At 47.1% G+C, this 140,490-nt stretch overlaps 4 protein-coding genes and 3 long non-coding RNA genes across 27 annotated transcripts; 4 read left to right on the top strand and 3 right to left on the bottom strand.

Annotated features, from left to right (window-relative positions):
* The first annotated feature begins 34,069 nt into the window (after positions 1 to 34,069).
* MEIOC (meiosis specific with coiled-coil domain) lies at positions 34,070 to 48,813 on the top strand. The gene is made up of 8 exons (XM_070561803.1): positions 34,070 to 34,312; positions 34,797 to 34,928; positions 37,702 to 37,859; positions 39,882 to 39,986; positions 40,926 to 42,798; positions 43,291 to 43,425; positions 46,437 to 46,617; positions 47,053 to 48,813. Exons 1-8 carry the CDS (start codon positions 34,307 to 34,309, stop codon positions 47,280 to 47,282), a joined length of 2,820 nt encoding a protein of 939 aa, XP_070417904.1. The 5' UTR covers positions 34,070 to 34,306; the 3' UTR covers positions 47,283 to 48,813.
* On the bottom strand, positions 44,489 to 46,545 carry LOC139074025 (uncharacterized). The gene is made up of 2 exons (XR_011523315.1): positions 46,408 to 46,545; positions 44,489 to 44,941 (listed from the first exon to the last, which is right to left on the bottom strand). It is a non-coding gene; the product is annotated as an uncharacterized lncRNA (long non-coding RNA).
* Positions 48,814 to 50,149: 1,336 nt separating the features above from the next.
* CCDC43 (coiled-coil domain containing 43) lies at positions 50,150 to 60,825 on the bottom strand. 3 transcript variants are annotated; one of them, XM_070561804.1, is made up of 6 exons: positions 60,544 to 60,777; positions 60,063 to 60,194; positions 56,964 to 57,051; positions 55,138 to 55,273; positions 53,288 to 53,346; positions 50,150 to 51,779 (listed from the first exon to the last, which is right to left on the bottom strand). In XM_070561804.1, the coding sequence occupies exons 1-6, from the start codon at positions 60,745 to 60,747 to the stop codon at positions 51,592 to 51,594; spliced, it is 807 nt and encodes a 268-aa protein (XP_070417905.1). In that variant the 5' UTR covers positions 60,748 to 60,777; the 3' UTR covers positions 50,150 to 51,591. The 3 variants fall into 3 exon arrangements, 2 of the variants coding, with proteins under 2 accessions (XP_070417905.1, XP_008518838.1); XM_008520616.2 differs by lacking the exon at positions 60,063 to 60,194 and having other exon boundaries at positions 60,544 to 60,825; XR_011523314.1 differs by lacking the exons at positions 50,150 to 51,779; positions 53,288 to 53,346; positions 60,063 to 60,194 and adding an exon at positions 53,951 to 54,021 and having other exon boundaries at positions 54,122 to 55,273; positions 60,544 to 60,825.
* LOC139074026 (uncharacterized) lies at positions 60,823 to 63,306 on the top strand. Its single transcript, XR_011523316.1, has 3 exons — positions 60,823 to 60,924; positions 61,001 to 62,471; positions 63,253 to 63,306. It is a non-coding gene; the product is annotated as an uncharacterized lncRNA (long non-coding RNA).
* A 9,020-nt stretch (positions 63,307 to 72,326) lies between these two features.
* DBF4B (DBF4B-CDC7 kinase regulatory subunit) lies at positions 72,327 to 103,789 on the top strand. 13 transcript variants are annotated; one of them, XM_070561794.1, is made up of 14 exons: positions 72,339 to 72,562; positions 72,856 to 72,918; positions 81,137 to 81,217; positions 83,025 to 83,179; positions 88,063 to 88,248; positions 88,841 to 88,891; positions 89,753 to 89,816; positions 90,989 to 91,062; positions 92,730 to 92,763; positions 94,251 to 94,296; positions 96,545 to 96,661; positions 100,315 to 100,423; positions 100,567 to 100,691; positions 101,604 to 103,789. In XM_070561794.1, exons 2-14 carry the CDS (start codon positions 72,885 to 72,887, stop codon positions 102,658 to 102,660), a joined length of 2,133 nt encoding a protein of 710 aa, XP_070417895.1. In that variant the 5' UTR covers positions 72,339 to 72,562; positions 72,856 to 72,884; the 3' UTR covers positions 102,661 to 103,789. The 13 variants fall into 13 exon arrangements, with proteins under 13 accessions (XP_070417901.1, XP_070417895.1, XP_070417898.1 ...); XM_070561791.1 differs by having other exon boundaries at positions 72,355 to 72,562; positions 90,989 to 91,113; XM_070561796.1 differs by having other exon boundaries at positions 72,380 to 72,637.
* Positions 103,790 to 109,859: 6,070 nt separating this feature from the next.
* On the top strand, positions 109,860 to 129,642 carry ADAM11 (ADAM metallopeptidase domain 11). Of its 7 annotated transcripts, none has more exons than XM_070561782.1 (27): positions 109,860 to 110,023; positions 110,471 to 110,646; positions 118,803 to 118,879; positions 119,069 to 119,135; positions 120,102 to 120,187; positions 120,276 to 120,351; positions 120,759 to 120,825; positions 120,894 to 120,961; positions 121,309 to 121,383; positions 121,463 to 121,534; positions 121,718 to 121,884; positions 122,422 to 122,506; positions 122,611 to 122,701; positions 122,840 to 122,891; positions 123,389 to 123,488; positions 123,572 to 123,643; positions 123,764 to 123,856; positions 124,199 to 124,279; positions 124,796 to 124,846; positions 124,957 to 125,020; positions 125,220 to 125,319; positions 125,533 to 125,652; positions 125,745 to 125,913; positions 126,003 to 126,117; positions 126,212 to 126,302; positions 126,951 to 126,968; positions 127,485 to 129,642. In XM_070561782.1, exons 1-27 carry the CDS (start codon positions 109,957 to 109,959, stop codon positions 127,498 to 127,500), a joined length of 2,316 nt encoding a protein of 771 aa, XP_070417883.1. In that variant the 5' UTR covers positions 109,860 to 109,956; the 3' UTR covers positions 127,501 to 129,642. The 7 variants fall into 7 exon arrangements, with proteins under 7 accessions (XP_070417883.1, XP_070417881.1, XP_070417880.1 ...); XM_070561780.1 differs by having other exon boundaries at positions 109,867 to 110,023; positions 126,820 to 126,968; XM_070561786.1 differs by having other exon boundaries at positions 109,935 to 110,023; positions 120,894 to 120,957.
* A 1,110-nt stretch (positions 129,643 to 130,752) lies between these two features.
* Positions 130,753 to 131,423, bottom strand: LOC139074024 (uncharacterized). The gene is made up of 3 exons (XR_011523313.1): positions 131,296 to 131,423; positions 131,095 to 131,138; positions 130,753 to 130,888 (listed from the first exon to the last, which is right to left on the bottom strand). It is a non-coding gene; the product is annotated as an uncharacterized lncRNA (long non-coding RNA).
* Between the last annotated feature and the right edge of the window lie 9,067 nt (positions 131,424 to 140,490).

The raw sequence follows: 140,490 nt of genomic DNA, 5'->3' as shown, positions 1-140,490 counted from the left end.
AGATGAGACATGGAGGTGGAGAGGGAGCTGGGGTCCAGGCCCAGGCGCAGAGGAGTGAAAATGCTGAGCTGGAGAGTGGAGAGCTGTTTGCTTGAAGTGAGCCCATGGGTTCAAGGGCTGGTATTGGGGAGGGGCCTGGGGCATAGTCTTGACCCCTGGAAGCCCAGGCTAAAATGTCTAGCATAAATTTGAAGGGAATGGAGGCTCCTCTGTGGGGTCCTGGGTCGGGGAGAAGGCAGCCTCCCTTTTTGTGCCCCTATGCACCAGGCAGAGGCAGGCATGGAGGAGATAGTATCTTGGGGCAGTTGCCATGGAAACTACCCAGTCACCTTCCCCTCAGGCCACCCTGATGTCTCTGAAACCCAAGGACCCTAGCAGCCCCTCCTGCCCCACCCTGCACAGCCAGTGACAGCAGAACCATCTCTGAAATAAACACCATATAAGAACAACAACCCCCAGAAACTCCAAAGGGGCTTTGATGTTGGGGCCAAGCGTTTTGACTAAACAAACTGGAAGCGATTTAGGCCGGAGAATGCTGGCAGCGGCGCTGAGGCGGCTTCACTGGGGAATTGAGTCAGGCCGCCAGGAGCTAGTAGGGGACTCTGCCCTCCCCGCCCCATAGCCAGCCACCCTGGACCTCAGAGAGCAGTCCAGAAAGGCAGGAATGTGTGCATCTCCCCTGCTTCCCTCCTCCCTCCCGCCAAAGGGGCAGGAGCATCTAAGGACACCATGTCCTCCCAGCCAATGCGGGGCTATGCAGCGGATGGGGGCGCAGTCAGGCTGTGTCCTCCCCGCCTCTCCTGCCTCAAGCCCCCAGAGCACACATCCAGTGCCCTCCACTTCCACTACGTCTTCTTCCTCCCCAGCCAATCCTTCTTTCAAATGTCTTTATAAGGAACAACTAATTCTAGGAATAAATCTTCCCACATCTGAAAACTCGTTGGCCCCATAACAGCCACCTTGCTCTGGCACTGACAGTGGTCAGCCCCAAATACAGCCTGAGAAGTTCAGTCCTTGGCGCATCCTCTATTCCCTTCCTAGAGAGTAGCCTCTGTGAGGGCAGCAACAGTGTCTTGTTCAGCTCTGTGACCCCCATGATATCTGGCATAGTGTCTGATGAAGATAAGGGTTCAGTACATGTTTGCTGACTAAACAAATGAATTACCACTTGGGGGAATCACAGGGGGTTCAAGTCTTCGCTCCATCATAAGCCTCAGTTTCCTCTGCAAAAAGGCAATACCCAGCTCATGAGTGATTTTATATACATACATACACACATACACGCACACATATGCTGGTACAAGATATATGAAAAGTGCCCAGCCTGGGTCCAACAGGCAGCAGATACACAATGGCTGGCTCTACGTGTTGTTATGATTTAGGCTACTTCCCAACTGATCTGTATCTCATTTGTAACAAAAAGAACCTACATTTGTGAATGTGTGCAGAGGGGCTTAGAAGAAAGGGGCTTGATTCTCGTTGCAGAGCGGTGATTCAGGCCTGAAGGCAACAGGGGCTCCCTCCCCTGCCCAGCCTTGCAAGTGTGAAGAAAGCTGAAGCACTCTGGAAGCGTCTGATGCCTTTCTCCATTAGCGAGGTGGAGGAACTGGGGCTTTATCTGTATCCCCTAAAAGAGCCTCTCTACCCTGCAAGAAGGTCCCCCTTTGCTCTTCCCTCTGACTGTACTCTGGCGCTTTCTATCCCTCATATCCTCTCCTTGAAGGCCATCTGCCTTCCTGCCTTTTTAAAAAAAATCTTAATTATTGTTTTATATTTAATCACTAAGTCTTGAGTAATAAGATCCTAAAAGAACGAGAGAGGTCTCCTCAGGCTGGGCTGACTCTCACAAAGGAAAAAACAAAACAAAACAAGGGAGCCACTCACAGAGCGCCAGACACGTGCTGACACACTTCCTTACACATACATGTACAGAGTGCTATACACTAACAAAGGAGTACAAGGAACACACACACTCAGATATACACACACACTGTCTCAAACACAATCATCTACACACACATTCAGCACTAACAAAGAAACCCCAACAGAGCAGCGCGTGTGTGCGCGCGTGCACATACACACACACACACACTCACAGGAGGCCCAATGACTGTACTTTAAGCTTCACCTCCCAACCCAAGCCCAAAAATCTGTCTCCAATTATCTGGCCCGTGTTGGGAGCAACAGGAAATCCAGAGCTGCCTCTGTCTTCTGGGGGAGATGCCGGGATTTCAGCCATTTCGCCATCGTTGGAAAACAAAAGCCTTCTGGCCTTGCCTCCTTCTCCCTGCTTCCAAGTCAGCTGGGGCTAGGAGGGTGTGGGTGTGGGTGGGAGGGGTGAAAAACCGAGCTTAAGAGCAGCTTCATGCGCCTGGGAAAGGGGCCAGGGGTCTCTGAGCCTTGAGCATGAGCCTTTCCAACTTCCCCCAAAGCACTGATCGGGGCAGTTGCCTGGGTCAAGGATAGGGGCCTACAGTGGGGAGCTGGGAATCAGTAATGACCCTAGACACCAGCCTCATGGGGTGACAACGCAGCATAGTAGAACAACCACCAGACTTACAGGCAGAAGACCTGGGCTCAGGGCCCAAATCTGCAGTGAGCCAGCTGCCAGTGATTTCACTTCTCAGAACCTCGCTTAGAAAATGGAGGCGATAACAGCAACGCGCCTTATGGAGTGTTGTGAGTGGTGAGTTGGTCCAAGTGCTTGTGTAGCTGGGAAAAATGACCACACAGGTGTCATTATTGGCTATGGGATGGTGTCCCAACCTGTATAAGTGGCCAATCTCCCCCCAGAATAGGAAGTTCTCTTTGTCTCCTCCAGTTGCACGTGGCTACTCCCACAGAAAAGAAAACACTATTTCGAGAAACTGGGTTTGCTCCTTCATCTTACTTCCCTTGTTAGACAGAGCAGGTCTCACATCTTGCAGCTTTCTCACTAGACGGCACAGCCCATTCCCCACCACACCTACTCCCAGTGTTGCTCATGTTATCAGAAGACAGTGGAGGTGGCTTGGGGTAGTGGGTAGACCACTGGATTTGAGGGTTTTTCAAGACACCTAAGCCAGGGGCGGCTCTCCCTAATTCAGCCCAGTATTAACTTCCCTGGACAGCTGACCCACTCTCTGCCTGGCTTTGTTTAAGGGAGTGTGAACAATTGCGACATAGACATGTGCCGTCTCCCACACGGGCTTTTGAAGGAAGCTCGCGCAGGCCCCTTCATTCTGAACTTCAGCACTTTGGAGGCTTTGCAGTTGGGAACATACTGCACTGAAAAATAGTCTCTCACTGTTTTGGTCCAAGTTCCTCCACCAGACTGGGAGTTCCCAGAGACCAAACTCTGCCTCCCTCATCAGACAGGGAGCTCCGGGTCACCTCAAAACACTCCAGTCAGGCCCTGGAGAGCACAGCAGGAGAGCAGGACTGAGTGGTGTGCTAGAACTGCAGAGGGAAATCATTCGGCAGCCCCTTCGAGGCCTTTAGAGTTGGTTAATCTTGTTTGAGAACCAGACTTCAGTGAGCACTCCAAATAGAGGGAATCCTAAGCCCATAGCACAAGATCGAAAAGGAAGATTTCTCTCTTTCTCTCTCCTTTATGTGGTGAAAGATGTGATGGGTTGATGTGGTGGAGGGGAAACTGGTAGAATGATGGAGGGAAACCTGAGGGGGTAGGAGGAGAGGGGAATGAGAAGAAAGAGGTATGTGAGTGTCACGAGGTCAAGGAACAGCCTTGAAGGGGGAAGGAAAATAATGACAGGGTTCCTTAGGGGGTCCTGCTTGATTCCCACTAACTTCAGAGCTAGAGTATGGGTTCCCAGAGCCAGCCAGCAGAGCCCAAATCTCTGGGCAGGGTCGGGAGCTCAGATAGCTCCCTCTTCTCTCTTGGAAAGCACAAGGAGGACACCTTGTCTTCCTGGCCTCACGTTCCCAATTCATGACCTTTTAACATGTGGGATACTCAGTGTGGGGTCAAGGGGCGTGAAACAGTTCAGCTCAGGAATTAAGAGGTCCCAACTCTGCTTGTCCAACCCGGCCCTCCGAGGATTCCCAGAAGGTCCACCCACAGGCCCAGCGGCCCTCCTTTGAAGGCCAAGCTGAGAGGTTCAGCTTTCCAGACGGCGCGGGAGTGAGTCACGGTCTAACAATGTGATCTGTCAAGTGCTGCAGCTCCCCCGGCTGGTGTGCCCACAGCCTCTTGCTGCCTGGATTCTCCCTGGGCTTTCCTCAACTTTCCAGAATGTGGAGATCACGCTGGCGGCTTCTCGGTACGCTCCTCATCGACCCCAGCTCCAGTTATCACTTTCAGTACAGCCGATGTAGTGGGGGCACCCAGCCAAAGAGATGGATGGGAGCAGGAAAATGCTGGAAATATGGGACAATTTTCCAGATTTTGAGTCCAGACTCTTGAGGAGTTAAGAATCAGGGTAGGGGGAGAGCAAAGGAAAAGGAACTGAGGGGGTCTGTGTGGTAAAGAAGGTGGGATCGGTGTGGTGTTCAGTACAAGAGATTAAGAGTGTTGATATACAAAAAAACCATTGAGCAGAACACCTTAAAGGGGTGAACTTTGTGATGTGTATATCATATATATCAATAAAGCTGGTTTGTTGTTTTTTAAATGAGTGTCTGAGTGGGAGGTAGGTGAGTCTGTCCCTAAAAGGAGGTAATGCTGGCTGTGCAGTATGGGGGCGGGGGGGGGGGTTGGGGGGCAGATAAGATGGTTAGAAGGACCTGGCTGCCTCCAGGTTCAGGTGGGTCTGGGTTGGACTAAGGCAGTGGCATCTGTGCAGAGGGCGAAGTTGGGACCAGTCGGTGCCCACAAGATCCAAGGCCCATCCAGAATCTGTCAGGCCTGCTATTAGCCTCAGTCACCATGCTGGACACTCTGAAACATCACCGCCCAGGTGACCCCTTCCACCGATTCAGATCACACTTTACCACAACCTCGAGATCCACCCACAGCAGACAAGGGATGCATTTAACCTCGTTTCCAGCTCATTATGACCTCACTCTTTTTTCCTTCTGCTTTTACTCTCACTTTTAATTTATGCTGTCTTACATTTTATGTATCTTTTAAGCCCCTGTAAATCCACTGCACAACAAAACAGGATATATGTAACATTTTATTTTATATTTTATTTTATTTTATTTTTTCTTCTTCTCCCAAAAGCCCCCTGGTACACAGTTATATATTCCAGTTTTGAGTGCCTCTAGTTGTGACATGAGGGATGCCGCCTCAGCATGGCCTGATGAGTGGTGCCACGTCCGTGCCCAGGATCCGAACTGGTGAAACCCTGGGCCGCTGAAGCGGAGCACGTGAACTTAACCACTCGGCCATGGAGCCGGCCCCCAACATTTTAAAAACAAAATTTGCAAAACACTCTCATGTGCATTTTATCTTTTGGTGCTCTAAACAGCCCATGTGGAAAATAGAGAAGATGAAGCTATTTCTATTTTGAGGCTGAGAGAGATTAAGGGTCTTGGTCAAGGTCATCTGGCTGTTGAGTGGTGAAGTAAGAACTAAAACTCCTGTGTTCTAACTCCAAGGTACCACTCTTTCCTCTGCAGAAGGCACCAGAAGAAAGCCCTGGAGAGGGACCAGGTTGTCTTCCTCCAACCCTGCCAGTGCACACATCACCGCCCAATAATGCAGACAGGCTTTTCAACAGGGAAGCGTCTGTGCCCATCTGCTCGAGCTGGGGGGACCAGGGCCGCAGGGGAAGGAGAGAGACGGCTTTCCACTCCTCCTTCCAAGAATGTCAAGCGAACCAACGCTCCTCCTTCCACTCAGTTAGACATATAACCATGGCACCTGCCCTCAGAAAAAGGGCAAACGGCACCCCTTCCTCCCAAGCCTCGGGCACAGGTTCCACTGTTCTCTGTAGGGTTTGTGTATGGGGATGTAGGGTGGGGTTCTGGGCTGACATAACTCCTGACTTTAGTGGGGCAGCTCTGACTCGAGAGAAGCCTCCTCTTAGGGGCGGGTCTGCAGGGATGGCTGCAGCGGGTGTGTTGACGGGTCCCAAACTCTTCCCATTTCTCATATTCAAGGTGGGAAAGAAAACAGGCAGCAGCGAGGAGAGGCTCTTCCGACTTCAGAGCGTCATTAACAAACATTGATCAACTGCAGGTGACACCAAGATGGGTCACGCCGGGCTCTGCTTTCCAGCTCTCCATCTGAGGTGGGGTAGGAATGGGGATGAAAGATACAACAGCTGAGAGTTCTGAGAGAGGTGTAAACAAAGTTGAACCAGGGAGCTGGGCGGGGAAGGGGTTGTATCCTGCTGGGGGATCTGAACAGAGTTTCAGGGGGCAATTACATTTGGGAAGGACCCAGAAGAATATGTAAACATTTTTTTCTTCTATTTAGAAACTGATTACTCTTACTTTTTAAACAAAGCCTGGGGTAAGAAGAGAGAGAGAAGAGGGCATCAGTGATGGAAGAGGAGCAAAATGGAAGGTGTTCTAGGCACGGTAAAGGCGCAGGGGTGGAATGTGGGCACTTGAGAGGCACCGAGTAATTCAGTTTGATTGGAGCATGAGGTAGTGGAAAAAGGGACTGGAAAGGTAGACTGGAGCCATATCACCATGGAGGCCCTTAAATTCCAAGCTAAGGAATTTGCACTTCATTTAGGAGGCCACAGGGAACGTCCACAAGTGACTGGATTAGAAGTGTGCTTTAGGGGGAAACTTCCAGCAGCCATGCATGGGATGAACTGGAGGTCCCACTATAAGCTACTAGAGAACGATGCGGCCGTGATGAGGATGCTGTTCTTGGGAACTGGAAGGCAGGAAGACAGTCATGAAAAATTCCCATGTGTTTATTTCACCTTTATTCTGAGAACAGATACAAAGATGAACGAATATGGGAGCCTCTGGTTGATTCCTATCCTTGTGGAGAAGGCAGGAGCAGGAGCAGTTACCCTGCAATGGGATCAAGTGGTCTGGGACCACAACAAAAGGGGGTTTTGAGAAACGGTTCAGAGGTTTCCCACGTAGAAGAGAACATTGATCCGATTGTCTTGTCTTCCCCACTTTAATCTGAAGAGTATATTACGTTTAGCCAGCACCGAATCCAAGAAAGTTTCAACCAGCCAGTCATGAGGCAAACAACATCTGCTGAACACAGACAAGCGTCCAGGTATCTGCTCTTTGTCCACCTTCCTCATACGCTGGAGGGGTTAGGATGAGAAAGCTGAAGGATTGACTGACCCATTGGACAGTAGGTCTCAGAAGCCCAAGGACTCAGGTCTGACACTGACCTCAAGATACATGTCCCCCACCTCTCAGCTTTGCTTAATTGGGCTACGGGAATTAGTCTGGAGACACAGAGAAAAGGCAAGAAACCACATTCTCCTCACTCCTAAGCCTCTAAAGAAGAGGTCAAGAGGGGTCGCCCCTGCTTGACCTGGTGAGGATGGCCAAGCAAGGATAACGGCTTCTTGGGGCATGTGATAAGGCATGCAGGAAAAGACAGTAAAATTCAGACCAGGGACAACTGGAGGAAGATGCCCCAATGTGGTGCCTGGCACACAGGAGGCAACTGCTAATTATTTACAGGTTGCATAAATGACTCTCAGAGGTCAGTGGGCACTCCTTTTAAGAGAAATACAATTAAAATTGCAGTGAGAAACCATCTTTCACCTGTGGGATAGGCAAAGCTCGGAAAGCTTGATAAGATTCTGTGTTACTGAGGGCGTAGGAAGCGGATCCTTACATGCCCTGCTGATGCAGCTATAAATGGATCGTTTCTGTGCAAGGTGATTTAGCAATATTGATCAACATTACGAGTGCTTGTAATCTGTAAACAAGCAGTTTCCCTCCTGGGAATTTATCCCGCAGATCCACACATGTGCTAAGTGGCCTACGCACAGGGTGTTTCTTTGCAGATAGAAAATAATAGGGGGCTGGCAAAATTGATTATGGTTTATCCATTCAATTAAATATTATGAATTATGTTAGGGACTGATCTGCAAGATAAATTACCTCAAAAAACTAGGGGAAGAGTAGTCTGTATAGTAAGGTACCATTTGTATGGGAAGAAAAATACATATTTGCTTATATAAGCATAGACTATGTCTAGAAGGAAACACTGGAAAACTTCCTGGGTTTGCCCTCAGGATGGCAAACTGGGTAGGTGGGGAGCAGGTACATTGGGTACTCACTTGTACCTTTAAAATTTTATACTGTGTGCAAGGAGTACTTACTAAAACATTTTTTAATGTAAACACACTGAAAAGAAAGTCAAGGAGGCCGGTGGCTGTTTCCTCCCACAGGAGCTCCGGAGCCGCACCGTCCCTGTGTGCTGGTCTACAGCACCCCCTGCTGCTGTTGGTGAGCACGCACTGCGCAAAGTGGGTGCGGGGGTGACAGGGTAGGGAATTCTTTGAGGGAGAACTGGGCCCTCTTTAAAGAAAGACAAAGAGGGGGGCCGGCTGGTGGTGTAGCTGTTCTGCCTCGGCGGCCTGGGGTTTGCCAGTTCGGATCCCGGGCGCGGACATGGCACCGCTTGGCAAGCCATGCTGTGGTAGGCGTCCCGCATATAAAGCAGAGGAAGATGGGCACGGATGTTAGCTCAGGGCCAGTCTTCCTCAGCAAAAAGAGAAGGATTGATGGCAGATGTTAGCTCAGGGCTAATCTTCCTCAAAAAAGGAAAGAAAGAAAGAAAGAAAGACAAAGAGGAAAGAATAGTTGGAGCCGGAGGAGACTTAGAAAGGACAGGATGCTGCGCTCTGTGGCATCTGAGGTGTAGAAGAACCAGCAGTCCTGGGCTTGAGTCCTGATTCTGTCCTCGATAGCCATGTGCCCTTGGACTCATGACCCTCTTAAATCTCAGTTCTTGCCCCGTAAATGAGCTAATAATGTCTACCACTAAGATTATTGTGAAGATCAAATAGGATATGGAATGTGAATAGTGCTTTAGAATTGGAAAAGTGCTATAAAATTGCTAGGAATTATTTTTAACTAGCCTCTCTCATTTTATGAAGAAATAAGAGGTAGTATAGGGCAGTGGTTAAGACAGGGACTCTGCAACCAGAACTGCCGGAGTTTGAAGCCCAGCTCCACCACCCACTGGCTGGGGCAATCCAGGGTAAATTACTTAATTTGGAGACCTCCGCTTTTTCACCTGTGAAATAGGGTTAATGATAATATTTTCATAGGGTTGTTGTGAGGATTGAGTGAATAAATATATGTAAAACATTTGGTATAGTGTCTGGCATTAAGTGCTACGTAAGCATCTACTACTACTGATTCCTTATATATGCGATGCTTATGTACCTTATGTAGGAGCTTGATAAATGTTAGCAAGTCTTACCACTTTATATGTGAAGAAATTCAGGCTTGGAGAAGGGATGTGACTTGCCCAAGCCACCTAGCTAAGGAGTAGTAATAATTCTACCTCCAAAGAACCCTAGGCACCTCCTAGGCATGAGCACTCTAGTTTACAGGGCATTCCCAGGTCGGGGTATATTTCTTAATCCCTGCGACCTGAATTAAAGATGGGCAAGATGGAGGATGGAGGAAGTGGGGACCATGAGGAAGAGAAGCCTTAGTGAGAAGAAGATATGGAGAAGAACAGGGCTTGTGGAGAGACCAAGGGGCGTACCGTGTGAGGGTCTATGAGAATTTAGCAGAGACATGTGGCACTATTAGGAAACTGAGGACCCCGGAAGAGCTTTAGGGGAGAGGATCAAGGACAGGGGATTTTCAGCTAAGTTCTTGGGGGGAGTAAGAACTGAGAACATGATAAGTATCCTCCTGACTAGGAATAAATGTTTCCTGAGAAAGGCAATATGGTACGCTGGAGAGAGTGCTAACACGTACTTATTGAGCATTTACTATTTGCCAGGTTATCAACCAGACAGAGTTAAAAGACTCTATTTGCTAACTGGGTACCCTTAGGCAGATTACTAAACCTTCTGAGCCCCTAGTTTCACCACAGGCATAGTAATACTTATCTGGCAGGATTCTCATGAAAAACAAGTGAAGCAATAATGAGTGTGAACTACAGTGCCTGCTGTCCTGAGGGCACTCACGATGGCTAGCTGAATTTGAGTTGAGCATCTCTGTGGAGGGCACTGAGCCAGGTGCTGAAGGGACACAAGAAGCCTGAGATGGGATCCTGTGGCCAAAGAGCTTGGAGTCTAGCTGGAGAAACAGGACAAATACGTAAAGGATTTAAAAACAAAACAAAGAAACAATCACTACCATACATTCCAAGAACTGGAAAGGAGCAAGCCGAACAGTTTGAGGGGTAAGCACCCACCAAGGGCTGGGCTGCTGGAGGGGGCTCCCTGACATGTGAGCAAGACCTTGAGGGACCTGGTCAAGTTGCGCGGGAGGAGGAGCAGCCCCAGTGGAGAAGAGCAGAGGAGACGAGCAGGATGAGAAAGCAGTGAGCAGGAACAGACGTTTGCTGCGTGCCTGCTCCGTGCTGGTCACCATGCCGGGGCTTCCCTGGGCCTAATCCTCCTGGATCCTCACAGCAACTTGTGAGATGCTTTATCTCTATCCCCATTTGATAAGTGAGAAAGGTTGAGAGTCAAAGAGGTTAAATAACTCGTTAAGGGTCACACTTAGTTAAATGGAAGAATCAGAATTCAAACCCAGAACTCTGACCACAACATCCACATAAAGAGAATAAAGTTAGAAGTATCAGGCTAAGGAAATCTGCGTTTTACTCTCATTCCTCACTCATTCAGCTATTTACTGAGTGTTTGCTATGTACTAGGCGTTGTGCTGAGTGCCGGCTGGGCTGCCGTGAACAAAACAGACCCCTGCCCCACTGGGGCATTATGGCATGGAAGGATGGGCAGATTTTAAATAAACCCACAGCCAAATAAACACTGTGGAAGAAACGAAAAGAGGGTGCTGTGAGAGAGAATAATGCAGGACTTAAGTAGACTGGGGAGTCAGCACAGGCTTCTCTGAGGGTGTTACATTTAAGCTGAAATCTGAAGAACAACGAGTAGGTTTGGTGTGTGTATGAGGGAGGCAGAGTCCTGAGCAAGGGACTATTCCAGGTAAAAGAAACAGAAGGCATGGAGGCCCTAAGGAAGAAACTAAAGATCACGTGAAGGAGCCTTGTGAAGGCAAGAGGGTGCCGAGGTGAGGCTGGAGAAGTGGCACAGGCCACGCCACCCAGACCCACGTACACCAGGTTAAGAACTTGGGATTTGATGCTAAGCGCAATGAGAAACCAATGAAGGGTTTTAAGCAGGAGAGTGACACGATCCAACTGATGTCTGAGAAAGATCCTTCTGGGATGCTGCATGGAACAGGACTGAAGTGGCCAAGAGTGGAAGCAGCAGCAAATTGCAATAATCTCAGAAGGCTGATGATGGCTTGGACTGGGGTGGAAGTATGTCTTAGGAGTAGTGGCGTGAGGTCGTGATGGTGAGCCGGCTGTGAGGAGGGGAAGGAGAGTTTGCTGTCAAGGTTGACTCCCAGGTCAGGAAATCCCCTTGCCTTGATGGGAGAGGCTGAAGGAGGAGCAGATTTGGCGTAGAGAACAGGGGGTAGGTCAGGAGTTTACAGCAATGTGGGCAAAGAGAAGGCTGTGATGAAACTTTACTTTGAGAATAGTCAATCCTCTTATAAAAGATAAATGTTTGTAGTTTGTAAAACATGAGTGAAACATTTTAAGATGTTTTAAGTATAGATAGCTAGTAAGCAAAATGTTTGTTAGGCAGAGGCGGAAGTCATAGTTAGCAAGTAGTTAAAGAGCGAGTAGAGCATGTGTGTGTAAACATGGATAGGAAGGACCCAGAGATGCCCCATATTCACAAGCACCGGGCTGCTAAATAGTCATGACACCAAATGCACAAAAGGTACAAAATATTTATGACATGCTGAACATGCGTAAGATGCATGAGGCATAAATATCCCAAAGGCACTAATATTCAGCATATATTAAATATCCATGAGCACTCAATATTCATGAGGTTTAATTAGACACTTCGGTGACCCCTATTCTGGCCCGCTGTGTGCTCTGCCCAAGATACACAAACATACCCATGGCTACCCAGCAGGCTAGTTAGGAACTTACAGCTATGGCCCCGCAAACTTGTTCCTACGTCTGTCTGAAAAAGTGTGTGTTATTGGCCCAGTGCACCTGCCATCTGTGAGTCCCCTTGCTTGAATGTCAACTCTGGTCCCTGTATTGTCATCAGCAGGGAAGCTGCTGCAGCGGAGAGACACAGAACATGTGAATGTTGCCCACGCCAAATTCAGGGACTGTACTCCTTCCCTCTGCTTGCACCCTGCCTTAAGTTGGTCAAGTGGCCCTGTCCCTTTCTCCTTGCTTCTTACTGTGTGTTTTAAATTCATTAAGTAAACCATGTGATTTGAGCATTTTAACTTGAACTCTGATCCTTTCTATTCTGTGACCTCAGGTATAGCTCACCTGGTCATGAACTTGGAGGCTACTAATGCAGCAAGATCATTTCCCACACAATGGAAGTCATGGGTATATTTTTTGCGTCTTGGTAGCATGTTTAAAGGGGCGTTTTGGAAAGATTATGTGGCAGCTGGGTGTGGCACGGATAGAAGCAGGGGGACTGGAGGTAGAGCTGAGGCAAGAGTCCTGGCCTGAAGCTCTGAGGCCCTAAACCAGTGTGGGAGCACTGGGAAGAACAAGATGGAGTGAATTTTAAGAAATATTATAGGGGCTGGCCTGGTGGCATCGTGGTTAAGTTTGCGTGCTCCACTTTGGTGGCCTGGGGTTCGGTGGGTTCGGATCCTGGGTGTGGACCCACCCACCACTCATCCAGCCACGCTGTGGCAACATCGCACATACAAAATAGAGGAAGATTGGCACAGATGTTAGCTCAGTGACAATCTTCCTCAAGCAAAAAGAGGAAGATTGGCAACGGATGTTAGCTCAGGGCCAATTTTTCTCATAAATATATATATATATATGTCTAGGGGGCTGGCCCGTGGCCGAGTGTTTAAGTCTGCGTGCTCTGCTTTGGCGGCCCGGGGTTTCGCTGGTTCAAATCCTGGGCAAGGACATGGCACCACTTGCCAGGCCACACTAAGGCAGCATCCCACATGCCACAACTAGAAGGATCCACAACTACAATATGCAACTATGTACTGGGGGGATTTGGGGAGAAAAAGTAGGAAAAAAAAGAGTGCAACAGATGTTAGCTCAGGTGCCAATCTTTAAAAAAAATTATATATATATATATATAAAGGAAACATCAGCAGTATTTGATGACTTACCAGATTTAAGGAAGACGTGTGGGTGGAGTCAAAGACCATTCAAGGGGCCGGCCTGGTGGCACAACCGTTAAGTACGTACGTTCTGCTTCGGCAGCCCGGGGTTTGCCAGTTCAGATCCTGGGTGCGGACATGGCACTGCCTGGCAAGCCATGCTGTGGTAGGTGTCCCACATATAAAGTAGAGGAAGATGGGCACGGATGTTAGCTCAGGGCCAGTCTTCCTCAGAAAAAGAGGAGGATTGGCAGATGTTAGCTCAGGGCTCATCTTCCTTGGAAAAAAAAAAAAAGACCATTCAAAGTTTCAAGTGTGGGTAGCTAAGGATGTGATCGAACCACTTGAAACAGGGAGAAACAGAGGAAGAACTGGCTTGGAGGTAAAAACTGTTAAGTTATCGGGTTTTTTTTTTTCCTTTATTCTCTCCAAGGCCCCTCAGTACATAGTTGCATGTTTTTAGTCGTGGGTCCTTCTAGTTGTGGCTTGTGGGAGACCATCTCAGCATAGCCTGACGAGCGGTGATATGTCCGCGCCCAGAATCCGAACCGGTGAAACCCTGGGCCACAGAAGTGGAGTGCGGGAACGTAACCACTTAGCCACGGAGCCAACCCTGAAGCTGTTAAGTTTTAAACTAGTTGGTTGCAGGTGCCCAGGGAGCCATGCAGCTGGAGCTATCTTAACTAGATTACTTCTAACAATGGCCTTGGCATTGATTGATCCTTCTCTCCATTCCCCATATCCATTTAGTCTCCAAGTCCTGTTGCTCTTTTCATTAAAATATCTTGCATGTGTCTCTTGTTCTCTCTGACACGTTTACTGTCATCTCTCCAGTTCAGGTTCTCGTCCTTATATCTCAGTTCCTACAATAACCCTTTAATTGGTGCCTGCTCACAGACATCTTGACATTGAAACATTCTGGCTCTGCAAGGCAGGGAGGGTCATGGTGGGGGCAGTTTAATTAATTGTTCCAAATGTACAAAATGGCTTGTTATAACTTTGCTCCTCTTGGTGCCACTGGGAATGGCCAGGGAGAGGAATCCTCCTGGTTCCATTTTCCCCCGTGACAAGTGCTGGATCCAGGAGAGTTGGGAGGATTGAGGATCTTTGTGGCACCCAAGACAACTCGTTTGAAACTCTTCTTGTTGATGATTTGCTATTGTGGAGGGACACAGGCCATGTGAGATGAGCAATGTCTCACAGCCACAGCCCAGTAAAGACACCACATGACTCTTGGGGGTGATAATGAAGGCAGGGAACCTGGCAAATTGTTGTCTCGCCCTCTTCACTTGTCAGTTTGGAGCTTAGGCATCAGGAATGTAAGATGAGGGTGTGGCAGGGAAGAGTGACTCCAGAAATGGAGTGACAACAAGGCTGCACGGCAGGAGGAGTCAGGGTTAAGGGCAGGCAGGCAAGGCAGCTGAATAAATGGGCAGGACAAGAAGTCAGATCCTGAGAAGAAAGTAAAGGGTGGAAGGAGTAGGCATGAATGAACTATGGGTTGAGCAAGCAAGAGGGCAAATCTCGGGATCCACTAGGGCAGAAAGGAAAAAGCAGGTAGCATCGTGTGGGTAGACAGACCAGGTATAGTCTAGGAAATCAAGTGTCCGGGAGCAGGAATCCAGGCTGGGAAACTGGAAAGCAACAGGCGAGGCACCAGGCAGAGAGCTGAAAATAAAGGGTCAAGAAGTCCCCAAAACAGATAGGAGCAGTAAGAATGCAGCCAAAAGCATAAGTCAAGGGGTCTCGATTTCCCAATTAGGACCAGACCCATGTCACGGTGTGGGTTCCTTATAACTTGACAATGGTCTTGCTAATATCATCATATCTTTTTGCCTGGCCAGGGGTGTTTTCAAGGCTTACAGAACTAACCACGAAGAACCTGTTTCTAGTATTTATCCCTGTGCTGGTCTGAATCCGAGTCATATGAACATTCCTTTAGGAATGGAATCAGCCTGCGAATCTCCAGGGTGAGGAGGCAGGGAGGAGGGTGGGGAAGAGACGACGACATTTGAAGTTATCCAGGTCCACGAGCTCACTGCAAGATGTTCCAAACGACCAGTTCAAACTCCTTGTCGTCAAAGCTTGAGATCTGAGAAATGCCTCACGCAGTCTTCCCTAACTTACCCACCAGGCCTCCAGCTATCTCTGCTTCCCTGAGAACAGAAGAAAAATGGGTGCAAACTGACGGCTTTTATGTTTTCAGAGAGTTCTTCTACCAGTTCATGTTCACTCACTCTTCTGTTGAATCACTAGAGTATAAGAACCCGAGGGCGGAGTCAGTGTCCCTTGAGAGCAGCAGCTTTTAGACTTTGAAAAACCATAACCCATGGCAAGAAATACATTTTAAGTATGACCCAGGTCACACATACTTACACAAATATATAAGTGAAACAAAAGTTTCTCAAGACAATACTTACCTTTCCTACCAGCCATGCAGTCAGATCTTTTCTATTTCATTGTGTTCTTTTTTTTTTTTTTTTTTTTTTTAACGCTGGTTACGTCTCACTAATTGATTTCACAACTCACTAATGGGTTACAAGTTGCTGTTTGAAAAACCGTTATGGAGTATGTGAAAAGGCATAAAGATGAGAAGCTAGGATTGAGCCCCAGCTCAGCCATTAGCTGTGTGACCTCAGGCAAATTACCTTGTCTCTCTAGGGCTCACTTTTCTTATCTGGAAAATGAGGAAATTGGACTTAATGATTCCTAAGCTTCCTTCCAGCATTAAGGTCTTTTAGCTCATCACTACCCCCAGCGCTCCACACACCCACACCCCCCAAAGTATACTCATACATAGCACCCTGGATTGGGTTCCTATTATTATTGACTGAATGACTGTCACCTAGGAGGCTGGGCTAATAAACAGTCACTTAATAAAAATAGTTATTGACATTAGTTCTTATTCAACGTTCCTTTGAGGGAAAAGTCTTACAGCCATTTTACAAATTGTCAGTCCGTTTGACCTAGTTTGATTATTAGCATCAATTATTACCTCTCCAAAGTCTTTATTATGCAGCTAAATGATAATAATGGCTTAATAGTTTACAGCCAACTGTAACCATGATGTCACAAAAACCTTATAAGCAGGTAGAAAAGACGCTATTATTATAACCTCCCTTTTTTTAACAGATGAGGAAATTTACTGGGACCAAGTGTCTTGTCCAGTCATAAAGGTCACAAGAGCTGCTAAAGGCTGTTGCCACATCATGAACCCATGCCTTCTGCTTCCATGTCCAGGGCTTCTGTCCTCTGAGAACACAGATCCAGGACATCAACCCAGAGCTGGCCTGTCTATCTGCCGCAGCAAGGGAGAGGTGGTGCTGGGTGTGCCCAGCTGATTAGGATTTGCTGAAATACCCCTCCCCGCCATGCCATACTTAAATGCCGATCTGGTCTTTGTCCCACATATTTTCCTTTCCACTTAAAAATGGAAGTCTTGGGGCTGCCCCATTGCCTAGTGGTTAAGCTCGCCGGCTCCAGCTTCAGTGGCCCAGGGTTTCACCAGTTCAGATCCAGGGCGCCGACATGGCACTGCTCATCAAGCCATGCTGAGGTGGTGTCCCACATAGCAGAACTATAAAGACCCACAACTAGAATATACAACTGTGTACTGGGGGGCTTTGGGGAGAAGAAAAATGAGGAAGATTGGCAACGGGTGTTAGCTCAGGGCCAATCTTAAAAAAAAAAAAAAAAAAAGAGTCTTTTCTGAGGGAAAGCCAATCCACGCACTTCTGATTTGTTTGCACTTAACTTCTCCAAATAGTGCTCCTGACATCCCTGAGCTTCACATATTTTCTAGAAAATAGGAAGTAGGGAAGTGCCAAGTGTGGGCAGATTGGGAAGAGATGGAGCTCCCAGGCACCCACTGGAATTTCCCCTTTAGGAAAATGTCTCCCGTCCTTACGGTAGGGGCTGCTCTTGGCTTCAACTCCATATGCCAGCTCCAGCTCTGGCCAAGGTGACAGTGGGACTCCATCCAGAATATAAAACCTAATAAAGCAAGGGGTGAGCTTGATCCTTGACAGGTTGGCCAGGGGATGAAGTAAGGTCATGTGTGAGAGAAGCAATGAGTCTTTGGTGCTTCCTGGCTATTCTAATCATATACCTCAGCAGGAAGGCTTAGATGTTCCCACTAAACAAACCTGACTATAACAGTGAAAGTAGAAACATGAACTGAGATAACATGATGAGTAGCCCTTGATGGAGAGACTGCATGGAGACAATACAGCATGGCAGAAAGCGCTGGGTAGTCAGGCAAACCTGGGTTCAGAGCTTGGATCTGACATTAAGCCCAGGGACTTCAGGCAAGTTACTTAACTTCTGTGAATAGCATCAGTAAACCCCCACCCTAGAAGACTGTAGTCAGGATTAAATGAGACAAAGTGTATGGCAGGGCAATTAATAGACACGACAGCTAGTAGCATCATATTATCTGGAAGCACAACACTCTATGTTGAATTCCCTCTTAATTCCCACGTAAATCATGCTCCACGCAGTCTCCTGACCCCATGCTGAGTCCAATATGGACATTTTGATAACAATCAGTCAACAATAATTTAATGAGAATGTGATGATATAAAGCCCGTGCCAGATGCTATGAGAGTGGACTGCAGAAAAGAAAAAAAGTAGCAAGTTTACGAGGTTGTGGAGGAGACATAACGCGAGTCACAGATGCTTGAGAAAAATCACAAAGCGATTTAGCAGCAGAGTAACAGAATCCAAGCTGAGTTTTGGCCTACAGAAATCAGCAGGGGGGATGCAGAGGGATGCTGGAGGATGGCCTTAATCAGGAAAGGCTTCTCTATGCTTCTGAACTTGACTTGGATTTTAAGCTTCCTTAATGCATGGTGGACCTGAAGGTGGGAATTTACAATAAAAGTTCAATTTTGTGTGTGTGTTAAAAATTTGTGGAGCGGGGGAACAGGGAAAAACTGCTTAGTGGGTATGGGGTTTCCTTCAGGGCGCTGAAAATGTTTTGGAACCAGATGGAGGTGATGGGTGCACAACAATGTGAATGCACTAAATGCCACTGAATTGTTCACTTTGAAATGGTTAACTTCATGATAAATGAATTTTACCTCAATTTCAAACTTGTGGAAATAAAAATTAATATTTTTAAAAGAGTAGCCCTACCAGATATTAGGGAGTATTTTTAAGCCATAGAAATTAAAACAATGTGTTATGGCACAGGAATAGATGATAGATCAAGGGAACAGAATGGAGACCAACTGTAGCCTCAGTGTATTTGGGAAATTAGTATACACTAAATGAGACAGTTGAAATCAGTGGGGGAAATGATGGATTGTTCAATAAATGCTGTTGGAACAAAAGGCTATTTAGGAAAAAATTAAGCTAGACTTATACCTGACAGTTTATACTAAAATGAATTCCAGATGGATTAAAGAATTAAATGTAGAGAATGGAACCACCAGAATTCTAGAAGGACAATATGGTAGCACTTTGTATAATCCTGGGGTGATGGGGAATTTTTTTATAGGCTTGACATGAAGCCCTGGGAACAAAAAGGAAAAGACTGGTAATTTGACCACACACACACAAAACACACAAATGAAAGCAACTTGGGTACGTTCTGTATGGTAAAAATTACTGTAAATAAGTTTGAACGACAAATGACAAATTGGGAAAATATTTGCAACTCTGTGATAGATAACTAATTTCTGCAATATACAAAGAACTTTTACAATAAGAGAAAGCCAATCACTTCTATTCAAAACGAGCATAAGAATGGATAATTTATAAAAGAAAAACTGAATGGTCAATAGACATATGAGGCTGTGTTTAACTTTATTAGTAATCAAAGAAATAGAAATAAAACCAAGAAAGAGATTGTATTTATTGCTTACCAAATTGATTTTAAAAATTATGATACTCAGATGATAAGTCCTCTCTGCACTTCTGGTAAAGCTACAAAATAGTATAACTTTCCTGGAGGGCATTTTGTCTCATGTATCAACAGATTAAATGAACTTAGTCTTCAACTGAGAAGTCCCACTATTATGACTTTATCGTTAAGAGTTAACAAGACAAGTCAACAAAAATAATAGGTGAGAATTGGGGAAAAAACCCTAAATATTAATGAATAGAGGATTGGTCTATACTACTGGAATACTATGCAGTCATTAAAAAAACCTAAACATTTTGATGTATCTACCATGATAGATTGTTGGTTGAAAAAAAGTAAGTTGCAGAATCATATTACACTGTACTATGACCTCATTTTTGTGAAAAAAATGTAAAAACTATATATTGCTTACTTTTGTTTATATCAAAAGTAAAAACGTCTAGAAGGATACATATCAAATTATTAACAATAGATACTCCTAGAGGGACTAGGGAAGATGGGGGGGGAGGGGAAGAAACTTACATTTTACTTTGTACATTTCTATAGTGTTTTAAAATAAGCATGTATTACTTTTATAATCAAATAAAACAAATCTGAGAATAATTACATTAATTGTGGAACATTTTCATGAGAGAATGCTACTTCAAAGGAATATATATCTTAAATATAAGATATAGGTAGGTAGATAGATATCTCCTTCTAAGTGTACAGGTAGAAAGATCTCCAGAAAATATTGTCTGGTGACAATGGGGTACACATCACAGTGCGTCTCCCATCTCTTTTATAACATTTTCCAAAGAAACATTATAATGACCAGAAGCCCCAAATGGGGGGAAATTTTTATAACCACCCTAACTGTCATAAACACACACACACAAAGATGTACATGAACATGACAGCACATGAACTCACCTACATAAATTGTGAATTGTAATTTCACAATTGTCAGGATAGAAACTAAAAATAAAAATAATCTTTGAGCACCATCTCATGGAGATATTTACCATTACCATGTTAAATTATGCCCCAGTGTTTCTATTTGTGATGTGGGGAGGAAAATTAGCATCACATGTGCTCTCCATTATGCTCTTGTGTGTGTGTGTGTGTGTGTGTGCGCGCGCTTGCGTGCGTGCACGCGCGTGTGTGGGTGTGCATACACATATACATGGAGGAGAGAGATTGAAGGCTTTGACAGTATGGTGGGATTTCTAGAGATTTTTTTCTTTTTTCTTTAACCTATTCTATTTTGTTTACCTCTAATTGTTTAGTTCTATATTGTTTAACAAGCAGCGTTTTCTTTGTAAAGTGAAAAAAATACATATTTAAGAAAGAAGTGAAAATTAAGGTAAAATGTATATATATATATTTTTTTTCAAAAGATTGGCACCTCAGCTAACGACTGTTGTCCATCTTTTTTTTTTCCTCCCCAAATCTACCCAGCACGTAATTGTGCAATTTTAGTTGTGGGTCCTCCTAGTTGTGGCACGTGGGACGCCGCCTCAACGTGGCCTGAGGAGCAGTGCCATGTCTGCGCCCAGGATTCAAACTGGCAAAATCCTGGGCCACCAAACCGGAGTGCGCAAACTTAACCACTCGGCTGTGGGGCGGCCCCTATATATTTTTTTAAGTTGAGTTTTTTAGTGACTGCTCCCAGCATGGGAAATTCCCGAAAATGTTTTCTAATAGTGTACTGGTCAAAGTATACGTCAAAGTCATGACCCATTCAACAACCCCCGACTCACCCCTGCCCCGTGTTTGACAGTTTCCTAAGGCCAAAAAGAAAACTCAAACTACAAAAATAAATAATCAAGATGGGGGGTGGATGAGGCTGACAGTGCTGGGTAAACAGAAACAGTTGAACTCTCTAGGCATGGTTTGATCTTAATATCCAATGGGGTGACCTGCAAACCACATTACCACAAGCCACTTAACTCCCTTTGAAGAACGTTTAGCAGCTCTAACTAGTACAGAACAGAGCTTCCCAGAGGGGCTAATGAGATGGAGTTCTCCTTTCTCCTAAATTAGAAGAGCACAATAACCACACGGATGACCAGACAGTACCACATCACTGCTGGGCAAGGCCCATCCAACTATGGTTTATTTGGGGATTTTATCTGTACAACACCAAAACAGCTCCATAATTGGAGGAACTTACTCAACCGACAAAAATAAAATTAGTTAGGTATGTCAATAAAATATCAACATAACCTATTAAAAAGTGGAAAATTTTCAGGGACAATGAAGGAGAGTAAACCATGGACAGGGGAAGAGAGAATGATCTCCTTAAAAAAAAGTGCGAATCGGCCCTGTGGCGTAGTGGTTAAGTTCAGCACACTCCGCTTCAGCGGCCTCGGTTTGCGGGTTCAGATCCTGGGCTCGGACCTACACCACTTATCAGTCACACTGTGGCAGTGACCCACATATAAAGTGGAGGAAGATTGGCAGAGTTGTTTGCTCAGGGCTAATCTCCCTCAGCAAAAAATTAATTAATTAATTAAAATTTAAATTAAAAAAAGTGGAAAATTTTGATGTCAGTGTCTTGGTCTACTCTACATAATATCAAATAACTGATTTTGACTTTCAGTTCAAGAGATCATTAGGTTTCCTAAATCAAACAGTTGTTTTTATATTGCATGCACATGAAGTTAATGGGGAAAAAAACCCAAAAGCAATAGTTTGTAGGAAAAATTGTTGTTTCAGAGTCATACTCATGGCTTAGTACTTTCAACTGGCTCTTGTGAACATTAGTGTAAGGTTCTCACCATTGGTCCGTACTGCATTAAAAAGTATGATCTTCAGCAAATCTTAAAAAAAAAGATGGGAGGCTCCACTCTTAACTACACTGCCTCCACACATGAAGTCTTTAGGTCGACTTTCATCCCTATTCCACCTACATCCACCCAGCCTCAAAGCTATGCCATCTCTTTTCAGGAGAGGAGAATTGCAGAGAAGCCTGCTTAAAAATGTATTTCACAACACAGTTGTTATGAATAAGTTAGATTTCCGATTACATAGTTACCATGATGGTTGTGAGGAGAAAATAGCCCATGATCTATCCATCTTAATTGAAAGGCTGTAGGAAGCCAGGTTTGTCTTTCTAAGATGGAGAAGGTAAAAGAAATTCTTGATAGATAGGAGGCTAAGAAGCCTGGTGTTTTATTTCCAGCCAGAAATCTTGCTGCATAATTGAAGTTGAAATCTAAGGAATCAAAATCTTTTTTTTTAATTTTATTTTTCCTTCTTCTCCCAAAGCCCCCTGGTACATAGTTGTATATTTTAGTTGTGAGTTCTTCTAGTTGTGGTGTGTGGGATGCTGCCTCAGCATGGCTTGATGAGCAGTGCCATGTCTGTGCCCAGGATTTGAACCGGCGAATCTCTGGGCCACCGAAGCAGAGCATGTGAACTTAACCACTCGGCCACGGCGCCAGCCCTCAGGGATCAAAATCTTTCTTGCCTCTACTACTAGATGAGCAAGTTCCATCAGGCTATTCCCTACCTTTTCATACTTAGACAAGAAGAGGTAAAATTGCATAATAGTTTCCTTCTGAATATGATGATAATATTTAGTGAAGTGTACACTTGTTGTTTTCTAAAAGTATAGACAGATTGCTGTGTCCATAATCTCTCATCTACTCACACTTTGAACACATTTGAAAAATAGCTGGCTGGCAATATGAGGGCACATTGTGACTGAAGAGTAGAATGGAAAGTTCTAATTATCTCAGCCACATGACCACTGAAGAATATCCATCATTTGAAATCAGGTAGACATTCGCTGGGAGAGTTGTTCTGAAAGCAAGAGGGAAGCAGTCACTATCAAACAATGTTAATTTCATTACAATGGAAAGCACTGGGAGGCCAGAGGTCAACGTTCTGGTCCTGGCACTGCTGTTAACAGCTATGTGATTATGGACAAGACAAATCACCCCTCTGAGCCTTGGGGTAAGAGGGGAGTTATACCTTTTCTGCACAAAGACAGAGGCTGGACCAGATAACCTCGAACTTCCCTATCAAAAGCTTTGGGAACCCCTGATCTCAGTTCAGTTAGTGTTCACCGGGATAACAGGATGGTGAAAGTACTCTCGGTCTGCCTTATAGGGAGCAAAAATAACAGCAATCAAGCTCATCACCATCACCTGCATCATTGACTGAATTCACATCCAGTGTTCACCAGTGGCCTCCTGGCCAAAATGCATAGACAGAGCAGTAGTTCTCAAAGTGTAGTCCCCCAGGCCAGAGGTATCAGCATCAACCCTGAACTTGTTAAAAACGCAAATTCTGGGGCCACACCCCAGACCCATTCAATCAGAGACTCTGGGAATTGAGCCAATCTGTTTTTTAACAAGCCTCCTAGGAAATCCTGATGTAGGCTGAAGTGTGAGAAGCACTGGCATAGATAAAACTATTCCACTGATAGCTAAAGCCGGTCATGTGGCTTATGACACAAAAAGTATTATTGTGGCAGATCAGAACAAGATGATTGACACAGAGCATAGTTTAAAAATTTGTTCAATTCCTAAAATTTTCATGACTATAGCCACACATGTAAAATTGGTGTCATATTCCAAAGTCCCCAGCATTCCTACGTTGAAGAGCTACTTTTCATTGTCCTAGAGTCCTTGAGTGTGCTAGTTATAAAACTCTAGGTATATATATAAAGAACGGATGAAGGACAGCAAGAAAAAGCGTTATTGCATATTGTGTTCTCCTTCCTACCAAAGAAATCGGCACAAACCCAGGACAGTTGTTTCCAAATTTATGGGTAAATATCTAACTACTAGTCGGGGAGTCTGCTCTACACAATGCCAAAACATCTAGTTATGGGCCGGCCCCATGACTGAGTGGTTAAGTTCACACACTCTGCTTCGGTGGCCTAGGGTTTCGCTGGTTCGGATCCTGGGTGCGGACATGGCACCACTCATCAAGCCATGCTGAGGCAGCATCCCACATGTCACAACTAGAAGGATCCACAACTAAAAATACACAACTATGTACCAGGGGGCTTTGGGGAGAAAAAGGAAAAATAAAAAATCTTTAAAAAAAATACATTTCATGTTTAAAAAAAACCCATCTAGTCAAAAAATGAAAATTTTTGCAAATAAAATATTTGGTGCCATATAAGCCTTACAATGTTGGTTTCAAAAAACATATTTTATCTCTTTAAAAAAAACAGTATTAGTGTAGTCCCTTCTGCCCCATATTTTACTGATTATTTCCCAAAGATGGCAGTACTATCCTCGGAAATTATCTCAATGATCAACACTTATGGTAGTGATTACATGAGCAGAAAATTATGAGAAGATTATGATAACCTACTACAGACTGAGAACTAAAAACAAAGTGACCGTGATCCTACAAACATCTCTTTCTCCAGAAGGCAATGCTTGTGGGAAACATGAGTTCTAGAGTCAGCTCTGGCATCAGCACCTCTGTGGTTAGGACTTCTCTGAGCCTCAGATTTCTCATCTTCGCAATTGAGGATGGGGTCAAATGATCCTCAAGAGCCCTTCCAGATCTAAAATTCTGTAATTCTATGGTTCAAGGAACTTGAGTTTTTTCTATGTTCTAATTTTATGAGAAAGAAAAATTATAAACAAAGCTTTCAAGAAGGAATTTGAACTATATATTGTCAACTCAGTCCAATCTTACCTCATCTGTAGGTCCAGTGCTGTACAATGATTATAAGAGTTCAGAATCTATTCTGAGGGCACTATAAAAGGCTGAATTGAAAAAGTTTATTTTGGGGCCAAACCGGTGACGTACTGGTTACATCGTGTGCTCTGCTTCGGTGGCCTGGAGTTGGCCAGTTGGGATCCTGGGCGCAGAACTACAGATTGATCATCAAGCCATGCTGTGGTGGCATCCCACACAGAAGAACTAGAAGGACTTGCAACTAGGATAGACAACTATGTGCTGGGGCTTTGGGGAGAAAAAAAATAGTTTATGTTATGGTTATCATAATTCTACTGCTGGGTACCTTATTCTGTCCTAATTACATAAATATTCCTAATGCCTATATGGTATATAACAACGTTCATTTACCCAACATATGGAATACATTGGAATACTCCATTTCTTGCTCATTCTGATTGAAAGCTCTAGGAATCTACCTCTCTTCCGAGGAATTCAACAAGTTTTTATTTCTAGCAGTTCATTAACATTACTCAGTCTTCAAATGGTGAGGATAGAGATTATTGTCTCTAGGTTACAGATGGGGATGTGGAATCAGAACAATTTAGAGTTGGAAGGAACTTTGAAGATTGACTAATCAGATCCTTTGTCGTCCAGGTGAGAAAAAATGAAACCCAGAGAAGGTAAAGGCCAGAAATCTGGAGATTGTCCGGACTAGAGCTGGAATAAAACACTAGGCTGCTTGATCTCCAGCTTATTTTCCAACATAAACACCCCAGTATATTTCCCTCTTGGTGCCCAATATTTAAGATGAGCTGACCTACTTATTAATAGGAAAAACCAGGTTTGTTTAGGGTTTACCTCTGTGATAGGCGGTTTCTGCCTCTTCCCAACCCCAGCCTAGAGCCTAAATTCAACTCAACTATAGAATATAAAGACAATTGTCTAGAGGAGAGAGTTCTTAAATGAAGAGAGATGCAAGACTCCTCCTTAACTTTGACAATGAAATGTGGTTGAAATGGGGAGCAACACTTCTCACTGAGGCCCCTTTTAACCACTAATATTCACGTCATTACAATGTTCCGAAAGCATGCTTACAAACTAGCTTGTATTAGAAAGTTAAACAGTCCTAAGTGTAATCAGTAGAACCAGGAAGAAAGGAATGAAGGACGTGTGTGTGTGTGTGTTTGTGTGTGTGTGAGAGAGAGAGAGGGAGAGAACTGAAAATTCCAGACTGGTGCCACTCTATTAAGGAATGGCGTTATTATTATGGGTGGAAGGAGCAGGTTAAGGAGGGAAAGCCAGGAAGAGCACTGTTGCCAAGAACTGTTATCAATTAACATTCTGGAAACCACAGCCATACTTCTCTTCTTTGAGGATCCTATAAAATGAGACTATAACAATTCATTGAGCCAACAAGGCTTTGGTTGCATACTGGTGTGGGTAGCAGACAGTAAGGATCAAGAGGCTCACAAAGGTACCCAGACATCTGTTTCACTGGAGTGGAAAAACTCATCATAGTGATTTCCACGCTATATCTGGCAGGACAAAGAGCTGCAGAAGCCAACTGAACTGGTTGGGAGTAGGCATACGCTGATCAGAGGGAGAGAGAGTTTTAATTGAAGAGGTGTTGCTGAGATGTGAAAAAAACAGGCCAGCCCTAAATCATAGGCTCACTTCTGTATCTGATGGAAATGTCAATCCTGGGTTCTCTTGTTCTCTGAGAAGGAAGGCCCTACTTTTGGAGAAAGAAGCTATTTAACATCTCTCTGTTCCTTTTTGCTGGGTCCATAAGTTCCTTGTGCAGTTCTAGGAAGGCAAGGACATTTGGGGCCTGCCTCTAAATAATGCATAGATCAAATCTTGCAACGTCAAAATCCCACTGAGATTCGGGCAGTAGTGGGTCAAGGAGTTGGGCCTAAAGCTAAGCAAAGGTTGAAAACAGAGAACAGGAGCAAGTTAAAAGCAGGGTCCTCTCCCAGGGAGGGTGCAGAAACTGACAATGTAGCACAGGGGGCAGCGAACTTTATCTGTAAAGGGCCAGAGAGTGAATATTTCAGACTTGCAGGCCATGGGGTCTTTGTCACAGCTACCTTTCTGCTATGGTAGAGTAAAAGCAACCACAGACAACACATAAATAAATGAGTGTGCCTGTGTTCCAAGAAAACGTTATTTATGGACAATGAAACTTGAATTTCATATCATTTTCACATATCACGGAACATCAGGTTTTGTAAAATTTATTTTCAACCATTTAAAAATTTAAAACCATTCTTAGTTCATGGGCCATATAAAAACAGGCAGCAGGCCAGATTTGGCCTGCAGGCTGTAGTTTGCAGACTCATGGTCTAGAATAACGCTGTCCAACAGACATATATTGAGAGCCACATATGTAACTTAAAATTTTCTTGTAACCCCACGTAAAATCTAAAAAGAAACAGGTGAAATTAATGTTAATAATATATTTTATTTAACCTAATATATCTAAAATATTATAATTTCAGTATGTTATCAATATAAAAATTATCAAATAAGGTATTTGACTTTCTCTTTTCTCATACTAGGTCTTCAAACTCCAGAGTGCATTTTACACTTACAGCACATCTCAATTCGTTCTAACCGTATTCCAAGAGCTCAGTAGCTGTGCATGGCTAGAGGCTGCCATGTTGGACAGTGCAGGTCTGGAACTTGTTTTCAAACTTTAGCTTGCACCATAATCACCTTGGGAGCTGTTAAAATACAGAGGGCTGGGCCCCATCCCCAGAGCTGCTCATTTAGTAGGTTTGGGCGAGGCCCCCCAACTTGCATTTCTAACAAGTTCCCAGGTGCTATTGATGCTGTTGTTCTGGGGACTGAACTCTGAGAACCACTTGTCTAGAAGCTGGAACAGTAAGAAAAAGTAAAGAGGCAATTAGGAGCCCGGAATACGTAAAAGCAAGAGATAAAAATGAACAGTAAGGGGCCAGCCCAGTGGTGCAGCGGTTAAGTTCACATGTCTGGCTTCTCGGCAGCCTGGGGTCCGCCGGTTCGGATCCCAGGTGTGGACATGGCACTGCTTGGCAAAAGCCACGCTGTGGCAGGCATCCCAAATATAAAGTAGAAGAAGATGGGCATGGATGTTAGCTCAGGGCCAGTCTTCCTCAGCAAAAAGAGGAGGATTGGCAGTAGTTAGCTAGGGCTAATCTTCCTCAAAAAAATAAAAAGTGAAAAAAAAAAAAGAACAGTAAACAATGAGATATCTTTATACATCTAATAGAATGGCCAGAATTTAAACACTGATGACAACCAATGCTTGTGAGGATGCAGAGCAACAGGAACTCTCATTCATTGCTGGTGGGAATGCAAAATGATACAGACACTTTGGAAGACAGGTTGGCAGTTTCTTACAAAACTAAACATACTTTACCATACAACCCAGCAATCGTGCTCCTCGGTATTCACCCAAATGAGCTGAAGACATGTCTACACAAAAAACTGCAGATGGGTGTTAATAGCAGCTTTATTCATAATTGCCAAAACTTAGAAGCAACCAAGATGTCCTTCCGCAGGTGAATGGATAAATAAACTGTGGCTCAGCCAGACAATGGAATATTATTCAGCACTAGAAAGAGACGAGGCTTCAAGCCATGGAAAGACATGGAGGAACCTTAAACACATATTACTAAGTGAAGAAAGCAATACGAAAAGGCTATATACTATATGATTTCAACTATATGACCTCTTGGAAAAGGCAAAATATGGAGACAGTAAAAAGACCAGCGGTTACCAGGAGTTAGGAGGGAGGGAAGGATGAAAAGGTAAAGTACAGAAGGCGGTGAAACTATTCTGTATGATACCATAATGGTAGATACATGTCATTATACATTTGTCGAGATCTATAGAATGTACAAGACCAAGAGTGAGCCCTCACGTAAATTATGGACTTTGGTTGATAATGATGTGTCAATGTAGGTTCATCGACTGTAACAAATGTACCACTCTGGTGCAGGATGCTGATGTTGGGGGAGGCTGTGCAAGCGTAGGGGCAGGGAGTATATGGTAACTCTGTACTTTCCACTCAAATTTGCTGTGAACCCAAAACCACTCTAAAAAATAAAGTCTATTAAATAGAGAGAGAACTAGATCGTCAAGTCAGACAAGCAGTGGGACTCCAGATCAGAGGGAAAGACCTTGAAACAGAGGTAGAGCCTTACGACTGGGGAAACCTCCCTTACTCCTCCCTCCAAAGCAGGAGTCAACGAGGTAGCTTCTCCAGGTTTCAATTTTGTAGGTGCCCTCGGGGAGGACAGGTCTGGAGAACCCTTCCTAATTAGGGGCCAGCTCGGAACCTGAGAGGGTTTTAAAAACTTTTGCAATGAAATAATTATCTCCAGGCTCTGACAAACCAATAAGGATGCCCGAGCCTCATTATTTAACACAATGATTTACAAAACAACCCAACTTTCAGACTGGACCTATAAATATGTCCTCTCACAGTATCTTAGACTGCTCAAACAGAAAATGAGACAGATAAAATAATATAGAAATTTGGGCTGCTTACTGATTTTCAGGAAGTTTCTATAAATCCAGAATCTATTTCCCACCTTAAGGGTATATAGAATGTCCTTTTAATTTGATTATCCTTTGGAAGGAAGCTTGTTTCCAGCGGTACATCACAACACACAAAGGTTTAATACACCTTTAAAAATGTGTCCCCTAAGGGCCGGCCTGGTGGTGGAGTGGTTAAGTGAGCACATTCCACTTAGGTGGCCCGGGGTTCGCCGGTTCAGATCCTGGGTGCAGACGTGGCACCGACTGACAAGCCATGCTGTGGTAGGCGTCCCACATATAAAGTGGAGGAAGATGAGCACGGATGTTCGCTCAGGGCCAGTCTTCCTCAGCAAAAAGAGGAGGATTGGCAGCAGATGTTAGCTAAGGGTTAATCTTCCTCAAAAAAAAAAACAAAAACAAAAACAAATACAAAAGAAAACGGGTCCCCTCATAAGTTCTTGAACTCTGTGGCCTGAAGTAAAACTCTGGATCTTAATTTGTTTTTAAAGTTGTTTTCTGACCCATTGGTGTCAGAAGACCCTTCATTGTACAGTCTGGGGATCCCTCAAATTCAGGAGAAACTTAAAGTTCTAAAAGAAATTTACAAAGACATCTTTTTAAGGTGTCTTTTTCTATGAACCTTTTCTAACATATGGTTCCAATCAAACCTTGAGAAATAGAAACTCAGTTTTGGAGGGCAATGAAACAGAGATATTCAGAACTTTTCATTTTACAATGAAAACCCTAGTTCCATGTCTAATTCATCAGTTTAAATATCAAATATGCTCCCATTAAAATCCATTCAAGCAATAAATGTTATACTTAGAAAAAGACCAAAATATAAAAAGATCAGAAAGAACATTAATTCTGACCTTTGAAGGGAGAAGAGTTTGCCATAGGAAAGGAATATTAATATTGTCTTCGATAAATATTAATCAACTCAAGTATCTGCCCACTGCAAGCAGAAACATTTATTCCACAAAGGTAAACGCATGAATCTTTCAGGGTCTCATCTCGAGCTAAGTAGAGACCCACAAGTTTCCTCGAGCACAGACTAAGAGAGAGTGACCTGGAACCCCTTCCAACCAGAAGGGGAACAGGAGAAACTAACTTACTTCCTACAAAGGGAAAAGCTATGAAATTAATGCTGGAGAGCCAGAAAAACACTAATTCGAGTATCCAAAAAAGGAGAAGTAGTTTCAAATAGCTCTAATAAGGAACATTTTTAAAGACTTCCAACAAGCAATTAGAGATTGAGAAACCATATCTGGCAGCGCTTTTGATTTCAGAAGGTATAATTAAAGGAATCTAGTCCTTCAAGTCAGAGAAGCCTGTGAAGAAACGCATGGTCTGAATTGCAGCAGGTCTGCAGCCCATTTAAGTGGTTGGACCACGAGTCCTTTAGGACGCTGGAAAAACAATTCTTTTAATACAGATGTGAGCATATATAACAACCCTGCAATGATTTAATTATATATTGACTTGGAATGATACGATTGCTTTCTATGGAGGATTAAATCAGAGTTCTCTCTTTGGTATTGAGGTTGTGCCCCTAATACACTTGGAACCTTCAAAAATAAGTGCTTTAGGGGCCAGCTCCATGACCGAGTGGTTAAGTTCATGCGCTCCACTTTGGTGGCCCAGGGTTTTACAGGTTCGGATCCTGGGTGCAGACATGGCACTGCTGGTCAGGCCACGCTGACGCGGCGTCCCACATGCCACAACTAGAAGGACCCACAACTAAAAGTATACAACTATGTACCGGGGGAGATTGGGGAGAAAAAGGTAAAATAAAATCTTTAAAAAAAAAAAGTGCTTTATTTGAACTCAAAGTCTCACTTGGGAGAATAATGAAATCCTATTTATTTTATCACTCAAAATATTTCTAGGAGGCAGATCAACTCTGTTTTCTCAATGGAACTGATATTTTATTTCTGTTACAAAACAAAATGTTTAAGTATCTGTAAAAGTGTAAAAAGGGCTTCATTGACGTAACTGAGGAGTACCACATTGTACGTGGTCTTCCAGAGTTGAAGAAAAAAAGAAGTTAACCTTTAGATGTAATTTGGAGGAGAAAGTCTGTATTCTACACTAAGTTTTCAGGATGGAATAGGTCTAAATTGTTCCTAGTCCTACCAAAGAATGTTCTTAAATATCTTTTTTTTCTTTAAGATTTTATTTTTTTCCTTTTTCTCTCCAAAGCCCCCCGGTACATAGTTGTATATTCTTCATTGTGGGTCCTTCTAGTTGTGGCATGTGGGACGCTGCCTCAGCGTGGTTCAATGAGCAGTGCCATGTCCATGCCCAGGATTCGAACCAGTGAAACACTGGGCCGCCTGCAGGGAAGCGCCCGAACTTAACCACTTGGCCACTGGGCCAGCCCCTTCTTAAATATCTTTTTTAAAAAAATAATAAATTCAGATTCACTTAATATTCCCAAAATAGCAAAGAAAAAATGAGTTTGTTTACGTAAGGGCACTATATTCTGAGTTGGATCAAGGTTACCAGAATATGATTAACCTTATCATATAAAAATCTTTCATGGTTGCTCCTATACAGGAATATTCAATAAATGGAGAAACAAGGTCACCCTTTCCCAAAAAACTTTAAATTCAGATGAAGGCAGAGAAGACATAAAAAAATATTTGAGTATTTCTCTTTCTCACTTTAACCTGTGGTTTGTATATATCTTTGGGTAAGATCATGAAACTAATCCCACCCACCTCTTAACGTACACGTTCAGAATGAGATTTTCCAAAAAAGGAATATAAGAGCTGAAAGAAAGAACTAACTACATACTAAATACTTGCTCTGCTCCATAACTAAAATGTTCCCTTTACTAATGTATTCACTGGTATGTTAAATTTTCCTGTAATCATCATTTCCAAAACAAACCATACTAATACTAAGCAAGACAGAAGGATCTCAAAAAATGAGCAAAGGACTTGAATAGATATTTCTCCAAAGAAGATATACAAATGGCCAGTAAGCACATGAAAAGATGCTGAACATCATTAATCATAGGAAAATGCAAATCAAAATCACAATGAGATATTACATCACACCCTCTAGAATAGTAAATGTTAAAAAAAAAAAAGGAAAATAAGTGCTACTGAGGACGTGGAGAAATTGGAACCCTGGTGCATTGCTGCTGGGAACATAAAATGGTGCAGGTACTTTTCAGTTTGGTGCTCTTCAAAATGTTAAACAGAATTACCATATGACCCAACAATTCCACTCTTAGGTATATGTCCAAAAGAACTGAAAAAAAGGAATCAAACATATACTTGTACACTAATGTTCATAGCAGCATTTTTCACAATAGCAAAAAGGTGAAAACAATCCAAGTGTCTGTCAACTGATGAATGGATAAACAAAATGTGGTACACACATACAGTGGAATACTATTCAGCAAGAAAAAGGAATGGAGTCCTGACACATGCAACAACACAGATGAATCTTGATACTATGCTAATGAGATAAGACAGTCACAAAAGGACAAATATGGTATGATTCCACTTATATGAAGTACCGGAACAGGCAAATTTGTAGTGACAGAAAGTAGAATAGAGGTTATCAAGGGTTGGGGGGAGAGGAAATGGGCAGTTATTATTTATTGGGTACAGAGTTTCTATTTGGGATAATGAAAAATTTCCAGAAATGCATAGTGGTGATGGTTACACAACATTGTGAATGTATATAATGCCATTGAATTGTACATGTGAAAATGACAAAATGGCAAATCTTACATATATCTTTTTACAATGAAAAAGATACATAAGAGGATTCATAGTTTTTCAAAATTCTTCTGGGTACTACGGGAGAGAGAGAGAGAGAGAAAAGACAGTATGCTCTCAACACAAGGCGGGAATGAGCGCCATGTCAGCAACTTTAACGGTGTGATAAGGAAAGAAATGTATAAATCAAAGCTGAGTAATGATCTGAAATAACTATCAGGACAATACGGGCCAATAAAACTTGTCCCCTATCCTATTCCCATTTGTGCCTGAGTCGAAAGAACATCTTCCACTTAATTGAGCGCTTCTCAAGTTTTGATTTTAAAGATAAACACCCTAAAGGTGCTTACTGTGTTCACTTTAATCATCTTCAAAATGTTTTAGCTTTGTATGGGAACAAAAACTGGCATTTCTCTGAGACTATCACATCCTCAAATGGGACTGCAGATGTCAATGGTTTGTCTTGTGCAGGTCAGAGAACTTTGTTCAAGAGTTACCTTAACACCAAAACGCCTCCCCCCTACACTGTAGCCTGAGGCCTAGGGCAGAGGAGAGGGCAGCTCTCCTTTGGGGGCAGGGGGGTCTCCCAACAACACCCAACTCCTTCACGGGGTCTTCACCCTCTGTAAACTGGTACAAGTCTATTGTTCTCTAGGAGACTCCAAAGGATTCTGGGAGTTAGGGGAGGGACCAAGGGGCAAAAGTGAAATGTTGGCACAAGGTACGCAGCCAAGAGGTTTAGGATTATCAGCCAGTTGCTAAGCGACTTCTCAAATCTTCCGACCGCTTCCATCGCTTCTCGCACCCGGTAGGCCCGAGCTCCGTCTCCTCCTTCCACGCCCCGCTCTACTAGCCAATCATCGGGCTGGTGCTTGCCAGTCCGGGCCAATCCAGAACACGCTTACTTTGAGCGGGAAAGGCTCAAAAGCTGAGGGAGAGCGAGGTCGGCTAACCGCCCCTTCTTGGCCTTGTCTCCGGAGGGGTAGAGTCGGGGTAACAGGCCCTGGAGGCAGTTGCCCATTGGCTGGGCGGCGGGCCAATGAGGGGGTGCGAAGCCGGGGGCGGGCCTCACAGAAGGGGGCGGGGCGGGCCGGTGCCCGGTCGCGTGCGGGGTCGCGAGCCGGGGGAAGGCAATGTAACGGCCTCTCCCCCCGCCCCTCCCTCCCCGCTCCCGCCCCCCACCCACAGACCGGCTCCAGGCAGCGCCCGGGGCGGCGGCGGAGGCGGTGGCAGCGGCGGGGTGCGGGCTGAGGGAGCCGGGCCTCGACGCCCCCCCTCACCCCTGTGCCCCAGGAGCGGTACCTGGTCCCTGAGGGGCTGGGGGGCCCCCATGGAGGTGAGCGGCCGAGACACCTGCCGGTCCCCTCGCCCTCAGGCCTGAGGGAGGGATTGAGGTAACCGGTGGGGACGGGCCGGGGCCGGGGCGCGCCGGGTTCGGAGGACGGCGACGGTGAGGAGAGGCTGAGGGGCGGGCGCGCCCGCAGACGCGGTTCTCTGAGGAGGCCGGGCCGGGAGGGAGCGGGCCCGGGCCGGTTGGGAGCCCCGACGGGGCGTCCGGGCGGGGGGCGCGGCGACAGCTCGGGCCCGGGCTGGGGGGCGCGACGCCGGGGCCGCGGCCGCCGCCTCCACGTCGGGCGGGGGGGCGGCCTGTCAGGGCGAGCGCGGGGCGCGGCGCGGGCTGGGGGCCGACGGCCCGGAGGCCGAGGGGGAGCCCCGGGGGCGGGGCGCGGCCGCGGCGGGGTCCTCGGGGAGCGGCGGGCGCGGGGCCGCGGCTCTGCGCTGCCTGACGCCTGTGCCGTCCCCGCTCCCGCTGTGTGCAGCCGAAGGTGGCGTTCCGCGGAGGTGCGAACCGCTGCTGTGGCCTCGGCGCCGACGCCAGCCGGCTCCCGGACGTCTTCAGCAGCGTGATGTTGACCGGCTCCACTTCCTTCTACGACTGCTACAAGTCGCAGGTCCAGCGGCCCCTGCCCTTGCTCGCGAGTGTATCCCAAATCGGATCCATTTACCCCGGCCGATCCACATCGGTCTTAAATTGCTCCAAGTTTAGGACCAGAAAGCCAGGAACAGCAGGTTAAATACAGGGTTTGCAGAATACGTACTTTGCTTTGAAAACAAGGATTACGATTTTTCTTGATTCTTGTTTTCATCTGGCCCTCAGCATAGCATGATGCCAGAAATGTAAGAAAATCCCTGTTTGCGTAGGAAGACCACAAAATATTTTTTCCTTCAAGCATTTATTGCAAGTTAGTAGAAACATAAACTTTGATAGTTTAAAGGTGAAGTTTTTTCACTCGTTTATTCTCTGGCTTTAACACTGTCTTAGGTTACATGCTACCTTTTACTTCACCGAAAACGTTTAATTTTGTTAGCCATATTAAATTAGTCTTAGGGTAACGTAAGTCATTTTCATTTAAAAGTATTTACCCAGGACGTCAATGTTGATATTGTTCGCTTTGAATTATAACAATACCTTGAAATAAATTATTTAATCCACACTGCAGCCTTGTATAGTATTATGCCCGCTGTACAGACTGAGAAACTGAGGCTGGGAGAGCTTGTTTTGTGCCCTGAGTGACAAAACCCAAGTGGAACCCAGGTCTTTTCACTGCCAAGACCAGGATTCCCCTGCTGTCTGTAATGTTTATATCGCTGCTAAAATTTACTTGAATTTAATTTCAGTTGATTGTTTTACGTATATCAAGGATATAAATGGTACATTTTGCAGTCATCAAGACTAATTAAAATGCCAACCCTAAGCATTTGCCTATTTAATTTTCATAAATGTTTTAACTGAAAAGGATCCAGATGTTTAAAGTATAACGATGTTTGAATCAACCACATTAGTTTCTTGTTTTGTTCTAGAATACAAAATTTAGATCAGTCTTCTAAAAGGACTTAATTTTTCTAATTCTCAAAACTTATTTTAAAATGTAAAATGTGCTTGAAAGAATAGTCCCAAAATATATTTAGTTTCAAATACTGTTTCCCTAATTTGACATTACATAATCTGAAAATGCTCTTTTGTTTAAGCAACTATTTCAAAAAGATGAACATTTATGTATGTCACTTTGGATACTTAACACCTAAAAGAGACTTATGGCAGACCTATGATAAAAACTTCAGAACTAAAGGAATAAAATTATGAAAGGTTCTAAAGATAAAAGCCTTGGTAAAAGTTACTAATTAACATCTGGAAAGGTAGTTTTTAGTGGCACTCTTAGCAAAATCCCTTCTGTGCCTCAGTTCCCCCAACTTCAGAATAGTGATCATAATATAAGCTATAAACAAGAAAATTGTAGTGTAGGTTAAAATAGTAATCATAACCAGAATTTAAACAAATAGTTGTAAAATATTTGAGAGTCTTGAAGATAGGTTATTGGAGGGAATTAATTTTCATATTTTATTGATATAATATAAACTCAGTGTTGTATGTTTAAAATGTTGTTTTTCAACTATCATGTCTATGAAGAACAAAAATTTAGGAATATTTGTCTTTTCTCTTTATATAAATTTTGATTAAGAAAATAAAAGCAATTAGAAAATATTTTTAGCCAGGATTATATCTCTTCTGTATTTATAAAAAATGCCATTTCTCTTGTGTTTATATCTGAATATTCATAGTAATTACATCTCAAGTTTTTGTAGTTCCTTATTTGAAGAGTTAGAAATTGTGTATCTATACTTCTTTAAACAAACATTTTCTAGAATAGAATACCTCTAAATTAATCTTTTTTATTTGTTGTTTGTTAAATTCATTCTACTATTTTAAGTGTTTTAAATTATTTTACTGTACCTCAGCATCTTTTGGAAGAAGACAGGATTTTAAATAATTCATAAAATCTTAAAATTCGAACTTTTTACCTTATACTCAAAGTTCATGATAGAAGTGTTCACAAGAAAAAGAAAAATGAGCTTGTATTTTTCTTCTAATTGTAGTAATATCTTTAAAGTTTCCTAAGAGATAACATTTCATATATCATCTCATTTTTATATATCTTTTGGAAATAGAAACTAGGCTGAATAATTAATGATATTGTTTTAAAAGGCCCTAGAGTAGGAGTAAGGCCTTGAATTTGGGTTTTAGTTTTGTCACCTGTTGGCTCAGTAACTTGTAATCTCAGTTTCCTTGTTTTTAAAATACAGAGAATACCCAGGTCACAAGATTGACTGAATACAATAATGTTATGTGGAATTTCTTTGAAAATTCTATATAAATGTACATTAACTTTTGTTTCACAGATTGGGGGCATCAAGACTGAGTTTTGTAAAAGATTTATTTATTAAAAATAACACTGCTAGTGTCCGCATAATGCTCATCTGTTCAAAAAATTCAAATTGCAATAATTGTAAGTGTTTATACCAGGGACAAACAACAAGTACCAGGGGCCAGATCTGCTGAGTGCATGTTTTTGTAAACAAAATTTTATTGGAACACGGCCACTTCCATTTGTTTACATATGGTTGCTTTGGTGCTAGAACAGCAAAATTGAGGAGTTTCAACAGAGACCTGAACAGCCAGCAAACCCTAAAATATTTATTATCTGGCCTTTTACAGAAAAAATTTGCCAACCCCTAGTGTAAAGTAAGCTTAAGGGGCTAAGTCTAGATTTGATTTTGTTTCCCAACTCTTATGCATGTGTTATTTCCTCTAATTTCTTATTTCACTATTATTCTGTAATAGATGTAGTTTAGATGTGTCATACAAACATTTCTTTAAAATTTCAGAGTGAAGACAGTGTTGACCTAAGGCAGACCTATACTCCACTTTCTTCATCAACAGAATATTCAAGTTCTGTAGATTCTTCGCTTTTCTATGCACCATGGTCCACTTATGGAGATGATATTAAACAGCCTTCTAATTCTCAGATCAATGTAAAGAACAGGTAAATTAATACATTAGATTCTCAGGCTAAATGAAGTGTTTTTAAGTTTGATTACATAGGAACCCAGTTGTATTAGCTCTTTGTTCCCTATATCAGCATTTTAATGTTATGGCATTATAATTTTATGTTTACCAAATGTTTAGGAAGCCCTAAACTGGGCAATTATGTATGTGTAATTTTTAGCTTATTACTTTTGTTATATTCATTAGAGGCATCCCTTAGTAAATCTTAAGTTCCTCTTTCTAAAGATAACTTATATAAATGAGTTACAATTTTTAGATCTATCTTTTCATCCAGTTCTAAATTTTCAGTAATTTTTTTCCTTCACAAGTACACTACAAACAGGATTTTATCAAGCATAAGATACTTTTAATTATTTTTCTATTCAATTCCACAAATAATAAGGGCCTACTCTATGCCAGATTCTGTCCTACTGGGAATATTATAATTAACATGGCAAGTATTATCCGTGCCTTTATAGATCTTACGATAATGACAACGACCACGACAATGATGACCATGATGATGATTTGCCAGGCATGCAAGTATAGTGAGGTTTAAAAGAGGAAGTATAGGGTATTATGGGAGCCTATTGCAAAGAGAAGCCTAAGGGAGAGACATCTATCATAAGGGAGCCGTTGTTTAAATTATATATAAGGGAGCAGTTGATAGAAGCTGGTGCATCTTTAGTTTAACCAGGAAATAATTATTTTAAAAATCTTATTAATTAAAAAGATTGTTAAAAATTTAAAATTTTTGGTAAACTATGAGTGATTTTATTAGAAAGACTATAATATATAATTCTACAAAAAACAAAAATGTTTTTTAAGTTGATACATATTCATTGAAAAAATTCAGATTTTACAGAAATATATAAAGAAAAGCGGAAGTCCACCATAACCCTGCCTCCTCACCTTTCAGTAACAGTATGAACAGTTTAGTGTATATTACATTGAATATTTTTCTAGATATATACTAATACATTATTATACAAAAACTTTATATTGAATCTTGATGAAATAACAAAATGAAGTGGAAAAAGCATTAGATGTGTAGGTAGACTATTTGTTCAGCAAGTGTGTAGTAAAGTTTGGCAAAACATATACCCTTGCAAAATACAAGTTTCTTAATATCTCAAATGATCATTCATTCAACAGCTGAATGATTACTAATACCTGCCCTTCCTATGTTATGAAGATCAATGAAATGTTTGCTTATTATGCAAAATAAAAGGTACTTTTATTTCTAAAATGTCCTCATACTATGAAATACTAGAAATAAAATATGAAAAAACAAGAAGTTACGATTTAAAACAGCATATTATTTCTAGGAACAAATTACCCAAATTCCATAGGAAGTAAAAAGGCAGCACCAATTTTCCATCTCCTTGTGGTTTTTACATTTTGTATTATTTAGACAGCATTAGTCACCAGGTAGGATTTCAGAAACTCCAGTTACCTCTTTGGCAAGGACTTAGGGATAGTCCCCATATCTGTTACATTTAAGGGACAACTGCAATATTGCCGTGGTATCCAGGATGACCATATCACATTTTACTTTGTAATCCAACATTTAGTATAAAGAGTCACCAAAATAGAGCAGCAGGTTCATATGGTTTTCAAATCACAAATGAAAAACTGAGCAAGTACTGATGGACTGATGAACGATAGGACCAGACATGCTTTCAGGAGCAGCCATGGTACCAGGCATCTTTGGTCAGAGATTTATATCTTGGTTGTCTAAAATGAATAGGATGTGTTTTGGAGAAATAAGACATAAGCATATATTGTGAACTAGACATAGAACTTGAAATGAAGGAGAAATATTTATGTAGCATAGATGCTATGTTAAAATGGAAAATATTCTTGAGTTCCTGTTCCCTCTTTATTTGAAATGATAGTATAGATTCAATCCAAATATTTTATAGAAAAATAATGGTAGAATCAATCTGGAAATAGAAATCAATATACTGGATTTCGGTATGAGTAAAATACTTTACATGAGATATTCATTTATTTTTAGGATTCAAACAGAAAGAAATGACTATGGCAGTGAAACAGACTTATATGGACTTGTGTCTAACATTTTGGAAGAACAAGATAAGTCACAGCCATATTTTGCTGAGGGGTTAGTATATTATATTATAAATACAGTATTTAGTATGTAGTAAGCTTTTAAATTCACATATACTAGATTAGCCTATTTATTAACTTTTATTTTTACTTAATAGAGAATCATCTGACAATAGACATCTTAATTCAAGTATTTGTTTTTAGGAGCCTTGATTTTGCTGAGGTACTTGCCATACAATTGAAAGTTTCAGTCTAAGGTTTAATTTGCTATTAAGAATTTTCATTTGGAAAATTATTCTTGCATAATTCAGAGCTATTTCCCTTGAGTTCATGAGCTAAAGTTTGGCTTAAAGAGTATACATTCCAAGGAGCTTTTATAATGTATATCTCAAAGAATAAAACTATCATTTGACTGCTGTGCAGAAATACATATGGATTTTATTCATGTGGTAAAATTTTTTAAAATATGCTTTAATTGTTTTATTTGGGTATGGAAGCCATATTAGCCAAATGCCCTATTTCATAAATAGCAAAGTATGCAGCACACATGTAACTAATTAAAATATTTTGGTTTCAATAATAGTTTCAGTAAAACACATCTTTTTTAATTAAAAAAATTGTGGTCAACAACACTTTTGTATTATATAATAACCTAATTAAAGGAGAAACTTATTTTGTTTTCTGCTTACTGTAGATAAACAATTCATGTAAGACTGTGCAGTCACCAGCCTCAGGCCTAAGTTAATGCCTCTTGGGAAAGTATAGTGAAGACATATTAAGGTTAAAATACATTATTTGTATGGCATATAGCACATTTCAAGTGATAGAGAATTATTTGGATGTAATGGTAGCTTATAAGGCAAAGTTGGAAAGGATTAGAGAATGGTGAGGTGGGGCAAGATAAATATTTTTTAAAACCTTTCCTACCTTCTCCATTGAGGACATAAAGTCTTTTAAAACCTAAGTTGTAATTAAATATATTTACTTGTTCTAGGACCTGCTCCTCCAATTTAAAGTCAGTTTGGCCATTGAACACAAGCAGATTTGCAGATCACCATGACCTCTTAACAGAAACCAAAAGGCCAATAGATACAGCCATCTCTCAGCAAGCTTTTCATAGTGGTGAATCTGTCTCAGCAGCGGAAAAGCCATACCTGTACAATAGTAATCTCACACCACAACAAAAAATAGATGAACTTTATCATGGATTTACTGGTTTAGACCTTGAAGAACAATGGATGTACCCCTCACGAAGTGATCATTCTAACTGTTACAATGTTCAGACAAATGATACAGCTAAGACAACATTCCAAGAATATCCATTTATCAAAAACTGTTTTACACCACAAACTGGTCTGTCTGACATCATGAAAGAATCAGGAGTTGATACTTACCTTTATGGAAGAGAGAAAATATGTGCTAAAAGTCTTGAAGCACCATTACAGCAAAAAAGGGCAGAGATGTTTCTTTCTCAATTTAACAGATACAATGAAAATGCAGATTATTGTAGATACCCAGAATATGCTCATCCTAATAAGGCTAAGCTTAATAAGTGTTTGAATTTTAGTGTCCAAGATAGTAAAAAATTAACCAATGGCACAGCTGAAACACCAACTGTAGAAGCAGACACTTACACAAAGTTATTTCAGGTTAAACCAGCAAATCAGAAAAAAATGGAGGAGGCAATACCTGACCAGCAGAATTTCACATTTCCAAAAGCTACGCCACATCTGACAGAAAAACAGTTTGCAAAGGAAGCAGCATTCACTGCTGATTTTGGCTTAAAATCAGAATATGGACTAAAACCTCACACAGCCTGTTCAGTTAATAGTGATTTTGCTAATGTCACAGAAAAGCAACTGTTTGCTAAACCTGATCCCCCAATCTCTGAGTATTTTAAATCAGTGAATTTATTATCAAACTCGGCAACATCTTCAGGAGCTATCAACTTAAGTAGACCAACTTGGATGAATGTCCAAACAAAAAATAACACTCCTATTCCTTTTCGAAATCAAGGTAACTTGATGAAATTAAATAGTCATTTAAGTGCAGCTTCAAAAGGTTCTAACCATTCTGCAGATTTCCAACAACTATCATCCACAAATTTAACCCAAAATAGCAATTTATTTCAGAAGTATTGCCAAGAAAACCCTTTAGCATTTTCTAGTTTTGATGTCAGTTTCGGTGGTGCAGAAAGAATTCAATCTGTCAATCACATGGAAGGACTGACAAAGACTGGAGAAGAAAATCTCTTTGAATCGGTTACCGATAAAAAGATAAAGCAGCCAAATGGATTTTGTGATAACTATTCAGCTCAACAGTATGGGATCATTGAAAATGTAAACAAACATAATTTTCAAGCTAAGCCCCAGAGTGGACATTATGATCCTGAGGATGGTCCAAAGCATTTAGATGGCTTATCTCAAAATACATATCAAGATCTGCTGGAGTCACAGGGTCATTTTAATAGCCACAGACAGGGAAGTGGAGACAACAATATTAATAGCCGTGTGAATCGCACACAGGCATCATGCTTTTCTAATAATTATATGATGGGAGATTTAAGGCATAATCAGAGTTTTCAACAACTTGGTTCAAATGGGTTTCCCCTAAGATCTACCCACCCATTTGGCCATTCAGTTGTTCCACTGTTGGATTCCTATGATTTGTTTTCTTATGATGACTTAAGCCATTTATACCCTTATTTTAATGATATGATGTATGGTGATAATTCCTTTTCTGGTTTCGTGCCAACTTTTGGATTTCAAAGACCAATTAAAACCCGTAGTGGACCAGCCAGTGAACTTCATATTCGTCTAGAAGAGTGCTATGAACAATGGAGAGCATTAGAAAAGGAGAGGAAAAAGGTAATAAAAAGCTGTGTATTTAGGAGTAACTTAGTATGTCCCCTCTGCCTATCTTAATTTTGTTTACCTTCATGTAGTTTAAGAGTACTTGCCTTATTTCTAAGGTGAATTCTTCTACACTGTGCAGTAGTTATAGTAACTATAAGGAATTAATTAGATGACTTAAAGACTAAAAAGGGTTGGGGTTTAAAAAAAATTATTTATGTAAAGTTTATTTTGCCTATGAAGTAGACTTTTTTCCATAATGGGTTAAAAGTTTATTTCTTTGAATTTTTTAAGTATTATGCTGTTGGAATGTTCAGGTATTTTCTATGAATTAAGTATGACAGAAAAATACTGTGGTACTGTGGTTTGTATTTGTTGTCTTTTGATACCAAAACAAGTTTTATTTAAAGGAATAATTTTCGATTTATTTTTAGGCCTATGAGAAATATTCACGATTGAATCATACTTAGAAAATTCATCATCTAAAAATTATATAATTTTTTACAGACTGAATTGGCCCTTGCCAAGAATTACCCAGGAAAAAAAGTATCCAGTACTAACAATACTCCAATTCCAAGGCTGACTTCCAACCCATCTAGAGTTGATCGCTTAATTGTGGATGAACTTCGAGAACAAGCCAGAGTAAGCTGTAAAAGCATCCAATAATGGATTTTTAAATTGCCTGATAAAATTATAAAACATGTCAGCAAATTAGAGTTCTAAAGGATTTTTAAATCACATTTATGTGTAACTCTCTGAAATATATTCTTTTCCATGTTTGGTCTTAGAATATGATTAATATTTAGGAAGGGGAAAATAGCCTCATTCAATCATTTAAAAAGTAGGTTTAGTAATTTAAATGGTTCCTCTTCAAACCCAAATCACAGTGGAGCTAATCCTCAACAGAAAGCTTTTTTTTTTTTTTGGAGGAAGACTAGCCCTGAACTAACGTCTGCTGTCAATCCTCCTCTTTTTGCTGAGGAAGGCTGGCCCTGAGCTAACATCCATGCCCATCTTCCTCTACTTTATATGTGGGACACCTGCCATAGCATGGCTTGATGAGTGGTGCCACATCCACACCAGGGATCCAAACCAGTGAACCCCAGGTTGCCAAAGCGGAATGTGCAAACTTAACCGCTGCACCACTGAGCCGGCCCCCAGAAAGCATTTTTTTTAAAGCAAAAAAGGTTTTGAATATTATTTATAGGGGGAGTCCCATTTCTTAGTCACAAACATTTGTTTTCTAGCTTGATGAGCAAGCTGAAGCTGTTGCTTGCATTATACAAGATGGTAAGTTAACAGGGAATTACCATATTTCATTTTCTTAACTCTGCACTCTTGAGTTATTCAACAAATATTAAGTATATACAGCATGTATTAAATATTGATAAACTGAAGTATGTAGATATGCGTAATTTTATAAAATAGCTTTGTTTTGGAAAAGTAGTAAATCATTTCAAATCAAATGTTGTAAAGAATCCTGATTTTAAGTCATTTTGTAATTTAACAAATGACTGTTCCTATTATCTCCTTTGTAATTTCAGAATTTTCTAATCAACTTTAATAGAGTTGGGTAAATTTTTTTTCTTTTTTGACCTTCTCTTAAAAAGTTACAGTTTTCCAAATAAAAATTTGATGAAAATTCCAGAGAAAAAGCATACAGTGAAACAGGTTGTTTCTGTGCTTGAATAAAAGCCGTTAGGAATTAGAAAAATCAACACAACAGTCTATTTTATTGATTATTAGTTTCTTTCTTGTACCATGCTTCTTTAAAATATAGATATGAACTACTTCAGCAGGAAAAGATTGATTTTCCCTAGCTTTCAGCCTTGGTCAATTGAAATTCTTTTATCAAATTTGTAAATTTGTACAATGGAATTTATCAGTGGTATAGTCAGATACTGACGTGGTTTACAGCCAGATGTTATGTTAATAAAAACTCCAGTCTTTTGTTATTTTTTCTTAAAACTGTTCCAAGTTAAAATTCCTTTTTCGGGGCCACCCTGTGGCCGAGTGGTTAAGTTTGCAAATTCTGCTTCAGCGATCCATGGTTTCGCCGGTTCGGATCCTGGGCGAGGACTTGACACCATTCATCAGGCCATGCTGAGGCGGCGTCCCACATAGCAGAGCCAGAAAGACCTACAACTAGAATATATAACTATGTATTGGGGGGGTTTGGGGAGAAGGAAAAAAAGGAAGATTAGCAACAGATGTTAGGCTCAGGTGCCAATATTAAAAAAAAATTCCTTTTTCTCAGTAATACATTTCTAGGCAATAAATCAATGGATTGCAACTGTGGATATTAAGAAATATAATTTTCCCAGCTCTGCTTATGCTTCACATTAATTAGAAGGTTATGTTCATAGCTTTTATAATTTTGTTTTCTCTATATTTATCAACATTAGATCAATAATACACACAGGACAAAAATATTTTTACATATACTACTAGTGTGCTGGTTTTGTATAATTCTGAAAAAAAAAGCTTTTGAAAGTTTATTAAAAATCACCTGTGCAAATTTCTTTCTTTACATTTGTCATTTATTTAAAATGATTGTCTTATTTTAAAAAATATATAATTGGTAGTTCACTGGAGTTTTTTTTTTTTTTCTTTTGTTTTCCTCTCAAGAATCAGGTTGGTTGTACAGTTGGGAGGAAAATATTTTATACCTATACACTTTTGTTTTCTCCATGGGCCTGAACTGACATAGATTTATTCCAAGGAAACTTGAGTGTGAAGTTAGAGACATTCATTCAGGTGCCTTTCGCTTCTTAATTGAGAGGTATTTTTCTTCTTGCTGTAATCACTGACCACCACCTTCTTATGTGAATTTTAAATCATTTAGCTGCCAAAGGCAATTATTGTATTTACTTGATGTCCAAATCCTAATTATTCAAAACGTTCTCTTTCCTTACACCTTCAGGATTAGAATTTGAAACACGTTAGGCGTATACAACTATGAAACATACTCCCCTTATTGATGTAATATATCCAGTGCGCTTTTTTAAGTTGAATTAAGCAGAGGATTGAGAGACTTCCTAATTTTCCTTAGCAGTTTGGACAGTTACAGGATTTATTTTGTTTTATTTATTATTTATTATTTATTATTTCCACAGTATTTTCTGGATTATAGATTCCTTAAAACTACCACTAGTCAGTATTATGATCTGAATATTTCTGATTTCCAAAAGGAGAACACAGGAGGCCCAGAATGGGCTTGCTGAGGTCAGGGTTAATCAATCTAGGACTTCTTTTAGCTCAAATTTTTTTCCTTTGTACTACAATACCTCCTAAGAATGCTCCATTTTCAGGCTGTTCTCTTATTTGCCGAAAACAATGTCGGATCTTATATTTGCATTAACTGTTTACGACATGGAAATGTTTGAATGTTTGACTTTTTTACTGTTGCTTATTCCCAGTAACTGATGACCTGAAAGCTTTTAGAATTAACATATACAAGTTACAAAAAGACTGACTTTCCATCTTTGTTTCCCCCAGCATGGTGTCAGGACACAGTAAGCGTTCAGTTATTTATTGGATGAATATCATTGCTCTCATCTCTGTTCTGCTTCATTGAAGATTTGTTTTGACTTAAGTTAATGACAGGGCAATGTGGTTACCTGCCTTATCAAAATTTAAAATGTTTCCCTCAGGTTGTGACTTTATTAGGCAAAATGGAACGTCTTCGAAGCTCTCCCCTTCATGCCAATATCTCTACTGCTCTTGATAGACACTTGGAGTCCATTCACATTGTACAGTCACGTAGAAAAGATGAAATTGTTAATGCTTCAAATCGGCAAAGGCAAGGAGTTCCTAGATGCCAAGATGACAGAGGTACAAATATTAATGCATATTCTTTTGATAAGGAAATGAGATCATTTGAATGTTAATAAAATCAAATTTGAGGTTAAAAGGTTGTATTTCTAAAATTTACACTTATCTAAAGAATAAATTTGGTAAATGATACCCACATAATTTACTCCAAAAGTACTTCGATCTATTTTAATTTCATCCATTTAATTATAACAACTCTGTCAAAGTCTGTGTTCTACCCAAAGCACAGTCACTGTCATACAAGTCAGAAATAAAATATCAACACTTTCAAATATTAAGTCAAGTACTTTCGTTAGCTCAGTCAATAGCCATTCTTCTTTTATAAAAATAATACTGTTTGACCACTTAGTAGTAGCCCAGCACTGGACTGTGTAAGAATTAAGAGATATTTAAGTGATATCTAATGTGAACTGACCCTGAACGTTTCTTTTACAGATGTTTTTGCCCTTGCCTCAGCCATTAAAGAGATGTGTGTGGCTACTCGGAAAGCACGTACTACACTGTGGTGTGCACTGCAGATGACCTTGCCAAAAACAGCCAGTACCGCTGGCCAAACAGATGTGGAAAAGGCTTTACAAGATATAGTAAACTGTGAAGATAAAGTCCATGAAAGCATAAATAGTAGTAATCCAATGAACCAGAGAGGTGAAGCAAACAAACATTAAGGAATTGCCAGCAGCAAGAAGAATAAAAGCTCATAAGTAAATGTATCAAGACATGCTAGAAAATTTAATGAACTTGTTAAACTTGAAAATTTCAGCACATTAATTTTCTTTCAGATTTAAAGTTAATACCTTAATGAAGTCTAACTTCTATTTAAAAATCTTCTATTTGGAATGAATCAGATATAGTTTAAAGTGAACTTAAAGGTAAAGTTGACTACTCTAGGAGTTCTGAGTAGTCAAAGATAACAAGTTTTAAGTAAATTAAATACTTCCTAACAGCTAAAATATTGCTTAAACCCATTCTGCAGTGCAGGTAAATGCAAATGTGAAATTCTTCTAGAAGATAAGTTTCATTTAGGTCTGCCTTAGTAAGTATAATTCCAAATAATGAATCTATGTGACTGTAACCCATTTATGGCTACAGTCTAGTAACCAAGACAAGTTTTGATTGTGATATAAAAGTGTTTTCCTTACAAAACTGGATAATACCTAGGAAACAGGAAAACAAGGATGAACCCAATATTCATGTAAAAATTTAATATTTAAAATACTACCATATTTATAAATTTGAAATCTTAGTGCCTATATAGCACTAAGGAGGGAGGTATACGGAGGGAAATGCATCTGATTCTCCTAAATTAGTGATAAAAGTGCCAGGGTAAAAACCATGCAAGTTACTGAATATAAAACCTGTTCAAATCATTTGTGTATATTCTTAAAATTTAATTATACTATCAATTATTAAATATTTCCAATTTTAAAGTATTTAAATTGAATCAAAACAAAACATTTCCTTTATCTGGATCTTTTAGATTTGATGCACAGTAACTAAAATAATGACTATTGTTTTAATACCCTTAGTTTGCTGCCTTTTATGAGGGTATCACGAAGTTCTAAAATATTTTTTTAAGGTTAATCTTTAACTAGTTTAGTTTGCAATTGGTTAGTGTATATTTTGTGTAGTTGTGTTCATTAGTTTGCTTCTGTATTTTTTTAAAAGCTCTTGAAAGCTTGGCTTTTTCTGTTTCTCATCACTTAATATCTTTGTATGGAACCTGAGTAATTTATTCTTTAATATGAAATGTTGGTATTATGTGACTCAGAAGATCTTGGGTTTTAACATTTCTACCATGAGTTAAACTGTAATATAATGTACTGATGAAATTTAATTGAACTATCCTTGACTAGAAACACTGATGTTTTAAATGTTGGTGTTTTTTCCTAGTTTTAGAAATCCTGGTATTAAAAAAAGAGTGTAATCACACCACATAAATTTTCTTTAGATGATGTGTGGAAGAAACTGATTGAGAATGCAGGAGTAACTGTAGGGAGAAACATTTTGATCACTGATATGCCTTAAAACTACCCAAATGAATTACATTGAGGGTAGTTAAATAAAATAGATCACCCCACCACAGTCACTGCATACAAAGTGGTTAAGTTTGACATAAGACATGTTGGATGTTATGAAAACAAATATTGTACTGAATTTAGTCTCTCAGGAAAAAAATAAATTACTTTGTTGAAAATATTTGGTTTCATTTTTGTACATGTTTGTATTTGTTTCTAACCTTAAGAGTCACTCATGTCAGAAAACCAATCAAATTTCATTTAACAGATAAGAACTGGTGCTAAATTTTAAATTTCATTAACACATAAGTAAGTTGGCAGATAAACCAATGCCATTCAGATATCCTTGGATCTAACCTTACCTCCTTCAAAGATGAAACGGTCACTTTGCCTTTATGCTAATTCAGGCAAACCAGAATAAAAATTCTGAGGAGGCTTTTACATGACAGTGGTCAGAAATGAAACACTAGACCGTTAACAAAAAACAAGCACAAAAATTCCTTGAAATTGTAATTATGTCACCCTGTAGATAATTTTCAAATTAGTTGCTTGTCCCTTTTTTCGGTATATCTTCTAATGGATAGTTCTTATGTATTGTACTTCTGAATTAAAACCTATGAAAACATTAGAAAATTAACATCACAGAGGATTTGTGGTGGAACATAAAACTGATGCTCCCATCATTTCTAATTCAAAAGAATTTGGCATACTCAATTTTTTTTAGATAGAAGAAGCAATTTATATAAAGGTAGTTGAAAATTACTTTGAATTATATCAGTGTCCTTCCCACTTGAATAATCTGCTACTATACTTTTAGAGGGTTGGGAATTAATGTTATGACTGAAATCTCAAATTTGGCCTAAAATGTTGATCATACCATAGAAGATATGGTTGCTTAAAACTTGCCTTTCGCAACATTGGACATTTTAGACATAAAGGATTTATTAGCACCTGAGTTAAGTGGATAACCTTACTCAAAGCTGAATGAGCTGATCCTTTTTTTCTGTTTAAACGTTAGTTCAAGGGTACACTGAACTGTAACATATATAATAGAGTCTCAGAAGAAAGAATTGACTGTTAGATGGAAACAAGTACCCTTCAGGGGTCCACGGATCTAACCTGACTCTTAAAGACTCAAATTAAAGTGAGAACAAACCAAAAACCCAAAATAAGGGTTAAATTAAAATAGGCTTTCTCAATATGCTGTCTGTAGCCACAGCCTATGGCTGCTGCCACATGAAGGACTAAGACTCCAAGAGTACTTCAAAGGACTGCAAAGCCAACATACTGACTCCAAAAAACAAGGTAATCTTTCTGATACCCTAATACCCCAACTCACAGAAAGGGAAACTGAGGCAGAGATTTTATGGATTCCAGGAAGAGGTTCTACTAGTAGAAGGGATTATAGGGCTAATCAAAACAAAGCATAAAGTTAAATTAAATACATTCCTAACTGACTATCCACACACAATTCATTTCCATGGTAGCTGAAAGGAATCAGAGTAAATTGGAAGACAGTAATTTAAATAAAGTTTATTTTTTAGAAAGATGGTTATTTTTTTTTTTAATTTTTGCAATGCCACGGTTATAGGAGTGTATAGAGGTAACACATCTTTTCCTTAACCATGCTGCTTTTTACCTTCTGCATAAAGGTAAAAATTTGTGTTAATCTCATAGTTAATGGTATAAAACAGGTCGGCAAACTTTTTCTCCAGAGGTCCAGATAGTAAATACTTTAGGCTTTGCAGGCCACATAAGGTCTCTGTCACGTATCTTTTCTCTTACAACCTTTTAAAAATGTAAAATCCATTGTTAGCTTGCACCATACAAAAACAGACTGGGCCAAATTTGGCTTGCGGGCAGCAGTTTGCCGACCCCTGGTATAAAATATCTACTTTCTGTCTTGTCAGAGAAATTGCTCGCTTCAGGCAGTCTTCTTGTAGAGAAAGGCCTTATTTACAATTGAATGTGGCTTGTGACAAAAGTAGAAATGGAGAGTTCTTGCTCACTTTTGACTCTCCCAAGCAGTTTTTCCATTCACTCACTCATTCACAATCAATTTGTTGAACACCTACTATGTACACTCTTAAATATCTTTGTGTTAGCAGAGAATTCCAGTGTTTCTTTCTTAAAAGGGCAGTTCCTCCAGTTTCTCTAAACCTGTAATTATCAGGTCTTTATACTCATGTTTTAGGGCAAATCAGGATTAAAATCTCTACTCGCAATCAAAAATTCACGATTATAAAAAATGAATCTAGCTAACAATGATATCCTTGCACTCAATACTGACACATCCTTCTTAAAATCACAGCCTAGATGAGGAAAAATGTAACTCTCTCTCCTTAAAAAGATACCTCTTTTCCTCCCATAGGCTGAAACTTTTTTAAAAAAACATTCTCAAATCTAGAACATACACCAAATAATTTCTTCTCATTTTCCTAGCTTGTTGCCATGTAACAAAAAATCTAGATCCAGGTAGGACTCTTCATTAGCTTTCTATTTCAGCCATAAACCAATACACTTAAGGGTAAATACTACTTCTGAAGCAATTTACACTCCCACATTTCATCTCAGGGAAGGAGTGGTCATGACTCTCCTCCTTCAGGATAAAAACTTAACTGTCAGCTTTCTGAATATTCCGGCTGTTTATCCAAGGTGAGGGAAGACTTTTTAAAGTGGCCAAAAGGAGCTCAGGACTTCAGTATTTAAATATAAAGGTTGCGCCCCTTCCAGATCTTTGGTACAGACATAACTACAATTATCTGATTACCCACACCACAGAGACATGGCACATTTTATAATTAGAAGTGTTTGTGGTTTTTCCTTTTGACCATGTAAACAAAAGGGGAAATGCCTTGGCAAACCACTTTGCAGTGTTCTCTCATTTCTCTTAAATGTGTGCACAGCCAGTTCTCCCTTTGATCAAGTTCATGAAGAGAAAGAATGGAGTGGACCAAGGTTATCGCTTTCGCTCCCCTCTTTGTGTCCTTTTCTTTTCCTTTTCCTTGCGCTCCTGCTTAGCTAGTTTGTCCCTCTCCCTCTGCAGCTTGTCCTGTTCCTTCTTCCTTTGGGACTCATCCCGAAGTGTGTCGCGCTCTAGTTTTCGGGCATTGAGGACATCTTCCACGTTGGTGTTTCGGAACAGAGCTACGGGTGAGTTAAGGCATTAGGGTACAGGTCACACAGGTCCCAACTACTGCTCTCTTCCCTCATTCTTGTCCTCTCTCTACATGCTGAGTCTTAAATACTCTCTACCTATTCCTAGTTTTTAAAAAAGTCCTTATGTTTATCTTTTGTCTAATAGTAAATCTTAAAACTACCACTACAAAAGTTTAAAGCTCACCCTCAGAATAAAAATCTCATTCAGACTTATCTAAATCTGAATGTTAAAATATTTTATGAAAATGAAATTCATTCTAGAATAAGTACTTATATGATTCAACGGCAGAATATTGTTGGAGTATCTATGCTAGTTCAGTGAATAAAGTATTAATATAACAAGCAAAATTTTTATGTACTTGGCACTACTGTTTGAAAAGAGTTAAACAAGTTATTTACCTTTATTAAACTTTATCAATTTGCTTTTTTTCCTAGATCACTAAAGCTTAAGTGAAAATCATGTTCTACTATAAACTCTGAATTTATAAAAGATATGAAATACTATGTTTAATTGCAGTTAGAAAATACCTAGTCAAAGATTTTCCCTCTCATTTTTTATGACATTAAAAACATAATGTCTGGAGCCAGCCCCGCGGCCGAGTGATTGAGTTCGCGGGCTCTGCTTTGGCGGCCCAGGGTTTCGCCGGTTCAGATCCTGGGCACAGACATGGCACCACTCATCAGGCCATGCTCAGGTGGCGTCCCACATAGCACACCCAGAGGGACCTACAACTAAAAAAATATACAACTATGTACCGGGGGCGGGGCGGGATTTGGGGAGAGAAAGAAAAAAAAAAAAGAAGATTGGCAACAGTTGTTAGCTCAGGTGCCAATCTTAAAAAAAAAAAAGAATTTCAAAAAAAAAAACATAACCTCTTACTACCAGATAAGCTCCTCTCTACTCTTAAAACATAGCTTTTTTCTGCTTTAGTGCTTTAAAATAAGTCAGTCTCCCTGAAATAACCTTCTGTTCTGATAACCCACCACACTTCTCACCTTGAAGAAGGTGGATTTCTAAATCCTCCTCCTCTAGGAAGCTAAGTGATTCTGTCAGTAGGGACTTTCCTCAGCACATATGTTTCAATCTGTCCATATTTTTAGCATGAAAGTATCAGTGTTTGTGTTATCTTTCCAACAAACTATAAGGTTTCTGAGGACAAAGACCAAAACTTCAATATTATTTTAACTGCTTCCACAGTGCTGGGAAACCCAGTGCTATACACAGGGAACACAGATTTTTATTTTCCCTTAGAAATTCTTTCTCTAAGCTAACCCCTTCACAGTAGATGCTAATGTTTTCTTTGGGAAAAGTTCTCGCTAAATTGACTATTTAGGGCAGTCCTAGGAATCAGGCTCATAATGCTGGCCTGACCTGAGTTCCTGGAGGTAAAGTGAGCCCCCAGTAACATAAAATATTGCAAAAACAGCAAAATAAAAACTGTTGCTCAGGAGGATTTTATGGAGAAACACACGAGGATAGACACAGAGAAGGATACACTTGTCAGAACCAATGTTCATTGTGGTGGCACCTGACTCGTCCTTCTCATCCGCTTCAGTGAGCAACGTTAAGGAAAGGCAGATAGAGAACGAAGGTTAGCACAGCCCAACCCAACATCAGAAGACACTCAATAACCTGATGGGTAGGAAAAGTCTGCTGAACGGAGGGACACTGTCAGGGATGCGGTGGTAAACCCAGGAGAGTCATCTTTAGAAGTCACAACTTGGGGAAGATTGTTCAGAGCATCTGCAAGGTCCTTATCTCTTGGAGGCTGAAAAAGTAACTTAAGCTGGTCTGGCTGGACAGCCACGTTACCAGGAAGCCACGAGATGGTGAGATGACCTCTAAAACAGCGGTTTTCAAAGTGTGGTACCTAGAATTCCCTGGCAACCTGTTAGAAATGCACATTCTTGGGTCTCACCCTGGACCTACTAAATCAGAAACTCTTTAGGGGTAGGGCCCAGCAATCTGTGTTTTAACAAGCCCTCAGGACAAACACTGCTTAAAACATTCTTTTCTAGCCCAAGAAATGGAATTTTGTAATTGGAACTGTGAAAATTAATAAAGGAAACCTCAACTAAAATGGGAGTCAGGAAAGCCTGCAGAGGGAGCTCTCACACCTTACCGCTCACTGTTAACTACTCCAAACGGGAAGAGACTACCTTGCATCTCCAACAGGAAGTTGCCTCTACTTCACTACTCCAGCAGGAGGAAGGAAGGTTTTCTTCTTGCCTAGAAACAAGCCCAGCCAATGGAAAATGCCATAGCTCAGTCAGTGAGGAACGGCTGCCACCCATGAACTCTTACTCTCCTCCAATGAAGTTTCACTTACAACAGCCTCTCCCAACTCCCCTTTTTCCTCTGTAAAAGCGAGCTCCTCTCCTTTGTTCTCGGGACTTTTCCGTCGTTCAGCATAGTTTGCATGTCCTAGATTGCAATTCTTTTGCTATTCCTGAATAAACTCACTTTGCTGGTATAATAATTAGCTATTTTACTTTAAAGTTGACAGAACCATAGCTCTGCCAAGCCTGGCAAGAAAAATCATGAGGAAAAACCAGAAGAGAAGTTGGCCCCAAAGAGTTTTAAGAATTCTTTCCTAAACTAGGGATTAGACAGCTGCCATTTCTGGTATGGTGTCTACTCCATTCAAGGAGGCTCGGTAAGCTAAGTATTTCCCAAACAAATTTCAAATTCACAGGGAACCAAACCTGCCCCTACCAGCAACACTGTGTTTTTACAGAGTCCCAACTCAAATCCCAGATTTATCCTGGTGTTGCTGGGGGCTCAGTCTCCTTTTTCATTACGTGGTAACTGGAATATTTTTTTTAAAGAGATTCAAATGAAACTGGTCGAAATTTGGGAATCCCTCATCCAAAAATATCCAGGTTCTAGTTCTGGTTTTGCCACTAATTGTATGAATATCTCTGATCACCCATTCATCTCTTAGTGCCTCAATTTCCTTATCAACTGGGAAGGAATATAGAGATGGATTATACATGTGACGGTGTACTGCACAGAAAGGTATTATATTATGCAAATATAAAGAATGACAGCTATATCTTATTTTCTGAAAACACAATACAAACGATCCATTGTTAAGGCATTATTTGTTTTACACTGAAGTTTTGAGGAGTATACTGATTATGTGTAGTAAAATTTACACCCAGTATCAACTATTCCTACGTCATTCCCTACACCCACGAAGGGCCATAAATCACTGACACCTGAGAGGAGAAAATTAAGCTACAGTACAGGGGGGGATTGGCAGCTTTGCAAAGCTCACTGCAACCAGCAAACGCTTTTGGCTTGAGGCTTAAGGAACAGGTGACAGGACTCCAAAAAGGATATTCCTCTTCATCTGTCACATCAGCGTACTGGGCCAGGAGCGCAGCTTTTCTCTGCTTCTCCTCTTCTGACACCATCCTGGGCTTCACCACGATCTGTGCCTGCTTCTCAATTAGGGTGGCAATGGCCTGTACCTCATCTGGGAGGTGGTGGAAGGGAAGGGAGAGACAACAAGGTTGTATGCGAGAGAAAACAAGCTCACCGAACGGCTAGTCCACCCAGGCAGTGCTTGGAGTCAAGGCAACGGCATCTGCTGACTCCTTAGAGTCCTGGGGTTCAAAGGAGGTGCCTCAGGGCTCACGACAAAGGCAAGAAAAGGCCACGCAGGGCAGGCATTAGGTCTTGTGTCCATCTTCAGTCAGAGCAGCCCTACTTTTACTTGTTTTATATACTGAAGTTCTGCTGCTTTAAAAAAAAAGGTTAAAAGGCACTGCGCTGAAACTAGAGAAATTAAGCCTCCAAACAGGCAACTTGCTCCCCTCTCAAGCCAGAAACATAAGAAGGAATCTAGAATCAACTTAAGCCGGTCCCTTTCCTACTGATAATTAGGCTAGGTGAAATTCTTAGATTATTTTAAAATAAAATCAACTATTAAGTTCTCTATTCTCATAAAAAGGAGGCAATGGTGTCAAGTAGTGGCTCTCATGCCTGAATGCACATTAGAATCATCTAGCGAAGCTTTTAAAAAAACCAATGCCTGGGCCCCAACCCCAAAGATGTTTATATAATTGGCCCATGGTACGGCCCAAGCACTAGCATTTTTTTTTTTGGAGGAAGATTAGCCCTGAGCTGACATCTGCCACCAATCCTCCTGTTTTTGCTGAGGAAGACTGGCCCTGAGCTAACATCCGTGCCCTTCTTCCTCTACTTTATATGTGGGACGCCTGCCACAGCATGGCCTGACAAGCAGTGCCATGTCTGCACCCGGGATCCAAACACAGCGAACCCCAGGCCACTGAAGCAGAACAGAACATGCAAACTTACCCGCTGTGCCACCAGGCGGGCCCCAGCACTAGCATTTTTTACAGTACATGAACTGATTCTAATGCACAGCCGAGACTGAGAACCAATGTGTAGATAGTTTAGAATAGATTCTATTCAAGTTTGGCTTTTAAGATTTGATTTTTCTGCAGCTAATTTATCATCCTAATGGTGAGTATATTAACCCATTTCTCTTCATTTTAAAGAGTGAAATGTTTAGTTGAATAAAGCAAAAGATCAATCATAATTTGTGCTGTGAAATGAGAATATGAAAAAAGCTGGGAGGTGGGAAAGTATAGCCGATCCTACATCTGCAATGCAAATAAATCTATAAGGGACAGTGGAAAGAGGATGAAAAAGAAAAAGTAGGGGCCAGCCTGGTGGCACAGCAGTTAAGTTCCTGTCCTCCACTTTGGTGGCCCGGGGTTGCAGGTTCGGATCCCGGGCGTGGACCTAGCACCATTTGTCAAGCCACACCGTGGTAGCACCCCACATAAAGCAGAAGATTGGCACAGATGTTAGCTCAGCAACAATCTTCCTCAAGCAAAAAGAGGGAGATTGGTAACACATGTTAGCTCAGGGCCAATCTTCCTCACAAAAAAAAAAAAGAAAAAGAAAAAAGTAAATACCACAATGAACTGTGGTCAGCTGAAGTGGAAAGATGTTACAGGGAAAAGAAAACCAATGTTCAGTCAGAAAGTTAAAGTAAGCTGCTGGGTGTTAGCCTGTTTAAACTATCTTAGAGAAAATAAGCATCCAACAGAGGAAACTAAAAACTCCCTCCTTCACAGCCGTATAGTAGTCGTTGGAAAAGGCCCTGGAGGTTAGACGTAAAACTCCAACTCTACCTTCTTTTTTCACCTTGGTGACAACATTCTGAGTTTCCGACCATCGTTCCACAATCTCCTTGCAGATGTTAAGAAGGGAATCTTCTTCCTAATTGGAAAAGTAGACCGATTAATGTCCTGATGGAGCCCTCCACCTGAACAAGGCCTACGGTGAGTACAGCTCTCCCTGCCGGTGATGAAAAAAATCAGGGGAGGGTTTGGGAGCCACAGAATACACAGCATGTTTCTCTCCTGAGGCTTTGGACCCAGAAGCAACTCTGTGTGTGAGCCCCAGAATCCACACCTGCTGGGTCAAGAGCACCCACTCCACCCTGCCAAGCTCCAGGGGAAAGGACTCCCACCAACTCAGAGCGCTCCTCCTCATTCTTTTGGAGCCAGAAACTGTTGCCTGAGTCAAAACTCTCCTCTGTGAAATCTTCCTTGGCCGATATACTTGACTGGGTATGTTCTCCAAGGTTATCAACTCCCCTGCTGGAACATATCCATGAGCTGGCTGACTCGTAATAAAGAGGAGGTAAGTGAGAAGGTGGTCTCCTATCCACCCATCCCTCTGTCAATTTTACATAAGCACACATATTCTGCTGCTAACTAATCCTCCTTGGCGTGCTATAACAAAAAGGATGTCGGCTTTGGTGTCAGACATACTCAAATTCAAATTCCAGATCTATGAGCAAGCTTCTTAACTTTCTGAGCTCTACATCTTCCCAGGATTTTAGTGAGGAGGAATGAGAATGTGTATAAAGTGCCTACTCTGCTTGGCAAAGAATACGCATTTCAATAAATACAGGTATTTCCCTCCATCTTCATTATGGCTGCCTTCGTCATCTTCACGTTCTACCCTCAGGACGAGCTGTCAGAGTTCACATTTACTAAGTGCTTACCATGTGCCATGCACTGTTCTAAATACTTTACATAAGAACTCCCAATTCTTAAAGCAATCCCAGGAAGTAAGTACTATTAGTACTCTTGACTTAGAGATGAGGAAACCAAGGCACAGAGGTTAAGGAACTTGCCTGAGGTCAGACAAGTAATAAGTGAATTAAACAGGATTTGAACCCAAGCAGTCTGGCTCTGAGCCCATGTTCTCAACCATTATATTATGCTATCTCCCAAAGAAAAGTGAGGAGGAGCAGAAGGCAGACTTATTGTGGATATCCTTATTTTGCACCCGACAAAGGATTCCATCCTCTACCCTGCATCCTTTTAGCGCAAATCCTAGACATATAGTCCTTCTTTGGTCCAAAGTTCCTGTAGTTCATGGATCCCCAGCATAAAAAGCCGAGGAAGAGGAAAAGAAAAAAGGACAGGAAAAGGAGCGGAGAGGCAAAAGAGAAAAGGTGTTCTTGGAGGACACGGTGGCTTATTCTCCCAGTTTCCTCACCCAAACCAAAGTAGTCTGTCCTTCCATTTGTTCATTTGTTCATCCAGATGGTGCCACCTATGTGCAAGGCACTAAGACGAGTGCAAAGAGATGAGTGAGAAAAAGTCCCTGGCCTCATGACACTTATAATTCAGAAGGCTGGTATATAAACAGCTGCCATAAAATGTAATACCCTACTTAATGTAATGTAATGGCCCTACTTAAAATCGCAACTCACCCCTCCATTCCACTCCTGATCCTCTTGCAATGTTCCTTTCTTCCTAGCACCTATCATTTTCTAACATACTATATAATTTACTGATTATCTCTTTCCCTGCCAGAATGTAACCCCTGAGGGCAGGGATTTCTGTTTTGTTCCCTGATGTACCCTAAGCACTCAGGGCAGTGCCTGGCAGAGAGTAATCCATCAATAAAAATTTGACCGATCAATCAATGCAAATGCTATTGGGGGGAATAAAGAGAAGAATGATAGAAAGCTTTTGTTTACCGTTATTTGCTCCTGACTATAAATACTATTCTTGAATCTTACCTCAAATTGTTGCTGACAAACTTCTTAATACCTAATATTGAATCCTAATACAATCTGGTGATTGAATTGGCTATGCCTTTGTTTTTCCTAGAAAGGGATTTGGCATAACAGTTAGAGGCTTTCACATGCAGCCCAGCTGACTGACAGACAGTAAGCAGCACTGTGAATGACGTGTTTGATATACGCCATATTCATCAGCCTGCCTGCTCTGTAAAGTTGCTCCTCATTTGTTTCATAGGCAGGACCCCTGCTTGGCCAATTCCTGGCTAATTCTTCCCAAAGTCATTTTCTACAAAGAAGGGGTTGGGAAAACTATGAGAAAATTAAGCATGGTGTGTGAATCGGGCAGAGGGAAGGGGGAAGCCACCCTTAAAAATGAGTTTGTCTTCTGCAGTTTATGCAAACAAGAGGCAGATATAAAGAACCAAATCTGGTCCTAGATGACTTTGTCTTTTCTACCAAGAGACAGTAATAGTCTAAGGCAAATTCATGCCTGCCTTTATCAGCAGACCTACAGCTCCAAATAATGACACCATGAATAGAACAGGTAAAGGAGCTGGTACCAGTGGGCACTCAAGTTATTTCGATTTCTTTTTCATGGAGTCTTTAGAAACTTCCCAGCTAAAAATAAAAAACTAACTTAAATTGCTTGCCTTCTACTCTTTCCCCCTACAAGCTGCAATGTCAGGGCCCAAGAAAACAATTTATTCCACTGTGTTGTATTCCACTGACCTTATGAACTGCATCACAAGCTATGTTAAAGCTTTTCCCACTTATAGGTCAATCTCACCAGAGCAGGCTCTGGGACTAAAAGGGGCCCTTGCAAGGAGCACCTGGGACAGCTGCACTAGTGTTATATTTCAACCGTGTGCACAACAAACTGCATGTCCACCAAGTAAGTGTAAGTGGAAATGATGGCAGCAGAAATGATCAGGTTGGAAAAGTGGACATCTTGGTGACATACTACTTAAATACACCTTAAAGTACACATTTCTGAATTCTTGAATATGCTTCTAAGAGGCTAAGTACCAAGTTTATCTCTTTTTAAAAACTCTGATCTGTCTTATTCTCCCATTTACTGCCCACACACACACCAATGACTACTGCATTTCAAAGTACTATAAAAAGATCAGGCCCGCTATTTACTTCAGTTCTGCCTGGCATGAAAAGACCTCTACTGCTACCTTACCTTTTTTGGACTCCTACCTCCAAAATAGGAACCGAGAGGGTACTTCCTGCAGGCTTTTGTCATGGACAGCCCTGGACACTGCCTCTTAAGGAGCACAGACATCCCAAAGCACTTTATCCCCTCCTCTGAACACTGTCAACGGAAGGGAATGAAATTGGTCGTCAGACGTTTACGACAAAACTCTCATTTAGACATTTCAACGCCTTCGGAAGAATGCTCACCCAGCTCACCCACAGGCATCTGAGAGAGCCTTGTCTCCAGGAAAAAGGGAAAGCCATTCCTCTCTATGTACCTGCAATCTTCCGGCTTCCCAAAACCCTGGTTGGGGAGCAACCTCCTTCCCCCACACTCCAGAGCTCAGAAGAGTATTCCTCTCCCAGGTGAGACCACTAATCCTCTGGGACACCCGGTAAGAGGAAGAGGATACCAAGTACTGACAGGGGCCGGCAAGAGGCTAAAGGAATGTGTCCGGGCTTCTCACCAGGAAAGCAGAGAGGATACCCTGCAGGGCGTCCAGCTTCTCTTCTTCCTCCTCCTCCTGCAGGACACCCAGGATGTAGGCACCGTAAATGGCTCGGTCCACTCCCAGTGCCTCCAACCGTCCATCCAGCCACGATCCAAAGCCGCTGCCCCCGCCATCGCCTTCGCCGGAGGCAGCAGCGGCCCCTTCACTGGGCGCCGCCATCTTGGGGTCACGATCCTGCCAGCCCCCAGGGCGCCTACCGCAGTGCCTGACGGGCCGCGCCGCGGGCCCACTGCGCATGCTCGGAGAGGGAACCCACGCCCCTGCGCGCCCGGCGGAGATCCCTGTGCGCCGGTAGTGATCGTCCTGGGCGTTTTGTACCTTCCAAAGAGAGTGCAGGTTGGCGTACGCGTGGTCACGTTGTCCGTCGGGAACCCTGGCAGGTGAGGGTTCCTAACAGACTCTTTTTTTACAGTTGGGGAAGTTCAGAGAGGTTCAGTAACTTGGCCAAAGTCACGCGGCTAATAACTAAGCGGGACTGGAACTCACCTCGATGTCAGCGCTCCAGCCCTCATCTCCAAGCTGCCCTTCCGCGCGCACTCGTGGGATAGCAAGCCACCCACCCCCACACAGCTTTCAAGCAGGAACCTGCTGCCTCTGGCCAGAGTACCCACCGTCGCTATCAACTACTTCCACCCTCGCCTTTCCAAGCTCCTGCTCTATCAAAACTCAAGCTCCAGAAAACCTTCCCTGACCCCCTGCAATCTGTTAAGACCACTCCAATGTGCGGTGCTTAACGCGGTACGGGACGCATAGTAGGTGCTCAGTAATTGAAAAGGCAACCTCAAGTCATTTCTTTCACTCACTCACTCATTCAACGCTTACACAGAAATATCTTTGAGGAGCCTTCCTTAACCTTGGCCAGCCACTGTGCTGAGAGCTTTTGATGCATTATCTCCTGTAATCCTCCCAGCCGCTCTGTGAGGAGATGCTTTTATTGTTCACTTTTTCAAGTTAAGGAAGCAGACACAGTCACACAGGTACAGGGGGTCTAACCAGAGGCAAGAGCTCGCGCACAGCTGCCAGAACTTCAGCTGACTCTGCAGAACACCTGGCTCTGGGCTGAAGTGAATTACCCAAGAACCTGGGTTGGCTTTCCGTGAACTGCGGGGGAGGCTGGCGGGTCACTGGCCTAACTCCATGCACTAAATAAATTTGAGTACCTACAGCATGGCATTGCTGCTAAGCAGTGAAAATGCAAAGGTGAACGTCACAAATTCTCTGCCCTCAAAGGGTCTTCAGTCCGGTGGCAACAGACGTGTTTAAACTAATAATGACAATATAGTGGGATAAATGTTTTAATGGAGCTTTGGCTAATGGAGGTTGCAGTAGGATGCCTAGAAGAAGATTAGGTTAATGTTGCCTGTTGGAGTGGGGTTGGAAGCTGTGGAGATGGAGGATCCAGGAAGGCTTCCTAATGGAGCTGATGCTTGCACTTTTTTGAAGAATAAATAAGAGTTCTTAAGGCAAAAAGACTGGAAGAAAAAGGGGATAGAGCCAGATGCAGGGAACTGTGTGCAAAGGTTCGTTAGGGGGCCTCCAGAGAATCACCTGTGGCTCCAGCAACAGAGTTCAGATAGAAGATATTCAGGAGAGGACAAGAAGAAAAGGAGGGGCTTGTCTACTTTGCAAAGGGCCTCTTGAGAGTTCTCTTAATTATCGTTGGGATAATGTAAGTGAATAGACGTGGAACACTAAAGCTCAGTAGAAATACGGGATAGTGTGACTATTAGCCCACTGGCTTCTGTGTGCTCACTGTCAGAATGTAACAGTAATGGAGTCAGAGGCCAGAATCAGCCCCCAAAGACTTGCCCCTGTTTCTTTTCTTTCTTTTTTTCTTTTTAAGGAAGATTATCCCGGAGTTAATATCTGCTTCCAATCCTCCTGTTTTTGCTGAGGAAGACTGGCCCTGAGCTAACATCCATGCCCACCTTCCTCTGCTTTATATGTGGGACACCCCCACAGCATGGCTTGACAAGCAGTGCATAGATCCACTCCCAGGATCCAAACATGGCAAACCCTGGGCCGGCAAAGCAGAATTTGCGAACTTAACTGCTGCACCACTGGGCTGGCCCCAAGGCTTGCCCCTGTTTCATGTCCTCAGATGTACCTTCCAACCCAACAGCTGTGTTGCAGGTGGGGCTTTTCCATTGACAGACTTGGGAGCCATCATGGCTCAAGGATCGTAGTTTGAGGTCAGTGCAGAGCCCCCACAATCAGAAAAGTAGCACAGAATTTTGGTGTTTTTAACTTTTTATTTTGTAATAATTACTCACAGGAAGTTGCAAAAATAGTACCTAGAGACCTGTGCACCTTCACCCAGTTTCCCCCGCCTTGGTAACATCTTACATAATTCTAGTACAATATCAAAATCAGGAAATTGATATTGGTATAATGCACAGAGGTTTTTTGAAGGCATCAGGAGCTTCTCACAAAACTGAGCAAAGGGTCTCCAGACCCTGCATTAAAAAGTGTCCTCATTGGAGGGGCCGGACTAGTGGCATAGTGGTTAGGGTTGTTCACTCTGGTTTGGTGGCCCAGAGTTCACAGGTTTGGATCCTGGGCATGGACCTGTACACTGCTCATCAAGCCATGCTGTGGGGGCATCCCACATACAAAATAGAGGAAGATGGGCACAGATGTTAGCTCAGGGCCAGTCTTCCTCAGTAAAAAAGAGGATTGGTAGCAGATGTTAGCTCAGGGCTAATCATCTTCCCCCCCCCGCAAAAAATTCATTCAACTGGACAAATGACAGAAAGCTTACAGAAAAATTCAAAATGGCTTTTTACACTATAAAAATGTGCTGTCACGTTTCTAATTTTAAAAATATGCAAATTAGGGAGCCAGCCTGGTGATGTAATGGTTAAGTTTGTGTGCGTCACTTTGGCGGCCCATGGTTCATGGGTTCGGATCCCAGCTGGGAACCTACACACTGCTCATCAAGCCATGCTGTGGCAGCATCCCACATACAAAACAGAGGAAGATTGGCACAGATGTTAGCTCCACAAAAAATCTTCCTCAGCAAAAAAAAAAAAAAGAATTAAAAAATATATATGCAATTTAAACTTGCAATGAGATACTATGTTTGCTTTTCAGATCATAAAGTCTGATAATACACTGTTGATCTGTGATTGGGTAACAGGCATTGGAAAATGCTGGAGCAGGAAGTGAATCGATAAAATCTTGTTGGAGGGCAATTTGAAAAGACCTAGCATTTCTGCTTCTGGGAGTTTCTTATGATACATTTGTGCAGAATGACATATTTATAAGGATATTCATTGCAGTGAAGCTTATTGTAGTAAAAGAACAGAAATAGTCTACGTTTTCTCTGTAGGAGACTAACTCAAAAAAGCCAAATGAAGTATTGTGCAGCTATAAAAATGAAGGAAGTTCTTTATGTACTGACATGTAACAAAAGTCAAGATACATTGTTAAGAAAAAAGTAAATCTCAGAACAGTATGTAATGTTTGCTATCATTTGTGTTTAAAAAGAAAGTGAGGTAAGGAGACTACTGTACATATGTGTTCTAGCATATGCATAAAATATCTCTGGAAAGATACACAAGGATGTGAGGATGGTTGTTACCAGGGAGGAGAACTCATGGAGACCAGTTTTAAAACACCTTGTTTTAAAAATTACAAACTATATGTTATGTTTATTTACCTTGCATTTTTTTTTTTTTTTAAGAAATAAAGGCTACTTGAAGCCCTCCCTCCAATCTCATTTTCTTCCTTCCCTCCCCAGAGGTAACCAGTATTCCTGAATTTGGTGTTTATCTTCTGCTTGAATGTTTTGAAACATAGTACATATTGCTACATATGTAATACATATTACAACATATCTATGTACTTATGTATCCATCCATGTGTATGTATCCATAAACAATATATCACATTGTTTTGCATGTTGGACTTTTCATTCTGCAGTGTACTTTTTTTCACTTGATTGTTTAAAGTATTTACCCATGTTGATACATGTAGCTCTTATCCATCCTTTTAAACCACTGTATAGTATTCCACTGCTTGAATATGCCCCAGTTGACCCATTCCTCTCTTGATGGACATTTCAGTTATTTCCCAGTTTTCCAAATAGTGCTTCAATTCACTTTTTTTTTTTTTGAGGAAGATTAGCCCTGAGGTAACATTTGCTGCCAATCCTCCTCTTTTTGCTGAGGAAGACTGGCCCTGAGCTAACATTCATGCCCATCTGCCTCTACTTTTTTTATATGTGGGACGCTTACCACAGCATGGCTTTTGCCAAGCGATGCCATGTCCGCACCAGGATCCGAACCAGTGAATCCGGGGCCACCGAGAAGCGGAATGTGTGAACTTAACTGCTGCACCACCAAGCCGGCCCCTCAATTCACATTCTTCTATGTCTCCTTGCCCACCCGTAGGAAGGTTTCTCTAGGCCAGTGAGCATCAAACATATTTTTGCCACATAACTCTTAGCAGTAAAGATATTTTCACCATGCACCTCCAATGTATGAATATGTATTTATTTATGAATTACATATGTGAACCACTATACCAAATTAGTATGTCCATCATAAGACATACAAGAAGATACCTATAGGGGCCAGCCCGATGGCTCAGCGGTTAAGTTCACACGTTCTACTTCTGTGGCCCAGGGTTCGCTGGTTCAGATCCCAGGTGTGGACCTATACACTGTTTGTCAAGCCATGCTGTGGTAGGCGCCCCACATATAAAGTAGAGGAAGGTGGGCATGGATGTTAGCTCAGGGCCAGTCTTCCTCAGCAAAAAGAGAAGGTTTGGCAGCAGATGTTAGCTCAGGGCTAATCTTCTTCAAATAAATAAGTAAAAACAAAAACAACCAAGAAGATAATTATAAAAAGGGCAACTTAAAAATGCAGTAAATAATATTGCAAGTATTTACTTATTTGTGATACAAAAATCAAGTGAGGGGCTGGCCCCATGGCCGAGTGGTTAAGTTCGTGCGCTCCGCTTGGGCAGCCCAGGGTTTCACCAGTTCGAATCCTGGGTGCGGACATGGCACCGCTCGTCAAGCTACGCTGAGGCAGCATCCCACATGCCATAACTAGAAGGACCCACAACTAAAAATACACAACTATGTACCAGGGGGCTTTGGGGAGAAAAAGGAAAAAATAAAATCTTAAAAAAAAAAATCCTTAGTGAATGTGGGTGAATATACTCATTACTTTCCCCACTTTTTTTTTTTAATTTTATTTTTAATTGTGGTGAGATGCACCTAACATAAAATTTGCCATCCTAGCCATTTTTGAGTTTGTAGTTCCATAATGGTAAGGATTCATTACTGGCCAGAGTTTCTCTTGAACTAGAGTGATTTTCTCACTCCTTGGCCAGCCGACTCCCCGTCCTCGCTTGGATTTTCATTGAACCTGAGTGTTTGTACCTGGAGTGTGCACTTTTGTGTGAGTCATTAGGATTGTTTGTAATCTTAATCTTGCTTCTTCAAAGGAATCTTGTTAAACCCCTTGTTCACTTTGGGGGATTAGGAAAATTAAATCCAGATAGCATTAGGCTGTAAATCCATTTATTTGGGCGTGTGTAAACTGCATAGAACCCAGGAAAGCAAACACACCAGGGAACGCTGAAAGAGAACACACGCAGCACCTCAGATGTGAAGCTCCCTTTACTCCTTACCCAGATAATGCCCCTGCCTTGCTGCACAACCCAGGGTGTCTGACAGGAGAGGCCCAGGGAGGGTACTAGTATCAATCTGCTTCCTAAAGATTAGTAAAGCTTACTTGTTTTTCTTGTAGATAAAAAATAAATTTAAATTCTAATATGTCCTTTCAGCACCTCTGTGATTATCTTGTGCCCGAGGGATGCGCACCTCTCTTTGGGGAGCAGGATATACCTAGAAACAGAATTGCTGGGTTAAGGGCATATGCCTTACTGAATGTCACCAAATCCCTCTCCCAAGGGCTTTGGCCCAGTGTACACTGCCGTCCTTTTCTTCACATTTTTCCTAAAACTTGGTTTTAATATACTTTAATTTTTGAATGGGTGTGAAATGGCATCTAATTGTTTAATTTGCATTTTCCTAATTACTAGTGAATTTGAGCATTTTTTAATGTTTATTAGCCATTAAAATTTCCTCATCTCTGAATTGCCTGTGTATGTCTCTTGTGGATTTCTCTATTGGTTTATTTATTTGTCTTTTCCATACTGATTGGTAGGAGTACACTTTTTATTTTTTTGCTTTTTCATTAATTTCTATTCTTTATTATTTCTGACCATCTGTAATCTTTGGGAGCACTCTGTTGTTCATATTCTGATTTCTCAAGTTGAACACTTAGCTGATTCATTTTCAGTCTGTCTTATTTTCCAATATAGCATATACGTTTAAGGTCATACATTTAGCTGAATGTTACAACTTTTTAAAAGGAATCTTGGGGCCAGCCTGGTGGCACAGTGGTTAAGTTTGTACGTTCTGCTTCAGCAGCCCGGGGTTCACCGGTTCGGATCCTGGGGGCTGACCTATGCACCACTCATCAGACCATGCTGTGGCAGGAGTCCCACATATAAAGTAGAGAAAGGTGGGCATAGATGTTAGCTCAGGGCCAGTCTTCCTCAGCAAAAAGAGGAGGATTGGCAGCCGTTAGCTCAGGGCTAATCTTCCTCAAAAAAAAATTTTTTTAAATAAAAGGAATCTCACAGCTGGTGATGTGTACTTTTTCATTGTTGGAGTTCTAAATATAGTACAATTTCTATTGTTTTATTCTCCTACCATGAATTACTACAAAGTGTAGTTTTAAATTTCTAGAGGTATGCGTTTTGTTTTACTACTTTTAAAAAATATATATCTGTTGGGGCTGGCGCCGTGGCCAAGTTTGCGCAGTCCACTTCGGGCACCCAGGGTTTCGCCAGTTCGGATCCTAGCCGTGGACATGGCACCACTCATCAGGTCACGTTGACGCGGCATCCCACATGCCCCAACTAGAAGGACCCACAACTAAAATATACAACTATGTACTGGGGTGATTTGGGAAGAAAAAGCAGGAAAAAAAATCTGTTGTTGAATTCTAACTTCATTATATTGTGGTCATAGGTTATGCTCTGTATGATGTTGATTCTTTGGTATTGGTTGATACTTTAGTGGCCTTCTATAAAGCAATTTTTATAATGTTCTATGTGTACTGGAAAATAGTATTCATTTTCTAATATTTGTATATTGAAGTTATATCATTTAATCTTTTATGTGTTACTAATTTCATTTTATTTTTGTTCCATCTATCATGCTTTTTTGGGGAAAAGTATGCTAAAATGTCTCACTATATTTATAGATTTTTCAGTCTTCCCTTGTATATCTGCCTTAAATATTTTGAAGGTATGTTGTTAGATTCATACAAGTACTAGATTATTATAGTTCCTGGTGAATTATTTATCATCAAACAATGACACCTGTATCCCAAATAATTTTTTATCTCTGAAAGTGTATTTTGTCAAATTTTAATATCACTGTACTGATTTTCTTTTTCCGTTTTGCCTTAAATTGAGAGGCAGCAGAGAGCAGTGTTAAGAGTGTGGCCGCTGAAGTCAGGCTGCCATCCAGCACTAATACTTTCGGGTTGTGTGACCTCAAGCAAGCTGTAACCTCAGTGTTCCCATGTATAAAATGGGCATAGTTACTCCCTGCCTCATAGCATTATGAGGATTAAACTAATGACTATTATTAAAGCACTTTGAACATCATAGAAAGCACTCCATGTGTATTTGCAAAATACAATAATTAAATCAATATATCTGCATCCTTTTCCATGTCGTTATTTCACAGGCGTTTCTCTGGTAAGCACCATCGGACTGGCAGCTGCTGCAGAGCTGGGTAGAAGCTTTATGACATGAATCATATCACATGTGTGTGAATATATCTGTAAAATAACTCCTAGAAATGGGTTCCTGGGTGGAAAGATATGTACATTTGTAATTTTGCTACATAAGGCCAAATTGCCTTGCAGAAGAGACTGATACAACCAGTATGTGAGGCAGTTTGGCCCTATCAAGCAAAATTGATCTCTGCCAGTCTAAGTGAAAAATGGCAGGTTGGTGTAGATTTAATTTGCATTTCTTTTATTTTAGGTGAGGTTGAGCATATTTGAATGCTCTTTGTATTTCCTTTCTGTGAATGTTCCCTTACCCATTTTCAGTTGGGTTACTGGTCTTTGCGGTATCTATTGGGTTTTTTAGATATTGGGAAATCAGCCTTTGTTCTGTGATGAGCTGATTTTTTTTTTTTTTTTTTTGAGGAAGATTAGCCCTGAGCTAACTACTGCCAGTCCTCCTCTTTTTGCTGAGGAAGACTGGCCCTGAGCTAACATCGTGCCCATCTTTCTCTACTTTATACGTGGGACGCCTACCACAGCATGGCGTTTGCCAAGCGGTGCCATGTCCACACCTGGGATCCAAACCAGTGAACCCCAGGCCACCGAGAAGCGGAACATGTGCACTTAACTGCTGCACCACCAGGCCGGCCCCTTTTTTTAAAATTCTAAGCACTTCCCATCAGGAATCAAGAAAAACGATGAGAAAGAAAATTTTGAATTATTAACCCAAAATATTTTCTGCCACATAGTAAAAGCTACCTTTTTCTGGTCACTGACTTTGTGCTAAACACATCTTTAATCTTTAAACCTCACTGCCTGGTGGCTATTACTATCTTGACTTTACAAATGAAAAAAATGAAGATCAGAGAGATTCATTCAACAAATGTTCACTAAGCACCTACTATGTTCTTTGGGGATGCAGCAGTGAGTACAACAGAAAAGGTCCTCACTCTTATGGGCTTACATTCTAGGGGGGAAATAGAGACAATAAACAAGTAAACAAATAAGATACTTTCTGATCATATAAGTGCTGTGAAGAAAATCAACCCAAGTGGCCTAGCTGTCAAGAAAATGGAGGAGCTACTGTGAGATTGGGTGGTCTCAGAAGTCCTATCCTAAAACGTGAGATTTGATCTGATCCCGAAAAGGAAAGAGAAGATCTAGGAATAAAATTGTTGGTGCAAATGCCCTAAGGCAGGGATGAGCTTGGCTTGTTCAAGACAGAAGTTTGGTCGGAGGGGCAAACAGGGAAAGCCACTGGGAGTTTTTGAAAGGAGGGTAATTTGATCTGATTTTTATTTGTATCTGTCAGGGTAGGCTAGGTTAGCAATTCTGAAAGTTTTGGTTTCAGGCCCCTTTACATTTTTAGAAATTGAAATCCCAAACAGCTTTTTTGCTTATGTGTAGTATATTAGTTATCTATTGCTGTGTACAAATCATCCCAAAATTTAATAACTTAAAACAACACTAATCATTTACTTTCTCTGGTTTCTACGGGCCTGGAATTTGGGAGCAGCTTGGCTGGGATCTCCTGGCTTGGGGTCTCGTGAGGTTGCAGTCATCTGAAAGCTAGACTATGGCTGAAGGATCTGCTTGCCAGATGGTCCAGGCATATGAGGGGGAGCTTGGTGCTGGCTGTTAGCAGGAAGCCTCAGTTTGTCTCCACATGAGCCTCTCCACAGGCGTACTTGAGCGTCCTCGTGTCATGACTGCTGGCTTCCCTCATGGCAGGTGACCCAAGAAACAGCAATACAGATGTTGAAATGTCTTTTATCACCTAGCCTTAGAAGTCACACATTGTCATTTCCTCATAATTCTATTGGTATATATAGCCCTATTTTATGTGGGCATGACTACCAGGAATCAAGAATCATTGCAGGTTATCTTGGAGACTGGCTACCACAATGTGGGTATTTTTAAATTTATATAAGCATATGTATTTTACGTATTTGTATATTTATTTATACGTATTTATAAAATTTCATATTTGATAATTATATTAGAAATTAAAAGAGAAAATTTTAAAATATTCGTTTGTTCATTTAAGAATAAGCCTGCTATGTGTTAACATAAATAGTGCATTTTTAATGAAAATATATTTTCCAAAACAAAAATAATTAGAAGAATGTCATTGTTTTACATTCTGCAAATTTCTTTAATATCTGGCTTAACAGAAAAGTGTTGGATTCTCATTTTTGCTTCCATGTACTCCACTGAACATTCATGAGAGTTGGAAAATAAGGTTTTAGAATAATTGTAAAAATAGTTTTGACCTCATGGAATCTTCTGAAAGGTCTGAGCCACGCTTTGAGAAACTTGAGCTAGATTATGATATGATAACAAATGATGCCAAAATCTCGCTAGTTTATAACAACAAAAGGCCGCTTCTTGCTCATGCTGCAAATCCACTATGGGTTGCCCATGGTTCTGTTCCACGTCATTTTCACTAAGAAACCCAAGTTGACAGGGCGGCCTCTAGCTAGGACATTGCCAGTCATTGTGATGGGGAAAAAGAACTTGGTAAAACATACTGGCTTTTAAAGCTTGTGCTTGGAAGTGATGCGCCACTATTTTTCTTTTTCATTAGCCAAAGTAAGTCACATGACCAAGCTTTAGTTCAGTGGGGCCGGGATCTATAATCTTCTGCAGGGAGGGACCCCACTAGGAGGAATACCAAGTCCATGTGGTACAGTTGCCTCTACCATAGTGTTTAAAGAATATCATTCTGGCTGTGTATGGAGAATGGATTATATTGGGGAGAGGTAGGAAGCTACTGAAGAACAGAAGTAGTGTTAGGAATTGGCGCAGTACTTTGAGCAAGAAATTATAGTGGCTTGGACTTAGGATGGTAGCAGTGGTCTGATTCAAGAAGCACTTTGGAGTTTGTAGAACTTGTTTTTGGAGTAGGGATAGGGGATAAGGGAAAGTACTGAAAGATAAATTTCTAGGCTTTTGGTTTAAACAACTGAGGAGATGATGTGATATTTACTGAGATGGGGAAGACTGGGAGAAGTATAGGTGGGCGTTCAGGGGAGTAGGTGAGTGGAACAAATGTTCTGTTTTGAACATGTTAAGCCTGAGATAACTATTGGACATCCAAATGGAAATGTCCAGTAGGCATTTGAGCATATAAGTCTGGAGATCAGGGGAGGGGTCAGAACCAGAGAGAGGAATTCTGCAGGCATTAGCATAGAGCTGAATTGTAAAGCCAAGGAGCTGGGTGAGATATACTAGGGAGAGAGTGTTAATAGGGAAGAGAAGAGGGCTGGGTGCTAAGGGCTAAGGTCTAAAGCCTTGGCTACTCCAACATTTATAGGCGGAACATTGGCTTTGGATCCAGCAAAGGAAATTGAGGAGGAGCCATTGAGGTAAGGTGAAAATGGATATAAATGGAAGCAAAAAGAAGAAAGTTGTTTCAAGAAGGAGGGAGTACTCTGTTTCAATGTTCTAGAAGTCGGGTAGGATGAGGATAGCAAAGTGACCATAGGATTTAGGAACGTGGAAGTCCCAGTTGACCTGGATAAGTACGCCCAGTTTTAGTGGAGAGATGAAGATCAAAGTCTAATTAAGTGAGTTGAAGAGAAGATGGGAAGTGAGGAATTGAGAATTTTTTTTGTTGGATAGGTAAGCAGAGAAAGAGGGAGAGAAAGATGTGAAGATGAAATGATGTGTATGTGAAATTTTCATGTAAAACATAAATGCTCTCTAGGTGTTCGGCTTATTTTGTTATTTATTATCGAACTCCTAGGAATTGCAAACCAGCTCAGTGTGAGGCATCACTAGTCCCCAGCTTGCTGGCTAACAAGGCTCAAAGTATCTCCAGCCAATGAAAAGCTAGAAGCGAAGGGACAGGCAGAGAAGGCGGAGCGGAAAACCGAGGGGAAGAGGAGGATTTGCTGAGCTAATATTGTCCTCCCAGGGCCACCGTAGGGCAAGTCTCGAAGGGATCACATTGCCACAGGGGCGGAGCTCACAGGAAATTTAAACTGAACCCGCGGCTGAGGGTGCCTAGAGAATGAGTTTATAGTTGCCGGGGGACGGCGGCACTCGAGAGTCTTGGAAGAGCTCCCGCAGTCCGCGAGTGTAACACGGCGGCTTTGAAGGAGGCCGAGAAAGAGCCGATAATTTGAGGAGGGAGCCGGGCAAGGGTACGGGTGCCGGGAAGGAGAAGACGGGCTGAGGAGGCAGGCGGAAGGGTCGGAAGAGCTGCGGCGACGATGCGGGTCGGAAGGGGCCACAGGCATGGAGGGGACAGAGGTCTAAAGGAGGTGGAGGGACTGAGGGGACAGGAGCCTGGAGGGAGGCGCGCGAGTTGGGATGGACTGGGGTCTCGCGGAGCCGCCCTGCGGGTCGTGCGGGGTGTGGGAGGCGGGGGATGGCGTGGTGGAAGGTCGCAGACTAGTGAAGGTGCTTCGGCTGCTGTTTTGTGCTCTTTTCGCAGGCGACGAGTGCTTGGAGCCGGAGAGTTCAATGGCTGAGAGGAGGCTCCGGGCTCCGGACCTAGGTAGGTACCAGGTCCAACCTGGGATGCAAACTCAAAGTGGCAGCTCTTGCCCCAGAGTCTCTTGGGAGGAGAAGGCCGGGAAGTGTTAGCCTTATTGGGGTTTTCGGATTACTTAGTGGTTGTGTGTGTGTGTTGAGGAATGTCATGGATTGTTTAGGAATTCACGATAAAGGTCAAACGAGCTTTCAGTTTGATAATTGTGAACAAGGTAGCAGACAGATAGGAGTCAGAGTAGAGTAACTAAACCCATATTCATGGTTATTTTCACCATAAAATTCTGAAGTTTGTTGATAAGTTTACCCCCCCCCCCCCGCCCCCAATTGAGTCAGGTAAGTGTTTTAGCACACGTTCGCTTCCCTCAATACTCCCCTCCCCTCTCTAAGTGTCGTCTGGTTTTAGTTCTGGACTGTTAGCATAGGCGTTTGGTCGTTGCCTTTTGAACAGTGATGCGCTTTACTCAGTTATTTACGCTTCCTTCTCATGTCTTGTTGCTTTCTTCTGGATCTATTTCTCTTTTTGCTGGAGAACTTTCTCCAAGAGTGTTTTCAAAAGGAGTCTTTATGTGATAAACTTTCTGAGGCTTGTATGCCTGGGAATAACTTTATTTCACCCTTGTATTAAAATTCTTGAGTCAAAGTTTTTTTCCTTCAACACACCGAAAAATTACAGTAGTTTCTTCTTGCAATAAGTAGTTGCTGCTGGGAACTGATGTTAATCTGATTCTTGTTCCTTTGTAAGTGTTGTGCTTTTCTCTTTAGAAGATTTTATTTTCTTTATATTTGTTTTAAAAGTTCACTATAACATGGCTATGTGTCAGTTTTAGAGGGTTTTTATTTTCCTTTTTATTAGTTTTATGGTGACATACTTTAAAAGGCGAGGGTCTGTCACTCACACACACACACACACACACACACACACACACACAGAAGCTTGAGTAGGAGTTGCTCCTCCTTTCATACCTCCTGACCCCACTCCCTAGGGTACAAGCATTTATGCTCTTTAGCTATTTCTTCTAGTATTTACCTTCTGATTTCTAAATAGCATCTCCTACTGCTTTTGTTGTTTCCAATTTTATCTGTTGACTTTCTAATATGGAAAATGAGGATTTTTTTTCTGTCTCCCCGCTCCTCTCCACCACACGCAAACATAGACACGTTTCCCTCCTCTCCTCTCATCCTCCCAGTGTATATGTAATAATCTTTATTTAGTTATTTTTGTATTTACATTATTATGATTATGTAAAAGTTATTCACAACGGAGCCATATAGTAAACTATGAAGTATGCTTTGTTTTTTGTGTATGGATCACTAATTCATGTCCAAAGTCTTTACTAGAAGTGTAAACCTTCTCTCAATACTTTCAAGCTCATCAGAGAAACTATCAGTTTCTTCTTTGTCTGAGAGACGCCCCTCTGAGAGCATTGTCGTAGTACTCCACTCTGGTCCAGTTATGCACGAGGCCTGTTGCACCAGTTTCGTCCTAGGATCTCCCTTCATCATTCTGTGGAATTCCCTTTGCCTCTTTCCTGTGTAGGATTCCCTACCTTCTAAATTCCATATTTTCTTCTCTCTTTGTTTACTTCCTCATTTTGGTAAAGTGCATTTTTTGATTCTTTGAAATATGCCAAAGGTGTTCGTAGCTGGGATTACTTTTTACATTGATTTCTCTGTTTGGTAGTGGTAGTGGGTTCTTAGACCACATAAGTAGTATGAATTTGAATTCCAAACTCTTAGGAGGCCTGTGGTTATGAATTCTCAGTGAAGACTGTCCTTTCATGCAGAGCCTAAGTTAAGGTAGACAGTATTCCTTTTTGTCTCTTCTGGTCGATGGATTATTTTCTGGTGTACCTTTTCTCCTCAATCATGCGGGAGTTCTCAATTCTAACTCCCCACTTTAGGCTGGCACAGACCTTATCTCCTGTACCCATCTGGCTCTTCAGTCCCAAGCCCTTTGCCTTTAAGCCCGCACGCATCCTCAGGGCGGTCAGCATTCGCGTTCAGCACTATGGTTTTCAGTTTTCCCATCATTTTGAGCACTTGTGTTGTTCTCTTATTTGTTTTGTGGACTTAGCAATTAGATGAGATTTCTGTTTATATTTTAGCCGGTATTTTTAGATATTTTGTTTTAGGGGGGCTTTTAGATTATCTGGTCTCCAATATTGCCTGAAATGAAGCCACAATCCTCTTTCTCCTCAGTGTCCTGAAATTTCATGACAGTGCCCTGATGTGGGACTTTTTTCATTTGTGGAGCTGGCACTTGGTGGAAACTTTCAATCTAGAAATTCATTTTCTTTAGTTCTGGAGGTTGTTAGCATTACTTCTGTAATATTCAACCCCTCCATCTTCTCTCTTTTCTGTTTCTAAAACTTTTTTTTTTAAGATTTTATTTTTCCTTTTTCTCCCCAAAGCCCCCCGGTACATAGTTGTATATTTTTAGTTGTGAGTCCTTCCAGTTGTGCTATGTGGGACGCTGCGTCAGCATGGCCTGATGAGCGGTGCCATGTCCGTGCCCAGGATTCCAACCAGCAAAACCCTGCGCCGCCGCAGTGGAGCGCACGAACTTAACCACTCAGCCACGGGGCTAGCCCCAGAAACTTTTTATTTTTCTGATACTGGATCTCATGGACCCGTCTTTTGGGCATCTTGTCTTTCCCACCTTCCATCGATTTGTCTTTTGTTCTGTTCTATTGAAAGTTTCTTCAGCTTAATCTCTAATCCTATATTGAATTTATTTCTGTAACGTGTTTAAAATTTCCAAGAGCCTTTTCTTCTCCATATATTTCTTTTTTTTTAAATAGTCTCCTGTGTGTTTAATGGATGGAATGTATTCCTTTATCTCTCTGTGGATATTAATGGTATTGTTTTTGTTTGGTTTTAGTTTTCTTCTGCTTCCTGCATTGTCTCTAGTTCCTCTAAATTCTTTCTTCTATTTGTTAGCCTAATTTCTTTTAAGAAGCTTTCTTTACGTGTCTGATGATCTTTGATTACCCATTTCTATTTAAGAGGGAAGCAATAAAATGCTAACTGGAAGTTCATGAGAGGGGAGTTGTCAGCTGGTAGATATCATTGTAGGTAGTCAGGCTGGACCCTGGCAGTTTGGGGCATGTCTTAGTCAGCTCAGGCTGCTATCACAAACTGCTGTAGGCTGGGGGCTTAAACAACAGGTGTTTATTTCTCCTAGTACTGGAGACTGGCGCTGGCAGATTGGGTTCCTGGTGAGGGCCCTCTTCCTGCCTTGCAGTTGACTGCCATCTCACTGTGTGTTCACGTGACCTCTTCTTTGTGCATGTATGGAGAGAGAGCGCTCTGCTCTCTCGTCCTCTTCTTGTAAGGACACTAATCCCGTTATGGAGACTTTCACCTCATGATCTGTTCTGAACCTAATTACCTTCCAAAGGCTACATCTCCTAATACCATCACATTGGGGGTTAGGCTTCAACATAGGAATGTGGGGAGGCACAAATATTCAGTCCATAACAAAAGGGGATCCCAAATGTTGCTAATTTGTATGTTTTTGTCTTGGGCCCGTCAGTTCCCTAGAGAGGAATCCTCCAATCCCCTGTCTGAGAGTCTAAGTGTGGTTGTCAGCATTCTGGGGGCTCAGTGGGGGAAGAGGTCTTCAGGCCTCACTGTGCAGTGTACAAACATTCTCTTGATCTTCTGTGTCTTTATTGGGGCTTTATCTGTGCTCTCACCTGTGCTCATTGTTCCTCTAGTTTGGAGTTTTTTAGTCTCAGCACTGTTGACATTTTGGGCCAGATTCTTTGTTGTAGGGGGTTGTCCTGTGCTTTGTAAGACGTTTAGCAGCATGCCTGGCCTCTACCCACTAGATGCCAGTAGCAGCCCCCAATCCCAGTTGTCATAACCAAAAATATTTCCAAACATTGCCAGATTTCCCTGGGGCAAAATCTCCCCAGTTAAGAACCACTGCTCTAGTGTCTGCTGGGCTGGGAAAGAGTTCTGGGAGTCTCACTGTCCCTTTTAAAGGCGTTCGGATAATCCTCTTTCATCCCGCTGTTTCATTCTAGTATTCTGCTACATCTGGTTTCTCCAGTTTCAGGGCCTTTCAGCTCCAGCTTGCTTCCTGTTGGCTTCAGATTCAGCTTTCTCTGGTCTCTTGTCGGTTTTTCACTCATCCACCTGCTTTCCAGGTCCCAAAATTTTATGGCATCTCTTACCTGTTGTCGTCTTCTTGCCAATGTCTTTGTCCATTTTTATTCTTTCTGTGTCATTTTAGTGGGATTTGAGAGAGAATAAAAGTTCTTGTATTCATCCTCCACATTTATTCGGAAGCTTGGACCAGTATTTCCTCAAATATTTTCTTCTCTCCATTGTTTGTTTTCTTTCCCTTTGCAGTTTCTCTGATGTTGTTGGTACTTCTGTCCCTATCCTCTGCATTTCTTAGTGTCTCTGTTGTCCATTTCTTTGTCTTGTCTTGATACCTTCTGGAAGAGTTCCTTGACCTGATCTGCCAGCTCACACTATGTTGTGATATTCAACTCGTCTATTGAGGGTTTTTTTTTCCTTTTTATTCTTCATTTTTAAATAATTTCAGGCTTAGGAAAACATTTCAAAAGTAGTCAAGGGGTTCTTGTATACTCTTTACAGCTCTCCCAAATATTAACATATTATGTAACCATAGTACAATTAGAAAAATCAGGAAATTAGTATTGATAAAAAATATTAACTACTCTACAGATCTTACTCAGATTTTACTAGCTGTCCTCCAATGTCCTTTTTCTGGTTTAAGATCCAATCCAGAATCACACATTGCTTTTAGTTGACGTGTCTCCTTAGTCTCTTCCTATTTGGGAGGAGGTGTTCATTTTTCTTTGTTGTGCATGACCTTGATACTTTTGAAGGACAGAATGTCCCTCACTTTGAGTTTGTTTGCTATGTCCCCATGGTTGAATTCAGGTTGTGCATTTTTGACACAGAAGTGGTGTGACCTTCACAGTATGTGGTGTCAGGAGGCACATGGTGAGAATGAGGCCATTGGTCACATTAACTTTGATCACTTGATTAAAGTGGTGTCTATCAAGTTTCTCCACTATAAAATTACTGTTTTACCTTTTGTAATTAATAAGTATCTTATGGGGAGACATCCTGAGACTATGCACATATTGAAGTTTAAAAGAAAAATTTTTAACAACAGTTTTATTGAGATTTAATTCATGTACCACACAATTCATCCATATAAAGTGGTTTTTATTAGATTCACAGAGTTGTGCAACCATCATTGCAATCAATTTTAGAACTTTGATCATCCCAAAAAAGAACCATACCAATTGACATCACTTCCAATATTCCCCTAACCCCCCAAGCTTTAGATAACCACTAATCAATTTTCTGTCTATAGATTGCCTATTCTGAACATTTCATATCATTGAAATCATACAATATGTAGTCTTTTGTGACTGGTTTCTTTCACTTAGCATCATGTTTTCACAGTTCATCTATGTTTTAGCATGTATTAGTACATCATGCCTGTTTGTTATTGAATAATATTCCATTGTATGGATGTACCACATTTTATTTAGCCATTCATCAGTTGGTGGACATATGAGTTTTCACTTCTGGGCTATTATGAATAATATTGCTATGAACATTTGTTTACAAATTATTCATGTGAACATATGTTTTCCTTCTTTCTTCCTTTCTTTTTTTTTTTAGCTGAGGAAGATTCACACTGAGCTAACATCTGTGCCACTCTTCCTCTATTTTGTATGTGGGTCATCGCCACAGCATGGCCACAGACGAGTGGTGTAGGTCCGCACTGGGAACCGAACTTGGGCTGCCAAAGCAGAGCATGCCTACTACTAGGCCGTGGGCCAGCCCCTGTTTTCATTTCTTGAGTGTATACCTAGGAGTATAATTACTTGGTCATATGGTAACTCTATGGTTAACCTTTTGAGGAACTGGCAGACTGCTTTCCAATGTGACTGCACCATTTTACGTCCTGACCAGCCAAGTATGAGGGTTCCAGTTTCTCTACATCCTTACCAAGACTTTTTTATTATAGCTATCTTGGTGTGAATTGGTATCTCTTTTTGTTTTTGTTTTTGTTTTTGTTTTGAGGAAGATTAACCCTGAGCTAACTACTGCCAATCCTCCTCTTTTTGCTGAGGAAGACTGGCCCTGAGCCAACGTCTGTGCCCATCTTCCTCTACTTTATATATGGGATGCCTACCACAGCATGGCTTTTTGCCAAGTGGTGCCATGTCCGCACCCAGGATCTGAGCCGGCGAACCCCGGGCCGCTGAGAAACGGAACATGCAAGCTTCACCTCTGTACCACCGGGCCAGCCCCTCTTTGTGGTTTTGATTTGCATTTTCCTGATGGCTACTGATTTTGTGCATCTTTTCATGTGCTTATTAGCCATTTGTATATCTTCTATGGAGAAATATCTATTCATTGCTCATTTTTAAATTGGATTATTTATCTTTTTATTATTTGAGGTTTTCTAAACTGTTATTTTTTCACGTCCATTATCTCCAGTTGATTCTTTTCTTTACCTACTGTTTCTGTTTTATGTTTCTAGTATCCTCCCTTGCCTGTTTGAGGATAAAATGCTCTTTCTGTCTTGTCCATTACTTATGACAAACAGACCACCTATACCAGAGAAAGCATCTTTTATAGTGCTTACTTTGCTCAGTTGCCTCCTGTTTTCTTATAAGCTAATGTTCCCTTGACACTGTTAGCCACTCTGATTGGTAATGTGTTCCTGGAAGGAAGATGCAAAAGCTTAGGCCCTATTTTGTGCCTCTCTATTGAGTTTAGGGGCTAGGGGTTGGATAGAAGAGGAAAATCGACCCAAGGTGGAGGGCCCCTTCTTCCATTGTGGTCTCGGTCACTCCCCATTTGCAGCAACATTCTGTGTGCCCCTCCAGGACACACACACTGCTTTGTACTGTAATTCTGTGTTGCTTAACAACAGGGATACATTCTGAGATAGCACCATTAGGTGATTTCGTCATTGTGTGAACATGATAGAGTATATTTAGACAAATCTAGATGGTATAGCCTACTACACAGCTAGGCTACGTGGTACTAATCTTATGGGACTGCCATTGTATGTGTGGTCCATCATTGAGCAAAATGTCATTATGTGGCACACGACTGTGTTCATTTTCAAGAGCTGTCTCCTTGAATTATAATTACCTAACTCACCAAATGGATAGAGGGTAGGAAGAGAGGCTCATGCAGGTGCCAGCCAGCTCACTGTCCCCTTCACCCCATGTTGTCTTTCTCACACACACGTGCATATTCACCCCAAGCAAGGCTCCAGCCCTGCCCTACTGTTACCCTGCTGCTTCTGGTTGGTGCTCGGCTGCCTCCCTGATGCTGGCAACAGGCAGGTAGTGACCCACTCAGCACAACTAGAAGGCGTTCTCCAATCTATCAGCCACCTGCGAGTCCTGGCATTCTGCCGCTCTAGGCTTGCTGTTCACCCAGCCCCCCAGTGTCCGGTTCTGGCATCCATCTAATTCCTGCTTTCTTCAGTGGCTTCCCTAGGTTTAGGTTCTGTGGAGAGTCAGCAGGCCTTGTGTGTTTATTATCTTGTTTAGAAGTAAAAGTCAAAAAGGCTAATTCTGCAAAAGCCTACCATACAGATATTGAACCATTAAGTTGTACATCTGAAACTAATTTTGTATGTCAATTATTCCTCAATAAGAAAAAAAAGCCTTCTAGAGAAGTTGGCATGGGAAGGGATCCAAAATGGCTACAATTATAATAATGCCCAGGGCTACCATTCAGCGGGTACTCCTGGTATGGTTATACCAGATGTTTCTGGCCAGTTTCCCTTCTGCGTGGTTGGTGCCTGTTAGGTATTTGAATATCCGCAATACCAGTATCTGACACAATTTACAGTATTTTATTTACTCCATATGGACTGCCAATGTGGGCGGGTATTTATTTTCACTGTTTCAGAAGTGAGGAAATAGATTCAGAGATACTGAGTGAGACCGTTTCTCGCCCAGGGTTGCACAGCCAGTAAGAGGTAGAGGCAGGAGTCACAACAAAGGTCTTTTCTGTGAAACGCCAAGCCAACTTTCCAGTATTTTCTATCTCTGTACCCAGGACTCTCAGGAAGAGGGAGGTTTATGGGACCAGAAGGTAGGTGCTGGAGGGTCAGGTGCCAGCTGAGGGAGGGAGAGCAGGCTCTGGTGTAGGCACTGGGCAATGAGAGTGATGCGTAAGACACATCTCTTCCCCAGATAGTGCCCAGTCTGATGGGGAGGCCAGAGGTTCACGCCGAGAGAGTAAACAAGAATATGAAGCTGAAAATAGGAGAGACAGTAAGTAACGTGGAGCTCAGTAAGAAGATCGTGTCTCGTCAGAGCGAGCAGGCCTGACTGTGGAGGTCCAGCTGGGGGTCTGACTGGGCCGTAGGGCAGAGGGAGGCAGGGTTCGTGGGATCAAGGCGCTTCAGAGAAGTTTTTAAAATACCTGGTCCAAGCCCCTCATTTAAAGTCCAACAATTTTCTAACTTTATTTTGGTGTTGGCTATTCTGGATCAGTTTTTTCAAGTATGTGACCTGCTCTTTCAGTATCTTAGTTTTAAATACGTTTTTTTATTTCAGGAAAGTTTTCTTAAATTATAGATTTTAGTATTCTGGGGTTTTTAATTTGTTTTAGTTTTTATCTTCAGGGACTGTTATTATCTGTATATTACAACTTCTTTGCTTATCTTCAGTATCTGTCACTTTCTCATGAATCCTTTTTATCGCTTCAAGTTTTTTTTTTTTTTTTGAGGAAGATTAGCCCTGAGCTATCTGCTGCCAATCCTCCTCGTTTTTCTGAGGAAGACTGGCCCTGAGCTAACATCCATGCCCATCTTCCTCTATTTTATATGTAGGACGCCTGCCACAGCATGGCGTGCCAAGTGGTGCCATGTCTGCACCTGGGATCCGAACCAGCGAACCCCAGCCCACCGAATCGGAGTGTGCGAACTTAACCGCTGCGCCACCGGGCCAGCCCCTCTCTTCAAGTTTTAGCATTTTAATATGAAAATTTTCAAACCTACTACAAAGTCGAAAGACTTTTACAGTGAGCACTCATAGACATGCCACTTAGGTTGTATCGCTGACAGTTTAGTATACTTGCTTTGTCACAAATCTATCCATCTTATTTTTGACATGCTTCAAGTAATTTGTACATATTAGTACCTTTCCCTCTAAATAGTTCAGCATGCATTTCATTGACTAGAATTCCATATTTGTTTATAGTTTTTTCCTTTTGATGGAAAATTTATATACAATGAAACGCACAATTCTTAAGGGTACATTCGTTGAGGATTTCTTTTAGCTTTACTGAAGTATAATTTGTAAACTGTAAAATTCATTTGTTCTAAGTATACACTTTCAATGGTTTCCAGTTAATTTACAAAGTTGTGCAACTAACACAACAATCTAATTTTAGAATATTTTCTCCACCCCAGAAAGAACCTCATGTCCATTTGCAGTCACTCCTCGTTCCTGCCCACAACCCTAAGCAGTCTAATTTCTGTCTCTATGTATTTTCCTTTTCTGAACATTTCATATAAATGCAGTCATACAGTATGTGGTCTTTTGTGTCTGGCTTTTCTCAATATCTTTTTGAGATTCATTCTTGTTGTAGCATGTATAAGTAGTTGATTCCTATTTATTGTCAAATAGTGGTCCATTGCATGGGTGTGCCACATGTTATTTACCATTTTATTTACATTTGAATTGTTTCCACTTTTTGGCTAAAATGAATAACACTGCTGTGAACATTCTTGCGCAGGTTTTTACCTGGACATATGTTTTCATTTCTTCTGGGTATATGCCAAGGAGTAGAATTGCTGGGTCTTGTTTTACTGTATATTTAATGTTTTGAGAAACTGCCAAACTGTTTTCTAAAGTGGCTGCCCCGTTTTGCATTCCCACCATTGATGTATGAGGGTTCCGGTTTCTCCACATCTGAACTTCATGGGGGTGGGACACTAGTCTCCCAGCCGTCTTTGTGTGCCCACAGTCTAGCCGGGCGCAGCACGCAGAGGCTGTCGGTGAAGGTTGCTTGACTTGCAGGATTCTCTCTTTGCTCAGACTTCTCACTTTATTCCTCTTTCTTGTTGTTTTCTAGGGGCTCAGCTAGGAGTTTCTAGTTGTCTGGGAAAATGCCGGAAGAGCTCAACAGATGCTTGGAGGCCACCGTTTTCTGGAAAGTCCTTTTACTTGGATCTGCCTGCTGGCAAGAATCTCCAGTTTTTGACGGGGGCCATCCAGCAGCTGGGTGGGGTATGTAACCTGCTTCTCTCCTATGATAACTATGTCCCTTTGTGAGGTTAGGGCAGGAGCTGGAGAGGGTTATATTCATGACTGCTGGGTATTTTCAGTGGTATCACTACATTTTCCAAAGCGACTTTAAGTATAAACCATTTTTAAAAAATAAATGTTTTTCCTAATTAGAAAAATAATATCTGTTCATTTTAGAAATTTTGGAGAACATGGAACCATCATTTTGATGTATTTATTTTCTTCTGGATTCTTTTCTCTTCCTTCCTCCGTCTCTTCCTCCCTCTCCTTCCTTTCCCTTCTCTTCCCTTCCCTCTCTCCCTCTCTTCCTCTCTCTTTTATGGCTTTATTGAGATGTAATTCACATACCATACAGTTCACCCAAAGTGTACAATTCAACAGTTCTTAGTATATTCACAGAGATGTGCAAGTTGTGTGATTACACAGTCAGTATTAGAACCTTCCCATCACCCCAAAAAAGAAACTCCTCATGAGTCTGGGCCCGTGGCCGGGTGGTTGGGTTCACGTGCTCTGCTTCAGTGCCCCAGGGTTTTGCTGATTCCTGGGCGCGGACATGGCACTGCTTGTCAGGCCATGCTGAGACAGCATCACGCATAGCACAGCCAGAGGGACCTGCAGCTAGAATATGCAGCTATGTACTGGGGGCTTTGGGGAGGAGGAGAAGAAGAAGAAGAAGCAGGGGGAGGAGGAGGAGGAAAAACAAAGATTGGCAACAGATGTTGCCTCAGGCGTCCATCTTTTTTTTTTCCCCTCCCCAAAGCCCCCCAGTATATAGTTATATATTCTAGTTGTAGGTCTTTTTTTATTTTTTTAGAGATTTTCTTTTTCCTTTTTCTCCCCAAAGCCCCCCAGTACATAGTTGTATATTTTTAGTTGTGGATGCTTCTAGTTGTGGCATGTGGGACGCCACCTCAGCATGGCTTGAGGAGCATGCTATGTTTGTGGCCAGGATCCAAATCGGCGAAACCCTGGGCCGCCAAAGCAGAGCACGCGAACTTAACCACTTAGCCATGGGGCCAGCCCCTTTAGGTCTTTCTGGTTGTGCTATGTGGGACACTGCCTCTGCATGGCCTGACAAGTGGTGCCATGTCCGCGCCCAGGATCCAAATCAGTGAAACCCGAGGCCACCGAAGCAGAGCATGCGAACTTAACCACTTGGCCATGGGGCTGGCCCCTCAGGTGCCAACCTTAAAAAAAAAAGAAACCTCCACCCATTATCAGTTACTCCCCATTTCCCCTCAACACCCCAACCCTGGGTAACCACTCATCTACTTCTGTCTCTATTCTGTAGTTTTTTGTTTTTGTTTTTTGGTGAGGAAGATTGGCCCTGAGCTAACATCTGTTGCTAATCTTCCTCTTTTTTTTTCTCTCCCCAAAGCCCCACTACATAGTTGTATATCCTAGTTGTAGGTCCTTCTAGTTCTTCTGTGTGGGATGCTGCCTCAGTATGGCAGGACGAAGGGTGTATAGGTCCCCGCCCATGATCCAAACCTGTGAACCCTGGGCTGCTGAAGCAAAGTGTGTGAACCCAACCACTATGCCACCAGGCTGGCCCTGCCTTTTTTTTAATGGTTATTTTCTATGATCATGAAGACATTTTTGATTACCAACTTCTTGCCCATAGCCTTAAAGCATTAGCACTTTCCTTTCATTATTGCCCCTCATATGCATTATTTGTAATGAGAATGTAATTTTTTGAGTGGATTATTAATTTACTTAACTGTTACCCTATGGACATTTAGATTATTTCTAAATTTTAACTTTTATAAATAACACTGTGGTGAACAACTTTGGGTAAAAAGTATTTGCTGTATTTGAGTCCATTAAAATATTTTTAGGGGCTGGCCCTGTGGCCAAGTGGTTGAGTTCATGCGCTCCGCTTCAGTGGCCCAAGGTTTCACCAGTTCAGATCCTGGGCACGGACATGGCACCGCTCATCAACCTGTGCTGAGGTGGCATCCCACATAGCAGAATCAGAAGGACCTACAGCTAGAATCTTCAACTATGTATGGGGGGGCTTTGGGGAGAAGAAGGGAAAAAAAAAAGATTGGCAACAGATGTTAGCTCAGGTGCCAATCTTTAAAAAAATATGTATATATTTTTAAAGCATCTGCCATATGGTACTTTTAGTAAGGGGTTGATATGAGTATCTCTTGTGTTTAGAAAACAGGATGAGAGTGCTTGGCCCTAAAAAGGCTGGTAACTGGGGAAACTGCATGAATGGCCTTGGACTGCAGAGGCTCTTTGCTGTCAAACAACGGAAACTCGCACATGGAGATACTCAGCAGTGGGGATGGAGAAAATGAGGATTATACACCCAAACTGGCCCAAAATTACATTTTAAACTTTTAGTCTCTCATTTAGGCTTTGCTGTCTAAAAAGCTTCCCCAGGCGGACCAGCTCCAATGGCCTAGTGGTTAAAGTTTGGCGTGCTCCACTTCAGCAGCCTGGGTTCGGTCCCCAGGCACGGAACCACACTACTTGTTTGTCAGTGTCCATGCTGCGGTGACAGCTCACATGAAAAAAAAAACAGGAAGATTGGCAATAGATGTTAGCTCGAGGCAAATCTTCCTCAGCAAAAAAATAAATAAATAATAAAAAACCACCCTAGAATTTGGGCTTAAAACAACGATTTATTATTTCTCACTATTCTCTGGATTGGCTGAGTGGTTTTTCTGCTGGTTTCCTCAGGGCTTACTCCTGCAGCTGCATTCAACTGGAGGGCCAGCTGGGCTGGAAGGACCAAGATGACTTTACTCACACATTTGGCAATTGGTGCCTCTATGTGGCCTCATGCATTGTATGAGAAGCTTCTTACATACATTGTATTATATACACTGTCGTGTATACAGTCAGCTGGATCAGCCAATTACACAGTGGTCTCAGGCAGCTTTCCTAGAAGGTGAAGGGAGAAGCTACAAGGCCTGTTGAGGCCTAGGCTCTAGATCTCATACCTGTTACTTTCACCACATTCTCTTGGTCAAAAGGAGTCTGATTCAAGGGAATGGAAAAATCAGGCTCCACCTCCTGATGGGAGGAACAGCAAAGTCACATTGCAAAGGAGTGGGTTTGTTGGGATGAGAGGAATGTGTGGCCATTAAATAATCTACCACATTTATATAGGATAGTCATTACTTCATTCCTACGCTCTAGCATTTGTTTTTGCAGTATAGCAGAACTTAGACAGACGTACTCCTTCGAGCTGTAACTTTAAAGAATTTTTTTTTCTTCTTTTTTTTTAAAGATTTTTTTATTTTTCCTTTTTCTCCCCAAAGCCCCCCGTACATAGTTGTGTATTTTTAGTTGTGGGTCCTTCTAGTTGTGGCATGTGGGATGCCACCTCAGCATGGCTTGATGAGCGGTGCCATGTCCGTGCCCAGGATTTGATCCGGCGAAACCCTGGGCTGCAGAAGCGGAGCACACGAACTTAACCACTCGGCCACAGGGCTGGCCCCCTAAAGAATTTTTTTAATTGTAGTAAAATGTATATACCATAAAATATACCATTTTACCCATTTTTAAGCGTACAGCTCATTGGCATTAATTACATTCACACTGTTGTGTAACCATCACCGCCACCTCTTCCAAAAACTTTTATTACCCCAAACAGAACCTCTGTAACCATTAAGCAGTAACTTCCCATTTCCCCTCCCTTCAGCCCCCGTTAAGCCTAATCTCCTTTATGTCTCTATGAATTTGCCTATTCTAGATATCTCGTGTCAGTGGAATCGCTGATACTTGTCCTTCTGTGTCTGGCTTATTTCACTTAGCATAATGTTTTCAAGGTTCATCTATTTTGTAGCATGTATCAGAACTTCATTTCTTTTCATGACTGAGTAATATTCTGGTGTGGGGATAGATTACATTTTGCTTATCCGTTCATCTGTTGATGGACACCTGGGTTGTTTCTGATTATTGGCTGTTGTGAATAACGCTGCAGTGGACATTGGTGTACAAGTATCTATTCAAGTCCCTGTTTTCAGTTCTCTTGGTATATACCTGGCAGTGGAATTGCTGGGTCATAGGGTAATCTATGTTTAGCTTTTTGAGAAGCCTAAACTTTTTTTTTAACCTAAGTGCCAGGTTTCTCATTCAGTCCACTTTAGAGATATCATCCATTCTTATTTTCAGAGGTATTTGGAGCTGGCTGGTACTGGCTCATGAGAACAAATTGTTAGTGACATCATATTGGTAGCTTGAAATCAGCCACCGTAGGAGTATTTAACCCATAGAAATTGGAAAAGGGTACAAAGCAGGTTTTTTCCCAGAGTCGGTCATTGAGCATTCGCTAGCTCATCACTGCTTAATCGTCTTTTCTTCTTTCCATAAACCTGAGTTAAGTGTCATTGTGTTTCAGGCACTGTGTTGGGTTGTTGGGATGCAAAGATGAGTCAGATCCTTTCATGAAGGGTGAGCAGATATCTATGCAGCTGAGTAATAGCCAAAACCTTTTTTTGTTTCACATTTTAGGTTCCTTTTCTTAGTGAGGTCAAGATTACAGATGCAGTGTCTAGATGTCCCAGTGTATCATCACAGAAAAATCATGACTTACCCAAGCTAGTTTTAATCCTCTCTGGTCCCTTCAGTATGCTCTTGCTCCATGCAAACTCAGGCTGGTCAAATAACTCAAAGGCGGCTGGGTCAGGAGCAGCAATTCTGGAGACAAAAACCTGTATTATATATATGAACTCTATTATATTTCAGGATGATGTCTTCTTGAGGGCCCAGTACGGAACTGCCTTTGGTCTATTTAAAGACATTGATTCTGGAACTTCTGGCAGCCAAGATTTCCTTCCCTAACCTCTCAATATTGATGATTTTACATCTACTTTTGGTTTTCAACCACCTCTGTGATCTGGTTTCAGGTAATTGAGGGTTTTTTGAGCAAAGAAGTAAGTTACATCGTGTCCAGCCGCAGGGAAGCGAAGGCGGAGAGCAGTGGAACAAGTCACAGAGGCTGCCCCAGCCCCAGCGAGGTCAGAGTGGAAACACCATCCATGGTCGATCCAAAAGGTGGCCATGCCAGGCCTTCACAGAAGCCTGTAGATTCGGTAAGAACCTCGTGGGGTGGGAAAGGTGTGTTCTCTACACAAAGGAAGTAAGCCTCAGTGAGCCCTTTTAGGGAGTCTCTGTTTTTAGTTTCACCTGGTTTAATTTAATCTCTCATTTGAATTCAGGATCTAAAAATATTTTATCATAGCTCTGGATCTAAATACCTCAGCACCATGCTATCCCTTCAATGACATGTGTTCACTTTTTATGGGACTTCAGAGTCAGAGGTTCAGAAGCAATAGGAGGGTCCTCTGTTAACCAGAGAGAGCTCGTTGGAATTGGCCCAGGCTTATCTGCTGGAGAGTGCAGAGGCTCTTAGAGAGAGGTCTTAAAACGTTTGTAATCCTTTGACCTCGGGTGACTTCAGGGTCCAGGCTGCAGCTACCTGTGGGTGACCTGAACCTGTGTGTGGCTTTACCTTTACCTCTGAAGGGTTCTCTAGGCCCTCGTTTCTGCCACTCCTCACTTGTCACTGCTCCCAGCTTTCTGAGGGACATGACACCAAGACAGCCTCACCAGCGCCTGTGTAAACATCTGTTTGTGCACAGGTGGTCTACACAGCATACCTCATTGCTCTTCTCTTCCTGTCAGGTGCCTACGAGCCGAGGGAAGGAGCTACTGCAGAAAGCCATCAGAAACCAGGTGAGCTGAGGGACACGGGCTAGAGGGGGACATCTCTGGCACAGGGCGGGGTTTAGCCTTTTTCCTGAGGCTCTTCTGAAGTTTTAACAAATTGCACACCCTGTAAGATGTGTAGTATCGTCATTATTTCCTTCTTACTAATGAGGAAGTGGGCTCGGAGAAGTCAAGTAATTAGTCTAGAGTCACCCAGGGAGTGAGTGATAGAGCCAAGATTCGACTCCTTGATCTTTCCAACTCCAGAGCCGACCAAGAGAACCTTTGAGGAATGCTGTGGAGCATGTCTGCTTTGCACATAAGCCAAGCTTTGTAGTCTTTCACACGTAGCTCTTTGTCCTTTTTGTGAGAATCCAGGGCCATTAAAGTTAAGTGGCAGAAGGAGGAGTTAAGGTGATCTTGTGAGAGGAGTCATTAAAGTGACATCAAGATGGGTGCATTGGCGGTCATGAGGGAGCATGGTATTGCCAGACTCAGGCAGCCAAGCAAGACAGGTCTGCAGCCAGCAGTTTCCTGCTCGATGGTGGTGGTTGTCACTGGTATTTATTTTGTACTTATCGTGTGCTGAGAGCTCAGAGGCCCTCCTGACAAATGGCTCTCTTCTAAGCATGTGCTCCTTCCTGATCACAAGGTGGTCAGAGCAAAGCATGTGGGCAGATCAGCGGTCCATCCCCTCCTGATGCGGCCAGTCCATGTGGAGGACAGGTGTCTTCCTGGGGGTTGGCATAGGCTCTCCAGGTGCTGTGTTCTCTCCCCTGCCTGCTTCCCCCCAACATCCCTCCCACATGGATGACAGGACAACCTGTCCCACAGCGTTCAGGCCTTTGGAGTCTCATGCTCCTGCCTGACCCTGCCTCATCTTTCTAGGGGAGCAGCAGCAGCCTCCTGACCAATGCCCGTTCCTGGGGAGTGAGGATTCTGCATGTGGACGGTACTGTTTCTGCCCAGGACGCCTGTGGAGGGGAGAGTTGGTGACTTGGACGGGAAGTGTACACTTTTAGAGGGATCCTGGTTGTGCAAGCCAGCTGGAGCCAGATGTACTCAGTTACTGTGTTGATCCACCAAGGTGGGAGGGGGCGGAGAGCAGCAGTAACAGTAGCAGGGTGAAGCCACTGGATGGCGCTGTTTTGTTTAACTTGCACCATGGGTCTCCTCAAGTTGGTCTGAGGATCCTGTTTTACAAATAAGGACATAATCCTAATATCCATGACCAGTTATCAGGTATTTACTCTGTACTAAAAATTACCTCATCTAATCCTCACCCAAGTCCTCTGCCCCTTGTACAGATGATGAAATTGAGCCTCTGAGGGATTAAGTAAATTAGCCACAGTCTCACCAGGAATGATAATGTGGCCCACACTCCAATCTAGTTTGACCCAACTGAATTTTACGTTCTTTCTTCTCTATAGGGTTGCCTCACGCTATAACCACCTGTTTGCAGGTTGTAGTAAATTTCTACACAACAGCCGTCCTGAACCGGCTGGCAGTGACTGGCCCTCATACTCAGCTCCGTTTTGAGTCTGGGGTTTTCTCTGATCCATTGAAGGGGCCTGGTCCAGATCTAGCCCAAGATCTGCCAGGGCAATAGAGAACTGTGCACAGGAAGGTCCTGGTTTGTGATGGGGGTTGGGGGGACGGGGGGCGCTCCATCGTCACTGGAAAATCAGCTATTTCTGACTTGATCTAATTTCCTGCCTTCCTGTTTGTTAGAGAAGCTCCAGCATGTATAGACTTTGCTGGGTCTTCCACCTAAGGATATGTCTGAGTAACTTTTATGGCTTGGTCTCCCCAACAGGAGCAGCTCTTCAGCAGTGCCTTAAAGCCTTCTGTGAGCCATGAGGCAGCTCCTGTGCAGGAGTTGTGTTTGGTGCTATAAAATAGCATGAAGCTAGCCTAGGTGCTTTTCCAGGCATAGGGGACCCAGCGCTTTCTTTTATCATCAGCAGGTGCAGAGGTGAAACATAGCCAGATGGTGGCAGGCAAGGCTGGTGTGATCCAGTGGGCCAGGCCAAGTGAGAAGTTTAGTCCCCGGCCCCAGGAAGGGGCTGTGCTGGGGAAATGAGGAGCGGGTCCTTTGCCCACAGCCCTGTGTTTGCTCTACAGAAATGATGGCACATGTGCAGCAGCTGTCTCTGGATGCTTTGTGTGTGAAGAAACAAGGGCCAAAGAAGCCAGAAGTAGGTGATCCTGCTGAACTGAAGGGAAATGGATGGTTTGCAAACAGTGAGGTCTGTGACAACTTTGGTAAATCCATGACCCACCCAAGCCATATTTTCCTGGCCATCCTGGAAAAAGTAAAAGGAGTACAGCCTCTCAGCTCATCCCTGGTGTCCACAGCCTTGCATTGCCCTGTGCTACCTGCAAATCTTCTTTGGTCCATGGAGGCATTCACTGTGGCCTGGGCTGTGGACTGCCTGTGGGTAGTCCTGGCCTACATGAAACATAAATGCTCCTGGCCTGCTGGACAGGCTGCCGTTCTGGGGGTGGCTCTTGGCCTGGGAATGAGCCTGCAGATTGCATGGCTGGGGGCCGGGGGGTTGTTGTGGTTTGAAATAGCTGCCATCTTCCAAATTCTTGTTTGGCTTTTCTTTCTTTTTCTGGAGTTAGAACAGTGTGTACCACACATCAAGAGGGCCCGGGCTGATTTAAAGCCATGGTGTCTTCTCTTCACCTGGCCTGAATCTAAGGAAGGGTTAAGCCCCACAGGTCCGCCAAGGGCCTGGCACCCAAGAGCAGGACCAGCCATAGTAGCAAGCCAGGGTGGAGCGCTCGGCCTTGGCACCCCTTGCTCCTCACCCTCTGGTCATCTGGGAGTCTTTGAGTTTTCCCTGCTGCTGTTAAATAGGTTTCCATCGTTCACAATCGAAAAGGGTATACAGTGAAAGTCTTTCTCCCCTCCAACTTGTCTTCCTCAGCCACTGAGCTCCCTGCCTGAGATAAACAATGTGAACAGTTTCTCAGGTATCCTTTTAGGACTTCATGGATATATGAGCAGATATGCCAAAAATTCTTCCTTTTTATGCATATGCACAGTATTTTTACTTTGCTTTGTTCACTTAATAATCTGTTTTGGAGATACTTGGGAGTCTTGGATGAGGTCTGGGTGCAGTCTGCTCATGAGCGAGGGAATGTGGAAGGCTTCTTTGGGGTGGTATTTGCCCTGGAGGTATGGCCTGGAGAATTAAACTTCCCTGGGCCCAGAGGCACAGGCAGTCATGGATCCACTGGATCTCTCACCCTGCCCCCACCCCCCAGCTCTTTTACTGATTTTTTAATTTGTTCCATTTGGCTTTTAATGTTAGCTTTGTTTGACCTTGGCCTAAATGTTGGTTTTGACCAACAGAGCCAGGGTACACAGGACAGGGCACAGGAAAGCAACAGGCATTGTCTTCAGCCTTGTCCTGTAAGCTGACCTGGAGTGGCAGCAGTGCCTAGGAAATACAAGTTGCTGTGTAGTGAGCACCTACCCTGCGTCACATCTGTTACCTACTTTGATTTCATTTGTGTCACGTCCGATGAGCTAAGTGGGAACTCCTCACATCACAGGCAGCCCAGCTCCCATTCCCACCCGAGCCCGTCGGACTCCACAGCTCTTGCTCTTTGCTGCATCCTGCATTCCCTCCACAAAGTCAGCTGCCGTTGAGATTCTCACACAGCGCTCACCACTCATCATGTCCCTGGGGAGCTGGAGGGAGCCGTTGTGCTCGGTTCTGCTCTAGCTGAGGGCTCAGCCGACAGCGGAAAGCAAAGTGGGGCAGACTCACAGCAGCTAGGCTCACTGGGCCTGGTTCCTCGACCCCCCTGGCTCCCTCACATCCTTGACCTATTTTCCCTTTCCATTTAGGGAACACGTCCAGCGGAGTCAAGAACGCGGAAAGGTCAGTGTGGTAGCTTTTCCTCATCTAATTGCAATCCCTCCCTCCCTAAACGCTGCCCCACGACTCCCTCTGTGGCAGCATCTGCTCACTTTTCTGCGGCAGGAAGCAAGTCCAGGTTGTGTTCCTCTTCCTGTTTCCAGGGCCTGGGCTTCAGAGAGGAGCGCGGCGGTAGAGGGACCGCCACAACCAAGTCCAGAGCTGCTGGGCCAGGGCTTCTCCTTAGAGCCAAAATCCCATGTAGTCGCTCTGCCTCCTGTATCCTCTGGCTGTTCCTGGGCGTTGATTGAAGTTCAGCATCTTTTTTCGCCTGAGTCAGGAGCAGTTTGCGGTGGGCAGTTTGACAGCTGCCTACCACTTTAAGAAATGCCAAACTCCCTGAAATTGACAAACAGGCAGATTGAGGGGCCCATCTCCCGGCTCCTCTTGGACAGCAGGAGAGTTTCTTCCCCTGGATGTTTCTCCTAAAGATGCTCTTTAAGTGGCATTTATTCGTGCACAAGCAGGAGCTAAGAAAAATCACTTGGCACCTCTCATGTTTGAAATTCAAGGAAATCTGTGGGGGAATTAATTTTAATCACTGTCTCAGTTAATTAGAAAGACAAGAAATTGCCCCAAAAAAGTAATTAATGGGAACTGCTGCTGTGCAAGGAGAAAGGCTGCTTTTCACTTGGGTGCTGGCAGCGGCCTCGAACAGGTCTGGAGCCGTGAGGCGGCAGCCTCTTTGGGGATTTGGTGGCTGTTGGTTCTGCCCAGGCTTCTAGTGCCTTGGCTGCCCCTTTGACAGGACTTCGGGTCACCATGGGAAGGTGAAAGTGTTTCGTAATGCCTAAGAGATTTTGTAAACTGTGCAAATAACTGGCTAGTAGAAGATGAATCTCTGGATTAATTGACTCCAGACTTGTCTTCCCAGCACCCCATTACCCTATTTTTTCAGGAACCTTTGATATTTTTTTACCATCCTTCTGCTAAGATAGCTAGACAAACACTCTTTAATTCTTTTCCTCTCTGCTCCCCCCAGACGCCGAGGGTTCTCATGGAGAATTCTGCCTGGGATTGTTCTCAGGCCCCTTGGGATTCTGAGACACCAGGAATAAAGGTCTGAGAAGGGCGTGAGGCTATTGGCAGAACCCGACAGGGGCTAGGTTTCTCCCACCCAGCCAGGTTTCTAATGGTTGGTTGACAGCTTCCAGAACCCACACACAGGACGATCCTGTATCCTGCTGAGGGCAGGCACACCTAGGACCCCAGGCACCCTGCAGCTTCTCCTCCTATAGTGGGACTCTTTCTCCCAGGGTAGAGGCCGGAGGAAATGGGAGTGGGTGCCTCACCTCTGCCAAATGGAAAGGCGCACCTTGGCAGTGTGTGTTCCAGCTCCGAGAGGCTCTTAGGCTTTGGCTGAGCCTCTCCTCTCTGAGCATTTCCTGTGTGCGCCGCAGGCCCTGCACTGGAGCAGACGGATGGCTAATGTGTGCACTCTTCCCTTCCAGTGGCCAGACTGAAGGCTCCGTTCCTCAAAATCGAAGATGAGAGCAGGTGAGTGGGGCCTCCTCTCTCTCCCCTCATCCCCACCAGGCCCACATGGAACAGAGGTGCTTAGGGGCCCTGAGCTGATGTGGGGGATATGGAGCCCCTCAGCCCTGCACCTTCCTCCTCCCCAGAAGCCGATTTCTCCCTCTGTCATGGAGAAGTGTTACACAGACCACGAGGAGCCTCTGAAGGTGGCATTGCACAGTTGGCACTCCTCTTGGTCATGAGTCAGAGGTTAATGACCCTGTTTGTGAATTACCTCCTTTTAATGCTCTGCTTTTATGAGCTCATGCTGTCCCATCCAAGCTCATTATTGCTCCTTGTTTCCCCCAGGTGTATGCTGACACTTAATATCGAATCATTGCTGGCCCCAGTACAGTGCTAGTACAGTCATCTTGGCTGAAGTGAGGATGTTTGGGGTGGCATTGGGGCTCACTTGTCACATCACCTTGTGCTTAATGAAACCTTTCTGTTTTGGCGCATGTTATCTCATGACAGCCCTGGGTGAAAAATAGCGTGAGTCCATCCTCTTCCTAATGGAGAAACTGAGGTCAGAGAAATTAAGGGACTGGAACACAGCCACTTTGCCAGTGAATCTTAGCCCAAGGCTGGAATCCAGGTGTCCTGACTGTCCTGCCTGGCGCCCTCTCCTCTCTGCCCTGTCCGTTCACCGTTAGGGCCCCTGCTTACCTAGAGCAGGAGGGTCACGTGATGGTAACCTGATGAGCTGTTAGCCACCTGGGTGATCACTGACTCTTCAGGAGGTGCTAGATCAAAAGTCTCTGTGAATCTAGAATTCTCTCAAAAAGTTTTTTGAAAAAGAAATGGCCACATGTACCCAGCAGAGATTCCTAGGACCAGAATTGTCTGTATCCCTCAGCCTCAGGCAGGGAAGCTAAGGACCCAGCCCCGGGAGCCTGGCAAGCCTGCCCATCCTCCACATGGGCCTAGGTTCCCTTCTCAGTGCCTGCACACAGTACAGAGTTGGCTTTGGTGGCCCAAAAGTGAGTGGAAAAAATGCAGGGATGGTAATGAGGTGCTCTCTTCTCCGGTTCCAATGGGAGGGCGTACATGTCCTCAGCCCCAGCCCCTTCACAACCAGTTAAATGCAAGTAGTCATGACTCGTATGCAGCAGCTGAGACATCGCCAATGCCTCAGTATCTCACTGCACGTGGCAGGCCTAGGCAGTATCCATTCCCGGAGCGGGTACACGTCTTTGTGTGTCCCTGGCCTCACAGGCAAGAGAGGAGATGCACGTGGGGCTGAGGTTTCTTGTGACTCTTCTAATGTGCTGTCCTGAAGCAGGTGCTCTTCAAAGGCTGATAGCCTCACCAACCTCAACTTCCCAGCCTCCTAAGCAGAAATAAAACATCTTTGAGGAAGAAGAACAAGGGGGTACCACAGCCATAAAGGCGGCACCTCCTTCTCCTTAAGGGTCCAAAAAGACTCATTTGTTAATTCACTCCTGAGGCCAGGGCTCTCACTGTGCCGCCCAGGAACCCAAGGCCTGCGCTCTCCCCTGGAGCCACTGCAGTCAACTGTGAGCTGGAAGTTCCTCCAGCTGGGTTTGCCGAGCCTCCACGAATTACCAGACCCGGCTCTGAAAGTCTCTTGAACGTGAACAACTTGGGGCAAAGCACCAAAACCACTCAGTATGGGTCTGACTAGCGGGAACCTTCGCTGTGCCTCTCCTTTCCGTTCAGAACACCACCCCTAGGATGGTGCAAAGGACCAGTGCAGAGCAGAAGTGTTTCTCTTCACAGAGCAGGAAAATCACTGTTTAAACATTCTTCCTTTTAGATTCTGCTAGGCTAGAGTCCGGAAAGGTTGTTTTAGGGTCAAGGAACAAAATGGAAAGGTGATAAGAACTAAATCAGGAGTTGGGAGGCAGTGGCTTCTGGGCTGGTCACGGCCGCTTTACTAGTCGTGAGCCCCTGGGAAAGTCACAGAACCTTTTGGGCTTCATTTCCTCTTCTATAAAATGGGACACCACCACTCGTTCCACTCAGCTCAGAGGGTGATAATAGGATTCAGATGAAGCAGTGAGTGTAAACGGGCTTGAAAAGTAGACAGGGAGAGCATACATAGTCACTTAACCTAGAAAGGCTGATGGGAGTTTGGTTTGAGAACTTAAAAGGTGTGCAGGTGAGAATCTATTTTATCAGGATTGGAATTCTAGGGCGCTGGGCCGGCCCCCCTTCTCATCTTGTCCCTTCCCCACTGGAGTCAAAGTGGAAGTTTTCTGTGTTTCAGGAAGTTTCGTCCTTTCCACCATCAGTTTAAATCCTTTCCTGAAATTTCTTTTCTGGGACCCAAAGATGCAAGTCCGTTTGAGGCCCCGACGACCCTGGGCAGCTCACACCGTACCAGGTGGGTCTTTCTGGTTCCTGAGTACCAAGGGCTGGTTACAGGCCAAAGTCCTTCCCCTCGGAGGCCTGCTGCTCAGATTTGGGAATGGCCATGTGTTAGCTCCTTAGGCAAAGTCTATTCTGGGAACTTAGCCCAGAGAAGAGAGGCATTAGGAGTGCTTCTCCGTATTATTTGGTATTCTCCATCCCTACTGAAGAGTTTGGCTTGTGTCCAGAGGGCAATAGGCTGGTTTCTGAAACTTCAGAGTCCCCGGGGGGGGGGGGGGGGGCATTAAAAATGCAGGTTCCTGGGCTCCACACCCACAGAATCACAGTCTCTGATGATGGAGCCCCAAAAGCTACATTCTCACGAGTTCCCTGGGTAATTTCGATGCACATCAAAGTTTGAGGCCTTTTGAGCTAAATGTGAGGAACAATAAGGGGCAGGGCATCTGGGGGACCCGAAGCGGCTTGTAGGCTTGTTGTTATTCCTGTTGTGCAGATGTGTAAGAATTTGGACTGTCGCTGACCGAAGTGCAGAAGGAACAAGGCTCGGTTGACGGTCTAGGTGCCTTCTCAGACCCTTTCTAGCTTCTGGGCCACAGGCTTAGTTCACAGACCAGGAGAATGGGGCAGCCTGAGAGTTCCATGGCCAAGGAGTGCCTCTGGGTTCTACCAGTAGATAAAGGCCGTGGGGTCAGGAAATCATGCAAATGGGAGGAAAACCAGAAGGGAATGTGGCAGTAGATGGAGAGAGGAGGAAGGCGAGAATGAGCTAAGCTGAAGTCCAGGTGACCTTCATCCTTTCCCAGAAGGTGCAAGGGATACCAGAGAGCGCCGGCCAGGAGGCAGCCCGAGCTTGGGGCAGGGAGCTGCGGCGAGGCCTGGGATGGCCTTGGGGTCGCTGAGGAGCTGGGAGGTTGTAAAGGGAAGAAGATGAAGAAGCGACGAAGCTTTAGTGTTACATAGAGAGGGGGTTAGGGGGCTGGCCCTGTGGCTGAGTGGTTAAAGTTCTGTGCATTCCACTTCAGCAGCCCGGGTTCATGGGTTCAGATCCTGAGCACAGACCTGCTCCACTTGTCAGCTATGCTGTGGAGACATCCCATATACAAAATAGAAGAAGATTGGTGCAGATGTTAGCTTAAGGCTAATCTTCCTCAAGCAAAAAGAAAAAAAGAGGATTGGCAATGGACATTAGCTCAGGGCAAATCTTCCTCACCGAAAAAAAAGAGAGAGAGAAGGGGTTGGCCCAGGGAGGGTTCTGGGGGGGAAAGGGGTGTATGTGTAGAAAATCTGTGAGAGGAAATGTTTAAAGTTTTTTAATTTAAAAATTATTATATGTTGGTTCAAAATTCAAGAGTTACAAAGCGGAGGCCAACCCAATGGCACAGCAGTTATTTTCACACGTTCTGCTTTGGTGGTCCAGGGTTCGCCAGTTCAGATCCCAGGTGCAGACATGGCACCGCTTGGCAAGCCATGCTGTGGTAGGTGTCCCACATATAAAGTAGGGGAAGATGGGCACGGATGTTAGCTCAGGGCCAGTCTTCCTCAGCAAAAAGAGGAGGATTGGCAGCAGATGTTAGCTCAGGGCTAATCTTCCTCAAAAAAAAAAGAGTTACAAAGGGTTTAAAGTGAAAAATCTGTATTCCACACCCATCCCCCAGTCTCCAGTCATGGATCTCTCCAGAGATCTGCTTGCACAGAAGTACGTCGTGTCTCCTTGGTTCTCTCTTCTTACATAAAGAGGAGCATAATATTCACTGTACTGGATCTTGCTATTTCCCCTTAATATGTCTTAGATCAATTAATGATTAGTACCTGAAGAGCATCCTCGTTCCCTTGTATGGCTGCAGGGTATTCCGTTGTATGGATTTACTGTGGTTTACTTAACCAGCTCTGGGTGATGGATGCTTAGATTATTTCCAGGCTTTTGCTGTTATAAACAGTGCTGCAGTGAATAGTCTGGTTCAGAGTACGTTTATGATTGTTCAAGTATATTTGCAGAATAAATTCCTCAAAGTGGAAATGCTGGGTGAAAGGGTGCCTGCATTTCTAATTTTGATAAATGCAGCCAAATTGCTTTTCATGGAGGAGATGCCAGAGTGTGCTCTCACCGCCCTGGACCAGAGCCTGTTCCCCAGACCCTTGGCTGATCCTGTGAGCTCTCAGCTTTGTTGACCTCCCCCAGTCTGATAGATTAAAACTGAACCTCGGTGTGATTACAATTTTCATTTCTTCTCATTCTCAATGAGGTGAAGTCTGTTTTCATATGTTTGGTCATTTGAATCTCTTTTTGTGGGAACCTTCCTCATGTCGTTTGCCCATTTTTCTATCCAGTTGTTGATCACTTTCTTATTGATCTGTGAGGAGCCCTTCAGGTTTGAGGAGAATGAACTTCTGTGCATGTTCTTCGTTATAAGTAGCTCCCCCCACTTTGCTGTTTGTCTTTTAACTTTGCTTATGTTTTCTGCCAGGCACACATTTTAAAAAATTGCATGTACTTGAATTTATCAGCTTTTCTTTTTTCTGTTTTGTGGGTTTTGTGTCATACTTAGAAGTCCTTACACAGGACTATTTGGGACATGTTGAGCTTGCTCGGACGGTTAAATAGCAGTGCCCTGCAGGCCATTAGAAATACAAGACTTAGGGGACCGGCCCTGTGGCTGAGTGGTTAAGTTCGCGTGCTCTGCTTTGGCAGCCCAGGGTTTCACCAGTTCGGATCCTGGGCACAGACATGGCACTGCTCGTCAAGCCATGCTGAGGTGGCATCCCACATTCAACAACTGGAAGGACCCACAACTAAAAACACACAACTATGTACCAGGGGGCTTTTGGGAGAAAAAGGAAAAATAAAATCTTTAAAAAAGAAAAAAGAAGGAAATACAGGACTGAGTGCCAGCTGTGTAGTGCTGTGGCTAAGTTCACTGTCTCCACTTCAGTGGCCCAGGTTCAGGTTCACAGGTTCAGATCCCAGGCAAGGACCTACACCACTCGACAGCCATGCTGTGGTGGTGACCCACATATAAAGTAGAGGAAGATTGGAACAGATGTTAGCTCAGGGCTAGTCTTCCTCAAACAAAAAGAGAAGGATTGGCAATGGATATTAGCTCAGGGCAAGTCTTCTTCAACAACAACAACAAAAATACAGGACTGAAATTCAGAGGAGAAGTCAGGTTTCAGAAGATTTGCAAGTCCTCGGTGAAGGTGTACAAGGCACAGGTCAGCGTGAGGGAGGAGACAGACTGAACCAGGGTGAGGGGACATTCAAGGTGGAAGAGATCGAGGACAGCACAGTTCCCTTGCTGCCATTGAGGCCTTTCCCCTCTCCTCTTGCAGGGCAAGTGAACGTGGGTTTGAGTGTGAGCACAGAACTGGAATTGTCCTATGAGGGATTCTTGCTGCCGCCATCACCTGTCCTCCCCTGTGGTTTGAGTTGAGTGGGTGGGAAAAGGACAGCTAGGAGAGGCGGCCCACAGGGAGGTCTCATCTTCCTTGTTGCCTCTCCTGCATCCTTGGACAAATGGTGCCAAGTGGAGGCAGGCCTGCTTATGCCAGCCCAGCTCCAGGGCCGTTTTGGTCCATCCCCTCACTGGCCTGGGCTCCAGGCCCTGGAGCAGCAGTTGCCCCTTGAAGGCCCCAGCGGTGACCACTTTCCCACACCTGTGCCATCCCCAGAGAACCCAAGGAACGAGAGCCAAGTCCACGGTCAGCTGCCCGCATGGCTCCGGGGAGGAAGAGAGGCTACTGCGAGTGCTGCCGAGAGGCTTTTGAGGAGCTCCGTGGGGTGAGCCTTCCCCGCTAAGCCGCTGCTCCCTGACTGTTCTGAGAGCACCTTTCCCACCAGTCTCCACCCTGCTGTGGCTGGGCGGTCTGCTCGCGTCCCTCCTCGGCCTTGTCTAATCCTTGTGCCTGCTTTCCCCTGGGCAGCATCTGCAGAGCACCCAGCACCAGGGCTTTGCCCTGGAAGCCCATCCGTATGCAGAAGTTGATCGGATCATCGCCCGGCTCAGCCACAGCTTTGCGGACATCCCCTTCCAGGCCAGCCTCCCTAGGTGAGCGCCGTGCGGCCTGCCATGGGTCAGGGGCACCACTGCCTTCTCACCCTCCCGCTGCCACCCTCTCTAGGGGAAAGGAGCCCTCAGGTTGGCGACAGCAGGGACCAGCCTGTGGCATTCTTCTCTTTCCTCACCTTTTTTCCCCACCATTCTCTGTCCTGTTCGTTTTAGAGGTGGGGCAGTGGGGAGACCTCCATTTGTAGCTTCAGCCAGTTGGGACTTAGCCCAGACCAGAGCGTAGCTCCCTTCCCAATGCACCAGCACTGCCGGTTGTGGGGACGGGGGAGCAGTTCAGCAGTTGCTGCTTCTGGCATATGTCCGGTCACATGCCTGTCTGGTCTTCTAGAAATGGGGAATGGGATTCCTGGGTCCATCCCAGGTGAGTGAAGAGCAAAGTCTTTCTGCCTTTCTAGAAGTTGCCCCCAGAAAGAAGGATTTCAGGGGATTCGGTGGAATTCCAGGGCCCCCTGAGCCCAGCTCTCCCCTGCTGCCCACCAAGGAGCTGTGGCTTCCCCTCTCACCCTGAGTCTCCACCTTGGGGCTCCCTCCAGCTCAGCTCACACAGCCAGGTTCTGTGCTGCTTTCTCCAGCCACCAAAGGGCACAGCCTCCTCTGTGGAGTTATTAAAAGCAACAGTCTCTAACCTGTGCCTCTGGCCAGCCCCAACCACAGGCCGCAGAGCCAAGAGAGGTGCACACAGGGCTGGCCGCTACTGCAGGGTCAGACCCACAGAGCAGGCCTTTCACAGCGCCCCAGCATGGGCAGCTCTCTTCAGCACACAAAGACCCAGAAGGGTAGCACCATGTGTGTCCCCCGACCCTGCCCTCAGCCCCAACCTGGGAGGATCCCACCTTGCCACCTCCTGTGGAGCTGAGCCCTGTGGCCTACTGGGTGTTTCTGTCCCCACAGGCAGCCAGGCTCCCCGGCTTCAGATTGTGACCTTCTATGTCCTGAGACTCTGCCTCCCAGCCAGCCCTCCCATCCCAGGGCAGCATCTCCCAGGATGAGGGAAGAAGACAACCACCAGGTCCCAGGCGCCCAAGAGCAGGATGGGAAGATGGGTGACATGAAGGCACCAGCTGAACCTGTGGAGGCTGGCGAGATACCCCGACCAGTAGCAAGCTGCCAGGAGCTGGAGGAGTTGGCTGATGTCATTGTGGACCCCCCAGGGACACCAGTGTCCAGGAGCCCTGCTTCCCAGTGCCTCCTTTCCAGCTCTGGCTTTGCAGCCCTCTCCTCTGGCCCAGACCTGGCACTTGTTGGCCACAAGCGAAAGGTTCAGTTCCCCAGCAGCAATACCGAGAAGAGGCCAGGAGTGTCCTGGCCACAGGGCTCATTCTTTGACCCAAGAGCCCCCAGCCCCTGTGGCACCAGGACAACTGGTGGCAGGCACCTCCTGTCCCTCGCCCTTCCAGGCCATGAGCCCAGCCCTCCGGCCTCCCTCCTGCCCTTGTGCCACCCACAGACCTGCCTCTCCCTCCCAGATGCCTTCTCCTGGCCACTGACAGACAGGCCAGCTGAGTTCTGGGCTACACAGTCTCCCTGGCCTGGGGGAGGCTGGCCCCCAGGATCTGAGGATTCAGAGTGTGCAGCCCTTGGCCGTGTCCCCCAGCAGGCTGACCAGCTCCCCAGCTGCCCTGCAGCTCCAGGCCAGCTGTCAGCCCACCTGCACTCAGCTGTGGGCACACAGCCCCCAGGAGGACCTGCAGAGAGCCAATCTACCTCTCTTTCCCCACCCTCTGCCAGCCAGTGTGGAAACCAGCTGCTCCCAATGGTTCTGGATCCCCCAACCTCTCCCAATCCCCTGCCTTCCTGTTTCCCAGCCCCAGCCCAGTGGCAGCAGCAAACTCCTCCTGTGAGTCCCTCGGGCACACAGCTGTGGGGCCAGACAGCTCCCAACTCCAGGGCCAGATGCAGAGATATCAGTTATACCTCTGCTGAGTGCTGCATACCCAGCCAGGGCTGACACAAGGAGGAGCAGTGCCCCAGGGCTCCCCAAAAGAGCCAGAAGGAGCCCTGGGCCTGGCCTTTGAAGTCCAAGTGAACAGCTCTTTGTGGCCGAGCCCTGTGGGATCGAAAGAGCCCGTCCTCTCACCTGCCAGTCTTTGGGTAGGACCAGGAGCGTCTGGGCTGGGGGCTGCCCTCTCCTACCCCGGCCTCCAGCCGTGTCCTTGACCAGCAGCAGTCTGGTCCAGTGATGGGCCTGTCCAGCCATGGCCAGCTGCCCACGCCAGGAGGCCAAGGCAAGGTTGGCATAGGGAGGGACCACAGAGGAGCTGGAGCAGCAGGAGCCCTGGCCTGGCTTCCTGTCCCTCTGCAGGCACTTGCCTCTTTGCAGAGCCAAGAGGGTGAGCTGTTGGTGCTCCCCTCCCCCACCCCCAGCCTCCTTTCCCACAAGCATGTGGTTCTTCTGCTTTCCGAAGTGCCTGTGTTTGTGTCCCCTCCCCCAGCCCCCCACGCTCGTGCACAAGATCCTCAGGAACATATGAAGCAGAGGAGGGGCTCGGCTGCAGCTCTTACCGAGCTCCCTCCCCAGCACTTAGTGGGGGCCCAGTGCTGACCTTTCCCCTGAGCCTGGCATGTGGCCAGAGCCCCCTCTGGGGACCCTTCTCACCTCTTCCCTTCTCAGCCCTGGCTGCCCACCCTGAGTTCTGCTGTTCCAGGGTCACCGGTTCACCTGCCAACTTCTGCATCACCCTCTTCCCTCCCACCCTCCTTCCCCAAGGACCTCCCCCCATTTCTTTGAGCCAAGCCATTAATCTGGAGCCAGAGATGGGTTTGCTATTGATTCTTTCGCTACTTTTTTTTTATTATTACATTTTGACTGTGGTTCTTCTCACCCTTCTCTGTCTCTCTGTGTTTGTCTCTTTAAATGTTGAAGCTATCAGAAGCCTGATGCTATTCCCGGTCTCATTTTGGAGGAAGAAAGGGGGGCCTAGCTGCGGGTGAGGACCGGAGTTGTTAGTTTGGAAATAGAGCAACTGTGTGCACAACCCTCATAGAGGTCATGATTGGCCTTTTTATGCCATTCCTGTTAAATTTCACAATTAATCTTGGTTCGGGAACTGTAAATACATTTGTTAACAAATAGCAAAGAGATGGGGCTGGAGTCAGTGTGTGAGGCCCTGATCTGCCCGAGGCAGGGCTGAGGGCCCAGAGAGATGGACAGAATAACTGCAGAGCAGGCGGGAGCCTCCTGCAGGTGGACAGCATTGTGAGTGCCACCACCCTCTGGCTCGCCTAGCCCCTCAGGGCTGAGGGGAGGTCGGGCAGCCGTCGTCCAGTCCTCGGGTCACTCACTTGTCTCTGAACCCTCGCCACCCACTCAAGGACACTGCTTTGCCCTAATGAGCGTTCCTGCTAGGGGCCCTCCTTCTTCCTGGGAGCCCAGACAACAGCTTCCTTCCGGGCCCTGGTGGCTGCATCGTTTTCATTTTGAGACACATGGGGATGCCTCGTCCTCCACTGCCTTTCCCATGATGCTGCCACTCCGGCGAGGCGGTCCCCCCCCACACCCTCCTCAGCCCTCCTCCCGATGTCCTCACGTGCTGTTCACTCCAAGACCGCTGCGCAATCACCCTCTGCCCAGGACTTCACATCCCACTGTGTGACCTTCCCCTCCCATCTCAACAGTTGTGACCTTGGACATCACATCTCAGCCAGATCAAGTCCCAAGACTACCTCTCCTCACTGCCATGTCTCTGTTCTGGCCTGCAGAATATAAATTCAGAGGGAAACGCACAACACCTGAAACCTGAGCCAGGCCGGGTGGGTGCTGCTTGACATAAGTTAGGCCCCTCGGTGGCTCCTTGACATGGGGACTATTCAAACCCCCTTCCACTCCCTCCCTCCCAGCAAGGACTTTGACTTAGACTTGGTGGGCATGGCCCCATGCTGCTCTCAGTCCCCCTTCAACATCTGACTCTCAAAGGAAGCAGTGTCCCTCCTCCCCGAGTCACACTGTCCCTGTGCCCTCCAGCCCACCCCCGCCAGCCTTGTCAATGTCTTTGGATTCACCAGCTCCCCTTCCCTCTGCCCAGGCTCCATGCTGGAAAACACTTGCATTGATTCAGCAGCCTGAAGAAGGCCCCCTCCTGCTCTCTGGCTGCTTCCTGTGGTCTACAGCCACTGCCTCCATGTCTGCACCGCCCTTCCCTTCCAAACCTCCGCGGAGGCTCTGCCTGAGGCACTCCACTGGGATTGTCCCTTCCAGGGTCACCAGATAACCTGATAATTACCCAAGTCAGGTTCTCTTTGTCCTTTTCCACCTTCTTGAAACCTGGCTCCCCACTCCCAGTGCCCCACTTTAACCTCGTTCCCCCTCTCAGCCCCTGCCCTTTCTCTGCCATGTCCACTCCTTCAGCTCCCAGTGCCCCAGTGAGCCCTCTGGCCCTCACTGCCTCCCCAGACGCAGGCCTGGGACCTTTTTTCTTCTCGGTAGGTGTGGCCTGAATTGGTAGCCCTGCCCCTGACTCCTGTCTGTGTTCCAGTCTGCACCTGGGCTCGGGGGGGGGGGGGGGGGGGGGGGGGGGGGGGCGGGGGGGGGGGAGGCAGCGATCTAGCCGCCACTAACTCGCAGGGGGACTGGGTGAGTCCCCTCACTACCCTGGGCTTCAGTTTCCTCATCTTTAAGTGAGGAGCTTGGATGAGATGATTTCAAGGGTCCTTCCTTCCGATAATAAAATACCATGACCTCCAATAAATCCCTTGTATCTCTCCCGTGCTGCTACTTCCGCAGACCGACTTACCACCACCTTGTTCCTGGTCCGAGGCCGGCTGCCCCTTCCTGCTTCGTCGTATATCCCTCCTGCGTCTTCTAACGCCTGCCGCTCCAGCCAGTCTCAGGTCCTCCAATTCACCACCCTGCTGACTGTCCTCCCCACCACCTCCTTCCCCAGACCTTGTCCAGCCAGACTGAGCCACTCGTCTGGCCACCGTGGGCAGTCCGGCCCTGGCATCTTACTTAGCTCCTGGTCCCTGACCTGGAATACCCCTCGATGACAGCAAGAAGGCCCCACTCTTCAAGGCACAGGTTTCATATTCTCCATGAACCCTGAGGTGTAAACCGTCAGACCACACAGTCCTGAATTCAAATCGGGGTCCTGCCACTTTGTGACCTTTGGCAAACTCAGTTTTCTTAATCTGAAAAATGGAGACTATTATTATTGGTTGCCACCTCACTAGGAAGTCGCAAGAATCACACGTTTGTGAGGTGCTTGGCACATTGTAAACACCCAGCAAAGTAACTTATTACCGCACACATGCAAATTCCCCCCCCAGGCCTCCCTCCAAGGCGCTTCACTAGAGCTTATTTTTACTGATCTCCCACCTTGTGGTGGCTCAGACCCACATCCCCATCTCCAGTGTACATTTGTGGGTCAAGCTGCTAAGGGGCTCCGTGAGACGCCCTGCTCCTGGGCGCCCCCTCCCTCCCCCAGCACATTGGGCTTTTGGGGCATGACTACATTGTGTGCTGGGAACCTCTCAAAGGATGGGGGTCTCGGGGATTCTGACACCCCAGGCACCTCCAACTCCTCCCTGAGGCGAGGCCTCTGAGCTTCAGAGCTTAAAGGAGAGTACGGCTCACAAGTGAGAGGGAGGAGCATGAGGCTTCCTTTGGGGAGAGATTCTGATAAGGAGTGGTCCTCTCCTGATGGAAAGGACGGGGTACTGGTGGCGGGGGCGGATCTGGGAGGAAGCAGAATGAACTTCCTGTCTCAATGCTGTGGGCATTTTCCCTGGTTCTCCTGTCCCCCAGCATCATGTTACCAGGTACAGCCTCCCCAGGTGCTGGGGAGACAGGGCCCCGAGGCCCCCAAGCCATAAAGGAGTCTATGGGTCCTGGAGAAGGGCCAGGAAGCTGGTTTCCTCCTCGGCACCGTAAGGACAACATGGACAGTGCGAGCCCAGGTTGAGTGAGCCCTCTGCACCAGGTGCTGCTCTGAGCTCTTGAGGTTGTCCACTCATTTATCCCCTGCAGCGCTGTGAGGGAGGGCTTTTCTAGCCCTGACTTCACAGATGGGGAAACTGAGGCTCAGAGAGGTTGGGGGACCTGCTCAAGGTCACAGAGCCATTAACTAGGGTTAGACCCCAGCTGGTTGCTTGAGTCCTGAGTCCTGCTCTTCTTACCGACCACACCCCCCTGCCCCCTTGCGTGGCGTGCTCTCTGCTGCAGGCCTCGGAGACCGGGCGTGGGGCCTGGACAGCCTCTGTTGGCAGGAATCACTGCCCACCACACAAGCCCAGGGCCGGGCCAGCCGCCACCCCTCCCTTACCTGCAGCTGCTGGACCTGGGCCTTGGCCCCACATCAGCCCAGCTTGGCCCCTGTGCAGGAAAATTTGAGGAAGGAATTGGCTGAAAGGCAAGAAGAGCTGCAAGGGGAAGGAGGCCTCAGCCTCCTGGTGGTGGGGGCTCTGAGGGAGGGCTGGGGCGGGGGACCAGAGCCTAACAGCTCCCTCAGCAGGATGACCCTGAGGGTGGCCTCAAGACTGCGGGAGGAGTGGCACCAGCCTCTGATTTCCAGAGTCCCCAAGGCCTCCTCCTGGGGGAAACAAGAGATTGGCAGGAGTGACCAAACGGGCCGCCATAGCTGTGGGGTTGGGCTGAGATTCCCCAGGAGCCTCCTGTTTGATGCGGGAGTCAGGTCCTGCCCCCAGGAACCCCAATCTAAGGAGAAAACCATCCTTGCTATCAGGGGCTAGGTCTGATGGGGGCGACAATGTCTACTCTTGTGAAGTCCCAGTCTGTGGGGAGAGACAGCTGCTGCCCTCGGGGAGCCCCCAGTTTGAGGAAAGGCTGTCTCTACAGCCCCTAACCTCAGGAAGGAAGGCGGCCGAGGGAACTGAAGCCAGCTTCCTGCCTGGGAGAGGCGTGGAGCTTGTAGCAGAGCTCACACACACGGGGACAAGATGGAGGAAGGGGGCCTCGGACTGGGGAGTAGGGTGTGGTCAAGGGAGAGCCAAGGTGTCCAGCTGGGCCCACTCTGAGCTGGGGAACCCAGGAAGATAAGGGGCTGCTGGGGGCCGTGGGGCCATGTGATTGAGCCTCCACTGGAGCTGGCCCAGAATGCCACCAGAGAGGAGTCACTCTGGGGGCCAGCAAGGGTTCCCCAACAGGAAACCCAAGGAACCAGGGCCACAGAAGTGGTAGGAACGTGCCTCAGCCAAGGAGGCCCCGAGCCCCAGGGCCTCCACTGTGAAATGATGAACTCCTCCTATCCTTTTGGGAGGCGCACCAGATCAGGGCTCACTGACAGGGCCCTGCGACATGTGTGGGTGGGGCAGGATGGATTCACCCTGGTGGTGACAGGTGTGCCAAACGGGGGCATGGAGGGTGGGATAGATGGACCAGATGGACCAGTCCCCTCCAGGCCCCAGATAGAAGGCAGAGGTGGAGATAGGGGTGGCCAGACACAAGTGGGACCCTAGAGTATGGGATGCACCTCTAACTGACCAGCTGTGGGAGACTTTGGGACGCTCACATAACCTCTCAGAGCCTCAGTTTCACCGTCTGTAGACTGAAGAGCACAATCTCTCCCTCCTGGGTAATTGTGGGTTTCTAGGGACTATCACATAGTAGGTCCTAATTCCCCAGGGCCCCCTCTCCCCTACACCATGGAGGAGGTTTCCAAGAAGACTCCAGAGTCAGGGAACAATGGGCTCCGCCTTGCTGAGCATCTGGGTCCAGAGTGGCAGGTGACTGAAGTGGGGGGAAGTTGGGGAGGGGAGCCACCCCGTTCCCAGCATTGATGTCAGCTTCTCGGGAAATCACCTTTTCTCTTTTCCTGGGCCTAAAATAGAGATGGGGGGTGGGGGTTGTCACAAGCCAGAGGCAGCTCCCCCATCCCTGGCAGAGGCCCTGGTTTCCTGGGGAAGCAGAGGACCCAGGAAGGGTTTCCCTGCCTCCACTCCTGCTCCTCGGTGACCTGTGCACTCCCGGTGTGGTGCAAGGATGCTGTGACCTTGGGCACAAAGTCAGGACAAGGCCTCACCAGCGGCACCCGAGCCCAACATGCTCTCCCCCATCTCAGGTCTCTTCTGGTTCTTGGGATCCCTAGCAGAAGTCAGAGATCTCAGCCCCTATTATGGGGACGCATCTTGCCCAGGAACCCAGGGCAAGAGCTGGGCTGGAGGGCACGACAGAGGAGGTTGTTTGGGAGGCCAGGCGATTTGCAGACAGGGCAACCTAGTCTGACTGGAGAGGGGAAGCTGGGGGGCTCCAGAGGTATCTTCTGCTCCTCCAAGATTTGGGCTGGCATGAGAGAGGCGGAAATAGGGCATGCTAACGGCATGCAAATGACCTGGCTAGTTTGCATGCTATTTAGGGACAAGGACTGGGGTGCCCTGTGTGAGGGACTCAGCCCAGAGAGGGCACGCCAAACCCTCCTGGTGGCTTGGGTGACGGCAATCCTTGAAGCCCTCCTGGGGGCAGGGGCATCTTTGGCCCAGAGAAGAAGGAGCCTGCAGGATGGAAAGGAGTCTGGACCGAGGCTGTGGGAGGACTCCGCAGTGACCTGCTCCGCCACGGGTGGGCGAGACACCCTACAGGCGCGGAGCCAAACAGGACTCTCGGGCCCTCGGTTCCGTCCCCCGCCCCCCAGCCTGCCTAGCTCCCACAGCCTTCGACCCGGGCGCTCGGGGCTGAGTCTGGGCAGCCCCCTCCTGCACACACGCCGGAGGGGCGAACCCGGCCGGGCAGCCACGCCCCCGCACCTCGATCGCGCGGGTCCCCAGACGGGCCATCACCGGGTCAGAGCCCGGGGGTCCCTCTGTACCCCGCCTCCCTCCCCCTACAAACCGATGGGTCCTCGGAGCTGCCCACGTCAAGGGTGGCCGAGGAGGGGGCCGCGAGATGGGGACAGGGTGTGCCCGCCCTGCACCTGCTGAGGGGGCCGAGGCGGTGCGGGAAGGCGGGCCCCGGGGCGGCGCCTCTTTTGTCCTCCCGTCGCGGCGGCCCCGGCCCGGCCGGCTGGGGGGGCCCGCGGGGGGCGGGGGCGGGCCCTTGCTCACGTGCTCGCCGCTCTGCTCTTAACCCGGCCCGCCGCCCCGCCGGGATGGCCGCGGCCGGAGCGCGCTGAGCTGGGCGCCCTCCCAGCCGCCGCCGCCCGCGCCCCCCGCCCCCCGCCCGGCCGGCGCCCCCGCCCGCGGCTCCCGCAGCGGCGCCGCCCCGCCCCCGCCCCGCCGCCCGCTCCGCCGCCCGCTCCGCCGCCCGCCGCCCGCGCCGCTCGCCGCCGCAGCCCCCGGACCCGGCGGATTATGAGCCATGAGGCGGCTGCGGCGCTGGGCGTTCGCGGCACTGCTGCTGCTGCTGCCGCTTCTCCCCCCGCCCGGTGAGTGACCCCCGCCCGGCCCGGCGCCCCCTCCCTGCCCCCGCCCCTGCCCGGGTTTTGCGGCGGTTTCTGCTGCAGCCACGTTTTCCTGCAGTGCTCGGGGTGGCAGCGGGTCCAGGGCGCGGGAGATGGGGGTGCGGGGGAGGAGGGAGGGTGCGTGCACCCACCTGTCCCCATCCGGCCCTCTTGACCGCGGTCATTCCCCTGCCGCCGGCCAGTGCACTCTGCAGGTCTCTGCAGATTGGGGGGTGGGGGGGCAGTCGTGACGGGCGGGTGGGAGTGAAGCTTCTGGCCCCCTCTCCATCGGGCTCTTCCCTCTGCAAGGCAGCAGATCCCCCCAGGGCTCCAGGGGCCACACCAGAGTGGGGGATGGGGGGAGCCCACCCGTTCCCAAGTCTCTTGCCCCACGATGGGCATCTGCCTGCAGCTATGGCCTTGTCTCCCCAGGTCTTGGGATCCGGGGTCCTGCCGGAGCTCTGCGCTGGCGGGTCTCACCCCAGTTGGGAGTCTCAGAAGCCCCTGAGGTCACAGAGCCCAGCCGTCTCGTAGGGGAGAGCTCTGGGGGAGAGGTCCGAAAGCAGCAGTTGGACACCAGGGTCCGCCAGGAGCCACCGGGTGGCCCGGTGAGTGCGGCTGGGGGCTGAGGCCAGGGGTCTGGAGCAGGCCCAGGAGGCCATGGGGCAGCCAGGGTTGGGACGCCTCCCCAGTGGCTGGCTCCTGCAGCTTCCCCTTCTGTACGGTGGGCCACCAAGTGGGTGCTGGAGCCCACTAGTGGAAGCACCCACCTGCCCCGCTCCAGCACCCCTCCCTTCATCATAGGACTCCCCTGCTCTCAGTGGGTCCGAATGCCCAGCCGTGGTCAGCCTTCTGCCAGCCCCCACTCTTCTCCTGCCAAAGCAAGTGGTTCTACTCAAACGGGGCTTGGGTAGGGCAGTGGCGGCAGGGAGAAGCAGCTAAGAGCCAGTCAGGGGTTAGGGCTCCAGGTTCTGGCCACAGCCACCTTCAGTGGACTCTTATGGAACAGCTTAGTGCTTGCTCCTGCTTCGGTTTCCCCTGTGCACTCATAATGCTTGCTCTCCTTCCTGCCCTCGCTGAGGATGGGGGTTCGAGGCCCCAAGCTCACCCACAGATGTCAGCTCTGCCTGCCCCTGTCCCTTTTGGCTGCCAGGCCCCTCCTGCCTCCCAGAGGAAGGTTAGGAATGAAGGAGATTAATTGCAATTAATAATTAATTAATATCATGTGAATAATAATCACCCAGATGGAATATTCATTCAGCATGCCTCGGCTCTCCAGGAGCTGGAAGCTGAAAGTTCGCCAGGCAGTGGGGGCGGCGGACAGCGGGCCGGCAAAGGCCTGGGAGAAACAGGAGGTGTAGAGGAGAGACTCAGAGGAGGGGTACAACCAAGGTCTGGGAAGTTTTGGCAGCTGGGAGTGGTGGGAGGTAAATTGGGCTGGGCACAGGGAGGAGGAAGGAGGGAAACGGAGGCTAACGTTACCGACATCTGTCAGACTGGCATCTGGCCCTGCCTAATGTACTTGGTTAAAAGCCCTTAGGCGGCGGAGGGGGCTGTGGGGAGTGCAGGAGGGGGATACTCGGGAAATGGAAAGGAGCAGGAAGGCAGCATGCATAATAGATGGACCATCACTCAGGGCAGTGTGCAGGGGGGAGGGGGTGGCTAATGGTCCCGGGCAGGCAGGCCTGGGTGGGGGTAGGTGTGGGGGAGGGGAGGGGGTGGAGGCGGCCCTCTGCACCTGCCCAGGCTCCCTGGGAGGTGGTAGATGGGTACTAGGGATGATCCCAGGGCCAGAGATGGGGTGTCCTGGCAGGATTTGGCCCTTAGTCCCACTTTCTTCCCTGGCGTCCCCCTCACCTGTGACCTGTGGGCGTCAGGGCTGTGCTGGCTGGGAGCTGACCGCCCCCTGACTGCTGGGACTCCTGGCTGGTGCTTTAGGGGATGTGCAGATTGGAGGATGGGGCGATGCCACCAGGGGTCAGAGGACAGAGATGAGGGAAAGCATGGGGGCCGGGTAGGGCTGATAAGTGGGGTGCTCCTTCAGCCTAGTTCTTCCTGAAGAGAGGGGGGTTCTGGGCTATGGCAGTGCCTGTGCCTGTGTGGGGACATCAGGATGGGCGCAGTTGGGCAGGGTGGTTGGGTGTGCAGGGATGGATGTCTCTGAGTCCTGAGTAAGTGTGGCATGTGTGCATGCAATGTGTGTGTGAGTGACTGCGTGATTGTGCCCCCGGGGGCAGGGCTGGGAGTGGAGGCTTCCGTGGGTCCTCTCCAGTGGGGGTCTCTCTGGGACTGAGCTTTCTCAGGGACCTCACTGCAGCTGCCCCAGGGGACTTACTCATGGCCCTGCCTTGTCCCCTGAGTTTCCCCTGAGGTGGAATACTCACAGCTCTGTAAGGCAGGTGACTTTTGTCTGCCCATTTTGCGGATGAGCAAACTGAGGCTCAGAGAGTTTAGGTAACTTGCCCAAAGCCAATCGGATCTTAAGCAGTGGAGCCATTTTCTCTGAGACCAGGGCACTTTCCACGGCACCATTCTGCCTCCAGAGACTCTGGATTTGGGCACAGAGGGCACTCACCAAGCCCACCCAGTGCCAGTTGGAGGAAGGCTGAGGGAGACAAAAAGACATGTCCAGGGTATTGCCCCCTGACCGGAAGGAGACATTGCAACGCTCTGTCTCCCACCTGGCATTTCTCCCTGGAGCACGTGTGCCCTGGGGGCTGATGGTAGAGCCAGCGCAGGGTCCCAGCAGGAGGGCCCGCCCTGGCAGGCACGCCTGGAAGTTATTTCATTGGGATCCCAGGCCAGCAAGGGGTTGGGTCAACAGCAAGGTCTCCATCTGCTGTGGGTCATGCGGCAACTCTGAGGCACATGCTGGCTGACGGGGCTGGGGTGGCGCGGCCTTGGGTGTTAACCTGCTCTGGCCTGGGCCTGGTCCTGTCACCCCTCTGAGCCCCAGCTTCCTGATCCCCAACATCAGGGCGATGATAACATTAATCTCAGCCTCACTCACCCAGGAGGCGGGATGGGAAAGGCTTTGTGAGCCCAGGTCTCCTCACTTTTGTGAGGGGAGGACGGGGGAGAGGGAAGGTGACCAGAAGTTAGAAGCTAGAGAAATTATGATTTACTGGGCCCTTCCTGGGGCAGGCACTGTTCTGCCTTTACACGTATTGATTTATGTCATGCTCATCACAGCTCCAGGAGGTGGGGCTGTTATGACTCCCATTTTACAGATGAGGAAACAGGCACAGAGAGGTGAAGTAACTACCCCAGGTCACACAGCACTTAAGTAGCAGAGTCAAGATTGATACCCAGAGCAGCACTCTTAACCAGTGCACTGCCTGCCTCTCGCTCAGGGTGAAGAGGGGCGTAGGGGACCCTTTGCCCTCTTTGCCACTGCTCTCAACATTTCCCCTCTGTCCTGCTTGGAAGCAGGCCCAGAGAGGTGGAGGAGCTTCTGGAAGTGCAGAAACCTGTGGTCACAGGGAGCTTCAGCTGAGGGGTGAGGCAGGAGAACAAGCAGAGCCACATTGTACAGTTGGGTTGGTTGTTCACTGCACAAGGTGCCTGGGCAAGGGAGCTGAATGAAACCGGTGGGCTCACGAGGCTGCATGTGTTCTGAGGGACCATTTTGCTAATCCACACGAAACTGCTGTGTGGGTCATACCTGCCCCTGGGGAAACCCAGACTCCTTCGGAACCAAGGGGAGGGCAGGATGAGGGTTAAGTGAATAGGGTGGGTGAGTGGAGGAGGGTCCCAGGCACAGGAGACTGACTCTCCTCTGAGCCAGCTTGGGGAGGGGACCTCAGTCACTGGGCTGAGCTCCTCTGAGAGCTGCCCAGACCAGCAGTTACTGGAAATGCTACCCAGAAGCCCTCAGCTGAGAGTGTGTGCTGCGGGGCTTGTGTTTTCTGGCTGCCGAGGGGTGGGGGACAGTCGGGTAAGGCTCAGTCCCCAGCCCTAGGAAGATGGCAGTCACAGGCAGGAGCCATAGGGTCCGTGCCTGAAGCCCCAGAAGCCCACGAGGGCCAAGGCCACGCTGTGGTCTCTGCGGCCAAGGTCGCAGCTTCATGCTGGGATCGGAGGGCGGAGGGGTCCCTGGGAGGGGCTGGAAGCTGGGGCTCAGCTGGCCCGGGGGTGCCGTGGACTGAGCCGCGAGGTTGGGCAGAGAGTGAGTTCACGCAGGCGGCTAGACATGGGTCTGAAAGGCTACACCAGGTGGCTTTGGGGCAAGGCTGCCGCAGTGGGGCCTGCTGCACTGTTTTGGGCCGAGTGCCCTGGGCCAGCCGCCACAGCCCCCGGACCCCGCCTTCCTCGTCCAGGGAGCGGGGCTGAGAGCGTCTCCGCTCACCCAGGCTGCTGCTCCAGTCGAGGAGAGGATGTGTGTCCCGTGTCCTGCCTGTCATCTGGCAAGAGTAGATGTTCCACATCTGGGAGGCCCGCCCTCCTGTGCTGGGCGGGGTGCCGGGCAGCCTGTGCTGGCCTGAGCGCTGGGGGTCAGAAGCAGGAGTCAGGGCGTTTGGGGGCACCTGTTAGGCTCTGGCGGTGTCAGTGCAGGGACAGTGTGGGCAAGAGTCTTGAGTGCTCCCCAGCCAGACTCCGGCCTGTGGCTGTGGCCCTGCCTGAGCACCCCTCCTGGCTGCCTGGAGGGACCCAGCTGCCCAGAGTCTGTCCCCAGAGGAACTAATGACCTGTAGGAAGTGACTCTGTCCTCAAAAATTTAGGTCAAATCCCGTTATTGGAAAGTCGTCCAGCTCTTCTCACTCTCTGGGGCTCCTGCTGCTCTGCTAAGTGGAGGGACGCCGGCCTGTCCGCTGCTGGCGGAGGGGCTCCTCCCGGTGGTTCCTGCTCTCTGGCTTCTCCCCACCTGCTGCCACCCAGCCGGTGAGGTTTATCCGGTTCCTCCAGGCCCTGTTTAGGTGGAACATTTACACTCCCTTCTTCATTGATTATTATTATTACTAATGCTTGATAACAAGTTAAAAAGCACTTTCATTTAATCCTCACAGCAAGCCCATTTTATCGATGGGAAACTGAGGCTCAGAGAGGTTAAACCTCAGCTCATTCAGGCCTTCTGACACCTTCCCACTCAACGTGAGTGTTGAGCCCCTGAGCAGGGCAAAGGCTGGCAGAGCCCTACTCCAGGGGACTACAGGTGGCCCATGTGAAAAGCTGGATCAGCCATCAAAGAAATCCACATCAAGAATAGTGGGCTGGGCCACCCCATGGCCGAGTGGCTACGTTTGCGCGCTCTGCTTCGGCAGCCCAGGGTTTCGCTGGTTTGGATCCTGGGCACAGACATGGCACGGCTTGTCAAGCCATGCTGATGCGGCGTCCCACATGCCACAACCAGAAGGACCTGCAACTAGAACATACAGATATGTACTGGGGGCTTTGGGGAAAAGAAGAAGAAAAAAAAGAAGGTTGGTAACAGACGTTAGCTCAGGTGCCAATCTTTTTTTGAAAAAAAGAAAAGAGCAGTGGGCCTAAAGGCCCAGGAGTGTGAGTGGCCACAGCCCCACGTGGGTTGGTGGGTGCCGGCTTCGCAGATGAGGGTGAGGAGGGGAGGGTCGTGGGAGGAGACGGAGGCTCGGGAGGAGGCATTCGGGGTGACGGAGGGGCAGCGTCTGGACATTCAGATTTTCTGGGGCGCTGGGAACCCTACAGCTCTTTAGTCTCCCTGTCTCAAGACTGGCCCTGGAGGTCTGGGGTGGAGGCCTGGCGTCTGTATTTGTGATTCTGGGACTTCTGGGGACCTTTGCCTCCTTCCCTCTGCACCCCGTCTCTGGCTGGGCCCGACATGGGGTGCAGAGGGGACCAGCGAGGCCCAGCCCCCTGAAGCAGATGCCTGAGGAGTGGATGGGCCCACGACAGGGAGGCCTCAGGGAGGGCACCGTCACCCCAGCCAGGTGGCCACAGCTGCCATGGCAGACACAGACCACAGACTCCAGCCTGAAGGTGCGACTTGACCCTGTACCTCCCCAGCGTGGCCCTGGGCCAGTCACCTCCAAGTGTCCCTCCGGGAGCCTCAGCCTCACATTTGTAAAGTGAGCGCCAGACGGCGGGGCGGTTGAGATCAAATGAGCTGGAGCACGTGAGAGCCGATGGCCGGGGAGCAGGAGGCAAGGGCAGGGCACAGGGTCGAGGCCCGGCTGGCTGGTCACCAGCAGTGCTGAGCTGGATGCAGAGGAGGGCAGGTGGCAGCGGACGGAAGGGGCTCCCGAGGGAGGGACTGAGGGGTCATGGGAGAGGTCAGGGGCAGGCCAGGCAAAGAGCAGTTTGGCTTTGATAGAACATGGGCCTAAAGCTTGGCTGGGGGCGGGTCTTAAGACTGGTGCCAGCGGGAGCCCCATCCCCAGGCGCCTGGGGTGCAGAACTCCTGGGCACTATGTGGGTTTGCCTGATCTTTCTTTCCCTTCAGACGGGGGTGTCCCCTTGAGTCCCCCCATCGGGCCAGGCCAGGCAAACCTGCCCAGCTCTCCAGTGCCCTCCTTTCCTCCCAGCGCCTCTGGTGGCTCCCCAGCCCCCGCAGCTGCCCTTGCACAGGTCTTATCTGGCCTGCGCCCTGTGTCCTGCTGGGGAACAGGGCACCAGGTTGGGAAGGGGGTGAGGCCCTGGCAGGCTGCAGAAGTGGTGGGGACAAAGAGGACCTGGTGTCTGTTCCCCCGTCAGTCTGGGCTTTCCCCAGACTGGGGGTCAGCTTGGTCCACACAGAGCGGGGAGGCCCAAGGGGTTAGCTCGCTGACTTCCGAGTGAGGGAGATTCTGCAAGCGCCAGGGCCAAGTGCCGGAATCCTCCGGGCCCAGCACGACCCCGCCGCACAAGCCAACCTCACAGCCTTGCATCCGGCCTCATCTTCCCATTTTCAGTGGGAAAGTCAGGCTCAGAGAGGTTGCTGGATCATCCCTGCGGCTACAAAGCCTGAGAGAGTGGAATCAGGGCAAGGGGCCTGGACAGGCTGCTCCTCTGGGTGGCCAGTGTGGGGGCAGGATAGGGGCTTGTTAGGAGGGGAGAGGGAGAGGAGGTGTGGTTGGGGCCAAGGGTAGGGGTAGAGGTGGAGCTGGTCGAGGCCCAGGGGCACGGGGAAAGCAGAGATGGTCCAGGCCCAGGGAGGAGAGAGATGCTATGACTCTTTGTCCTTGACTTTCTATTTTGAGTCTGATCGATGTTCTAGGGGCTCAGGATGGAGCTTGGAGCCTTGGTCAGCCTGGGATGGGGTGAGTCAGTGTCCTTGGGGCTCAGAGGGCTGCCTACCCAGGCCCTGGCCCCTTGCCTCACCTCACTGCCTCTCCCAGGGCCTCTCATGGACCCTGGGCCATCTCCATCTCACCTCACCTTTGCGGGGAGAAGGCCTTGGAAGCTGATTCCATAGGCTTGAATCCCAGCTCCACCACTTCTTAGCTGTGTGACCTTGGGCAAGTTAGTTAGCCTCTCTGTGCCTCAGTTTCTCCATCTGTCAGGCAAGGATAACAGAGGCATCTGTCCCACTGGGTTGTCGGGAAGATTAGATATGATCATCCTTGTAAAGCATGTAGAACAGTGCCTGGGTCACAATAAGTGCTCAGGAAGAATTAGGATCCTAGGTGGCTGATGAGGAAGCCGACCAGCACCAGGCTACGGATCTTGTGACACTGAGGATCTTGCCACCTGCTCCCCCGAAAAGAAAGGCAGCAAACAAAAGTCTCATGTGTGCACGGCCCGGGGGTGGGAGCCTCATCTAGGGGTCTGGATTTCAGGCTTCTTGAATGGACAGGGCTGGGAAGAAGGCTGCAGCCCCCCTTGGGCCTTTCTGCTTCTAGATCTTTGGTAAGACCTGAGGCCTGTAGGGGGCACCCAGGAACTGAGAAGGCCGATTCCCCCCAGACTCTCTCCTGCCCCTTCTCATGGGGCTGCTTTCTCTCCAGGCTCACTAGCTTCAGGTCTAGGGTCCCCACTCCCCGCAGTAGCTGGGTGCCCAGGCCTGGGAGGGCAGCCTTCCTGCTCGTGCCTGGTACGTTGCCATGGCAACCTGGAGCCTCCCAGCCCCACTGCAAAGGCCCCTCTAAAAAATTTATCAGGAAAACTTCCATGTTTAAAAATTAACTAGGGAATTGAAATATTAAAGATGAGCAGCTTTGGGCGAGGCAGATGCAATGGGCTTGGGGCAGAGGAGCCAAGTTCTCTCCTCCCGAAAGGATGGCCTCTGCCCATCACCCCAGCTTCCAGGGGCCCATGGTCAGCTCTAACGCACTCCACCGTCCACAGACTGCGAGGCCTCCTCCTCCATAAATGGAGGCGGGGGACAGGACAGGGGGACAGGAAGGGAGGGGCCTGCTTCAGCAGGGTCTGGGGGTCACACTGCACCCCATCTCCTGTTTGCCCCTTTCCCATGATGCTTCTGGGGGCCTCCCCCCTGAGGGTGGGGGATTGGGAGGTAGGGAGGCCCTGGCCTGCGGCAGGGGGCAGGCTGAGCTGCCCCTCTCCATCCCTGGTGCTCCCGTAGACTGGCCCCAGGGAGGCGCCTGCACAGGGAGGGGCGGCTGGCACTTGCCCCTACGCTGCTCGCTGTGCCCAGGGATGCACACTGTCCCCAGGAAAGGAGTAGGTTCTCTGAGGAAGATGAACTTGTGCAAAGCCTCTTCCCCCCAAATCAGTGGTCCCTGTGGCTGCTGGACTGGGCCATCCCCTCGCCAGGGCTACTCCCTGTTCTGGGCTTTCCCCGGTTCCCCTATTCCCACCTCCAGGCCTCCCTGGGCTCACTGCCCCTCTGCCCTCCCCCTGCCTCCAGCCTGCTCACCTGGCCCAGGTGAGTTTCGTCATCCCAGCCTTCAACTCAGACTTCACTCTGGACCTGGAGCTGAACCAGTGAGTGTGGCCTTGAGCCCGGGAGCAAGGGCAGCAGGCGGGCGGGCAGGGCAGGGCCTGGACTTGGCTGGTTGCGGGTGGGAGGGGGCCAGGCTGGGGCAGGGGACCTGGAGCTGAGCCGCAGTGGGCCCCCAACCTGACCTAGCCCCATCAGTGACCCCTTCCTGCCTCCCGCCTGCTCTGTTTCAGTCACCTCCTCTCCTCACAATACGTGGAGCGCCATTTCAGCCGGGAGGGGACAACCCAGCACAGCACCGTGAGTGCCTTTGGAAGGGGACGGGGGAGGTGGGGTGGGGAGACAGGTGGCCGGTGGATATGGGGTCCAGGGTATATTCTACACTCGGGATGAGCCCGACCCCTCAGGACCCTCCATCTCCCCACCTTGGGAGCTCCGGGGGTGGAGTCAGGGTGGCACATCGAATGGCATCGAGCCCTGCGCTGCCCTTGCCCGGCTCCCAACGTCAGCCTCGCAGCGGCCTCTGCCGGGCCCGGAGGCATTTGAGGACCCTCACGCTCCTGCCACCTCTCCTGGGAGGGGCAGTTGGGGAAATGCCCCTCTTGCCCAGGACCAAGGCCATGGGGATTCCTGGCTGCCCAAGACACCAGGGGCCCAGCCCTGGAGGCCCAGGGCCGAGCAAAGATGAATGAGTGTCTATAAATAGCTCCCGCAGCCTGTTCAGTAACTGGAGCACAAGTAATTCTGCAGGAAGCAGGGGTGGGCGCTGTTCCCCTCTGACCGGAGAGCTGGGCCAGCAGGACACCAGCTGCTCACAGTTCCTCAGCCACAGACCGTGTGCAGGGCTGGTCCACGGAGGCCACGGCGTCTGTGAACACACTGTGCGCGTGGAGGGCGGGGTACATGGCGTTCACCTGACTACGTGAGCTAAGTGCTTAGAAGAGTGCCTGGCTCGCAGAAGGTGCTCTCTGAACGTTAGCTCTTCTTGAAGGAGTCTGATCCCTGCAGCAGCCCAACAAAAGGTTAAGAACCACTGATGTAGTCCAACTTCCTCATTTGGAGGTGAGGTGAAGGAGGCCCAGAGAGGGCTAGGAATTTGCCCAGATTGAAACAGCACATTAGGGGAACACAGCTAGAGTAGAACCAGGGTATGCCTAGGGACTGCAGCCACCTGCACCCGTGGTAGCTTCAGCGGCCCTCCAACGACCTCCTGCCCTCGCGCCTGGGCGCAGGCGCAGGGCCACTCACGCTCTGCGGCTCCTCCAGGGGGCGGGAGACCACTGCTACTACCAGGGGCAGCTCCGGGGGAACCCTCGCTCCTTTGCCGCTCTCTCCACCTGCCAGGGGCTGCAGTGAGTATGGGGAGAGGCGGGGCGGCCGGGAAAAGCCTCCGGCCCCAGGCCCTGGGGACGGTGGGGAGCTGCGCCTCTCTCTCTGCAGTGGGGTCTTCTCTGACGGGAACTTCACCTACGTCGTGGAGCCCCGAGAGATGGCCAGGCCTCAGGAAGCCCCCCAGGTGAGACCCTCAGGTCCTCTCTGATGGCCCTGCCACAGGTCCCAGTGGCTGTTGTCCCAGTGGCTGTCGCTGCCTCCTCCTCTTCCTCCCTTGGTAACCTCAGCCTCACTGCCCTCCTCAGTGACCCCAGCTCTGGTTCCCTCCCCCTGTGTCCCCAGCTCCAATGTCCCCTCTGTCCCCCAGGTAACCTTCCATTGGGCTCCAGTGTCCTTTGCCCCTATCTCTCATGGCGCCCCCCAGGTCTTGACCCCGGAATCTGAGCATCTGGGAGATCAGATCCGACATGGGAGCTCTGGCCAGTTCTGGGTCATCCTGGGGTGGGGTGGGGGAAGGACTGGAGCTGTCCCCCCAACTGGGCTCAGAGCAGACCTGGCTGGCCCCCAAGAACTAATTCCCCTTCATTGCAGGGACCCCTTCCCCACCTCATTTACCGGACCCCTCTCCTCCCAGCCCCCCTTGGATGCAGAGAACCAGGTAAGGGAGGGAAAGTGGGGCTGGGGAGGGGGCCGGTTGTGCCTCCCTCACCTGCCCCCTCCCCTCAGGCTGCCTGTTCACTGCCCCCGCCCATTCTGCTCCTCCGAACCGGCCGAGGCTGAGAAGGAAAAGGCAGGTACGGGGGCCCGCACAGACCTCGGGCTGCAGAGACCTCAGGCTGTGGTCCAGAGCAGGAGCACACCCCTATCCATGGCTGGGGCAAAGGAGGGCTCAGACTGGTGTGTCTGGGGGCTGGGGAACCATCTCTGGAAGGAGGCCCCCCACCCCATTCCCTAACATCGGTGACCACACACGTCCCCATGGTGGACAGACTGAGGCCGCCTGCCCTTGTACCAAGGCTGGGGAGGGATGGCCAGTGGGCTGCTGGCACTGTCTCTGGCTGGGTCCAGCTCCTCTTCCTCGAGCCTGTCCATGGCTTCAGGCATGGAGGGGACTGATTCCAAGTGCCCACCCACCCTCCAGGTCCGCCGGGGCCACCCTACAGTGCACAGTGAGACCAAGTACGTGGAGCTGATCGTGATCAATGACCACCAGCTGGTAAGTTCCCAGGCTGGGGGTGACTCTGAGAGGAGGGGTCAGAACGAGCTTCACCCTCCACCACTCTTCTCTCTCTCAGTTTGAGCAGATGCGACAGTCGGTGGTCCTCACCAGCAACTTTGCCAAGTCCGTGGTGAACCTGGCAGATGTGGTGAGCAGTCCTCCCTCCCCTCCCCCCACCCCTCACAGCCCACCCCACACATCCTTGGGGTGAGCTCTATCAGCTTCTGTCTCCCCACTTCCTGGAGGGACACACTGAGGCCCTCCTCTAGCCATGTCCCCTCCCCACACCCCTCTTCCAGCCCCCTCCTCATCTTTTCCCCTCTGGGCCCAGATGTACAAGGAACAGCTCAATACCCGCATCGTGCTGGTTGCCATGGAAACGTGGGCAGATGGGGACAAGATCCAGGTGCAGGATGACCTCCTGGAGACCCTGGCCCGGCTCATGGTCTACCGGCGGGAGGGCCTGCCTGAGCCCAGTGATGCCACCCACCTCTTCTCGTGAGTCCCCCACCCCATGCTTCCTGCCAGCCTCTGCTGGTTGCCATGGTGCACAGGGTTATTGAACACCTGCTCTGTGCCAGGTGCTCTTGGAGGATTGGGGACTGGGCCCACCTTGCTCCTGCCCCCAGCCACTTGCAACAGGCTTGGCATCTCCCCTGCATCTGGGGCTGATGCCCCTTTTCTCTACCCCAAGTGGTCTTCCTCAGCCCACCCCCTCCCCTTCGCCCCCTCTCCGCCTTTCACACTGTCCTAACATCCCTTCCTCAGCGACCCAGTGCCCTGGTGGGAAAATCTGATAAAAGGTCTTTGCAGTTAGAGATGATCCAGTTGGAACCTCTCATTTGTCTTACGGGCAGATGAGCCCACAGAGGGGAAGGGGCTTGCCTGAGGTCACACAGGCTGACACGAAGGGCAGTGCTTACCTCCCCAAGGAAGGGCTCTAGCACGGGAGGCCTCCTAGTCTCCCCCTCCCGGCCCAGGGGAGCCACTGGGGTGAGGGGCAGGGGTTTCTCCTGACAACCCTCTCCCTTCCAGGGGCAGGACTTTCCAGAGCACCAGTAGTGGGGCTGCCTACGTGGGGGGCATCTGCTCACTGTCCAGGGGAGGGGGTGTGAATGAGGTGAGCAGCGTGGGTGCACGGCTGGGATGGGGGGTTGGAGGGAAAGGGCCTGTGCCTTTCGGAGGGATGTAGACATCTTTTTGCTCCATCTTCCTCACCCCAAGTATGACAACATGGGGGCCATGGCAGTGACCCTGGCCCAGACGCTGGGGCAGAACCTGGGCATGATGTGGAATAAACACCGGAGCTCAGCAGGTATCAGTGAAGACCCTGTGTGGCCCCACAACCAGCCCAGACCCACACCCAGCAGCTCTAGAAGTGAAGAGGGTGTCCATGGGGGGGGGGAGGGGTGATCCTCCACTCTCCCTTATATCCACCTGGCTCACCTCTCAGGGGACTGCAAGTGTCCGGACAACTGGCTGGGCTGCATCATGGAGGACACTGGGTGAGTTCTTGGGGGAGGGTCTTGGGCGAGGGGAGTCCTAGAGGGAGCACTGGGTGGCAATCTGGACCCGGTGGCCTCAAGAGAGCCAGATCTCGGGACCACTCAGGATTCCAAGAAGCCCAGTTTTCAGCGGACACTGCACAGGGAGTCCCAGATTCCCCTGCCGGACACCAACGCTGGCCAGACTGTAGTGCGCTCTGTCGCCACTGGGGGCCGCCAAAGCCTCGTTTGAAGGCGCCTTCTCTCCTCGGCGCCCCAGCCTCCGACTCCAGCTTTGGAGAGGGCGCCGGAGAGAAGTCCCCCGCCCACTCCCGCTTGATGGGCAGGCGGGACGATCCTCGTGCAGTCTCCGGGTACATAGATTCTCAGCCTCCTCGAGATGGTGACCGAGTTCCCCGTTGCATCCCATCCCCAATCTTGAGAAGGGGCGAGGGAGTGTGCCGGAGGGGAGGGCACGAGCCGGGCCCCAGCGGCACCGTCCCCTTACCCCTGCCCAGGTTCTACCTGCCCCGCAAGTTCTCGCGCTGCAGCATCGACGAGTACAACCAGTTTCTGCAGGAGGGCGGCGGGAGCTGCCTCTTCAACAAGCCCCTCAAGGTACCAGCCCCGGGGCGGGGAAGGTGGGAGCGGGGCTTGCGCAGGATCTTGACCAGACTCCCGACACCCCTTTGCCCGTCCAGCTCCTGGACCCGCCTGAGTGCGGGAACGGCTTCGTGGAGGCGGGAGAGGAGTGCGACTGCGGCTCGGTGCAAGTAAGTAATTACTGTGGGCGCCAGGTGGGGTGCAGGAGACACCAGTGCCCTCGAGGGTGGGCCCGGGTGGGCAGGATGCGGGCTCGCCTGCCTCCCTCCCTTTCTCCCCGCCTCTCTCAGGAGTGCAGCCGCGCGGGCGGGAACTGTTGCAAGAAATGCACCCTCACTCATGACGCCATGTGCAGCGACGGGCTCTGCTGTCGCCGCTGCAAGGTGAGGGGGACCCGCCGCTGGAGAGGCAAGGAAGCGCGACCTGCAGGGACCGGGGCTACTGAAGTTCTGATGCGGGGCGGGACTTAGGGAGGAGCCGCTGGAGGCGGAGCTAATCTGGAGGAGTGGGGCTTGACCGGAAGAAAGCCCCAATGCGGAGGGGAACGGCGGGGCGTGCGGCCCTGGGCCTGTTGGAGGCGGGGCTACAAGGAGCGGGGCGGGGCCCCTGCGGAGACGCGGGGGGCGGGGCGGTGAGCGGGCCTCGGGGGCTCTGAGTCGGCTGCAGCGGGCAGCCCCCGGGTCCACGGTTCCTGCCTGAGCCCTGGGAACGCATCCTTTTCCCAGTACGAGCCGCGGGGAGTGTCCTGTCGAGAGGCAGTGAACGAGTGCGACATCGCGGAAACCTGCACCGGGGACTCGAGCCAGGTCCGGCCGGCCGGCCGCCCTGCGGAGCGTGGGGCGGGGCAACCCCTATGCCTATCGGTTTGGCTTTCGGGCGACTGTTCTCCGGGCCCCTCTGCTTCGCTGCTGGCGTCGCCGCCGCTCATCAGCCTGTTTCCTCATCTGAAAAGAGGGTTCTTCATGCCTCTTGGCTTTGCACCTTCAATCATTAAACCATTATTTATAGTCTGGCTGGTGTTCCCAGCGCCTGGTGTAGTGCCTGCCGTGTGCTAGGGATCAGAGTGGTAATACTAGTTAACATCTCTTAAGTCCTTATTTGTGCCAGGTGTGTAGTTCCCCAGCCCTGTGAAGCAGATTAGGGGAACAGGGAGACTGGGGAGCCTATGGCACTTGCCAGTCTGCATGGTCTAAGATCCAAGCCAGACCTCTTGTACTTGACATGGAAGAGCCCTGTCACATGAGCCCCTACATGGGGGGCATTTGACACCCCTTCATTCCTTCCTGGGGCTGCTCTGCTCAGTCCAGCCCCTCTTTCCGCAGTGTCCCCCTAACCTGCACAAGCTGGACGGTTACTACTGTGATCATGAACAGGTATGATGGCGTGTGGGCTCCTCCCCTCGGGGCCTGTCTCAGTACAGTCTGTCTGGTCTCCATTCTGACCACTCAGTGTCTCAGTCCCTTGTCTGCTGTTTGTCCCTTAGGGCCGCTGCTACGGAGGTCGCTGCAAAACCCGGGACCGGCAGTGCCAAGCCCTTTGGGGCCATGGTCAGTCTTTGGCTAGGGATGGGAGGGGGGACTCTGGAGGACCCAGAATTGAGAGACTGGGCAGGTTCTGAATATGCCCTCCAGCAACTGTGTGGCTCCCCAGGATCTCAGGACCCAGCTTGACTGGGGCTCGGGCCAGTGTTGGGTCCAGGTGGGCTCTGGGGTGAGGGGAGTGACACCTGGCATCATCTCCTTATAGCGGCTGCTGATCGATTCTGCTATGAGAAGCTGAACGTGGAGGGGACAGAGCGTGGGAACTGCGGGCGCAAGGGGTCAGGCTGGGTCCAGTGCAATAAACAGTGAGTTGCCAAGGCTCCTGGTTGGGCCTCCCCAGCTCTGGGGCTAGGGAGGGTTTTTTCGGAGATAGAGCAGCAGGTTCTCCCAGGACGAGCCTTTGAGTCTCAAATGGGAGAATACATGAAAAATCAGGGGATGGGGAGAGGGCAGATTCAAGTTCAATAGCTGGGTCTGAGGTCAGACTTGGGGCTCACTGTTTCCATGCGGCCCCACAGGGACGTGCTCTGTGGCTTCCTCCTCTGTGTCAACATCTCTGGAGCTCCTCGGCTGGGGGACCTAGGAGGGGACATCAGCAGTGTCACCTTCTACCACCAGGGCAAGGAGCTGGACTGCAGGTGTTGGCCAAGGACCATGGCTGGGGAAGGGGAAGTTGCAGCTGTGATGGGGTGGGGGGCAAGGGCCGAGGCTAGCAGTGCCATTTCCCCAGGGGTGGTCATGTGCAGCTGGCTGATGGCTCAGACCTGAGCTACGTGGAGGACGGCACAGCCTGTGGGCCCAACATGCTGTGCCTGGATCATCGCTGCCTGCCAGCCTCTGCCTTCAACTTCAGCACCTGCCCTGGCAGCGGGGAACGCCGCATCTGCTCCCACCATGGGGTGGGTGCCTGGAGGCCAGGGATGGTAGGAGGGCCTAGCAAGAGGAGACAGGGTCCTGCTCACCTCTGCTGGCCCCGCCCCACCTGTAGGTCTGCAGCAATGAAGGGAAGTGCATCTGTCAGCCAGACTGGACGGGCAAAGACTGCAGTATCCACAACCCCCTGCCCACGTCTCCACCCACAGGGGAGACCGAGAGATATAAGGGTGAGGCTGCGGCTGGCCAGGGTGGGCTCTATCCTTCCTGTTCTCCATGCCTGTGCCTGCCAACCTACCAACTGAGCCCTGCCCTCCTCCCTAGGTCCCAGCGGCACCAACATCATCATTGGCTCCATCGCCGGGGCTGTCCTGGTTGCAGCCATCGTCCTAGGCGGCACGGGCTGGGGATTTAAGTAAGAGACACCCCCCCCCCCCACCACACACCCCCTGGCATCCTCGGGGGTTATCAGAACCCCAGTCTGGTGGAGCTAAGGGGGCCTCCCTGAGAGGTTAGCTAAACCAGAGCTCACACATGACAGTCCAAGTCAGCCCACGGGGTCCTGTTTTAACATTTAAAAAATTGCTTGCTCACATTTAGAAACAGGAGAGTTTACATTAAGAATCCTGATTTCCAGCTTCTCTTGAAAAGTAAGCGGATCAGGCGCCCCTGTGCCTCACTGCCTCCCAGCACAGCCACAGAGGGGAGCTGAGCAGGGCTGCCTGAGACAGGGCCTGCATCCCCTGTCCCTAGGCCCCACCCAGCCTAGGGTGTTCCGTGTCTGGGGCCCTGGAGCTCGTCTAACCCCGAAATGTGCAAGGAGGGACCTGAGGCCCAGGGTCTTACAGTGTGTCAGTTGTGGAGTCAGGACTCAGACCCAGCCCCCAACTTCAGGAGGTCTTCTCGATGTCTCTCCCTGGGCCTGTCATTAGTGTCCAGGCCCCGGGCCCATCTCTGGGGCAAGGAGTCTCCTGGGAGCCAGAAGGCCCCTGCCTGAGAGAAGGGGAAGGTCACAGATGGCTCCTTTTCCTTTCTCTGCCTCTCCTCTCCTCGGCTCCTGAAGAAACATCCGCCGAGGAAGGTACGACCCGACCCAGCAGGGGGCAGTGTGACGCCGGCCACGTCATCCCTCCCGCTGTCCCTGTCTCCTCCATCTCATTCGTCACCTCGCATTCTGTTGATGGGGAGCTAGGGGGTGATTCTCCTACCCGCACTGTCACTGCTGTCACTACCGGGGTGGGAGAACTCACTCTGGGAAGAAAGTTCTCAGCCGCCCTTGCCCCCTTCTCTAGCTGCCCATCTCCTCAGGCCTGGTCCATTTACTCCTACCCTGCCTAAGGCCAGATCACCCTGGCCAGGTGGACCCTGGAGCTGTGCCCCCCACAGCCCCTGTCCCCTGGGAAGGGAGCCTACTTCTGTGTCCCATCTGTTTTGTCTTCCATGTCACCGCTGTCTGACCTCCTGCCAGATCCCCTCCCTGGCCAGCCTGTGATTTGCTGCCTCCAGGGCCCAGCCCTGACCTCCCAGGGCCCGGCTCAGGGGCTCTCCCCCTGGGCCCTGCCTCAAAGTCTCCCTCGATGCCCCCTCTCCGTTCCAGGTCCGGAGGGGCCTAAGTGCCACCCCCCCTCCCTCCGAGCCTGGCACCCACCGTCTCCACCCTGAACCACGAGGCTGCCCCTGCCCAGCCACAGAGGGAGGCACCATGCAAATGTCTTCCGGGCCCAAGCCCTTCAACTCCTGGCCCCACAGGGGGTTGGGTTGGGGGGCGGGGGGGGGGCGACTGTGGCCCTGCCCTTCACACCACCAGGGTGGACCAGGCCTGGAGGGCATTTCCCTCATGGTCCCCCACCCCACCTCATGTGGCTTTGGCCTTGAACACCAACTCTCCCTGTGTGAATGTAACTTCCATCATCACAGATTGCCACAGCTCAAGTCGGGGGGGGGGGGGGGCTGCGGCTAGAGGGATGCCCCAGTGGGGCAGGTGGCCACCAGCGGACATGCCTGGGATGGCCCCTCACAAAACCAGGCAGCTGGGACCAGGGTTTTCGCTCTCTGGGACTTAGGGGGAGGGGACCGACATCTGCATTTTTTTCTTACTGAATCTTTATGTGATGAATGTAACCATGGGGGTGCTGGGGCCAGGGCACTTGTGGGGATCTTTTGACATTTGCAGGAGGGCCCAGAGGAACGGAGGCATGGCCGTCCCCTGGGCCCTCCCCTGGGATGAGCACCCTAGAACCCTCTCCCTGAACACAGACGTCCCCAAGCCAGACAGGGGCCAGGCATCCCTGCTTGCCTCTTCCGCCCAGCCCTGCTGAGCTTGGAGAAAAGTCCGAGTGCTGATTCAAACCAAAGCTGCCTGTTCCGTGCCCAAGGCCTGGGTCATGGGCATGGTGACCACGTGTCCCAGATTGTCTTCAATTCCAAAATGACTGTCGTGCTGTCCCTACCAGGACGCATGTATTTGGGGGTCTAGAAAACATAGTCCCTGAAATAAAATGGCACCTTCCCCCTTTCAAGAAGGGTGATTCTGGGGCTGACTCAGGGTTTAGGTGCCCTCTGGCGTGCCTAGAGGTCCCAGGCTGGGCCATCTTCCCAGGAAGGACTCTCCCAAGTAGGAAGGCCAGGAGTGGCCCAGTGCCTGGAGAGTTAGGGGCTCTGCCTGTGATGTGCAAGAGGAGGTAGAAAAAGGCAGGTCTCATGTATGATCCTCAGCTTCTAGAAAAGTCCTCAAGGCCCAGTCACACCATTCCGCTCCTTACCCCATTCCAGGGCCGAGTAGTAAGTTTACAGTTGTCCCCATTACGTCCTCTGATCCCCCTGCAGCCCAGCCTGAGAGCCAGGCTGAATTCCTCAATCCTCCCGCAGTCCTGTCCATGGCCTTCCCTCCCTCATGACGCTTGCTTGGGACAGGAGCCCTGGCTCCTCAACTGCTGAAAACCAGCTGCAGGGGCAAGATGGGGGTCCAGCTACCTTATGGATGAAAGCCACAAATGAACGGAGCCCCTCCCCTCAGAGATACCCCACCAGCACTGAGCAGGGGTTTCTGAACACCCCAGGGCCTTTGAGCTGCCTGTTTCAGTCCCTCTGTTTCTGGGGCATCTCTGAGGAAGAATCATGGAGGAAACAGCTCCCTGTTTAACTGTACCACCCCTCAGGGCAAACCAGGGGCTGAGACCCATTGACACCCTTTTAGGTGGCCGGATGCGGCTACAGTGGGGTCCTCAATACTGAGCTCCAGCTGGCACTGCCCAACAAGCGGGGGTAGGTGGGCCACCCCTCTGGCCAGTCCTGCTCCACTGGTCCCACAGGCTGGGGCAGGGGCAGGAGGGTAAGGGCTGGGTTTTGCACTATTGCTGCGATAACCTTAAGGCATCCTCTGGTGGTACACACGTGCACACAGGTGGCGATGCATCTGGCACAAGCACTTGGATCCAAATCATACAAGTGTGAACAGTTCTGCACACGGGCACGTCTGTGTGCACGTACATGGGGGTGGGAGTGAGGATGTGGACAATGCTAGACTTCCTGTGACCAGTCCACGTGGCTCCCAGCTGTCTGCATCCTCCTGCCCCACCCTAGGAGTGCCCGCCCTGGCAGCGCCCAGGGAGGAGTGGAGGCTGCACTGGCCTGGGCCTGGAACTGGCTCCATACAGCATCCTGTAAATATGTCATCTGGGGCTTGGGGTGGGAAGGCAGGGACAGGCGCATCAATTAAAGATCATGTCCTGGGGCTTCCATGGAGCTCAAACCAACCTGTGTCTCTCTTTTCTGTAAATGACTGCACTGTGACCCAGGACCCTTCCCTGTCCTCCTGGCCCTGCAGGGAGCAGGATGAGACAGAACACGGGAAGTGAGTACACAGGACAGGGCTCCGGGAGGAAGGGGCTTCCATTCACGGCCAGGAATCAGGCACTGACTGGGTGTGGGCCTGGCCCTTCCACCCCTCGGCTCTTCTAGCAAACATAACTGCCCTCCTGGCTTCAGCAGAGCAGAATGGAGGTGAGCGGGAAAGCATCTTGCCAAAAAGCAGGAGACCCAGCTTCCCTTTTATGGTTGAAGCCAGGGTAGCCTCTCCTCACCTCCCAAGAGATTCCAGAAATCCGGTGCCAAGGGCGCGGTGCTCTTGGGCCTGCGGAGAATTTGCTGTTGTCTCACCTCTGCTCCCTGCTGTCGTGCTTGGGGCAGGAAGGGACTGAGCAAGGCCAAGGCCAAGTGCTCCTCCCAGCCGGAGGCCCAGTCTGAGCCAGGAACCTATTATTCTCATCCCTGGAGGGAAGCTTCGGACCTGGAGGTATCCGGCTCTTGAAGTCCTGCTTGTTCAGGGAAAAGATAAGAGGAGAGAGGTGGGGGCAGGGAATGAAGGAATGGAAGGGTAGAGAGGAGATAATGGGAGCAAGAAATAGCGGCAGACGGAAAGGGCCTGGGGACAATGAGCAGCTAGGAGCCCCAGGATGACAGCCCCGTTCCCAAACGGGCAGGACTCCCAGGACCACCTCGGCTGCTGTGCAGTGAGAGTCTAGATTCCTGGTCCCACCCTATCCGGCATCTCAGTTCCCCAGAACATCTGGAACACCTACCTCCGGTCTCCCCCCAAAACGGCAGACAGTTGACAGTCAGCTTCCTCCTGTCGGCTGTGGGTTCGTGGGCGAGGCAGCCCAGCTACAGTCACTCTCCAACCTCTCCTGACCTGAAGTCTAGGCTTGCCCTCTTCTTTGCTGTGGGCTGGAAACCCTATTTTTCACTTTCTTCATTGATCCTGCCTCTCAGCTCTTCCATCCCCGTGCTCACTTGCTTCTCAGTTCCCAGTCTGTTGTGACCTTCAGACTCCATCTGATGTGTCATAAGCTGACCCCTCAGGTAGTGAAAAGTGTGGCTTCTGGCAGGAGATTGCAGAGAGCACTGGTGAGGCTCAGCACTTGGCTCTTGAAGATCAGTGCACAGCCACTCTTGACACCTGCCTCTCAGCCTCAGGCTGAACCCTGGAGCTGCAGATGTTACCTGCGTGGGTGCACAGAGCTGCAGGAGGCCGCAGAGCAGCGCAGGCACGGGGTGGCAATGGGAGTGCCGGGGAGGTGGCCCAAGCCCTCTGCCCAGTGGGCTGCCCTCTGATGCTGGCGCACCGCCCATCTGCCCAGGCGGAGGGCGGTGTCGGCTAGCATGGAACATCAGATCTGGTCCAAACAGACAATCTGAAAAATACTTACTTTGACTTCAGAACATGTCACAGGCAGTTCTGGCAGAGCAGCTCCTAGAGTGCCGAGTAGAAGCAGAAATTTGAAATTTACTGTGAAGGCTACCTATTCCAAGGGATTCCCGGGTATATGTTTTTTCAAAAGGAGAAAATCCTTTGATAAGATCCCCACCCCAGGCTGTCTCTGAGTCACCCTCCCCTCCCCGGCACTCACCTGCCCAGGATTTCCGGGGCCATCATGGGTGCAGATTGCAATTTCCAGTTCTATTTGTTCAGGCTAATTGTGGGCGCTCCATGCCCTCACGAGGTGAAGGTGGCCAGGATGAAGACTGGTGATCACAAAGCCCACTCTGTCCCTCGCGGGTGCTCAGAGCCTACTTGTTGACTTGAAGGAATGATCATAATTCATTATGGCTCTTCCTGGTGTTTAGACCAGTGCTGTCCAGCAGAATAGAATGTGGCCCACAAACACAAGCTACATATGTGTAGTATTTTTAAATTTTTTAGTAGCCTCATTAAAAAAGTAAACAAGTTAACACATCTTATTAAATTCATTATATCCAAAATGTTCTCATTTCAACATGTAATCAACATAAAATAATCACCGAGATGCTACATTGGTTTTTTCGTTTGTTTGGGGGTTGTTTTTTACACTATGTCTTTGCAATCAGGAGTGTATTTTGCACTTAAAGCACATCTCAGTTTGGATGAGCCACATCTCAAGTGCTCAATAGCCACAAGTGGCTGGTGGCTATCATATTGGATAGCATAGGTGTAGACAGTAACTGATGCTATTAATTAAGTAGCAATATCTAAACGCAGGAAACTTTGAAATAAGGCAAGGACAGAAGAGAGGAAACAGCAGGAAAGACTTGGATCAGCTGCAGCAGACAAAAACCTCATTAAAGGTCAGAGGGAACCTATATATACCTTTCTGGAAGGCAAGAGAGGAGCTAGGATGATTTTGGCAGGATTGGGGAATTTTTTTTTTAAGGAAGATTAGCCCTGAGCTAACTGCTGCCAATCCTCCTCTTTTTGCTGAGGAAGACTGGCCCTGAGCTAGCATCTGTGCCCATCTTCCTCTACTTTATATGTGGGACACCTACCACAGCATGGCGTGCCACGCTGTGCCATGTCCACACCTGGGATCCGAATCAGTGAACCCCAGGCTGCCAAAGCGGAATGTGCACACTTAACCGCTGCGCCACGGGGCCAGCCCAGGATTGGGGAATTTTAACTCAACCTAGAGTGAGAGACCTAGCTGTGTCCTGCCCTGAAGTGGCTCTGGCTCCCGAGAACTTGCTGTTGGTAACGTTAAGATTTCCATCAATCTTTTCAGAAGGTCCAGGAGGGGAGAGAGCGGCAGCCGGGCCCTGAGGCCTGGTGCTGAGGAAGCCTCTTCCTGACGCAAGGACTTTGCTGGCAAGGGCTCTCGGTGATGGCTTGAGCTTCCACTTTTGCCCTGTAAAGGTGGAGATTCATTCTTGTTTCTTGCGAAGCCACAGATACCTTTAAGGGAGTGAGATCCACACACCACGCTCACACAGGTCTCTGAGGATGTCCAGCCAAACCCAGAACGCCTCTGCAGCCCCAGCCTTGGCATTCATGGGGACTTCAAGCATTTTGGTGTTGAAAGCAAAGGAGGGAAAGAACCGTCAGTCCGTGCCATGACTCAAGCTCTTGCTATCGTGTCCCTTAAGAGGTCTAAGATATTACAACCTGGAGACCAACCGTGGTGACAACTCCTGAAAGGAGCACTGGCAGCCCGTGCAATGATGCGGGAGTCCTCAAGAGGGTTCATTGTCACCTGAACCTTTGGGAAGAGGTTGATGAGGCCATGAAGCCACAGATAACGTCTTCCATGCAGAGCACCACCGAGAGCCTTCCCCTTGGGCACATACTGCATTCCAGGTCTGCCATAGGGGACAAGGTGCCACTCGGCCTCCCAGAATGCTTACAGAACACCCCTAATGCTTGACTGCCCTTTGTTCTTGCACAAAACTATTCCCATGATCCATCTGACCACAAATCCAGACCAAGCCTGACCCACGCCCGGAGTGAAGGGACGACAGCAGAGGTTAGTATGCTCACTGGCTCCATCCTGCCCCGGGGGAGCCTGGCCCACTGGGCTCAGTCCTCAAGCCCCCACCGTCTTCTGGGCAGTGCTTCAGTTGGGCTCCAAAGTGTTAACTGCTGCTCTCCTCACCCCCCACCCCGACCCCTCATGCCATAGTCCTGGCCTTCAGCCACCTGAACCCCTGCCCACTTGGCAGCCTATAGGCTTCCTGACAAGTGTCTGACCAGCTGCCAATCTCTATTCCCCCCAAGGGCCGTCTGCTTCTCCCTGGCAGCTGTAGTGCCCACTTGGGTTTAAAAATAAACTCACTGTCTGCCTTTCCTCCAGCCCGACCCCAGTAACTTCTTCCAGGTTGAGCCTGAACCCAGCTGCCTCTGAAAATAAGGTGCCACTGTCATTCCAGAGGCCACCGCAAGGAATATGTTCCAATGTTCTCACTGAGGATAGACCATATGAAGTTCGACCCAGGAAACTCTGATTTCTCATGGGGCACCTGTCACTTCTCTAATCCGAGGGCCATTCCTGAGTTGAGGGCTTAAGCACAGGGGTGGGATGATGGGAGGCCATGCTGATCTTAGGGGAAGAAAGGCTCCCAGGCTTGCCCAGAGTGATGTCATCACAAAACTGCAGTCTCCAGCCTCACCTGGGCGCTCACAGCAACAGCACGCGCTCACCTGCATTCACCCGGCGGGTGCCTCTCTCCCCATCTAATTTCACTTGCTTTGCTCTCTACAAAACTCGCCTCATCCCACCCCTACTCACCAGATACCCTCTCCCCTCCTACCTCACAGTCTGAAACCCCTCTCTTAATGTCCTGCCAGTGCCCCCCTTGCATTCTTTTTTTTTTTTAAAGATTGGCAACTGAGCTAACATCTGTTGCCTATCTTCTTTTTTCTTCTTCTCCCCAGAGCCCCCCAGTACGTGGTTGTATATTCTAGTTGTAGGTCCTTCTGGCTCTGCTATGCGGGCCGCCACCTCAGCATGCTTGATGAGTGGTGCCAGGTCCGCTCCCAGGATCCGAACCAGAGAAACCCTGGGCCACTAAAGCAGAGTGCAAGAACTTAACCACTTGGCCACGGGGCCAGACCCCCCTCTTCCTTTCTTACCAGTATTCTTGGGTCCTTCTCCAGGGTCAATCCCTCCCCCTTTGAACTCTAACCCCTCCCGCCTTCTTAGGACATCACTCTGCCATGCACCAATCCTCTTCCCTGGTATCTTCTACTTCTCGCTCCCATAACCCAAGACCCTTACTTCCTTAAAAACAAAAACAAAACCCACCTCCGCCAAAACAATCCCCTGGCCACCAGCCCCACATCTTCACAGCCAGGCTTCTTGGTGGAATGTCTGCTCTGCTGTCACATTTCCTCATCACCTCGGAGCAAACACTGGAGGGTGCCAACTTCAAATCCATCTCCTTCTCTACCCCATCATCTGGATCCTAGCAACGGCCAGCTCCAGTCCTCTGGCTGTGCCTTCTCCAGTCCCTTTCCAGTCCCAGTCCCTCCTCAACCCCAGAGCTCTGGCTCTCCTGTCTGTCCCCTACTTGCCTCTCCAGCTCATTGTGGGCCCATCTTCCCCTCTGGGCTCCAACCTTCAGTTCCTTGAAGGTTCTTGTCCTTGGACCTTCTTCCCATTTATGACTTCACCTCTACTTTACCTGGCTAACTCCTATTCACCCTTCAGGTCTCCATTTACGTCACTTACTCCAGAAAGCCAGCCTGGGTCGGGTGTCTCCCCACATGCCCTTGAAGCACTTCTTAGTTCTATTTGCTAGATCAGAGTGCTCAGCACACTGCATCAGGATAGCTGGTCTACTCTCCCACAGACAGCATCAGCTCCAGAAAGGGTGGGGCTAAGTCTACCTTTTACAGTGTCATATTCCCAGCTTGCAATCTGGTGCCTGCAATATTTGTGGTGCTTAATAAATGTTTGTTAAATGAAAAAAAAACAGTGCTGGGGCCGGCCCGGTGGTGCAGCACTTAAGTGCGCACATTCCACTTAGGCGGCCTGGGGTTCACCGGTTCGGATCCCGGGTGCGGACATGGCACCACTTGGCAAGCCACGCTGTGGCAGGTGTCCCACATATAAAGTAGAGGAAGATGGGCATGGATGTTAGCTCGGGGCCAGACTTCCTCAGCAAAAAGAGGAGGATTGGCAGCAGTTAGCTCAGGGCTAATCTTCCTCAAAACAAAACAAAACAAACAAACAAACAAAAACAGTGCCATCCAAAGATGAAAGCAGGCTGATGGTTGTGTGTTGGGCTAGGAGAAAAAAGAGAAACATGAAATTGGACCTGAAAATCCAGACTAGCCTACAACTGTTTAGCTGTAGTTTTATCTGGAATTTGAGTGATCTTTGGGGGAAGCAAGACGGTTTCATTTGAGACATACTCCATGGTATGTGCTCACGGTAGAAATTTCTTTCCCCATGTACAATAGAATTGATTTGCTGCTATAAAGAAAGAATTGGGATTATCGTCCCAGTCCCACCCCCTCCCGCTCAGCTAGCTTCCCTCTTAGCCTTTCTAGATTTATCAGTGGAAACACCCTTCTTCCCACACCAGGCGCCCCATCTGTGAAGCCCTGGAACTCACAGCCCCTAGTCAGAGAGCTTGCTGTGGCTGGGCCCTGGCACAGCATCGCAGGGGATCCTCACACTGGCCAAATGTGGCAGGGCTAGCACCACCCACTTACAGGCAAGGAAGCCCAGCCTCAGACAATGCAGCCCCTTGAACTCCCCATGTCGCTTGTAGCATGCATCTGACACTGCTTCTTTTATGTAAAGGTCCTATTTTCTGCAACTCTGTAAAGCAGCCCAGGGAGCCTTATTTACATCTTTTTGCAACTTCTGTCAAGTCTTTACATAGGACCACCTAACACATCCGTGCTGGTGAGGACGCTAACACATGCCCTCCTGTGCCGTCCGTGCGGCCTGGAGCGGAGACAGGAGAAGCGAGGTGGAACAGGCCCACTGCTCCAACGAGAGCCAAACGCTCCCTTCAAAGGACGTTCACGGGTTCTTCCTTTTCTGAGTATCTCGTAAATGTCAAAGATTTATAGTGTTTACTTCCTAAAATAGTTGCCCAGCATCTCCAGGCGCTTAAGGGGAAAGAATAGATGTGAAAAAAACATCCTAATAATCAGTGTTGTTGAAAAGGATGGAGACTAAAATCCTGTTTATTCAGACAGAATTGCAGAATCTGAAAGTGAGAGGAACCTGAGAAAGTATCTGTCCAACTTCCCACTGGATTCCTCCTGCGAATCCCCGACTTGGCCTTTGGGTAAATTCCTGCAGTGATGGGAAACACACCACCTCAAAAAGCAAGATTCATCAGACAACTTAAACAGTAACCAAGTTCTGCCTCCCTACCATTCCCCCACTATGTCCTCTTTCTGGGACAGTCTTTAAGGATGTGGAGGCTGCTGATAGCTCCCCAGCACAAGCCTTCTCCTCCTCAGGGTGAAGGTCCTTTTGGATTCCGTAAGTGCTCCTCACCGGCCATGGACCCAGGCCTTGCCCTGTCCCATCTTTCCCCTCTGGACACGCCCCAATCTACCCACGCTCCTCCTAAAGCATATTGCCCAGAAATAAAGAGACTGCTTCAGGGCATCACGACCCTTAGAGCCGGAGCAGTGGGCCATCACCTTCCTGGATAAAGAAATCTTATTTCCAAGGAAGCAGTAACTGTGCTCTGAACCACACACTGACCACATCAGGAACGTGTATTTATTGGCCTTCGTCTCACCATGATTTGGCCTAAATCCGTAAATATTAAACGAGAAAGTTATTTCAGTTAAATTTAATATAGCTTTTTTTCTAGGAAGGTGCCAAAAACTATATGTCAATCCTTGTTCAGAGAATTTATTACATGAAGACACTAGAAATTACGCATGGAGAGACAGCTGAGGACTCACTGATAAGCATCTGCATGGCCTTTCCCTTTGGTAAGCACTGCAGATTCACTTCTGTGAAGTGATCCCTCCTGTTGTCTTGAGAACAAGGAGCCGTGGCGAGGCCTTCATGTTGCTAGCAGCCGGAAACGAAACTGAAGGCGTCCACAGTCGTGCCATGAAGCAGAGTGGTCATCCAACAGCGCAGCAGGAGGTCTGCACGGGCTGGTAGGAAAAGCACTCCAAGACGTAGAAAATGAAAAAACAAGACGTAGGATGACGCCTTACACAGAGGCTGATATATACACGCACAGGGAAAGCCTGCGGCAGAACTCACAACAGACCAGCGGTTACACTGGGGAGAAAAACTGTTGGGAAAGGGATATTTATTTTTCATCCACTTAATACATTTTGGTAGTTTTAATTTTTAAGACGTGCATGTATATTACTTTTAAAATACTGGCAAGTATTATCTGAGTGTAGAAGTTGTAGACTATTATTTCCTTCACATTTTTCTGTGTTTAAAGATAAAAAAGAGGGCCAGCCCGGTGGTGCAGTGGTTAAGTGTGCACGTTCCACTTTGGCAGCCCGGAGTTTGCCGGTTCGGACCCCACATGCGGACATGGCACCGCTTGGCACCCCATGCTGTGGCAGGCGTCCCACATACAAAGTAGAGGAAGATGGACACGGATGTTAGCTCAGGGGCCAGTCTTCCTCAGCAAAAAGAGGAGGATTGGCAGCAGATGTTAGCTCAGGGCTAATCTTCCTCAAAATAAATAAATAAATAAATAAATAAATATCCTTATTTAAAAAAAAGGATGAAAAAGTGTACGTGTGCTTTTCAAAAAAGACAATGCTAATAATGGCTTTTTAGGGACTGAGCAATTACTGATGTCTTTTGTTTTCTTTGTATTTTTTTCTGCATTTCCAAGTTTTTTATAAGGAGTGTGTAACACCTTTATAACCAGAAAAAAATGTCATTAAAACAATAAAAAAAAACAGTAGGCAATGGTATTTGTATTTTAAAAAACCCACAAAATTCACTGAAACACACACTGAAAAGGGTACATTTATCGTCTCTAAATTACGCCTCATGAGTGTTAAGGAGTTAAAGCTTTAGGTCCTCGCGTTTCATTCTAAACAGTCTGCGTTACAGTGCATGAGTTACGATCTTCGTGAGGAGTTCATTTGTGTACACTAACAGATGTTCCTGTTAAATGTCTTAACTGTTCCCTTTCAAGACAATTAATTAAATTTAAGTAACTTCTCTGACTTTGGTGTCACTAATTTTGGGTTTGGGGTCGTGTAGCTGCTGTTACTAAAGCTGATGCCTGTGATTCTGTTGAATAAATGGTCTGCTACGCAAAGAGCCAGAAGGATGTGCTTGTATGTGTATAATCACTTCTGGAAAGAAATGATAAACGGCGATTACCTCTAGGAAGGGAAATAGGAAGGAATATGAGGGGTACTTCTACTTTTTCATTTCCTTTAGTATTGACCAAGACTGTTATTTTGTTTTAGTAAGTTTCTAAATTTTTGTCACAAAAAGAAAATTTAGCCTCTTATCAGAGTTTAAGTGTGCAGTTCAGTGGTGTTAACCACGTTCACCTTGCTGTGCAGTGGATCTCTAGAACTTTCTCATCGTGCAGAATGGAAACTCTAGACCCACAGACAGCTCCCCATCTCCCCAGCCCCCAGCAGTCACCATTCTACTTTCTGTTTCCATGATTCTGACTACTTTGCATATGTCACATAAGTGGAATCATAGGATATTTGTCCTTTTGTGATTGGCTTATTTCATATAGCATAATGTCCTCAAAACTCATCTTTGTGACAGGATTTTCCTCTTTCTTAAGGCCGAATACTATCCATTACACATATATGCCACATGTTCTTCATCCATGTACCTGTTGATGGAGATCTGCGCTGTCTCCACCTCTCGGCTCCTATGAATAACGTTGCCGTGAGCACGGGCGCACAGACATCTCTTCAGGATTCTTTCAGTTCTTGTGGATGTAAGACAAGTGAGACTGACAGATTAACCTTTTTTGAAAAGCAGGTTGGCCTGAGTTTGGGTTGACATGGTTATTAAATGACTACTGATAGAATTATAGAACCAAAAACTGGTTTGCATCAAAGTAGAATTGCTATAAACAGGGAAGACCAAAAAGCATTCCTCATTCGTAGCATGGTTTCCTCCTGCCTTTCTGCATGAAGTGGCTCAGACTCCGCATGGAGTTTACGCTCATAGTTTTTCTAACGGCTGACCAAAGCCTCTTCCATTCTCTGTCACCAGGCCTCAGAACACATCTGAGTCGAATCGAGGTAGGGTTGCCAGCGTTAGCAAATAAAAATACAGGATACTCAGTTAAGTTCAAATTTTGGAAAATAACATATTTTCAAAAATATTCAGTATGTTCCCTGCAATATACAAAAAATTATTCACTGTTGATGTGAAATTCAAATTTAACCAGGCATCTTGTATTTTATGTGGCAACCCTAAATCAAGGGTGATGGGGTCCTGCCCAGGACATCTATTCCAGGCAAACCTGTGTTGACCTATTCACAACCTTCTCTGGCAGTTCCTAGTTGCCCTCTGGTGTTTCACATTTCTCCTTAGCGCACAAGAAACAGCCCCTCACCTGCCCGCAGCTTGTGTCTGTGCTGAATGCTCTTGCCTTCCTTCTACTTACTTTCCAGGATCACAGCCCACTACTCAGAAAACCTGGCTTGAGTGGCTGCTCCCCGCCTAAGGGCAACGACATAAAAGGAAAGGCAGTTCCCACCCCACACTGTCTGCTCTAGGTCAAGCAGCCCCCAAAAGCAGACCACTGGAATTAAACAGCATAGTCAAACTGGTCTATAATCATGACCGGTTCAACCGTGGCAAGCAGTCCGGGATTACTTCCTCAGCTGAATGTGAAGTAAACAATCCTTTGGCAATTTGCACTTACCCTGTTTCCAGGGCTTTTGCATTTAAAAACATCTTAAGGAGCCCAAATCCTCGCGCAGACCACTCTGCAGTCAGAGGCTGAGGCCTGTCGTTGCTCTCAACAGCACCTGGGTACAGCAGAATCTAACATCAGTCTCTGCCTGCTGGGCAGAAGCCACAGCTGCAACATGCTTTCAGAAAAATGGGCCAGGCCAAAGGAGCTCCCTGTCAGTCTTTTTCAACGTTTCCAGTGCAAAGATAAAATTTCACTTTCACAGAACTACACAAACTAAAAATAAAATTGAAAAAAGCTATCTAGTTCTGTATCATTTTTCCCCATGGTCAGGTCCCATTCAGGTCACTGGCTATGCACTGAAATTGGTTATGAACAGTTGCTTGGTTCTGCCTTGCCTGGAGTTTAAGGCTGTCAGCCAGCCCATGCCCTCTGTGATGGCCCCGGAGAACCGAGCAGACAAGGATACTTGTGGGAGGTTTGACGGAGGGTAAAGA

Source organism: Equus przewalskii, chromosome 10 (genome assembly GCF_037783145.1).
Source record: "Equus przewalskii isolate Varuska chromosome 10, EquPr2, whole genome shotgun sequence".
NCBI classification, from domain to species: domain Eukaryota; kingdom Metazoa; phylum Chordata; class Mammalia; order Perissodactyla; family Equidae; genus Equus; species Equus przewalskii.
The sequence above is the reverse complement of the archived record's forward strand: the minus strand, read 5'-3'. Positions and strand labels throughout refer to the sequence as shown.

Bases quoted from the DNA above. Each gene is read 5' to 3' on its own strand.
- DBF4B (XM_070561790.1), top strand. From the start codon at position 72,632: ATGCGGGTCGGAAGGGGCCACAGGCATGGAGGGGACAGAG. The intron at 81,218-83,024 runs GTAAGTAACGTG...GTTGTTTTCTAG, and splicing joins AGCTGAAAATAGGAGAGACA to GGGCTCAGCTAGGAGTTTCT. The intron at 89,817-90,988 runs GTACTGTTTCTG...TTTGCTCTACAG, and splicing joins GAGGATTCTGCATGTGGACG to AAATGATGGCACATGTGCAG.
- CCDC43 (XM_070561804.1), bottom strand. From the start codon at position 60,747: ATGGCGGCGCCCAGTGAAGGGGCCGCTGCTGCCTCCGGCGAAGGCGAT. The intron at 60,195-60,543 runs GTGAGAAGCCCG...TTCCGTTGACAG, and splicing joins GTATCCTCTCTGCTTTCCTG to TGTTCAGAGGAGGGGATAAA. The intron at 55,274-56,963 runs GTAGAGTTGGAG...ACCACCTCCCAG, and splicing joins CACCAAGGTGAAAAAAGAAG to ATGAGGTACAGGCCATTGCC.
- ADAM11 (XM_070561779.1), top strand. From the start codon at position 109,957: ATGAGGCGGCTGCGGCGCTGGGCGTTCGCGGCACTGCTGCTGCTGCTG. The intron at 120,962-121,308 runs GTACGGGGGCCC...CCCACCCTCCAG, and splicing joins GGCTGAGAAGGAAAAGGCAG to GTCCGCCGGGGCCACCCTAC. The intron at 125,653-125,744 runs GTGTTGGCCAAG...CCATTTCCCCAG, and splicing joins GGCAAGGAGCTGGACTGCAG to GGGTGGTCATGTGCAGCTGG.
- MEIOC (XM_070561803.1), top strand. The intron at 39,987-40,925 runs GTTAGTATATTA...TACTTGTTCTAG, and splicing joins CAGCCATATTTTGCTGAGGG to GACCTGCTCCTCCAATTTAA. The intron at 42,799-43,290 runs GTAATAAAAAGC...AATTTTTTACAG, and splicing joins TAGAAAAGGAGAGGAAAAAG to ACTGAATTGGCCCTTGCCAA.